This window comes from Lonchura striata, chromosome 3 (genome assembly GCF_046129695.1).
Source record: "Lonchura striata isolate bLonStr1 chromosome 3, bLonStr1.mat, whole genome shotgun sequence".
NCBI lineage: Eukaryota > Metazoa > Chordata > Aves > Passeriformes > Estrildidae > Lonchura > Lonchura striata.
This window is the reverse complement of record NC_134605.1, coordinates 29,825,385-29,966,267: the sequence shown is the minus strand read 5'-3', so window position 1 is coordinate 29,966,267 and position 140,883 is coordinate 29,825,385. Positions and strand designations below refer to the sequence as shown.

The following is a 140,883-nucleotide window of genomic DNA, read 5'->3' as shown; positions in this document are numbered from 1 at the left end:
GGCTTTGAGATAGGCTCAGGATCTGCTTTGCAAGCCCACCACACAGGGTCACAGACTGCAGGCAGAAGAGGCTACTCTTACCATCCCCAGGTGGTTGCATGAGAAGCTGATGCTCGTCAGACTGGTGTTCTGAGCCAGGACCTGGGAGAACACTGCTGCCGTTGGCTCTGACAGGTTATTGCTTCCCAGGTGGAGGGACTTCAGGCTGGTGTTGGTCAGCAGGGCACGGCCAATTGCCTCTCCACCTTTGTCCTCCACAAAGTTGAGGCGTAGATTCAGGGAGGTCAGAGTGGAGCTCTCAGCCAGGCCTTGAGCAAGAGCCTGAGCCCCCAGGTGACAGATCTGGTTGTTACACAGATTAAGTGTTTCTAATCTGATGTGGCTGATCAGCTTGCCAAGAGCTTGTGCCCCATGGTCCCCGATGAGATTGTGGGACAAGTCCAGCTCCAACAAGGAAGGGTGATGCTGCAAGTTACGGGCCAGGAGCTTGATCTTGTCATCATCCACTTTGCTTTGTGTCAGCTTGAAAACCTGTGGGCATAAAAACCAGGGTCACTACAGCAGCCAATGCTTTGGACTGAGATTTGTACAAGATCATTACGGAGTTAAACCTATGGTCCACCAGACAGGATTCATCTCCCTTCACTTCAGACACCTTTAGCTAGCAGGCTCAAGTATGTGCTTTCCTAGTGGGCTGATACTTACAGCAAGCAGGTCATGCCGCTGATGTCCCATGCCTATTCTAGAGAAAAAGAGTTTGTCTCCTGGAAATGCCTGTTCCTCTCCTCTGACTGCACAAGATCTCTAACTGGGGGCTAAATTAAAGCAAGATAAAGCTGTCCAAATGTCTGCAGAACCCAGCCCAGATCACAGTTGAACCTGTCTGAATGACCATGTGCACCAGTGATAACTACAGTACAATGTCCTGTGTGCCTGGGATACTTAATAGCCACAAGAAAGGTAATTTCTCTTCCAGAAGCCGTATTTCCCAAAGCATGCCAATCTGTGTGGAATTCATCCAACTCACTCTGGCTCCACTCGGGATAGCAATGCCCACTGATGTCTTAGAGGGGCTGAGTATTTGCACTGCCATTGCCACAGAGCTAAAGATACGGTTAGATCTTAGGAGGAAAATACCTCATTGCTCTAAAGCAAGTGTGAGTGTTTCCCCACTCTGTTCTCTGGGGTCTTTGCTCCTCTGGGAGAGACTGACATGCATTTACTGAACAAAACTACCAAAAACTCCTTATGAAAAATTCCCTCTGGACTTTTCTTCTCCTCCCTCCCAGAACTATATGAGGAGTTAGAACTGTGGAGTGCTGCTGATTCTTATGGTACAGGCAACAAGTTTTGTGGGAGCAAATATTTTTCTCATTGATCCCCTGACAACCCATTCTAACAAAGACACAGCAGAACAAGATACTCAGCACTAAGCCAGCAGGCTAACATCTCTGCACTCTGTCAGAGTCTGTAACTTGCAAAAGGAAGGGTGGTACCAGCAAGCAAAACTGGTCCCTGTATTTCTAGCCATGTGCAATTTGGATCTAGCTGACGCAGTAAGGTTCAGTTTGTGGTATATTACTTTCAAGTTACGGCACATCTTCACAGCAGCAGCCAAGTTGGAGCAGTCCAGCTCAGTGAAGTTAAAGAGGCTCCACTCAAAGTTCATGCCGCAGCTCTTTACACCATAAATGAGATGAAGCTCTTCAAGGTGCGGGAGGGCAGTAATGACATCTTTCAGGTTGTAATGATGCATGTAGACCTCACCAATTTCAGCATCATCCTCTGTGTCAGAGAGGTCATTGCTCTCCTCCTTTTGATGCACCCACAAAGGTGGCAGGAACTGATTGATCTCCAGTTTCCGCACGTAGCTTTTGCAGAGCGGGATGAGCTCTAGCACCTGCTTGGGGTCTGTGATGTTAGGGATGGAGAACTTCAGAATGTTCTCCAGGTGACGTTCAAAGAACATCTGTTTCCAGCTGTCCCCATAGTTGGAGACGTCACACGCTTGCCAGCGCTCCATACAGCACCTCTTCCAGTACTCCTCATGGCTTACAATGTTGGCAGTCACAGTGAGTGGAAGGCTGGTGGAGAGCCTGTCCACCACCTTCTTTTGGTGCTCAGGCAGAAGATAGTTCAAAATAGGGTTCTCTGAAAGAGATAAAAAGAATGAGAAGTTGGTCTGGGCATAGGCACAATTGCTGGCACTATGGTTCTGCCCGGGTCCCCAGCTGTATGCCCATTCCCTCCCCTTTGCTGATATTGGCTCTCTCCTTGGTTGCCAGAAGCTGGAGCACAGAAATAAGTTGGCAGAACACATTTGTACATTTCCATATATGATTTCTAACTTTTACAATGAAACTGGTGTAATCGGGTTTGCTCTCATAATATTTGGGAACTGTGCCAGAAACTGAGCTCCCCATTTAAACTTAGTCTGAATGCAGCTTATATTCAGGGCAGGAATTCTGCTCCTGAGAGAACTAATTCAGCCTTAAAGTGATGGTAGAGTTTGGCCTGCCATTTGCTGAACTTTCTCCCTTTTGGTTTCTAAGCATATTGAAGAACAGTATTTGAGAACAGTGTGCTTTTCATGCAGGTCCTTGTGCCTATTTATCTTAATTCAAGCATCAGTCTTACCTCAAATTAATTGCTGTTCCTTTTTGCTGAGGCACACTACTAGCTTTTAGGTCCATCTTGTTTAAATAAAAATTATGTTTTCCAGGTACTTTTTCCCCTGAGTCTCTTTCCCAGTGCTTGCCCTAAGTCTCAGCTCTCTTCTCTGGTGGAAGTTCTCTGTGCCCAGAAATACCAGAGAAAAGCCACATGTACTCACACCATGAATATTTGGTTATGTGTACACAGTTGTGTTGAGTAACATAAATCATCAGTGAAGAAACTTATCTGTGCATAGGAAATGAGATTATGAAACACAAAGTGGGATTAACTTTATAGTTCTCCTATTTCTGGGGCATTCCCTTCCTAAGGGCACTGATAGTTTTACCACAGCCTCTTCCTGGAGTCTATTTACCAGTGTCCCACAGCTGAGACTGTGGTGACCTCTACAAAGCTCCATGACACAAGCAGAGGTGGGACACAGATGGGCAGGGCTGGGCTAGCTTCACTCAGGTTCACTCAGGCCCCACTGTGGGCAAGGTGCAGCCTCACAGCTCAGGTAACAGCATGAGGGTTCCCATGAAAACAAGCAAACTGCTTTTATGTGTGCACAGTGCAAGTCCAATGCATTTGGCATCAAACTGATCGGGCTGCTGGGACTGCAAGGTTGTCCCAGCTCACAGCCTCAAGTACCTTCAGCTCCTGGCATAAGGCAGCACTGAGCTTCTCTGTACTGTCTTACAGTCCCAGTGTGGACATAGCCTTAAAACTATCTTTGGTCTTTGCTAGCACTTCACTGAGTCAGCCAAAAAGACAGGCTCTTCTTTTCCCCCTCCCAGTCAGTTTTCAGATGAGACATGCTTCTTCTGTTTTGCTGTGTTTCATCAGTCCACCTGCTTCAAAAGCACATTCCATGCCTGGGGCTATAACTTGTCACATCACCACCAAAAGCCATGGAGGAGGGCTGAGCCAATGAGTACAATACAGAGATGGTAGCTCGTCTGGGCAGGGAGCAATTCTGCATCTCTTTGTACAGCGTCCAATACAACAAGGCTCCATCCTCGAGCGCTACCCTAACGTCTGTATGAATCAAGAGCAGGAAACAGCAACTGCACAGCCCAGTCATGGCTGAGGTGAGTCCAGAAGAGCATGGATGGAAGATGTGGTAGAACAAGGTCACTACAGAGTCACATCCTGGAGTGCAGCCCAGAGGACTACAGCCATTCCTGCAGTGTACAAATGTGGGTCTCAGATGCGGGCAAAGAGAGAAACGAGAGTTTCTAGGCAGGCAGAAGCCTGGGAAAGAGCTGGAGAAGAATGTAAATAATTCTTTCTCTCTCTTGTTGTTCACATTGCTTATAGTTAAGTTCTATCACTGTGCGTCAAGCACTTCGCACCAAAGGTGTCAATTGTTTTCACTTCAGGGCCAATGGAGTTGGTCCTCACAAAGCTCTGTATAAAAGAGCAGGGCATTTTGAATAAACCAGAGTTTTACTCTCAGCAGCCTTCTGATCAGAGTCTTCTCATTCCCGTCCTGCCTCGACAGCGACATACAAATACATACTTTTCAACTAAACAGTTTGTTTAACTGGCTTCCCAAGGGGATATTTCTCCCCATCTATTCCTTTGACAGGGCTGGGTGCCACACTGCCTTTCAGATGCATCTGCATGCCTTCTTGACCCTCTGCTCCCTGGGACTGACCCTCTCTCCATGTGTCCTAGAGTAAATGTGCTCCCACTTACTTTCAAAATTGTGTGCAATATGCTGGAGGCAGAGCTCAGTGAGGTGGGGCACAGTGACCAGGGACCAACTGAGATCCTCAGTGATGCAGCGGCGTGTGTAGAATGAGCCATCAGTGATGTTGGCCTGAGGTGGACATGGTGAGGGAATGGCTCTGCTCCCATCACCAGCTTCTGGCTGCTGCATCCTTGCTCAGGGCCTACTTCTCCTTCAGGAGAAGCAAGGGGAAACTTCCTTGACAGTCACTACTACGTGGTTACCTGCAAAATAAAAAGGCAGCTTTAGAAAGAAGCTAGCAATATTAATGGTCAGCTCACACTGCTCTCCTGTAACACACTTGCCCTTTGCCTGCCTCCTCTGCTTTGGACTGGAAGCACTGCAGCAAACAACTATTACTTAGCCTCATCTTTATACCCCTGCAAAGAGGTCTCTAGACACCACATGCAATAAGGAGATACTAATGTGGTGTTAATTCGGAGTGCTGTTCAAGAGGATGGACAGGAATTGATAGTTTACTGTCTTTTCCAATAAAAGTAATAGGGGAAACTGGCAGGGGCTAGGCCTAAAACAAAGGGTTCTTCACACAGGCTACAGCTGAACTGGGAAATTCCTTGCCACAGGATGCTGTGGATGTTAGGAGTCTGCAGACTCTAAGAAAAGTCCATGGAAGAGAAACTCTTTGAGAATGATGAACTACACGGAAGTCGTGTGGCTCAGTGTGAGCAGCTGAACACAGCTGGAGGTGGGGAGAGTGCTGGAGGATAGAACACACACTTGCATTGTTTTTCTACTTCTCTCCAGGTGTCTGCTTCTAGCCACTGTCAGAGATGGGTTTTTGGGCCAGACTGGTTTGAGCTGGTATGCCTGTTCTTATGACTCTCTAAAGACAGATGCTTTACAGATGAATACATTATAAGTGTGTTCTTTTCCTGCTTTTCTACATTATTCTCTGTCTGAACTCCTTCCAAACATCCATTAACTGATGAGATGGGTCAGATCTGATCAGACCACACTGAGCCTAAGCAGATATAAGCTAAAAGAACCAGCTTGAAAAAGAAGGAAGGATGCCTGGCCCTATTAACTTTCAGAGCTTTCCCAGACCGAAGTTTTCCATTTGCTGTTTCCTATTCCATCCTCAAGGCCAGCACTCTCAGAATCCCACATGTATGGTTATTGCCTGGAAATCCTAATAGTTCTCAAACCAGCCACTCTGAAAGAGGCAGAAAAGACACCCGGAACGTGTCTTTTCCACCTTGAGTTCTGGGTTGCACAAGAGCATCTAGGTCTGGTGAGCATCTCCCAGGGCATACAGACCTATGTTGATCCTTACTGGGGCTACTTGGACTTAATAGGGCTGCAGCACAGGTCTGGGAGGTTACAGGCTGCAGGACACCTAAAAGAAGCATGAGGCAGAGGTGGATGGCAATGTCAGAGGTGAGAACACCTTCCTACATGACCAAGAGGATATCTCAGGGCTGTGGTGGCCTTGCACCACCATACAGCCAAAGGATCCTGTGGAAGGATAATTGCCATCTAGTCTCTTTGGGCACCTGAAGGGTGGTTTGATCCCAACCAGCTCCTCCTTTGTGAGGGGAGTGACCCAGACAGTGGCCCCTAGATGAACCATTTTAGTCCTTATTTCCTGGCACAAGGTTGTGCCTTTCACCTCTGCCTTCCCAGCTCATGGTGCTTCTGCCATCTGCCAGCACTTCCTTCTCCCTGAAAGCTTTGGAGCTGACTTTGCTAGTGTTACTCCCTCTGCTCCTTCCCCTTCCAAAAGGCATATGAGGAAGGGCTGCAAAAGAAGGAAGAGAGGAGACCTGTGAAATGCTGAAGTAGAGAAGAGAGAAGCAAATGATTAATGCTGCAAATATGTCAGCAAAAGCTTTTTCAAATGCACTTGAGGCAAGCCTGAGAGGGATAGTCAGGAAAGGGTGGGGATGGCAGTGGCAGGGCATTCTCTGGCCCAAAGCAGGAGGATGAAGGTTGCCAAGGGCAGGGAAGCTGATTTCTTGGGAGGCAGTAGTGTACAGATGACAAAGGTAAAGGCTGATAAAAAAGGGAACATGATCTGATGAAGGGTGGAAGTGGAAAGAGAAGGAATGAGTGTTAGGCAGCTGTGAGAATACTGGGAATTCTTTCCCTGCAAAGGTCCTTGTGCCTAAGGAAGGTGCTATGATGATGGACCACCTTTCAAGGGGAAAAGAAGAGACCTGATTCTCCACAGCACACTGACCCATCTGAGACCCAACTCCTGGTGCTCGACGGACTTCCATGGAAGGGCAAAACACAGCTAGAAGGCAGTGAGGTGGCTGGGAAAATTATTTTCTCCTTGCTTGGTCCTTTGTCCTATTCAAAAAGCATCTGTATCATTTTGTTCCCCAGGCCAATCACAGCTGATTGGAGCTTCTGATGGCTTTCCTGACCTTTTGGAAACAATCATTAAAAGCCAGCTGTTGGGGAGAGCCGTGCAGCACTGGTGGCCTAGTATTATTTCCTGTCTGTTCCAGCAGATGATGGGATTGCCTGGTTACCGATGGCAGGTTGATTTTCAGAGGGTGGGTAACCCATGGCACATGCAGGGCTGTCAAATGGGCTCCAAGAGTCTGGGCAGGAGACACATCTGCCCTGAGGCAGAGCTACCCAGGCTGCTGAGAGGCTTTCCCTTGATCTGAGCCCCAGAGCAAGTCAGCTCAGCTGACTCCACCATGCCCACTTACCATTCACTACAAAGCAAACAGGAACAAGGCTGCAAAGCATCCAAATGAACCCCATGCCTGTAGTGCCAGGTCTGACCCTGAATCACTGCTCCAAATACATCCATTCCCACCACACCAGTGAGGTGAACACACCTGCCAGGTGCCCTTACTACCAGGGAAGGGCCTCCTTCACTGCTCACCCCCTCTGCCTCAGCTGTGGGAGCCTCACCCAGCCAGAGATGAGACTCTAAGCCACTTTCCAGAGCTGGGTTTGCTAAGCATGTATTTAAACACAGAGGTAGCGCCATAATTCACTATCAATAAACCAAGTCAACACTGTTAATGCACGCTCCTTCCCACCCACTCTACATAAACATCAATCACCTATCCTAAAAAGGTTTTATTAGACAATACAGAATGAACAGAGACATGTAGCAAATTTTCTGTTTTTGTCATTTAACACCCAGATTAGACTGAAAAGTAAATAATGCTTGAACTTCTTAAAAAAGTAAAGGAAATCACACTTCCCTTCCCCAGGAGGAACTGACAGAAATCTACTCACACAACCAAATTATGCTGCTACTAACATACTTTACAAACGTTATTCAGCTAAACCTGTCTTGATCTGGAAATAAAAGATTTTTGCTCTTTTCATTCACAACAAATCCCAGAGAGACCAAAAAAAAAACCAAAAAAAAACCCAAAAAACAAACAAAAAAAACCCAAAAAACAAACAAAAAAAACCCCAACAAACAAACAAACAAACAAACAAACAAAAAAACCAAAAAAACAAACAAACAAAAAAAAAACACCAAAAAGACCTGCACAGCAACTAGTGACCTTTGGCTGATGCTCCTACCAGAATTACAGAGATCCAAGAAATGGAACAACAGTAAACACTGTGCTTACTGGAGAGTTTGTAAGAGCAGGATAAATTATTTCTGAGGGTGGTTATGCCCCAGCCAAGATTGCATTTGCACTGAAGTTCTGTCTGCCCACTAATTGAGGAAGCTCTTATGCCACTGCAGCAGCACCCTGCAAATGCCAGTTGTTCTGCAGGTGTGCTGACCTTAATGCCTTTACCTGTAGTCCAGGCAAGTCATCCTGAGTCTGGCTAACACCGCTGTTCCCACCAACACCTGTGGGGACTTGCCATGCTCTGTGGCACTTTCAAAGGCTAATGCTAAATGTGCATTAGGATACTGTGTTGCAGGGTAAGTCTGGGCCTGCAACACAGTATCCTAATCCTAAACCTGCAATGGGCTCTGAGTTAAAAAAAAAAAAAAAAAAAAAAAAAAGTGCCAAATGAGAAATCTATTTAGCTTCAGATATAATGAAATTTGTCTGTAACGGGAGACTGGGCAGAGTGAGGCCAGCTGGCCATTTGGGAATTTGGTTAATGTCTCCACTGTAATCCTGGCGGTGAAGGGCCAAAACTGTGCTCCTGCATCTCTGTCAGCATGACCTGTGACGGGCCACCGCCCTAATCTCAGAAAAACAAAAGCCCTTTTGGAGCTGAGCAGTGCCCACCGCAGCCCCTCTGCCGTGCCAGCCCCAGAGGCTCGGAGAGGGGTCCCTTCCCCAGGGGGGCAAGGAGAACGCCTGGGTGCTGCTGACCGCCGCGGCCCCGCCAGCGCCTCCAGCCCAGCTCCGCGGGATGCCGGCCCTGCGCTCCCTCCTGCCAGCCAATCTCCTCTCCGGAGAGCCCGGGAGGGACGGGAACGCATCGGCGCGGCCGCCTCGGTGCGGGTCAGACCTGCGAGCCGCCGGGAAGGGCCCGGTCACGGGCGCTGGGCGTCCCCAGCCCCGGCCACGCCGAGCGGCACCGGGGCGAGAGACGCGCGGGGTCCCTCTCGACGCCTGGGCGCGGGGGATTCCGCTGCCGGCTCTGTCCCGCTGCTGCGGAGCAGGGAACGGAGCGGGACCGGGACCAGCCCGGCCCCTGCGCTCGCCGCCGCCGCTGTCGCCACGGACGCGGCCGTTGCTGGGGCGGGGCTCCCGCGGGTGCGACCCCCGGCCGGGCACGCGTGGGGCTCGTGGGGAGCCCGTGCCCGTCGCGCTGAGGGTTCGCGACCGGCTCCGAGCCAAGCCCTCGCAAGGCGCGGTGCCCCGCGGCCGCTCTCACGGGGCCTGCCCGCTGCCAGGGCGTGCGGGGCAGCGAGAAGCAGCAGGAAGGGAGAGGGACGGGATTTGGGATGGCGCTCCCCCGTCACCCCGCCCCGTGCGGCCGCTGAGAGTGAGTGCCGTGGTGAGGAGGAGCCCTCTCTTCGGCACACACGGAGGAGATGTGTGAGCTCACCACCACGCTCCACGGGTGCTGGGGAGGGAACATTTGCCCAAGTCCCGGACACCCTTGCGGCAACAGCAGCAGCTGCTGTGGCAATCACGGAAAGAACCGGGCAAGGGGTGCAATGCAAATGGTTTTGTACCAGTCAGTATTCAAAGGGTGAATACGTCGCTATCCTCAAGATACCCGTTTCCTTGCATGTTTGTATGGCTAAAGGTACGCTGCCTGTGCCCAAAGTGGGCTTGCTTCAAGGCCTCATATTTTGGGGCAAAATGACATCACAGGCAGGTCTGAGGGGGAGGAAAGCAAATCTGAGAACTCCACTGATGGCAAGATCTTGGTCCATCTGCTGCAAACCTCAACCTGTTCGTTTTTCATTCTGCTGTTAAGCATCCTCTACAGAGGTGGGGAAAGACCAGAATCTTCATCAAGACACACATCATGCTGTGGAGTATAAAGAGTAAACAAGGGGATGAAAACATGCATCTCCTCTTTCCCATTTCTCAGATCTAAGTGTTGCAGTATTTGCCAGGGCATTTCCAGCCTGAGACAGGTTTTTCTTTCACTCCTTTGGAATGCTGATGTACTGGGCACAAGAGGACTGCAGCTAGCCTGTGCCCTGTGGGAGCATACATAACACTGGTGCCAGCTCTCATGATAGTCCTGCAAGTCCCATAATAGCTGGCAGTTTTAGGAAGCTGTGCTGACTTTCATATAAAATTTACCTCCTGGTCATGAAGAAGATGTTAAAAGCATGATCCCAGATCACCCTAAAGGCTCAGCAACAAAACAATAAATGCAAAGAGGCATAGATTTAAAAAAAGAGAATCAAGACCCTGAGGCTTCCTTAGTGAATTTCAAAGATGTAAAGTTAGACCTTGGCAGCAATGTACTTCTTTTTCTAGGTGTGGCCTGATTCTGTCACTCAGCTCCCCAGAAGACAGTGACACTGCCTGTGAGTCAAGCTGGTGTTCAGCACAGTGGGGTAGTCAGAAGGCTTGCAAAGCCCTTCACAAATGCTGGCCTCACACTGACCATATTACTCCTGGGAACACATCTCCAGGGCTTTTGAGACCTTGAAAAGCAGAAATGAGAGCAACATAAAGCCAGGGATATTTTCTCTTGCACTGATTTCCATGCATACATTTGGTCAGACTCCTAAATTGCAAAGGAGATAGCCAAACCAGATCCACAGAAATAGCACCCCTGAGTTACCTGCATAACAATGATCAATTTCTGAGCTGAGCCTTCAGCAAGCCATCAACACTGAAGTTTTCAGCCCACCTAATGGCTAATATAATGCAAATGTCATGTTTTGGAGACTTCACAGTCCAATGGAGTTCAGCTGTGTCTACCCAGTCATTGATTCCCAGAGACAACAGTGCTCAATATTGCAGTCAGTTGTCAAAATAGATGCAATCAGATATTGGATCATATGCTGAAAAGAAGTAGTGGCAGTCCAAAAAATAGCTGTGTTAACTCCTTCTGTACCTTAGCATTTATTTCCAGTGGGAAATGTAGACATTAGTGCTGTTCCCAGTGGGGTGTGCAGTGGCAGTTGCTCCTTAAATTCTGTGGAGTAGGGATGCAGGGTAAAATATTGCATCCATTTCCATTCCCATCCCCACTGTTGACAGTTGAGAATGAGGATGAAGGAAGGTACTGCTTCCTGGCCCTAGTGACGAAAGTCCTACCAGCAGACTCCAGGTGCCCTCTGTATCCCTCCAGCTACCAGGTCTCAGATTTCCCCTAGACAGCACCTGTGATGGTGTTGTGCATAATCAGCTCTGCCAGCTTTGCCTGGAGTTGGAGGACAGTGTATCACAACAAAGAGAGTGGACAGGAGCCAGGTCCTGCAGTGTCTTGTGTGGGAGGAACACATCCCACAGGGTATCTTCTGCTGCTAATGTGAAGATTCAGGTGCTGTTCTGGAAACAAAGCTGTGGCTGTAGGGCGACAACCTTTTTTAGTGTCCCAGCATGATGGACTAGAAACATGATCCTCCCTGGCTTTGCCCAGGCACCAACACATCCTGCAGCCAAGCATTTCTCCTCTCCCTCTCAATCTCTCTCTCCCTCTCCTTCTCTCCAGTTACACCAGCACCAGCTGTCTCTTCAGGGATTTCAGGAACACATCTGGTGATCTTTCTGCCCGCAGCAAGTAGCAAGCTGTTTGTATGCAGTGGCAGCTGGAGGTAGAAGGAGTGAAAAAACCCCACGTGTCCTCCTGGTCAGTTCTGCTAGTGCATCTCCTGCAGCCTGCAGTGTCCTCACATCATAACACAATGGCTGGAAGTCACCACACCAGTCCAGGATATCATTTCATTTGAGTCCTGTGTTCCATGTGGGGCAGCCTCTCTAGCTGATGCCTGCAGCGAGGCAACCTCCATCTGTCAGATGTGGTTCATGTCTCCGTGGGGAAGAACCATGGACACAGCTGAAGGACAGGCTGGAGAGGAGCCTCTTGTTTGATGTCCCTCTGACACCAAAGGGATTCATTAGGGTATGAGCCAGCGAGGTTTGTCCTCGGCACTAGTGCAGTCCTCTTTCATTAATGGCTTCTACCCTTTCAATGAGGAGCACTGAAAGTTGCCAAAACTGGGCACGACTCAGAAAATTGAGGATGCTGAGGAGCAGGGAATGGCTCCAAAGCTCTATTTCCAGGCCCTCCTCTGGCTGGCTCCCTGCAGCTTTTGCTGGAAAACACTGCTTACAAGCAGCCAGCAGCTCCTGGAGTCCTGGGGGAAGAAGCAAAACAAATTACATCCTGGAAGGAGGAAAATTGCCCCTGTACAGCCAGTGCTGAAGGATGGGGGAGCAGAATGCTCTCTGTGCTGCTGCTTTCCCAAAGCTTTCTGCTCTCCCTGGGTTGCGGCAGGAACCATGCAGCTGCTGACAGCTATTAATAGATGGGGAGAACGTGGGCTCTTTTTCCTACTGCTTCCTGGGATGAATGGTAATTACCCTTAATGAGACTGGATTTGGTTCTACCTCCTACCTTCCAGCCTCCTTGCCTGCACTGGCAGGGAGAGACCAGCCCATCTGCTGCCTGCACTGGCTCTGTGGGGAGCAGAGCTTGACAGCAGGAGTGGAGGCTCATCTCCCCATGCCATCCCACAGGCCTTGCTTGTGGATGCTGGGCACAGGGCAGGAGGCAGAGCCTGCCAGCTGACAGGCTGCAGCAGCTCCCTTCAGCCTGGCCTTTCCAGTGGCACACAGGTGCCCTGTGGGGGGTGAGGTAAATGATCCCACCACAGGCTGAGAGTGCAGCTGGCTTGGATGCTCTCTCTTTGAGTTTAATTAAAGAAACAAAACAGAGGAACAAATAATCAGGGAATCTGTCCTGTTGCTATGATTGGCATCCCCATCATCATGCATCACACCAAGATTTGTGAAAAGGGGTATCCTTCCTCTCTTGCTGGTGCAAAACCAGTCCCAGAATATTCCTGGACTTGGTCCCCATCTTCCACAGGGCACAGTCTAGCTGCCATAGGGTTAATCAGGATATGACCTGCACAAGTGAGATGGTTTTGTTCTCACACCACTGCGCCTCTGGCTTGAACTCTGAAGCAGGAAGGTTTCCTTCATTCTCGTTACTTCAAAAATACTGCATAAATAGTGCAGGAGTTTTTCTTCATCCACTGGGAGGCTGTGCCTCCTAGGAATTACCTCCAAGTAGATGGATGCAAATGTTAAATCTTTCTTGTACATCCCAGACTCTGGCTGTGGGGCAGGATATCCTCTGCATTAGTGTTTGTCTAAGGTGCTTGGTAAGGCTGCACTTCACAACCCCACCTCTGTGCTGTCCTACCCATCTGGACAGCCACAGTGCCTCAAGGACTATACCACTCCCTGAAAACTTGGTTCAGCTTAGCAGCTGGTAACACTTTCCACCATGGGAACCCCCTCCCTTCACTGACCTTTGCCATTTTGCATTAGGGCAAGAGGTAAAAGGCTGCCCCATTTGTCAAGCTGAACTTCAGTTTATTTGCCTCTATATTTTCTTGACTGAATCAAAAACCTTCCTGCAGGCAGGATCTGTGATCTGTGGTCAGGCACCTACTGGTTCCCATTTGCAAACCCCTGCCTCCTTGCTTCTGGAGCCTTCTCTTTTTCCCTCTCTCTGAGATCCCTCCAACGTAAGACCAGAAGTTTCAAGTCCCTCTGCTGACTCCCACTCAGCCCTCGTGTTGCATCCAAGTGCCAGATGGCACTCTAGGATCGAGAAAGACCTGTGCCAGGCTCCCCTCCCTTTCTCTCCACCCTTCAATCTAGGGAAAAGAGACAGAGAAACAGCACTGCCAGATTTCAGGCTGCTGTGTTTGTGCCAGCTTCGGTGGTCTTCAGCCCCAGTTGCAGTGGGATTGACATGGGAGGTACTGGCACTACCCTGGAGCAAGGGGTGCCAGGGAAGAGAGGACCTACTCTGAAGCTCCCCTCTGTGCCCAGCTCTGTGTTATAATTAATTAATTAACCAATGCTGAGGAGACAACCACAGCCACTGCTTTCTCCATGCTCCCCCAGCTCTGCTTCCTTCTTTTCTTGTTGGAAAATTTCTTGTTTGTCTGGAGTTGCTGACCAGCACTGGGTAACTGCCTGCAAAGGTCTGCAAGTCTGAAGGTTTAGCAATCTCCTCTTGGGCAGGACAAGTGCCCAGGCCCCCTATATGGTAATGAGGAGGAAGAGGAGGAGGAGAGTAAAAGCAGAGCAACTGCCCTGCCAGAAAGAGGCTGTGGGCAGCAGAAACATCCTGTTTGTGAGTCCTACTGGGAGCATAGGGTTGTGTTTGGACAGCAGAAGGAACTTGGGGAAGATGTGATCAGATATTCCCAACTTTTCTGCTTCAGATAGCTGCATTAGCACAGTGCCTGTTGCTTTAGGCTCAGAACTGGCTGGCCCCTCGAATAAACCCTCATTTCCTGAAGAGACTGGCACGTTTTGCTGGCTCTTCTTGATCCTCAGGCATGGGCATCTCCATTAATACTGCCTCAGCTCCAGGGTCTCTGCTGTCACTACTGTGTCACAGCAATCCCCACAGGTCCTGTCCCTGGAGCATGTGTCTCCTCACTGCCAGGTTGCTGTCACTCAGCTCCATGGAGGGGATGAGGAAGACATAAACCCTTAGTAGAGTCCAGGAGGAGACATGCAAAAAAGATATGAGATGCATCCTCCTGCAAGAGGGCTGGTCCTGAGGGAGGTAATTAATATAGAAACACTGATCACCAAGATTTTGCTAGCCCTCCTCCTCAATTCCTGGTGAATGAGGTGCTGTTGTGTCCTTGCCAAGGATGCCAGCTGTGGCCAGCTTCCCTTGGCCGTGCCGGTCACATTCTGCCCTGCCCTGTCCACCTGGCTGCTGGGCTCTGTGGCAGGGAGACTTGGCATCACCACTCGACTAGCCTGGCACCAGCCCATGAGCCCGTGGGGTGCCATGCAAGAGAAGAGAGCTGGCTGCAGATTTGATTGGAGGAGGGAAAGCTTCTAGTTAGTGACTTCTATTCCTGGCTGGGCTTGTTGCAGACTTCACAGCATTCAGAGCAGGTGTGAAGATTTTCCCTTACCAGGCTGGTGATGAGAATTAGTGGGAGGCTGTTTTCCAGCACTCTCATGGGGTTGATCCATTGGTTTTACATTGGTCTCTTTTTTTCCACAGGATGGTCCATGATTTGCATTTTAGCTTGTGACTCTGTGTCATTCCCTTCCCTGCCCCAATTTCCAACTCTCCTTGTTGTGCTGTATTTAGATAAATCCAAGTGCTTGCCACAGTGTAGGTTCTCTAGAGGGATGTGAAGCAGGATCGGGTCCTACAGCACAGGCAGTGCACCGTGAGATTTTGAAAATTCCAGAGGAAGCAGTGCATCATCTTTCCCTTGTTTGGCCACCAGAAAGCAGCTCAGAGGTCCATGATTCTCATTATTTAAATGAGGCATCCTCCCTGCTTGTCTTATTTACCTTCAAGGCCAGCTGGGCTGTGATATCCTTTGCAGAGGGAATAACCAACACCCCTCACAAGTAAACACCCCTTCCCTTGGAGGCTGGGATGCTCCCTGGAGCTTGACCCACAGAAGAAGGAGAGGACTGGGAAGGGGGTCAGCTAGGCTTTGTGGCCTGGGGAGGTGGGGGCACATGGGGAAGGAGGCACATTTTCCATCTCTCAGATCCTCCGTGTCTCCCAGGGTCAGTTCCATATATATCTTGTATCAGGAGCTGCGAGCAGAAGGGGACCCTGTTCACCCCATGACAGCAAGAGCAATGTCGGGGTGGTCGCTGTGGTGGGAGCTGGACACTGATGGGATAGCAGAGCCTGGGAGCCTGTGCACCAAGGACTGCTGAGTTGACACTGTCCTCTGGTGCCCTCTTCCCAAACCAGCGGGGCCCAACACCCATAGAGCTGTGGAGCTGCCAGCTGCCATCACTGTCCCTCCAGAGCCATGCTCTGTGACAGATCTGCTTCCTGACACTGCGCTCAGCTCCCGGGCAGTCCTGGCCTCACTGCAGGGGATGGGGGCCATGGCAGAGCCACGGTCCCCTTAGTGCTCCCTTCCAGGGCCTGGCTGGTGGAGCAGGGCCCCAAAGCACTGTGCTGTGTGCTGGGGGGAACAGGGTGCATGCTGCCCCCGCTGCAGCTCTCTGCCACTGCCTCCCTGAAAGTCTCTGCTGTGTCTGCAGCATCGCAGTCTGGTTCAGGGAGAACCACTGGGCTTCCCTCTTGTGCCCTGTCGCTGCATCCGGGTTATACTGACAAAGGCAGCTGGGCTGGCATGCTGCAGGCTCTGCCTGCAGCTGCTGAGCCAGGCTCTCTGGAAACTCTACACTTGAGGATTTGTTCAAGGGTCAGAGATTTCCTGATGCTGGCAGGGTGCTTTTGAACTTGCAAGAAGCAACCTGGAGTGTTCCCAAGGACTTCCACAGTTCCCGCAATGTGCCAAGCCCAGCTGCTGCCTCTGTGCCTGGTCTGTCATGGGTTATGCCCTGTGGTGCTTCCTCTGGACCAGTGTAAAGCTTTCCATCCCTAATTCTAAGTCCAGCTGTCCCCCTCCACTATGAGGCCTCTGGCTCTGCCTGCTAGGGCCAGTTCATCCCTCTCAGCTGTGGTTTTTGGCTGCACTGCTTGGTGGGTCTCTCCTTCTTCCATCTCCCTGGCTGGGTGCCCATGGTGATGCTGCTCACCCAGGGCTGAGAAGCCCAGCTGCAGAGCCCTCACTTTCTGTCTTTTCCACACAGAGATGCCAATGTGCAATCTCCATGGCTCTCAGATGTGGATGGGGAGGGTCACTTCTCCCAGACCCTGCATCTGGTAGGGAGGGGTGGTGCCTGTGGTGGGGACACCCCAGACATCCCAGGTCATCCTGCTGCTGCAGTGCTGTGAAAGCCAGCAACTCTTGGGTCACTCTTGGGGCAAGCAGCTCCAGCAGGAATCTCTCCTGGCTCTCTGGATGTCCAGTCTGTTCCAGGTGGGTGATTCCTGTGTTTCTAACAAGGCAGGGAAAGAAAATTAAAAGCCCAAGTGAGCAAAGCAGCCAGGCTGAGCCAGGAAACGTCAGAAATGCCTCTGTCAACACTGCAGCTGAGGCAAGCAGGCAGGCAGGCAGCTTCTTAATTATTGATGGTGCTTATAAATAAATGCTGGGGTAGGGAATAGAAGGTTATAACAGAGCAGAGGAGCCACTTCTGGGTGGGGGAGGGAACCTGAGAACTTGCTTGTTTTAAAGGTCATTTAGTTTTGCCTCTGGTTCCCCTTTTTTTGTAAAACTCGGTGATATTTGAGTTGGTGGACTATCTTCCCTGTCCATCTTCTTCTTGCACCTGCCTAACCTGGCCATTCAGGAGGAGGAGAGAGAAAAGACACCCATGAAGGCAGTGAGAGAAAGAAGGGGGAGGGAGGGAGGGAGGGAGGAAACATTGTGTGGAATGTGGGACAAACAGGCAAACGAGGAGACAATGAAATTAGTAGAGCAGCAAATCCCAACCCATGTGTAAATAATTTTTCACCATGTGAAAAGAAGGTCTACGTAGGCTCAGATTTTCTTCCTGTTCCTGGAGCTCAAGCCCAGGCAACCTCTGATGTAAAGCAAGAGGAAAGTGCATGACATGAGGCTGGGCAAGGACTAGAAGGAGATGCAGGGATCCTGGTTGAGGACTGGAATAGTAACCCAGTGTCTGCACAGCCTCAGGGACTTTTGCAGCAGGCTCAGGGTGGTGTGTCCCAGAAAAAACAGATTATCTGATGGCAATAGTTCTGGGATAGGGATCCCACAGCCAGCTCAAAACAGAGGTACTCCAGTACTTTGAGACTGACAGACCCCATAGGAATCTTAAGAAATTGTGCACAGTAGGACTTCACAACTTGGTCTGAAACCCTCCAGCTCACAGAAGTGAACACACGGGGACTGGGTGCAACAGGGACTCAGGCACAATGGAGCTCCTTCTAGCCTACACCACAGCACACTCTACAGGGTCATCTTCCATTCCCCCCCAGTCTCAAGGGAGCCACTGCCTGTGGTGGGCAGCAGCACTCCAGTGCCTGGGGCTGGTCATGGGTACAGCTTTGGGTGCAGCTTTGCTCATCTTCCCACTGGAGCCTATCATGATTATACACCTGCAGGATGAGCAGCTCTGCAGTGCATGGGGGATGCAGCAGCACATGGCTCTCTAGATGCAGTCTGGGTAACACCATGACAGCCTCACTGGATTCCCTCTGTGCTGACACCCTGGGACCCCACAGCCGCCCTACAGTGACCCAGAATGACATCAATCAATAAAAATTCAGCCCTTGATGGAAATGGGCTACTCCCAGTCAGGAGGGTGGGTTCCATAGCAAGGTGCTCCTAACAATAGTTGGGATGGTGATGGGGAGGAGATGTAAGGGGAAGCAGAAGAATTCTCCCGGCCCTGTGGGTCCACCAGATGCTTTCTGGAGGAGAGAGGAGCTTTGGGTTGCAGCTGAGGAAGTCACGCCTCTCTGCAAGCGGCGTGGAAATGCCAGCTGCAATCCAGGCTGAGGAGCTGAATGCAAAGTTCTCTCACACAGGGAACCAGCTGGCTGTGAAGGGCATGGCAAAGGCAGGCTGCTGGGATTCCCCAGGAAATGCCTTTCCTGCCTCTTTGGACACTCAGCTTGCTGCTGTGAACAGCATTCTCCTGCAGTGGAAACTTCTCTTCCCCAGAAATGCTCCCCAGAAGTTGGGGATCCAGAGCTGGAGGGGTGATTCAGCCATGGGGTGTTCCTGCCCAGCCCATGCTGTCTGTCCCACAACTGAACACCTCTAGCACAGAACCATTCCTCTCCTTTCCCAAGCATCTGGGATGTAGGAGGTGAGCAGCAGCACCAGCTCGACATAGCCCTGAGCTGTTCCTGAGGGATGGGAAGTCTCACCTCGCCAAGGCTCCTGAGCCCATGGTTCCCCTCCACAGCCTTGTGTGTGCTGCCCAGCAGCTGCCCACAAGTGAGTGTCAGCTGCTGCATGAACAGGGAGCCTGTGGTGCAGGGCACTGTGAGGGTGAGAGCCTGCCAGTGTAACCCAGTGTCTTGGTTTGAAAAGACAGGAGTCTGTGAAGGAAGGCAAAAGCCTCCTGTAAAATGGAAAAGGTAAACCCCCTCCCTCCAAATTACTACAAATTAAAAAAAGGCTCTCAGACAAAGATATGGGAATGGGAGTAACAGTTCTTTACTAGGAGAAAAGCTAAATTAAAAAAAAAAAAATGTAATTAGTAAAAACAAAACTAGTGATGGAGTCAGAAACCTGACACCCTGAGGAGTCAGGGTGTTGGTAATAGTCCAGTTAAATGGTGGCTGCTCCTCCTGGAGTGACAGATGAAATGCTGCTGAAGCAGTGATCTCTAGAAGGGTGGAGTTTTCTCTGAAGGTCTGGGTCTGGTAGTAGTTGGGCCTGGTCTTCCTCTGGGAATCCAGCAAAGGGGCTGCCCAGTGTCCCAAAAAGTGCTGATTTTATGCAGGTAAGAATGCTTGGCTCCTCCCTCTGGGTGGAGCATCTCTCAATGGGATAATGTAACTTTACCAGTCATGCAGTGAGTCATTCAATGGCCCATTAACAGAAGATATCTCCCCAGAGGGAGACATTGTTCTCAGAAGAGGTAAGAAAACTGCCCCACCTCCAACAGATGGCAATAGAATACATGCTTATCTTACAAGCCAGGACGCCCAGAATCCCAGCTATGTAGTTGCTTGGGTTCCTGGTTGACATGCGTCCGTATGTGGTGTGACCAGTTCAGTGCACAGTGTCACTTTGCATGTAGAATCACAGAATCAGAACAGTTTGGGTTGGCAAGGACTGTTAAAGGTCACCTCTGGTCCCCAGCCCCTGAGGCACTCTCCCTCCCTACAGGGCTCAGCTTGGATTGTGTTTAGTGTTTCTGGGAGATGGCTCAGCAGCAGATCTGATGGACCAAGCCCCACAGCTTTTGAGCCTGTGGCTCAGCACACTTTTAAGATCCTCTGCATTGCTCAGCTCTGCTGCTACCACAACAATCCTAGGACCTTCCTGAAGCAAGTCCTATGGCACCCAAGGTGCAGCATGTCAAAGTCCTGTAGCAGCCTGTCCCAAGGCTCGCGGTGGCAGGGGTGCCGAGGGAGAGCTGGCCTTCTCCCTGACACTGTACCAGCCTCCCAGTCTGCAGCCCAGGCTACTGAGTCTGAAGCTCCTGGAGCAAAATGTGTGAGAAGAGACATGCAAGTACTTTCTGCTCTCCTTTTGCCAAAGTCAGGTAGTTGTTTGGGGCTGATGCTGGCAAGCCCTGCATTGCAGGTGCCCTTAAGGGACCTCAGGGTCCATCTGGTCTTATGAAGGTGTTGCCAACCTGACAGCATCAGGTCACAGCAAAAAAAAACTATTTTCTTTTAATTAGTTTCCCACTTCCTGACATCCCTTCTGTGTGCATGTGTTTGGAGGTACAAATGTGTGCCCAGGCTACTGCTCATACCTTAGATCTTTGATGTTTGTAAGGGAATGTAGGCTGCAATTTTGGTCAGAGAACACCATTTCAAATTTGTGTTTCATTTCCCAAAGCTTCCCAGCTAAGCATTGCCTGACCTGCTGCTGACATGCAGGGCATGCCAGGCACAAACGTGGCAGCTACTGCAGCTCCTGCACAGTATGTCAACGTCCTGTCCATCTGCAGCAGGGAAAGGGGAGCATGGGGTGTAAGTCTGCACACTAGGACTCTACCAGGAGAATGACAGGAAATGCCCTCTCCTAGAATCAGCAGCCTAGCATGGCTGCAGCACAAACTCCAGCATTTCTACTGCAGTGACCCACTTTACCAGCCTGAGGTGATATGGGCACCATGGATGACTCCACAGAATCACTCTTTGGTAGGATAAGATCCATTTTCTCTTTCAATTCCAGAACGCTTTTAGTGCTACTGCCTAGTTCTGGATGCACTTACAAGATCAGGATTTGGTTATGCTGTGATATCATTGATTCTTGCAAGCTCAGAAAAGATACGGGAAATACTGAATTTCATGTCTATAAAAGCCAGGAGCAGCAAAGGAGGAGGAAGAAAATGGGGTTCCCAAGACAGCCCCAGATGAGGCAGAAGAGCACCACTGCAGCAGCCGCAGCCCTGCTTACAGACCAGGTGGTTCTTAAGGTTTATAGGAAGGTGATGCAGGAAATGCAGCAGCCTTGAGTGTGGTGGGTGCTGGGGCTGCTGCAAATACCCCGAGAACAGAGAGTTATTTTCCCATGGAACACAGGAGGGGACAAACGGATCTGAAATGCCAAGGCATCAGGTCTTTGCTGCTCACTCACCACACAGTGCCGAGAGCCCAACAGCATCCGCAATGGAGATGGATCTCCTTCCAACAGCTTCCTTCCACCCACCTTCCTCTGTGGTGCTTTAAGCAGCAGCCCTTCACCTTCCATGGGAGTGGTGTCAGGGGCTCAGTGAAGGCATTACCTGGAGGGGCAGCACCCAGACCTCTGCCTTTTAAGGGGGTGGGCAAAAGTCTATGAGGTCAGTGGCTTTGAAACTAACAATCAAGCTAAAGCAGGTTAATTCCATAAGGCTGCTGCTGGCAAGCTCAGGCTCTGCTTTTGGAGCATCATGCAGGAGCAGCTCAAGCCAGCATTCCTTTCCTCCTCCTCACACCTACTCTCCAACACCGGAGCAGATATCATCTCCTGTAGCAGCTATTAATAAAGTAACACAACAGCACTCTGGGTAAGTGCTTTCCCAGTAACACAGAACACTCCTTGCCATCCCCAACTGGTGCTGCTGGGGCCCAAGTGAAACACAGGAATTGTGCAAGAACAGGCACTGATGATGCTTTCAGCTGATGGCATGAGCCATCCTCTGGGACTCCACACACCCTCTCCAGCATCCTACCAGCCTTGTCATAAGGGCCCTGAAGCACTGGACTGGGTGCTCCAGCTCTCCCCAGTGCTCAGATGCAGGGATGTTAGGAGCACCACTAGCACCTCTGCATCCAGAAATTGAAAGAATTTTGAGAAGGCACCAAGCTGCTCTGCTATAGTGGAATGCAGGCAGGGTCTGAGATGAGCAGCAAACTGCCCTACTGACAGTGATGAAAGAAAGGGGCCTATGCAACCCCTCTGATGGCTGAACTCTTGGCAGCAGGGGCAGATGCCTGAGGCCTTGGCTCACAAATCCCTATGCAATAAGCCCTGCTTTAAGCTTCCTCGCTGGAAGCAGCATTCCCTGAACCAAAGGCTTAAGGTCTGCACTCTTGCTGTAGTTGTCAGTGATTTGGGGGAGAAGGTGAGGACAGCTGTGAGCATCATCAGCCTCTGAGTCCTCACATTTATATCTGGCACTTTCCAATGCAAAACCAACTGCTGGTAAAGATGAGCAGAAGCCACATTAAGACATAGGAAGCACATATGAGATTTTTGTCTGGACAACTACTGGGATACAGAAGAAAACCTCTTCTCTGCTAATGATGCCCCCCAAAATCCATATCCCTTTTTCTCCCAAGATAAGCTGTTCACTGAAGAAAAGGGAAATGAGGTTCTGCTCATAGCAGTTATTCCCCCTCCCTCAGGCGGACAGTTAAGTGGGAAGTCTCTCATTCAGACACAGCCATTCCCCACTACATCCTCTTCAGTAATCTGTATCTATGTGATAGCCATTTCCTGCTACCTGTCCATCAGCATCACTGTTCTTCTACACTTCCTCCCTCCCCAAAAGCAGCTACTGGTCCTCCATCTCCCTTCACAGTGACAGGCAACCCTACCTGGTGAAATTCATTTGTGTCAGGCTACTCTTGCTGCTCACAGGGTGAAAACCTGTTTGTATCACTATCCTGTTGCACTTTTGACTCAGCTACCATTTATGATCTCTATTTAGGTCAATCCTGTATCTAAAATAATGATGCTTTGGCCAGGAGCTCTCACCATCACTCTAACGCTGAAGTCTGAAATGTCTTTATGAATTGAATTTGCTGGGTCCACCACTGCTTGTGAATAATAACCAGTTTATGAGACGTGCTCACCTCAAGACAAAGCAGGCTACAGTCCTGCTGTAGGGATTTCCATGCTGCAACACAGCAACAGTTTTCATTCTCACAACTCAATATATATCAGTGCTGGTTTTTAGGTACAAGCCAGTAAGAAGCCAGAAGGAAGGACTTGCAAGAGAGTGGCAGGAAGAAACAGAGATAAGAACATTCATCCAAAGCAGAGAGGTGGAAAGGGGGACAATTTTGTTCCCTCAGTGCTGACGACTGGCTTCAGCTCTACCTATTGCATAGCCTAACAAGCCTGAGTCCAGAAGCAAGGTGGGATTTCTCTAATTTCTAAATTAGAGTAGCATTTTTAATCAAAGGGCTTTTCAGAGTTCTGCAGTAGGAAGGAACTGCTTAGACAAGAGTAAATGCTGACTTCTGGAGCTGCAGGGGCAGAACAAACCCCTCTGTCAGAGCAGGAAAAAAAAGGTGCAGCTACAAGAAACATTAGATGATTGAATTCTCTCGACCTTTTAATAGCTTTAACGTAACAGTCCCAACCCCCATGTTCTCACAAAATTTCTGTGCTGGTCTTGTGGCAAGATTTGCACTGTTCCATGAGAAGTAGGATCTGCTGTTGCAACTGGTGCTTTCCAAGGCTCCACTGCCATAGGCTCATGCTGAGAAGAGGCAGCATCATTCTGTCAGTGGGGTCTCTGCTGATCCTGGATGCTCAGAAGTCAAGTGCTCCAAGGCAGTAGTTGCAGCAATGTTCAGCTGCTAATCCTTCCAGATGGGCAGAGTATATGCTTGGTATCAAGTGTCCAGCTGGGTGTATACAGCTGTCCTGGCACTAAAGGATCACAGCTTGCTCTGAGCGAACTCCAGTGCAGTAGTCAGGGCTCCCTGCATGCCTTTGGCATTTCCACTGCCCTTAGCTACGATGGGAGAGCCTCCTGCCTTCCCTTCCATCTGTGTACAGACAGCCATGGCCCAGTCAGCAGCAGAGAACCCAGGGAGGCAGCTCTGGGGAATAGACACAGGCAAGTTATTTGTAGTGTGCGGCAGCCTGCAATCTATGAATAAAGAAAGCTAACAGCATCCTCTCTGTACCCAGCCTGAGGCAGTCATGACTGTGAGGACCACAAAGGCTGAGCTTACATGTTGCCCCTGGGCAAACACAGCCTGGAGGAGCCAGGGATATCTGTGCCCAACAGAGACTGAAAGTACATCTGGTCTCAGTACAGTCATCTCAGGTCCTGCCCCTGTGTGATTAACCACCAACATTGGGCAAAACCCCAGGAAAAGCCTCAAGCAGGACCTGCTGAGCAGTGGGTCCAGCCCCCCTTGGCAGGCAGGTTCCCTTTGCCTCAATCAGGGTTCTGCTTACCTTGGATACCTGACAGGCACAGAGCACCTCACCCGAAGTCTGAGGGCTGAGCAGCAAGACTGATGTGCCAGGAGACTTGTCACACAGCTGGTTCACTACTTTCATTAGGATCTAGGAGAGGCAGGGATAACAGAGGTCAGGCAACAGCAAAGCAGAGCAGCATCCAGCAGAAAATGTGCTCAGCAACCCCCTCTTGCTGTTTGTAGCACCTGAGGTACCACTGGGCCAACAAAGAATGTGGATTACTCACAGAGAGGGAATCAGCTGGGATAGTATCAATGATGACAGGCTGGTTGCAGTATTTTGCTAGCAAGACTTGTGCCACCTTCTCAGCCTGGAGGGAGAAAAATAGCACTTTGAAGGGCTACAGGTGGCACAGGGTGGGCTGCATGGGGATAAATCCATGTAATATATACACAAAGGGAATGCAAGCATTGCTCTGTGGGACAGATAGGAGATATATGATAGCAGAGTCAAAGTAAGACTAGCAGACGAAAATCTCCATGTGGAGCTGTACAGCCCTCCTTCCACAAATGCAAGCAGAGATGAACCCCTGTCAAAAGTGAAATAGAGAGTGACTCACTCAGTCCCCAGCCTCTCTCCTGGACCTATACAGAGCCACATGTCTCAGGAAGGCTCCTGTGGCAAGATGCTTCTACTTTAAGAAAGGGATAGTTCTCCTGAGATTTCTGTTACCAGTAAGTATTTCTAATCTGCTTTTAATATAAATTGGCAGAACACAAACACATGTGGGAAGCACAGCAAAATCCATGCAGCTGGAGGAAAACCTCTGTTAAGCCTACTGTGAGGACCATCTCATCATGCATAAACAAGGAAGTGAGGCCCAATGCCTATTGGTGTTGGCCAAAAGTGCTGGTATGGGGCTCTCTGTTCTCAGAGACAGGGAGACATGGAAATTCTGCAGGTGCTAAAAGCCCAGCCAGTCATTCTCTGCATTTTAACCAATGGCCCCATAAACAATGGCCAATGAAATCAACCCAACACAGGGTCTGTGTTGCACCGTGCATTATTGCACAGGCTTTCCTTTCTTTTGCCTTCTGAGCCTCTAGTGACTGAGTGGCTCTGAAGAGTGACAGAGACATCAGGTCCACTGGCATGTGCTATCATCTGGCTGCAAGCTGGTGTGCTGCTGCCTCAGTACCTGCTGCAGCTCCAGTTTCTTGATAGTTGTGTTGGCTGTTCGCTGCAGCGCTTTCAGGATGGTCTGTAGGTCTTTTCTTTGCCACTGGGGCATTGCAGTGCTGGCCACCACCTGCAAGACAATTTGCTCTGTAAGAACATTAAACATAAAGTGCTAGTTCTCTGGGAGGTCAGGCTGGAGCACAGCCTCTTTCCAGACCTTCCTTTAACCCACATGACCAGGGCAGCCAGTCACAGTGCTGAACAGCTTTCTCTTTTCAGCTAGCCATCTGCAACACAGCCACCTGGATGCTGGCAAAAATCCTTGTGACCAAAGAGGCAACAGCAGGTAGCAACTTGCCCTTGCTATTGACCATGATAAGATGTGAACCTGATAGGGAAAAAGTCATGCGTCCCATATGCCCATGCTGGGCTTTCTGTACAGGAATATAATCCTTACTTTGGTCAACTGGCCCACTTCTTTGGAGAGATTCTGCATCTCAGAAATAGAGGTGATCCTCTGCTTCATTCGTAAGGAGACAGAGTCCACTTCCACAGCTAAGCACTGGCCTACTTCCCGGGCCTGCAGAGATGGAAGGAATTCATGGTTCAAATGCAGCAACAGAAACAGTCCACAGGGATGAAGAAAATGGGGAGACAGCAGGATCATGAACACCGAAGTACTACTCAGAATCCAGTAAGAAGACACCTACAGATGGTTTAGGAATGACTGTTCCTGCAAGACTCTGAAATACAACATTCCTCTCTAGATTTGCAACCAACGCTAAATGGTCACACTCAGGCAGACCAAGCTGTTGAGCTTTATGTGCTATTTATGGTCAAAATTCATGTTTCCTCAAAAACTTGCACCAAAATCATCAGGATTTCACTGAGGAAAAACTGGGGAGCTCTGTGGAGCATCTTAGAAATCTTTTGCCATTAGCAAATGCAATCTTGGAACTGCTGACTGAAGAAACAAGAGAAACACTAACACTAAAAGGAACCTCATCAGCCATTCAAGCATATTTCCTGAGTTTACCTATCCTGATATATTTCTTACTGTTTTCACCAAAAATGCTACTATAAATATTTTTTTTTAAAAAAGCTATTACAAGTTTTTTTTCACCAGTACCAATCCTTACGTTTTGGAGCATTTCCTCCCTGCCAGATCTCTGTGCCCAGGATGGTCCTGCAAGACTTTAGAGCAGGACAGCAGAGGACTGCTCTGCCTAACTAGGATACACAACCCTTGTTTCAAGTAAATCTCTCTGCAGCTTCTCTTGTCTCATTAACACTTGCACAGAGATCCTCTCAGGGGCTCTTCAGGTCAGCACTTCCAGCAAAGCATGCAGATGTACCCTGCAGCTTTTTGTTCTTCTGCATGAAGAAAAGCCTCTCAGGGAAACAGATGCACAGGGGATGGCCAGCCAAAAAGTAACAGATTTGCAGGGTTGGCCTTTGCCTTTTGTCTTTCCAATTCCAGCGACTATGAGTCACTCTCCTCTGACAGCAGCCTTAAAGGAAGAGAGAAGGCTTATGGGGCACCTGACACCTTCGAATACTCAAAGGACAGAGTGATCACATGAACACAATAGTAGGTTGCTTACTTTTTATACAGAACCAGCCACACCAGAATCAGAGTTTAGCAGGAGAAAGACTGAAGAAAGGAAGCAAAAGGGCTGTAAGAAAGAGGCCAGAACCCTGTAATCATGAAGTGCAAATCCAAGCACGAAGAATTATACCTTAAAATACCTACCGGGGGACTGAAATTTATAGACCAGAGGCTTCCTGATATTTTGTGCAAGTTTTTGTCTTGGAAAGGGGGGGTTTGAAAGGAGAAATGAAGGTCAAGGAGACAGAGAACTAGGATGGGAGGGAAAGGAGGTGAACAGTGAGGTACAGTAGCAGAGCTGAGTCCAAGGCTGAAGCAGGAAGCCAGATGTGGCACAGCAGGGAGGCTCCAACCAAAGCAGTGGGGAGCTAATTGTCTATGAGGAACCCACAAAGGTCGGTCCTTCTGGCACTGCCTTGACATGGCAGAAATCTCTTTTGCCTCTTTCTTACCTCTTTGGCTCGTCCCCCTGTCACTGCAATGACACGGCTAATCCCTTTGACAAGCTGACGCTCGCTGATGATGGCCAGATCTTCCACAGATCCTGTTTGGAGGAGGTGCCTAAAATGTCAGCAGAGAACAGGAAAGAAAGTTGCTCTTTGCAAACAGAAATCAGGAACCCTGTTCTTTTTTTTGAGAACTCTAAAGTCCAGCAGCCCTTTTCTAATCCTAATCCCAGTACCTTGAATCCTTTCTCATCCCTAAAATCCTGATGGCACCTTGTCAGGCAAGAGACAGCAGAGTTGAGGCTATTCCAGAGGAACCTCTGTGCTACCTTGCCAAGGAGGCTCCAGTCAAATATGCAGCCAAGTTCTGTCCTCCTTTCCTCTCCTTCAGCAGTGAGATGAATTGGTGTTTTTCTCCTCTATTCACCTGCTACTCCACCACTCTCTTGTCAGGCCAGCTCACTGCCTGGCCAGTAGACTCCAGACAAAGGATAGTTGTGTAGTCTCAGGACACTGACAACCTCCCTTTTCCTTCTTGTTTATTCAATGCTGGATATGAAAACTACAGTGTCTTGGGTTCTGTTACCACAAGAAATCATTCCAGAGATCTTCATAAAAATTGATCATCTCTTCTCCCATGCAGTTTCTTGTCCCACTACTCTTACAAGAAGATCTCATAGGTAGAAAATTGCTCATTTCAAGCTCTATCTGCTCTAAGACCAGTTTGTTCCTCCTTTTTTTTTATTTTTTTGGTGTCAGCACTGTCCTAAGAGCACTGTCCTTTTCTTCTACTCTCATTACTGCTAAAAGCAGAAGAGGGTGAAGATAATTAATTAACATAATCAGAGCAGTCTCAAGTTCTCACAGCTGAATTGGAGTCTTTAGCCAGGCACCCAGCCCTTCTGTAACCCCAAAGGCAAAGCTCCAAAACCCTGGTGTGACAAGTCACACACACCTTTCCCATACCCTGCTGGTGCTCTGTGGCTTCCAGGTCAGTTTCAGACTATGAAGTAAGGAAAAATGCTGTGCATTTTGTTAAAGTTTGTTCACCCTGGAACTTCCCAAGCTTTGTAAATAGCCCATCCTGTCCTCAAAAAATATTTTTCCAGTGAGGAAACTTAGTTTCACAGGGACAGGAAGGTGAGCTTATAGTGATGTTTCTACCTCAGCCACAACTGCCCACAAACATGCCCTCTGGCTGCAAGTAAAAGTCACTTACGTCCCACAGCAGAGCTCCACAGAGGTCTGCATTGCAGCCTTGGAGTCACAGGTCAGCACATTCTCCACAGGGACCCCCAGGGACACTATCCTCACTGGATCTGGATACCCCTGACAGAGGAGACAGGGATCAGCAGCTAACAACACCATTGTTCAGGGGCACTTAGCGACTAACTACATAGCTTCAGGGTCTGCCTCATTTTTCTCCTATTCTAGAACAGCCTCTGAGTCAGGGGTGGCACCATTTCTCCCCCACAACCAGCCACCAGTGGGAGAAAGACACAATTGGTGACATGACAGGCTTTTGGTCCACAGGCATAAACAGAAAGCCTGTGCATCACCAGTGTCCATGTTTTACAGCAGTGTCCTGAGACCTCATCTCTGTCCTATTTTCCACCTGAGTTTTGGGAGACAATTCCTTTGCAGAAACACATTGTGTCAACATCTCGTGTCTGAGACGATTCCTGCTGAAGGAGAATGCTCATGAAGATGTGTGCTGCCATCCTGCCATACCTCATCCACCGCACGGAGCCCCTGAACTCTTCTTGCCAGTGTGAGGGGGACTTCAGCCACATGCACCACCTCATTTTTTTGGATCAGGTCCTGGACCACTTGCTCCACTTGTTGCAGCTGCTCCACAGTCACATGGCCCTGAGGAAGCAAATCAGCCACATTCAGGAGAAGCCTCCCGAGAGGTACAGAATGAAGGAGGGAGATCTGGGGCACAGCCACCAGATGATTTAGCTTGGGCACACCACTCTACCCCTGCATCTCATCTTCTCTGCTTGTAAAAGGGAACTGTGAACATCATGGCCCTCCCACATTCTACTTAGAGATAAGGATTTTTGATGGAAGAGCATCAGCCAAAGTCTTCAAAAGAGATACCAGAATGAATGACAGGTTACCAGGTTACCCGACCCAAAGCTTCACAAATACTCTCACCTGAATGCCCAGTACAGACATCAGCTATGTGTCACAGCCAAGCACCATCTCTCAAAGACTCCTTTACACTATTTTGTGTCAGTACCATGACCACTGGCCTTGCTAAGTCCTTTCTCTTCTGACCCCCATTCAACCCCTCAACAAGCCCTGCTCAGGGTCAGGTCAATGCAAAATGGACATGGTCACTTCCAGAGGACCAAGCTTCATTACTCAGACAAAACGTGACTTGTCTCTAAAGGAGTGATTATGGGGAGAGGGGAAAAATCCCTGGAGAGAATCCCTGAATGCTGGTAGTGCTGAGAACTAGGGACCTGGATTTCAGAGTCACCTTGGTATCAAAGTCGAAGCGCAGCTGCTGTGCTGTGACGTGTGAGCCCCGCTGCTCGGTGCTGTCCCCCAGGACACGCCGGAGCGCGAAGCTCAGCAGGTGGGTGGCAGTGTGGTTCCTCATGCAGGCCAGGCGCTGTGCCTGAAAACATACACCACTTAGCAGGGAGTGCTCGCCCTCCGCAGCTCGGGGGAGAGGGATTGTTGGGAAGGATGAATAAATATAATTGCCTGGCAAAAGATTCACAATAGTACAGCCAGGATGAAGACAATCCCCCCTACTGGTTGAACAATGCCCGTACCTACAGATAGGTCCAAAGGTCAAATGGACTGTTCTATTCTCAATCCCCAAAATGTATGGTTCATCCCACACCTGTAACCCTACCCTAAAGCATCAAGTGTCTGTGACCCCCATTGGCCCAAGTCTTGTTCCAGCCCACCTTGAAGCCCCCTGATAAGGGGTCTCTGAGGGGCCAGATGCTCTCTTGGAATCCCCGCTCTCTTGGAACTTCCACCCTCTCCTAGAGCATCCTCTCTACCTCTTGTCTCTCCCCTCTGCCATCCCCTCAGGCCTTGCCACGTGCTGCATCTGGCAGCTCCAAGCAAGACCTTTCACCATCCCTAATAAACCTGATATTCTAAGAACAGCCTTCAGAGATCTCTCGTCTCCATTCATCAAAGCCATCCTGGAGCCCAGCTTTCCCTACAAGGGATGGCACAAAGAGATAAGGAAAAGGCTGCATGTCAGCGGATAGGAGAAGATGGAGGAAACCCAACAGGCAGTACAGCTGTCAGATGAGTTATGTGATGGGGCAGCTCTAACTCATTTTTCCATGGGATCATCTTTGTAAAACAGTAACGGGTAGGTACTTTTGGACAGATCAATGGGTTACAAAGATTACAGAGTCAGTTGTGGTATCTCCTTCCCACTGCATGCTATGAGGAAGAACAGCCTCAAGAATACAAGTGACAAAGATCTGCTGTGCCTGGTTTACTCAGGATATCACAAGGAAAAGGTTAAGAGCACTAAGTTATCACCTCATCCACAAAGAGCTGCATTTGGTCACCAGCACGCAGGGTTTCCACAGCAGTCACCTCATGGATCACATAGCCACCACAGAGATGAACTGACTCTACAGGGAAGAGCACATCCTGAGCAAAGAGACAGAAAAACGAGTTAGGACACAGGGAAGCTCCAAATACCTGTGCTGTGTACCTGCTTGACCCGACTGGGAAGCACATTTCCCACTGATCCCTAAAAGACAGGGATGGGGTGGGAAAAGCAGAGAGAAGCTTACTGCAAGCATAACCAAAGTGTCTCAGACCTTGCCTGTACCCAGCCACTCACTATAAAGTATGCTGAAGTTGCCAGCTTGCAGTGGACAGGCAGTAACTGCTGACTAATTTTCTTAACAACTATACTCATCCATGAGAAGATTAACAGCATCTCCCAAGGCATATCTCTGGCATCCAAGGCACCATTTCTGCCTCACTGGGATAGCAACAAAACTGGACCACCACTTTAGCCTGGGGAGAAGTGCTGAGCAAGGCACTGTAACATTCTGCAAGGCTAAAAAGGCCCAGGGGTGATTATCAAGAGCTAGAGATGGGGAAAGGAGAAAAGGTTGTGCCTCGTGTAACTTCCCAGGACAGGGTAAAAGCTCTCCCTTTGGCAAGGCTGAAGAAACATGCTGCAGAAGTGGAGGTCCTCCCTGATGCTCTTGGGAGGAATAAGGGTTTTTGCACTGGGTTTCAGGTTGGGCAGCACTTGCAGCTGTCCAGGACTGACTCAGTTCACGGACTCTGTGATCAGTGATTGCCTTCTCTCAGCATTACAACCCCAGCTGGCAAGAATACAGCACATTGAAGGAAGACCTGAGAAGACCTTAGTCTTCCTCAGCAAGATGAAATTGCAAAGGGCTGTGAGAGACAGCCACAGCAGCAAGAATGCCCTTGTGAAGTTTTTGCTGATTCTCTTACCCCACCAACTCTGATGCTAAGCCAAGAGAACTGTCAAGAGTCAGCAGCTCGCAAATTAACACAGTAGAACAACCCATCACTTGGAGAATTCTGCCTGGCCACAGAACCCATGGCAGCCTTGAGTTAGGCAGCAAAGGGCCTTACCTGCTGTCCTAAACGTATCATGTAGCCTTGGTCAGAGTCTTGCCCTCCCTGCTCTGCATAGAAGTTAGTCCTGTCCAAGATGACACCACAGCGTTGCCCTCCCCCAACTTCCTTATGGAGAGACTGATCTTTGTACAGCATCAGGACAGTGGCCTGGCATGGACTGAACTCTGTCAGGGAGAAGAAGACAGCAGCAGTTAGTGCATACAGTCTGTCAGACTGCAACAGAAAAGGAGGGATCACTTCCCTGTGCCAACCCTGCCAACACCTGGGCTATACTGAAAGCTGGAACTTTGCCTTGGTAGGAGAAGAACAGCTACTGGCAGAAGGGACAAAGGACTGGAACTAAGTCATCCCTCACTTACCTAATGACAGAACTGCAGAGCCAGAGCAGCTAAGCAGGCAGGGACACCCAATCTGGCTCCACATGAGCCTGGTAAAGAAAATGAGGCACAGACACATCTGCATCTTGCTACACTGCAAGCTTGGCAAACCTGACTGACTTTTATGAAGATGCTGTGGATAGGGGACAACAGGGATGTTATGTTCCTGGGTTCAGCAAGCATCTAACATGCTCTCCTGTAGGCTCCTTGAATCCAAATTTGGGCACTGAGGACAAGTGGCCCATAAATTGGGTGTGTAATTGGCTGGGCAGAGGGCCCCAGTGAGAATTGCTCGGTAGTTCAATGTTCAACTGATATTCAGCTACTAGCAGAGCTACCTGGTTGTGCCTGCCATGCTTGGTGGCTGATATAAGAGACAACACCACTTAACATCTTCATTAATAATTATCCATGACAAAATGACATGTACTCATATACCACTTAATTGGCAAGGACTGGCTGATACATTGAAGAACTGGACTGCTTTCTGGAGGCATCTGAGCAGCCTACAGAAATGAACTGACAGAAATCTTAGGTTCTTGGGAGCAAGCTGAACACAAGGCAGCAGGGTACCCTTGCAGCAAGGAAGGCTGCCTGCCTGCTGAGCTGTATGAACACAAACATAGCCAGCAGTCAAAGAAAGAGGTTATTCATCCCTATTTAGCATTTGGGAGACTACATCAAGAGTACAGGAAATTCTGGCTGTACCTGAAGAAAAAATCCTTTACACACTAAGAGTGATAAAGAACAGGGAACAGATAGCCTATGAGATTTTTGTCCCTGAAGATAATGAAAACTTAAATGGACAAAGCTCTGAGCAATGTGATCCAACTGTGAAACTGGACATCCAGAGATTCCCTTCAACCCAAATTATTCCATGATTTAGAAGCTAAGAAGGTGGGACAGTTCTAGTTTGGGGATTTGAGCCAATGTCACTATGAGGCTTCTTTCCTCTGTTGTGCTCTTGGTGTAGTATATATAGTTTGAATTGCCTCACTTTCTGCTTAGCGTGGGCTGCCACCAGCACACTGGGTAAAAGGGAGTTGGCTGTACACAGCCTTCTCTAATGGTCTGTGACAGCCACACCACCTCTGTCTTATCTTGATAAGCCACTGTGGCTTATCTTCATGCCTTCCGTAGAGTATCAGCAGCCTCAGTTACCGTAGGTGACAAAAAGCCTGCGCTGGCACCTAGCGGTCTGCCACGGAAACAGCAAGGGCCCGCTTTCACACAGCTACCTAAAACCTTGCGTAATTATCCTTCTTTCTCTCGAGCACACACCCAGAAGCCTAATTGTTGGAGACCAGACTTATCTCTAGAAGAAATCAAGAGTCCCTGTTTCACCACTGCACCCAGTGGTGCCAACCCAGAGCTCCGCCCTGTTACCATCCCAGAGCCTTCCTAGGGACATACCAACAGCACTAAGAAAAGCACCTGGTTTGGGATGAGGTACAGGGGTAGGGAAGAAACATGGCAGCAAGGTGGACAGGTTTGGACCACGAAGTACACGTTGTGCACACATGGGGCTAGGCAACAAAAGCAGGCATGTGAGGGACTCCAGCAGAGCTTGCTTTGCAGGTGGGCCAGGCACTCACCGTACTGGCCGTGCTGCCCCAGCGTGTAGGCGTACTTGGGAGAGTCATCTGTAGCAGGCACACTGCTGCCCTGCAGCCAAGCCAGCGAGTGCACATCCAGACGGGTGTTTGCGGTCCCTGGCTGTCCAGCCTGTGGGCCACCAGACTTCCGCTGCAGCAGAGCAAAGGCACAGTTAGATGGCAGCTCCCTGGGGGCAAGCAAACAGGTAACTGGAACTGTAAGACTAGGAATGACTTCTTCCACCTCCATGGAAAAGGCTTGTTCAGATCCAGGCTTGATGTAGGCTAATGCTAATTAAGCCCATCCCTTCAAACCTCACAAGTACTGAATACCACTCTGTGATAGCCTTGAGCCAGGCCATACCTGGCTGTTAACACATCCCTCCTGGCACAGATTGCTGTGTTGCTGTGAAGCTTCCAGGCCATTAAAGCTCAGGAGAGGAAGGCCTCAAACCAATTACTGCACTAGGGGATGGTGGTGAGTGGGCAGTGCAAGTATTTCAGCACTAGCGAGGTGGTGGAGATTTTATAAACTCTTCAAAAATAATTTGCTGCTTCAGCTGTCTAAGCTGGTTCTACTTTGTGAGAAGTTAGACTACATGACTAACAGAGGACTGTCCTAATCTATATAAATATTTCATAACCTTCACTCCAGCATCATAAAATACCTGAAGAAAAGCCACCAACAGTTCAGTTCCACATTCAGAAACAAGGGGACTGAGATGCCACTGCTGTTTCAAACTCACTTCAGGGAGAAGGCAGGTAGCCCTGTGGTGCTCTGAAGAGCCTCAGCAGTGAAAGAAATCCTGCTTCCACGGTCACAGGAGACAGGTAAGGCTTTGAATTATTCTGACAATACAGGTCTTCCTCTTACCTTTGCATCTTCCAGAGCAAGTTTGTTAAAAGCAGCTGAATCCAGACTGATTCCCTTCTCTTCAAGCATCAAGTCAATCAGATCCAGAGGGAATCCCAGATTCCCATAGAGAGACCAGGCTACCTCAGCTGTAAGACAAAAAGAAGGACAAGAACTCTGTGTGAACACAGAAAGCAAAGGCATCTCAAGATTTGTCTGGGTGGGATCAGTCTAGTGTGTGCTTTGGTAACTGGATCTACCTGTGCAACTGGTTAATGGGGAAGAGAAGCCTTGGAGTTCTTCTTGCATGGGACAGAGTATTAATAAAGCTCCACAGCCCCCCTCCTACTAAAATTCAGTGCAGAACATCTAGACAGGCAGCTGCACTGGTTGGGTCCTGTGCTACTTCTCTCAGATGTGTATAACGACCTTGTTGATCAGTCAATAAAACAGCAAGGGAATATTTCTAACTTGGTTGTTGCCTAGTTTGTTGTGAGGACAAAGTACTAGAAAACAACTCCGGTCTGGAGAAAGGAACATCTGCTCCTCTGTCTGGGGCTAGTGTTACAGAAAACACAGGGGAGGCAAACATCCACCAGTTTTGACTGCAATGCTTGTGAGGACCTGGAGTAAACTGTCTCTTAAGTGCAGCTTGTCAGAGGAGGGACACTCACCTGGGAAATTTGTGGAGGGCTCCATCTGCTGCACTGTCCGCTCGATGATGCACCTCCCGCGCTCCAGGGAGGATAGAAATGCAGCCTCGTTCTCATTAATGATATCCTTGATCTGCCCAAGGATCAGAAGGGTTACCCACATTTCAGGGAGTTCTCCAGCTCAGCTCAGCCCTGCTTAGTCAGCTCAAAGCATATAAACCAGCCTTTTTGTTCTGCATGTACCCATCACAACATGGCTCTGATGCATTATTGAACAGTGCCAAAGTCATTGTGTCTCCTGTCACCACTCCTGTCAAGGAAATATTGACCATCCACATGGGGAAAGCTTTAGGCTGACAAATGTTCCCTGTGACCCAATTACAACTGTATGTCTGGAACAGCCAGAGAAGTTGCTGTAAGTGGAAGCAAGCTGGGACTAGCCTTAAATCATCATTCCACTTTAGACAAAGGGTACGCAGGAGAGGACGGGCTGTATTTGCACTCAACCAAAAAAGCTACTGTAGCTTTTTTAGAGCAACAGCCGCATTACACAGCACATGCAGTCCCTGGTAAGGACCTAGTGGACCATATGGAAATCTGCCACAGACACTTGTGCCCAGAACATCTCAGTCCACCCATGAGAACATGATTGCGGAGGAGGCTATGCAAACTCCTCCAGTTAAGTCCCAAGGGCAGGCTGATTTCTGGCCTTGAGAGCAGTGATTCACAAAGATAATGAGACAAGGGTATTCCACATAGCTCACCTGGTTGGCATTCCTTGTCAGCTCTGGATAAGCATCTCCCTGTGGAAGTGAGCCTCAGTTAGTGATAACATCCTCAGCATCTTCCTCGGGGGATCTCGCAGCATGTCACAAATATTATAGAGGTTACTTGCATACAGTAACACATGCTTGTGCTGACTGTACCACTGATGTCACTATGTCCCCTCCCTCCCATCACAAGTGATAATACGGACAAGAGGTTTTTAATGCTGGAATGCATACCATCAGGTAACATCTCCCTGGAGCTCCTTCCCATCCAAAATTGACTCCTGACAGTATGCAGAAAATGGACTTGGGGCTGAATAGGATGCGTGATGACCTTTTTCCCCCAAGACAGCAGTTTTACTCACCAGCACTTCCACAACTGTAGGCACCAGGGAGGCCAGGAGCCCAGGTGGAGCCTGTAGAACTTCAGAGCAAAAGCGTACAGCCCTGCGCAGGATCCGACGCAGCACCAGTCTGAAAACAGAGAAGGATTCCTCAGGCAGCCTTGTGAGCATCCCTGCCCAGCTGCCACATCCAGCATCCCCCAGCTCATCTGGTCTGATTCATCAGCACAGGCCAGATGCTCCCAACACTCTACACCCATCCAAGGGGAAGTCTGCAGATTGGAACCCCTTCCTGGCTCTCATCTTCCTGTCTCCCTAAAAGCTCATGTACTCCCTATCTGGGGCCCACACTAGAACCTCTTCCCTGGCTGTTCATATTCCTTTCTAGACCTAACTTCCTCCACCTCATGCCATCTCCTTACGTCCTTACTCTGCTCCAGAGAAGCCTGGGTAGATGCCATCAGTGATGCACACGCACAGGGTGCGCACATGATCTGCCACCACGCGGTAGGCCATGTTCACACGCCCAACATCAGCATTCCCGACCAAACCTTGGTATCTGGGTGCCCTGCAGACCTAAAAGAGAAAGTAGAGAGAAAATCAGCAGAAAATAATGGCTGCAGAAGAAGTTTCAACACAAGAGGCAGCCAGCTATGCCTGACATCATGTTTTTCAAGTACCTCTGAACCCCGTGCACCTAAGATGTACTCATCAAATCCTTCCACGGCACTACAGACCAAGACTTCTGTAACTAACACAGGTCAGCCAATGCCCTAGCACTGAGAAACTTAAAACACTTTAAAGGAAAATGAATCAGCAGTGCTGAAATTCCAGCAGATTTCCAGCCTGGAATTCTCCCTTTTTTCTAGAACACTGCATTGGACCTGGCAGGACATAACCTCCCGCCTCAAGACACTGCTCAATAACTGCTCAGAGAAGACTATACTATGCTACCCAGCAAGCAGTCTGTGTTCAAGGAGCTTTTGTTGAGCTGTGACTCTAAGCAGAAGCACCATCACCTTGTGAATAGCATCCAAGATGGGAGTGAAGAGATCTGTGTCATAGCTGGAACGTTTGTTCTGCAGAACTGTCACCAGTCTTTCCAGACCCATTCCTGTATCCACATGGTACTGCGGCAAGGGAAGGAGATTCCCCTCCACCTCTCTGTCAGCCAGGCAGGAAAAATAAAAGGCAAAAGAGAAGCAAGGATCAGTTCATGAGCAAAAATAAGGAACAGGTGAATCAAAGAGAATGGGAAAGTGACAGGGGATGGAAACATTGGGTGACCCAGCATAAGGAAGCTCAGGGATAAGAGTGACAGCAGCCTGCCTTAGCCCTGTCAGGCAGCCATTATCTGACCATCACATAGCATAGGCTGCAATGTAAGGAAAATGCAATGTAGGATAGGCTGCAATGTAAGGAAAAAAGGCCTTCTCCTCCTCTTCCAGACTGCTGCAGACCTCAAGAGATCTCTGGAATGCAGCATTAAGGGAGAATAGGCAGTGAAGGTTGAAGAAGACAGGGATTTAAAGCAAAGGGGACCAAGAGCCATGCTGGGCAAATCTCCACAGTTTCTCTCTTGCTCCTGGTCTTGGTATTGCTACCTTCTGGAAACCAGTGATAAGTCTGAGAATATACCCATGATTTTGGAGTCAGGCTAGGGGGAAAGGCTCTGGAGTTCAGATGAGATGCTTGGTACCTGCTGTACTGCATGAAAACTAAGTTCCAGATCTCCACTACATCGGGGCTGCCCTGGTTCACCAGTGCTGCAGCATTTCTGCCACCACCCACGTGGTCATAGTGGATCTCTGTGCAGGGACCGCAAGGACCTGTGTCCCCCATCTCCCAGAAGTTATCCTTCAATGGGAAAGGAAGCACGTGACTGGCAGGAACCCTGGAAAGGCAGATAACAGAGATGGCAGTGCTGAGGCATACACACAAACCACACAGTAACCCAGATCACAAAGAAAGCTGGAAGAAAGGAATCCTTTCTTCCTTCTACAGACTCAAAAAGGAAACACATCAGAATTCCTCTGTTTCTCTACTTCCTCTGCTTCCTTCTCTTCACACAGAATTACTCTCCTTAGTAAGATTAAGTGAGCCAAACCACACAGGACCCTAGTCTCAGCCCAGAATTATGGGCAAACACAGCCTGGCCCCTGCTGACCAAGACAGGCTCTCCACTGGGTCTGTGGAGCACCTTGCTCCTTGGAGCAGAGGCAAGACCTGAACACCATCAGTGGCACAGAGCTGTCTGCCTTGGGCTCAAAGCCTACATACAGCTGGAACAAGATCCCCAAGCACAGCAGTGCTCTCTGCAATGGCTGCACCCTCTCACTGAAGCAGACATTGCCTGCTTTCAGAGAACACACTCTCATGATGGAGAGGAAGCAAAGGATTGGAGATCCTGTACGTACTTCATCCAGGCCAGCCAGTTTTAGGCACATACCCACCCCCACTGATACTACCTGAGAATGAACCAAAAGTTCAAGAGACCCAGTGAGTTCAGAGCCCAGCTGACTTTTAACAGCGCAAAGAAACCAGAAACAAAATGGTAAAACATACTCTCTGGCCCCCACAGCTGATCAACTAAAGAGCAAATGCAAGACTGTGGAAAGTAAAATGTCAGCACCTCTTCTCTGACACACTTACCCCAAGTGGAGCCACACATCCCTGCACTCCTCGTCTGCGCTCAGCCCCAGCGAGGGGTCTCCACCAAAGTAGGTGACATAGAGACGATCTCTGGGGATCTCATAGACCTCTGTCAAGAGCTCCCAGGCCATGCTACATGCCTCCTCCTGAGCAGGTAGGGAACATAAATGAAGCACAATAATTCAGAGTCTTTAGAATGGGAATCAAACAACAAAGAAGTTAATTTCAGCTGTTTCTCTCCCTTTCTAATTTTCAGACTTATTGCAAAGAGCAAGGATGAAGGTCAGGAGAATGAAACAGCTCACTGCTGCCAGTGGAAAACTGACATTTCTAAAATGTTGTGAGCCCTTCAGCATGGTGTGCATCTATGTGCTTGCTGGCAGAGTTACATGGATTATTTAATTTCCAAAGAAAAAATCTATATGTCACCTAAAAAACTTAGCATCCTTTGTTCTTCTTCCCTTTTCAAACCTTCTAGTAACAAACATTAAATGAGCTGGTAACCTCTTTACACCATATTAAGTGGCTAACACTGGCATTCTCACAGAAAACTTTTATTTTTACATGTTGGTCACAGCTTTGGCAGGCTGAGTGCTTTGAGAGTCTTCAGGACACATTCAGCAATAGAGCCCATGAGCTCACCACCGCTGTTCCAGGCCACAGAGCCCCCAGGAATGAATCTGGATCTTACCAAAACACCTTCTGTACACACTCCTATGGCACTACAGCACAGCTCTGAAAGGCAGGTTATGTTTTCCCCTAGAAAGGGTTCACTACTATCACCTCACCTTAAAGTAATCCCCAAAGGACCAGTTCCCCAGCATCTCAAAGAACGTGTGATGGTAAGTATCTCGGCCTACATCCTCCAGATCGTTGTGCTTCCCTCCTGCACGCACACACTTCTGGCTGTTCACCACCCGCCGGTACTGGGCCAGCTCACTCCGGGGGTGCACCGTGCCCAGGAAAATGGGCTTGAACTGGAAACGAGAGACACACGCTCTAGATGCCTAGGTGTAGGCATTCCTACAGATGCCTAGGTGGCATCTGTACCCGCTATGGACAGATGCCACCTAGTGCAGTGAGCCTGCGCCTGGGGCTCCCGATACACAGAATGGGTCAGGTTGGAAGGGACCACAGTGGGCCATCTGGTCCAACCTCCCTGCTTTAGCTAGTTCGTTCCAGAACACACGGCACAGGATTGTGTTGACAGTTTTAAACTATCGCCAGCGGGGGAGACTCGCACAGCACTGCGGCACTACGAGAGGCGTCCAGCAGGACGGCGGCGCGGGGAGCCCAGGGCAACGCCGGAGATCTTGGCAGGGGACACCCCGAGCCGGGCGGCGCTCCTCTGAGATGCGGAAGCGCCGGCGAGCCGGAGGAGGGGAGGTGCAGGACAGGGAAGAGCACCTGGTTCATGCCCGCATTGACGAAGAGGAGACGCGGGTCGCCGCGGGGCCGCACGGGGGCCGAGGGCAGGCGGCGGTGGCCGTGGCGCTCCTCGAAGAAGCGCAGGAAGGCGGCGCGGATCTGCCCCGCCGACGGGCAGGCGGCACCGCCGCGGCGGGGACTGCAGCGCCAGCGCCATGGCACCGCCAGCAGCAGCCGCCGCCGCAGCCGGGCGGCGGCAGCCATGGCGCCTCACGGCGGACGGCAGCGCCGGGGCGCCCGGAAGGGGCGGTACGAGGGGGAGGCGGGACCCGGCGGAGCGCGGCGGGACTGCGGGAAAGCGCCGCGCGGCGGCCCCGCCGTCCTACGGCGCACGCGCGGGCTCCGGTCGCAGCCCGGGCTCGGACGGGCCCCGGCCCGCCCCGGCCCCTGCGAGCGCCGCCCCGCCGCGGAGATCGCTGCCGCCGCGGAGATCGCTGCCGCCGCGGAGATCGCTGCCGCCGCGGAGATCGCTGCCGCCGCGGAGATCGCTCCCGCCGCGGAGATCGCTCCCGCCGCGGAGATCGCTCCCGCCGCGGAGATCGCTCCCGCCGGTCGCGGCGGGCGGGCGCCATGGCGGTGCGCGGCGTGCCGTGCCTGGCCTGGTGCCTCCGCCGAGTCGGGGCCAGCGGCGACTGGCTCCTGCTGGAGGCCGGCACGCAGGTGAGCCGCACCGGGCCCCGACCCCTCGGAGTGGGCGGGGGGGCAGGCACGGCTCTCGGGGCGCAGTTTGGTGGGGTCTCGTGTTTCTTACAGCGCTTCCCAGGAGGAAAAAGCACCGCCTTGTCCCGCTTAAGGAGCAGCCTCCGTTCGTGGCCGTTCGGAGGAGCCGCCCGGGCGGGCGCCATTCAGCCCCGGTAACGCCCCCGGTCGTGGAAGACGGACCCAGGCGCTGGAGTGGCCTTGGACGAGCCTTCGCTTGTTTATGTCTTTACATTCTTATGTCATATTTAGATAGAGTTGTTCGTGTAACGGTAACGTAAGTGAGGACGAAGGGAGCCCATAGCCTAATTAACAAGGTGGTGCTTTTGGCGAGGTTAACAGTACCTAAGGCATAAGGTATTCAGGTGTAAATGAAGTCACTTTTAAATTGTTTTGATGCGGTACGGGAATAGCCGTTTTCTTAGCGATTGTGTTTTTAAATTGAAAAATGGGCCCTGGTACTCTTCTTTAAAACCCAGCAGGCAAAGACGTGTGATGACGTTGGGGCAGCGTAAAAGGAGTGCTGTTCCGGTGGTCAAAATCAGGTGGTATGGGTGATGCTGTGGCCAAGGCCTTGTGTTCAAACACCGCAAAAGGCACCCATCCAAACGTATGCTTTTGTTACTCTCCCATTGTGGATTTGAAGCCCTGAGATTTGCAGATCTCCTCGGTGAAGGACTGGCGCTAACAACTTGCAGCCAAGGCACTGATAATTATGCAGGGAATCCAGTTTGGTATGTTACTATTCTGATTGTATGCACAGTGGTTGTCATTTGCAGCAGGGAGGTGCTGTAGGTGTGCCAGGCCACAGAGTACAAACTGCTTTTGCTGGAGATTTAAATCATAATCATAGATTATGCTGAGATGAAAGGGACTGACAGGGATCACTGAGTCCAGCTCCTGACTCTGCACAGGACAGTCCTAAGAATCACACCACATGCCTGAGGATGTTATCCAAACACTTTTTTAACACTATCAGGCTTGGTGCTGTGACCACTTTGGTGCTAAAGGACACTGCTCATATGTGGGAATGGGATGTGATTTGCCGGTACTGCTGTGAGCAGCACTGAACTCCAGCAGGTGAGTGGTAACATCTTGGACCCCTGCTTGCTAAATGAGCTTGATCAAGGGGGAATTTTATGACTGCCCCTGCTTGCTCTCACTCATATTGATATGTGAGGTCCTGTAGACGTGTGTGACTGGGCCCTGAGGATGCCACTGCAGGGACAAATGCAAAGCTGCTTTTATGTTTGAATCCTCATGAAGAAGGGAGTCTTTATCCATTTGAGTCTCTGTACCTCTTATGTATGCAATCCATGCTGACAGAAAACTATATGAAACATTTAAGAGGTAGGCACTAACATGTTTAAGTTTGCTTTTGTTATCTTAGTTTGCTTCCTTGCTTTTGGTTATGACACGGGGGTCTGAATTCTTGCTCTAAACTCAAGGTGAGAACTGCTCAGGTAATGCGGATTAATTAAGAGAAGTGTGCAGAGGAGGCAGCAGAGGGAGGGAGAGCAGGGATGTGCTTTAAATGGCAATCTGAAATCAGATGAGATTTAAAAAGATACTGTGCAATACTACAAATATATGCCTTCTTCCAGAAAATAGTATTAGTCTAATGCAGTTACTTAGATCACTTTTACTACTGATTATGAGCTGCATGTAGCTTAGATTCTGAGCCATAAGATCGATGGTGTGATTTACAAAAGTACTGTGTATTTAGGACAATGTTGAGTGTGCACTTTTTTTTGATGGCAGTTTTCTGGGCTATTTTTTTCCTGTATCTTTTCTGTTCACAAATGGTTGAACAGATGCAACTAGCAAAAGAAGAGGTTAAGAAGTAGTCTTGAGACCCACACACAATAGTGCTGGTTTGAAGAAATGGTATTTGGTTAGGTAATGATTGAGGTGGGACAGAGTTGTATCTGAGTGGCTTTGAGCAGCTTTGCCGCTGAGGAAGATTTCCATGAAACCAAGTTGTAACGTGCCTCAGAGAAATTAAAATTTCCTCAGTGGGAGAGAAAGATAATACTTCAAACTTTATAAGCTTCTATTTTCTATATACTCTTAAAATTAAATTAAAAAAAAAATCATACTATGCCAGACCTTTTGGAAATAACCATAAGATATTGATATAGAGTTTTGCTGTACTTAAATTGAAATGCCATAAACTGAATTTACCATGTCATTACTGATTGCAGTAACTATGCTACTTTATTTTTAGGTGACTGTTGGCCGAGGATTAGATAACACGTACCAGCTGGTGTCAAAAACCTGTCCCTTGATGATCTCTCGTAAGCACTGTGTCTTCCAGCAGAATGCAGAAGGGCAGTGGACTGTCAAGGATAACAAGGTATACTCCTGAGATACATTGAATAGAATCCATTCTTTTGGATCTAGCAGTGTATGGGCTATGATACAGCATAAGTGGGATAGAAGGGATTGTGTCTTGCCTGTTGTGCACTTCCAGCAGGAAACTTCAGTCTGCTGCAGTTGGGATTACTTTCTGTATGTAGATCTACCTCTTAGTTTAGCATTATTCAGACCAGTGTGGCCTGGCCAAGGGCACTTTGCAGTCTGTGAACCTTCGGTGTCGCTTTCTTAAAAAATATCCTATATGAATTTTGATACAGGGTTTTATCTTTTCAAAAGGATAACATTCTTGTAGTGCTAATGAAAAGATAAAGTGCAACTCGTTGTTGTAGTGATACAATTGCTTTGATTATAATCAACTTCAACAAGAATCTAGTATTAGAAAAGCCATGCTTCATGTTGTGTTCAAATGAGTTTCTCCCGAAAGTTCTTCTCAGCTGATTAGATAAAATGTTGATGTCAGAGTCCTCAACTGGGTCTCACTTTGATTTCTGTTTTTTATATCATGATCACTTTCTGATTCAGTCTGAAAACAGTAAAATGAGTAATTTGCTTTAAAACAGCACTGGTAGGACAAAAATGTTCAACACGTCATGCAGATTTGAAAGGTATTTGGGTTGACAGCAGATTAGTCGGAAAGGAATGGGGTGGCTGCTATTAAAATTACACTGCTCTTAAACTTGTACTACATGTATAAATTTGAAAACCTAATGTTATTGGACGATAAGAAACATCTACCCTAGATTATCTATTAACACTTCCTGTCTCTTTTCATCATTGACCAGTTGGTCAGCTTGTTTCATTGAATCTCATTGAGATATGTCAGTTTCTAGTGTTTCTGCAGTTCATCATGAGCACAGACCAGTTTTGCTGTTTTTGAAAATGTTCTTGAGCTAATTTTGAAACCTTTTTGTGTTTTGAACATTATCTCTGGATGAACATTTTCCTTCTTTACAGTCTCCTTTTACTTATGAAAAACTTTGTTTTCTTCAAGGCATATAGCCAATGCTTCTTTTTATTTCCTATTTTTCTTTCCCTGTAATTTCAGGTAACATTAATTGTCAAGAATAATTACTGTAGTATTTGATGTTCCTGACAATGATCTATTGTGGAGTCTTTATTATTTAGTTCTTATTTCTGAAGCTTTTGTGCAGTTTTTTTCCCTCAGAGTTCATTATTTTCTTTCTGCACGAGTACATATGTCAAAATGTTGTTCTTGGTGCTTGTCCACAAAATCTGTAATGCAAGAATAATGTGCAGTAAATAATACAGTGCCGTAATTGTAAGAAATGCAACACTGAGCCAATAAACTGGATATTACAAGGTTTATTTGAAGAGGTATCTTGTTCTGATTGAGCACTGAAGAGGTTGGCTGTGTTTATTTACAGTTGCCAGAAATAACTTTCAGAGGATGCTGTAACTACATATTAAATTTTGGTGGTTCTGTGTTTATTGGCAGAGTCTAAATGGAGTTTGGCTTAATAAACAGCGCCTGGATCCATCAAAAGTCTATCCGATTGCTGAAGGAGACCGTATCGAGTTGGGAGTGCCTTTGGAAAACAGAGAGACTGCTGAATATGAGTACGAAGTAATTAAAGACGAATGGGAGAAAATTAGACCCTTTTTAGCCCAAAGAAGTGACCTGGGGAAAGCTAAGTGTTCAAGACCTAAACGTAAATTTAGTTTGGAGGAATTGGAGACATGTGAATCAGAAAGCTTCTCAAACTCCAAATGCAAAAGAGACAGAATGTCCTGTGCCAATGAACCTTTAGATAAATCATGGGTACAGGCAGAAGAGGCCAGACGGCTAACAGAGAAGATGGATGTCAAGCTGCCTGCTCCTGGGCCCAGTGAGGGGTATAGTGATCCAGTGCATGGTAGCCCTGTTCACTCCAAGAAAGCTGTGACTCTCCCCCAGAAGGACCAGAAAGGCTGTGGTCTTGTAGAGTCATGGACTGGCTTGAAAAAGCTGAAGAAATCTCTGGAAGATACAATGAAATTAAAGGTCAAAGTGCAGGAGAAGCAGACTGCAGTTCTGAATGTGAAGCAGAAATGCAGGAAGTGTGATCAGAAGGAGATGCTAGTAATGGAGCAGGAGCTGCAGGAGTTGCAGAACCAGCTCTGCATGGAACAAGAGCATCAGCAGCAGCAGGTGGAAAAGCTGGAGAGGACATTATGTAAAGAGCAGCAGAAGCTAGAGGTATAATGGTGGCAATAATTTTGGCCTGTGTCTTCACTTTGATGGAATGCCTTGTATAAGGCATTGATCCAAAACAGCTCTTGAACTGTACAATAACAAAAATAGTGCTTGTGTGATTTACCCCTGCGAAAGTTTTTGTGGAAGTATTTAACTTAGCATGTAACACAGTGCACATACCAAAAGAAAGTGGACATACCAAAAGAAATTGCAGAGACAGAAGAGATTTGGCTGCATGGGGAGTTCAGAAAAAGGTGCAAAATAAAACACTTCAGTTGGTAAAAAAACATGTTTTTAAATAAAAAAATGAAAGCCATTACCTGATCTCTCTTGCTTATAGAGAGGACAAGTTGAAAAGTAATCACTTTAAGTGTGAATTTCTCTAGTATATGGTGGAAATAAAGCCCAGTTTGCCTGGCAAGTGCACTGTTTTTAGAGTCAATGAAATACTGCATGCCTTAATCCCTAGAGGGAAGGAGATTATTTTCCTGCTTTCAAAAAACCCTCTCTTGCAATCTGTAAGTACCTTTAAGCAGTAAGTATATGCAATAAGTTGCTTTTTTTGGTAACAGACTGAAATCTGTTTGAATTTGAAATCAAAATCTGGTTAAAGAAGGTGAGGATTCATCTTGGAGTGAGTCTAATAATTTATTAGTTACTTCCTTAAAGTCTACTGCTAAAGGCAAGATACCAGTGTCAGAAGTACAGAGGGTTTGGAGTTGTGCCCTTAGAAACAATGGGACATTTATGTGGAGCTTTAGGTATCTCTGAAGTCTTTGAATGTACTCAAATCAGAGTTGCAGCTTTTAAGCTGTTGCTGATCTCTTTGCTTCTATGAATATGCTGGTGCCTTTTGAGCTAGAATAATGTGGAGGTATTCCAAATATGGAACTGTAAATGATATATCCATTTTAACTCATCACATAAATGATAGCTTAAATTTCTGTTGTACACATGTAACCGTAGAGTGGAACATCTTGCCATTTGTTGAAAATCAGTGTTGTTTCTTTAAGCATATCCTCTAAAGAGAGTGTGCAGGGTAGTAATTTTCTGTCTGTTATGTTCTTCAAGTCTCTTTTTTTCCCCTTCACTTCTTACCCCACCCAGGGAGAAAAGTGTCAACAAGGGGAGGAAAATCTGAAGGAACAGCTGGCCCAGGTCCTGCAAGAGGCAAGTGATTATGAGTCTAGGTTTGGTCTAACTATGTAATTCAGATATTTAAATCTTTCCAAGTGTTGTGACTTCTTGGTAGAATACAAGGACTTTGCCTTAGGTGACTGAAAAACCTAACTGAAGTGAAAGAATAAACTGGAAGAGGGAATACAAAGTGTGATGGCACTGGGAAGGTCCTAAATAACTAGCAGTGCATTCCAATTTTAAGTTAAGGATAAACTACCTTAACACCTCAACTTATATGTGTTGCTCTTCTAGGAGGAGAATAGGAGAAATGAGTGTGCTGAGCCTTATGACTATGACCACATATCTTTAATAGGATAGCTTATAATGGTACTCTTATAACTTCTGGAATGGTATTGTTACAGCATCATGCTTTGATGGAAGAACTGAATCGTAATAAAAGAGATTTTGAGGAGATAATTCAAGCCAAGAATAAAGAACTGGAAGAAACCAAGGTAAGGAATAACTGCACTCTTAGTTTTATTCATAAGTGAAACACAATATGTTGCATGAGCAGACAAGATGGCTTATTTAACATCTGTCTTGGCTCTGCCTGGCCTCCTATATTGCAACATTTCTGTGTTTTGAGGTGGCAGCTGACACTAGGGGAGAGAAGGCACCTTGTCCTTTTTATAAATTGGTGTTGAATTGAACAGTTGTTATGAGATCTTTCTCAATCATAAAGAAAGCCCAAAGCACCTGAACAGTCCGTTTTGGAAGAGAGATGAGCCCATTGCACCCTTTCCTTGAAAAACAAACAAAAATCAAACTAGAAATAACAGGAAAAAAAAAATCCACCAACAAACCAAAAGTGTTTGAAAAGTGAGGTGCTTCATTTTTAGTTAAAGTGCATTTAAGTAAAACTGCATTGTGACAGCAGTTCTATAAGGGAGTGTAGGACTGAACCAACATGGAATTTGAATAATGAATGAGATAAGCCATGGTTCTTCCTGCCCTTGACATAAAGTGATGAGCGGAAAATAATTTAGGAGATCTTTTCCTGTGTCTTAATTTTGGAAATTATCACATTATCCACCACTGACAGCGTGCTTTGTTTTTTAATGTTATCTTTGGAAATTTGTTGCTGTTTCAACTATAGCTCTCAATTAGAAGAATTTTCCTGTTATTTTTAGAAGTTAGAGCAGGTACCTAGCCTAATCAGCCTAATTTAACTCTCAGCAAGTAGAACAAAAAGATTATTAGGTTATTAAATGCAAGTAAATGTCTTAAACTTTATTGCTTCCTTTTTTAGCATTTGAGATGTTTAGTCTGTTGGGTGTTCTGCTTTTCATATCCAACACCAAAAAGAAATATTGATTAAAGCCAAACTCTTGCCAGGAACAAGTTGGAAAAGATTCTGAAAAAAAATGGCTGCTGTTCTTCCTTCCAAGTTCTTAGTAGTGGGTGGGAATATTCTCAGTACTGCTGAGATGACAAAGAGGAAAGAGATTACAGATCTGTGTATGTGATACCCACTCCACTTGACACATGGAGATTTGCAGTATAATTTTCTTCCCCTGCACACACACTTCCTGCCAATTGAGAAAAACCTTGTTCTTTGTTGATACACATTTTCCACCAGGAGGAGAAGGAAAAGGTGAGAGCTCAAAAAGAAGAGGTGTTGAATCAGATGAATGATGTGTTGGAGAATGAGTTGCAGTGCACAATCTGTTCTGAACACTTTATCGAGGTATGTTTAAACCTGTATAGGTTTGCCGGTAAAAAAGAGACTTGAGAATCTTTCCATAGCTCTAGTAACCCAATATTTAAGCCAGTTTCTTTTACTTCACTTATTTAACAGTCCCAACAGACCCACAGTGAGTTCTTATGGGAAAGAGTTGACCCAGACATCTATTCTGTCTGCCCTGACTCTTCTTTGCTTGACAGCAAGTTCAGCTTTAATGTCTCTATCTGCATAAATGAGTACTTAATCCTAAAGTGCACATAAGTTTGGAGCACTTGTGTAGGATTTTGAACTGATGCTCTGAGTTGCTGCTGACAGCTACTTGGGGAAGAATTATTTTGTAGTGGACCTTGCTTTAAGCTGACTAGAGTTGGACTGTTTGAGGTTTAGATATATGGAGAGTTTAGTAAAAGAAGGGAGGTACCATATTCAGTCAAGTCCTGGGATGTTTATATTGGGCAGATAAACTCTTTCTTTGAGAAATTGGTCTGTTTTCATTTGATTTGACAAGTAATAGGCTATGCTTGTTGTGTAGACTGTTATTTTTGTTCATGTTTTCTAGTAGGTCAATTTCATTACATTGTATTTTTACTGTGGGAAGCTGGATGAATTAGCCTTGTTATAATGGCTAAGAGCTAACTGAAATTTTAGTTTCTGGTTTCTCAGTGTATTAAGATGCTATTTTGTAGTATCTGAGTTTTTTTTCCATAATTTATCCTTTTTAAACTGTCATAACTTGTAATAAAATTAATTATTTTTTTCTGTTTCTGACTTGCTGTGACTTACAGTGACTCCACTAACTGACTTGTAACGCTGGCTTGACCTCTGGCATGGGGGTGTGGGGGCAGGGGAGGTGTGTGACTCCTGAGAAGGCCCTAAAGGCTTTCAGCTCTCCAGTCTTTCCCTGTACAAAATATTAATCTAATATTTCCATGTATTCAGTATGCTTTTACTTGACAGTGCCTGTGCAAGCACGCTGTGACCAGTATCCTTCTGCTGAATTCCACAGGCAGTCACTCTGAACTGTGCACACAGCTTCTGCTCCTACTGTATCAAGGAGTGGACAAAACGTAAAGTGGAGTGCCCTATCTGCAGGCAGGAGATCAAATCAAAGACACGCTCTCTGGTGCTGGATAACTGCATTAACAGGATGGTAGAAAAACTGGATGTGGAAATGAAAGAGCGTCGCCTAAGCCTTATCAGAGAGCGGAAAGGTGAGAGGTGGGTGGATGTGGCATGATGAGTGCAATATCTTATTCCATCTATTTTGCACAACTTTTTTTGGCAACTATATACCAAGAAGATGCTCAGGGAATGCTGCAGAAACACTAAAAAAAAAAAAAAAAGATCTTTTGACTGACTAGCTTTACTGCACAGTAAAATAAAATTAGTACAAAGTTTGGAAAAAGACTTCAGTATGAACTCTGCAGTCTGGTGGGACAACATAGTTTAACCATGGTAAAGGTTATGCTCTTTCAAAGAGATCACTTAATAAAAGCAAAAATACATAAAATGGTCCTTGAAAAATTTACCAGGCATTTCTGATTAAGCTATGGAGTACATAATTACAGAAACTCAGCAGACCTGACAAGAAGCTCCAAATTCTTTTCTGTGTGTTAGATTTATGTAGGAAATCTCTGAAAGAGACAGTGGTATATCATGTAAGTATGGCTGAACTGACAGTTGCTCTGACATGTTTATTTTTGTGGAATTAAAGCCACTGTGGCTTACAGGCATAACATCTTGCCTAGTTGTTGCTAAAATACTGTGCATGATGCTGATTGCTTTAATAAAAACCCCAGTGTGGGTTATTCCTAGTCTGCTTCCTTCTAAATTTCTTTCTAGAGCATTTGACATTGTATCTAGGTGCTAAAATGTAATGTCTGTTCCTGCTACTCCTTAAATTTCTATTGCTGTGTTCTCTTAAGTAATTGTTTTGCTTTCCTTTCATAGCGATGAGTGCATGATCCTTAATTTTGCAATATATCAAATTGCATTTTTACCAAAAGAAAGGTGCTTTTGATAACTTTCAGATGTGCCATGGTGACATAGAATAACATCACTAAGCAGTGCTAGCTCAAGCCTGAAATTACAACCTATGTAACCCTTTCAGTCTGATTCCCTCAGGATGTGCTGCATTGCTGAGAGGCTGCCTGGCTCAGCTACAAGTATTGCTTTTATCTCTGTAAAGGAACTGAGGCAGCCCTTGTGCATTGGATGCTGTGGCAGAGTGCCACAGTGCTCCTGAAGTGTCTGGTCAGGTAGCTGATGGGCACTCGCTGAAGTGGTGCCTTCATTGCAGCCCATTGTGTGCTACACTAGTGGTGTTCATCCTTGTTCAAACAAAATAGCCTACCTTCAGAAGTAATGACTAGTAGGAAATCATTTAAATTTACTGGAAGGTGAAATGGATTCTGTGCCTCTTTTCATGCAGTGATGGAAACATTTTGATTGAAATGAAGAAAACCATTTGTCTATTTAAAATTAATTCCTAAGTAATATACCTGTTAAAAGAAGAATTATGTTGGAAGTGGCACTTAAGAAGCTGTCAAGGCTTTCCAAGAAAACTTTCTCGGAGTCTTAGTAGCCCCGGCATGAGAAAGAGCTTGCAGTCTTAAATAGATGAAATTTTTGATGAAGCTATAAATGTCCTGAACAATCAGTACTTGTCTGAGAGTCCCTTACTACATTTTTTTTTTACTTTTCTTACCTGGCAAGACACTGAAATTGCCAGTTGTGTCCCTGTGAAGTCTCCTCCTCATCTGTGTTACCTTAATAGGAAAAGACATACAGAACACTTTAGAGCACTTAAGAAAACAAGCAAATAACTCCCATTCCTTTGTTCTTTTATGCTGAAAACTGAAATGAAAAAGGACTATGTCCTGCAGCTTGAAAGACTTACTGCAAACTGACAGTGAGAAGTTAAAATATAGTTTCAAAGACAAGTAGTAATTTAGCACTTGTGTGTACCGTGGTCACAGCTAACTTTTGTATCTGTGTTTTGAATGCAGAGAAACAGAATGTGGTGGTGAAACCAGCAACAAACAGTGACAGCAGTGTCCCGTCTACCACCTACTCCATCTTGTCAATGAGCAACTGTGACAGTGAGGACTCTGAGGAGGATTCTTCCTATAGTGAAAGCTACTATGTTATCTGAACATTGTTACTGCAGACTCAGTGCCCGTGCTGCCTAAAATCAACCTAATGGTATTTGGTTGGAGGAGTGGACTGGGCACCTGTGAAGAGACTGGAGCTGTAAACTAGCAGTATTTGGAAGAAGGATCTTGTTTTCCAAATGAATGCACAGAAGCTTGATCTCTAAAACAAAATTAGGTTTGTGAGAGAACTAACTGCCTTTGTGCTGGCTAATTGACTTACAAATGCTAAGGTTTCACATTAGCTTGTGAGCTGCTCAATGTAATGAATGAGTTTGTATTGCATCATTGTCCTTTCCTTAATGAATTACATGTTTACATCAGCATCTCTTATTTCAGGCAGCAGAGGGAATGTCCCAAGCCTTTTGAGAACTTGGCCACCCCCACCAGCAGGCAGGAGATAGGTATATCGGGAAAAAGTGCCATTGTGGGTTTTCCTCTTGAATTTCATGTGGCAACTAGTCATCCCAGCCTTTGGCATTAAAGGTGATAAAGGGTGGGATATGGACACTGTTGGCTCCAAGTGCATTGTAAACTAGCTGCTGGCCATCAGCTTGCTCTGTTTATGTAGCCCATTTTCCATTAGATAGGGATAAAGGAGATTAAATCTTCCAGAAATCTTTAGCTAGTGTTCTTTTTATGTAGTGTCTTTGGTTTGTTCCCTCTTCAGGTTTTTACATAAAGGGTTTTAGAACTGGGAAACAGCACATCCACAAATTTTTAGCAATGACTTTAAAAACATATAATGAGCAGCAGAAGAACCTCTGTATCTTCAGGTGTGCTTCTCTCCAAATTACTGAAATGTCCTGTTGTCAGGGTAGGAAAGCAGCATCTGTAGACAACCACAAGGTACAGAATTAAGCACTTTCATTTTATTGTTTACAAGACATAACTTGAGATTATGGATTGTGCTACCCTCATGGCAAATCACTCGTTCATAAGAGACCAATCAAGTCTTGCCTTATCCTATCATGTATTTGTCTATTGAGTTCCATTTTCTAGTGGCTTATGCTTTTGACTTAGTTGTTACATGGAAAGGACATTTACACTGTGAGAACAGGATGGGGAAGCCCTTTTCATCTGTAATATTTCTTTGGCTCTTTGTATATACCTTTTTGTTTCTATCTTTACTTTGTTTAAGAACAAAAATGTAAATCCATTTCTGCATTAGTCTTTTTTGGTGCAGCCACTGAGATGTCTTCTAGTTGTCTTTAGACTTTTTTGAGAAAACAGACTATCTAATTTAATGACTTCATGTTTTGATTGCTGTATGCAGTGTGACTACTGTAAAGTTAATTGAACAATGTTTGTATTCAGGAGCTGATCAAAGCCCAATCCTTCAAGACTGTGACTACCCTAATGCTAATTTAAAAGCTACAATAGCTAGCTCTTACCTGCTTTCCCCGAGAAAGATCCCAATAAAAAGGTGCATGAATGATGTCCTAAGGAACCAGTGTATTCTGACATATTTGGTCAATAGGATTTAAACAGGCGGGTCCTGATCAGTGGGCCAGGCAGCTTGCTTAAAACTTTAGTGTAAGGTTTCTTTTGTGGAGACATTATATATTCTGTATTCTTCTTTCTCTTTTAATGTTCACTTTCTGTGTGTGTTCTTGAGAGTTTCTTTTGTGAATAGATGCTTCCTAGAATGAGCAAGAGAAGAGCATTCCTCAAAATGCTAATGAAATAGGCTGATGTGGAACAGGCATTTCCAATGAAGAGGAATAGAAGGAAAATACTCTGATTACATAGGACTGCGAATTCTTCGGCTCGGTATCTCTTCCATACTATGCTTTTTGTCTCATTTCATTTTGCAAAATACATATTTATTTTATTATGTTGGTGTTTATGCATATTGCAGAGAAGGATAATACTTCCCCTGGTGTGGCAATCTTTGGTTTGGTTTCTGAGTGTGTCTTCACTAGAATGCAAAGAATGTAAGTGGTGTATTCCAAATTGTTTTCACTTTTACTGGTAGGTGCACAGTGTGTAAATGTCCACAGAGAGGGATTAAGTATTAATATTGCCCACTTAAAAAAGCTTTTCACTGACAAAAGCAGACCTGTATATCTGCAGTGTGCTCTCCTTTGCTCTAAGGTCTGGATGCTTTTTTCTACTTGTTGTCTACTTGGTTCTACTTTGTTGAGCCCTTGGTGATGTTATGCCCTGAACTGTTGCCTGTTTTAGGATGGCATCAAGTGCTTCCAGATGTCAGGTTACAACTGAGCTAGTCACAGACGATGCTGGGCAGGTTCAAGACTTGCTGTTTTCCCTTGGAAGACAGCTGTCAGGTAGTGTGATAATCAGACACTTTCAGGGCAATACATTGTCAGCATCAGTGGAAGAGCTGGGAAGGAGTGCAATGAAAAGGAGACCATCACTGAGGGATGTTTACTCCACTGAGGGACCTCCACTGAGGGATCTGTGGAGTCCAAGGCCAATCTGACAATCTTGTGCAAGAAAAATATACCATGTGTGGTGAGCCTGTCACAGGCAGAGTGGGAGCTTCAGACAAAGTTTAATTATTAAAGAAGCCCTCCCATTGAGTCACGAGGTGAAGACAGGGCCCCCTTGCTTTCTAAAATCCTTCTCAGAGGAGCCTGGATGTGGCTGGATCCATTCTTAGCCCCAGACTGTCAGTGGTTCGTGTCGAAAGGATTATATAGGTGAAAATGAACCTTTATACAACTTTGTCCTGAAGGATTTAAGGATGCCAAACCAGATATATAAATATGTATGATTTATTTTGATAATGATTGGACAAAAGATCTTTATCAGAATTATTTACCACAAAGTATAGGAGGTGGAACAGCTCTTACAGTGCACTATGATGAAATACTGAAGCAGTTGTTTTAAAGCAATTGTATTAAAACTGGGGAAGAAAACCCAATTAAGTTGAGATAATGTTATTCATCCATGACTGTGGACTAATTTCTTTTGCTCAGTCATGAGGAGTAACCTTGAGCAGCATCCCCAGTCAAGGGAGAAATCTCCACACATACACTTCAAGAAAGGGGTATATTAAAAGACCATGCCCTTAAAATTAGGGACTGGGCTTTGACGGTATAAAGTTACTGTCAGTCATAGGTCTCCAGGCTAGCTGTGTCAGCTCAGCAACTTTAGATAAATTATCCATAGTATCACTTACTGGTTCTGGGTATTTTACCAGGTCTGTCCTATCACATCTTCATCTCACTATCAGGATGTTTAATTTCGGGACTGATGAGTCATACTGGCTTCAGCATTACTGTGTATCAAAAGCAGCATGATGACCCCTTCTTCATTTACCATAGATAGCTTTTCCCATAGTCATTGTTTGAGTTGTTTTTCCCATTCCAGGCAAGCATCCTGCTCCAGAGCTTTAGCAACAACTGTCAAATTTAACTGCAGAATGTGTAACAGGCAATTCAATAATCCAGCTGTGCCCCCCTTCCCCCAAGTTGAAGTGCAGGTTTTCTTTTCCAAAGATATGCTCTGACTAGTCAATGTTTTACTTCCTCCTCCTCATCTTCCTGTCCTGCCATAACTCAACCTATTAGACATACAGTTAACAGCAACTACATAACCATGAGCTATACTTCTCAAGCAGGATCCTTCCTTCTCTCGATACCTACCGTGTTTGCTTTGGTTTTGTGAGACTAAGCATTCAGACTTGTGTGCTGAGCTGTATTTCCCCAGGGTTCGAGCTTAATGCAAAGTACAAGACGGCTCCCAGGATCAGGCTGGAAAAGACCTCTGAGGTCATCGAGTCCGGCCCATGACTGAACGCCACCATGGGAACTAGACAATGGGAGTGCCACTTCCAGGCTTTCCTTAACACCTCCGGGGATGGTGACTCCACCACCCCCCCGGGTAGCACATTCCAATGTCGAATCGCCCTTTCTGGGGAGGAATTCCTCCAGCTGTCCAACCTGAACCTCCCCTGCGTAGCCTGAGGTTGTGCCCTCGTCCTGGCAGTGCTTGCTGGGGGAAAGAGGCCGATCCCCGCTTGGCTACGACTCCTTCTGGGGGTTGTAGAGAGCGATAAGGTCACCCCTGAGCCTCCTCTTCTCCAGCCTAAAAACACTCCTACCTTCCGCTACGCTACACGGTCGATAAACATTTGTATATCCGTGTATTTACAAATTATTAAGCAGCGTTTTCCGCGCGGGCGGGGCTGCCCGGGACCCGCCGAAGGGAGCGGGCCCGCGGGCGGTGCGTCACTGCCGCGCGCCGGCGGCCAACGAGGCCCCGCGCGAGGGGCGGGCCGGGGGCGGGGCCGGCGCCGCGTCGGAGCGGGGAAACGAAAGCCCTTCGGAGCCCGAGCCCTTCGGAGCCCGAGCCCTTCGGAGCCCGCCGCCTGCCCCGCTTTCGCCGTGAGTGCCGCCCGCTCCAGCACGGCGCTGTCCGCCGACCCCGGCCGTGTGCGGGTCAGCGCGGGGCGCGGCCGCCGGCGGCTCCGGCCGTCTCCCCGCTGCCCGCCCTCCGCCTGCGGGCAGGTCTCGGCTCGGCCTCTGCCACCGGGGGCTGCGCGGCGGGCGGCGTGACGGCGTGAGGCCGGGAAGGGCAGCGAAGCTGGGGAAGGGTTTGCAGGGTAAGTACTGTGAGGATACGGGCTGAGGGACCTGGGGGTGTTTAGCCTGGAGAAGATTAGGCTCAGGGGAGACCTTATGGCTCTCTACAACCCTCGAGAGGAGGGTGTAGCCAGGAGGGATTGTCCCCTTCTGCCAGGCAACCAGGACAAGAGGACACAGCCTCAGGCTGTGCCAGGGGAGATTTAGACTGGACATCAGGAGGAATTTCTCTGCAGAAGAGGTGATGAGACGTTGGAGTGGATAGCCCAGGGAAGTGGTGGAGTCACCATCTCTGGAGGTGTTCAAGGAAAGACTGGATGTGGCACGTAGTGCCCTTGTCTAGTTCCCAGGGTGGTATTCACTCATGGTTTGGTTTCGATGACCTCAGAGGTCTTTTCCAACCAAAATGATTCTGTGAGCAGCCGGTGGTGCGGTACAAGGGGGCTGTAGGGCATGGGTGGGGATGTGGAGGAACTTTTCCTCGCAGCTGCAGGACTCCTGAGGGACCGGGTGTCCCTAACTTGCCCCTAAATTTGCATGGTTTGAAATTTGTCAGGAAGTCAAGTGTGCTGAGGGACCCTTAGTGGAGTTTGGAGGGTGGGGCGTCTTGATAGGGGGCTGGTAAGAGTGAGCTAAGAGTGTTGGTCTCATTTGGCTCTCTCAGAAGAAATATAAAATGGATGGTTTATTAGAGATAAAGAGTAAAAAACCAAAACCCTCAACTGAGGCAAGAGCAGGTAAAGGTTAGTTGTCTGTAATATAACTTCTGGTGGAAGGGAGAAGATTTCTTAGCCATAGTGCAGTGAGGTTGTGGGATCATTTTGCAGTCAGAGTTGTGGGGATAAAGAAAGGATTTAGCCTTAAGCTGCCTTGTATGTGTTTGTGGAAATAAGTTTGATAACTAAAGGTTTGAACTGGTGACCTGGGGTATCTTATAGCCCAACAATTCTATTTCTATGTCGTATAAGAAACACTAATCAAGGTACAGTTTCTTTTTTTTTTTTTTTTTTTTCAGTTGCAGGGAGGTTTTAGCTGGTCTGCTAAGCATTTTTGCCTTTAAATTTTTCCCTTTTTCCCTTTCCTTGCTTCTTGTCTTCTGCAAGCCTTCCAAGCTGGCTTCTATTAACTCCATCTTAAGCATTAGACCTTTCTCTGAGTTTGTGCAAATTTATTAGCCACATCCAGAAACTGGATATTTTGCCAGTGATTCCTGGTGAAAAACACAACTGCATGCACAACTTGAGCACGCATATTTAACAAAGTTCTGTTTTAAAAGCCATGCAGAAAAGCTCCTTTATTAAGATTTGCAGAGGTGAGGTCAGAGTTGTTTGAAGTCTTGTGAGGAATTGGTTCCACATTGAATATTCTCCATTAGATGGACCTGACATTTTTTCAGTGTGTTTGGATAAAATGAATCTTCGATTCAGTAGTAGTAATGAACTGCCATATATTTAAGTTATTTAACAGTCTACATCTGGGTAACTTGATCTACTTGCATTTGGGGATAAGTAGGTTTGCAGAAGTGATTTGAAATTCATCAGTTATAGGGAAATTTCTATATCAGTTTCCCATTTGATTAGTTAAACTAGGTGTTTACAAAAACGAATTCAAAAGAAGCTAAGAGTTTAACCTAAAGACATTTATGTTGAGAATAATACTGATACTAATACTGAACAGCATAACATGATCTGTGCTACCATGCTACTGTGCATTACAGAAAGTAATGCTTAATGTTTGCCAAGTGTGATCTTCTTCTTCTTTTCGTATTATTTACAGCTCATACAGGAAACCATGAAGAGAAGGACTGAACCGGAATTTAGCAGCCCCCAAAATAAGCAGAAGAAGAGCAGAGAAGACTTGGGATTAACCCTCAGTTCTACTTCAGATGATGAAAATCAATTTAGTAATCATACTACTCAAGGTAAAGTTGGAGATCTGGAATGTGCTGCTGCAGGGGATATAAATAATAACCAGGAATAGAACCTGCATCTCCTGAATCCTAATTGATAGCCTGAATTTCAAGGATATACTCTTTTTAGGAAAAAAGCTACATTATTTATTTTCATAACATTGGATTGGTGTGAATTATTTTAGGCTTTTTATAAATCTTACATAAACCTTTTAATCTGGGAATTATATGAGTTTAGATGTAGAAAACTGGATTTGAGGTAGATGACATGCATGATCCAAAGCTCTAATCATTCTTGTCATACTGATCTTTTCAGTCTCAGCAGTTATTTCTGGTTTGGAAACTCAGTACTGAGGTGTTGTTGGTATTACACCATAAAGAAGCATTATAATCATAATTTTGTTGAAAAAGGAAGAAAGAAGTCAGTAGTCTTACCATATTTCTGCAGATGGGAGAAACTGAGATGACTACAAAGGGACCAGTTGGTTGGAGCTTTTATTTTGTAGGACCATCTCTTATGCTGGCTCAGTGTGATTTTGCCAGGGGACAGAGTTGTGAAAGCTCACAGGTGTTTGTTGTCAGAAAGATCTATTTCAGAATTAACTAATTGCCTACTTTTTCTTGGAGTGTGCTTTCTCACCTGGAGTTGGGATGTACCACAGATGAGGCATATGACCTGCACAATTGGTATGGGTGTTGTGGGACACTGAACTTTCCCAAGATGGTCCTTCACATTGCCTCACTGTCATGCCTGCTATGTCAGTTTTAGGATTGCTCATGGTCATGAAGTGTTCAAGTGCCTGAACACATAAAGCCTTCCCTTGTGAAAATGGAAGTGAGTGTGTGGGAGTAGCTGTAGTTGCAGGGTATAGTGTGTGTGTACCTGTCTGAGGAGGTCAGAGGTGCAGAATGTGAGAGCTGAGGTAGGGAATGCTCTGTGCACTCAGGGCTGAGCTAAAAAATTCAAACTGATTTTTTTTTTCTTTTTTTTTCTTCCTTTTAATTATTGAGTTCATACATGAATCAAAATAGGCTGTAAGCCTTAGTGTTTAAGAAACAAATTGATACAGCTCAAGGACAATATTTTGGGTAGAGTTAATTGTTTATTAGTGTATTACACCCATTTTGGTTTCTAATGAAAGAAGGGAGGTTGGGGAAAGAATTGATTTGAGATTTAATCTCAGCTGAGCATGGTTTAGCAAATCTAAAAAAACAAGAAGAGTTGTGAAGGGACTCCATTGAAATTTATGAAGCAGGTAATTGTGTTTAAGGCATTTTATGAGTCTCTAGAAAATAAGACAGGTAGCAAAGAGTTAAAAAGCAGGTAGCAAAGTTAATTGAAGCTATGTACCAAAGAAGCAGAAAGCTGTAACTGACCCTAAAGCAAAAATCCTTTGTGTGTTCTTAGGTAAAAGCTTTGTGAAAGAAACAGAAATATATCTTGTGTGATAGATGTTTGAAAATCAAGAAGGGTATAGAATGTTGCAAACACAGGTGAATCATAGCCTTCCTTGTCTGGAGCTGGAAGCCTCAAATGTTGATACTGTAAAACTCTAGTGTAGTAATGTGGGGACACAAGTCCTGAATCTTAAAAACTGCTCAGCAACAATCACTGAGGACACATTGAAAGTGTTTTAACTACAGTTTTATATTTTACGGTGCTGTCTTTCAGTTTTACTTCACTTTCTTGTAACAGATTTTTTTTTTGCTGATTTTTCAGTTATTTCCTGTTACTTCACTGATGCTTAGTTTTCCAAACAGGAAAACACAGAGATCTGTGAGTTGAAAGAGAAATAGTCTGTATTTTTGCTTAAATTAGACAAATCTAAGAAAAGTTCAAATCTTCTTTTTAAGTATTATAATACTTTTGGGTTTTTAAACACATCTGTGGAGCTAAATTACTCCTTCTTAAGAGCTAAACAGAAAACAAACTCTGCTAACAATCTTCTGGTTTATGTCTGGACAACTTTTGTAGTTCAACTTCCCATATTTGTACAAAGCAGCACAAAATGATTTCTAGCACTGGGCAAACAAGGGAGCTCAAGAGGCAGAGGGCCAACACAGAGCAAAGCTGTGCTTGCTGTGAATTGCTGCTCCTGTGGTTTGTATGAATTAGCTCTCTGAGTTTATGCAAATTTATCAGCCACATCCAGAAACTGGATATTTTGCCAGTGATTCCTGGTGAAAAACACAGCTGCATGCACAACAGTATAGTAACAATATAACAGTAGTAAGAAACTTGTACCACTGCTTCATCCTCATAGTGATATTACCCCAGGAAAAACATAAAGACTCGTTGGATTGTAGGTCCTCCCTGAGCACCCAGCTGGTGCAGAGCACACTGAGTCAAATGAGACTACCATGATTCCTGCCCAGATCCCAGTTACGTCCTGCCTGGAGCAAGTAGGTTTGGGCATCTCACAGCTGGAGGGCAGCAGTGAGGACTGTGCCGCTCATACAGGCCTAGGTTCTTATCAATTAGATCCCAAGGTGGAACTGGGCACAGACAGAGCTTCATTATTTGATGCCCATGAAGGTTCTGGTGTGGAAGGTTTACTTTGAGTGCTTGCTATGTATGTTGATATTACCTTGATTGAACCACTGAATTAAGTTCTTCCTCAAAACTTTCTCAAGGTATTTTAAAGAAGATTGGTGTTCTCTGACCTAATCTTTCACTTGAGTTTGTATGTATCTGTAAACTCTAGATGTGAAAAACTCTCTCACTTGCTGTAGTGAACTTGGGGATCCTTGCTATTTAACTGGATAGTGGGGATTTAACTGAACTATAATAAATTTAGCTTTACTCTTCTTTCTGCAGTGTTGGCCATTTGGTAGATCCCTGTGTATTTGATGTGAGTTTTTGTCTAAGTTAGGGATGGATTTACACTAGTAGTTAGATAGGATATGGAAGAAAATTCAGTATGTTTCATCAAGGTGTAATTGTCACTATGCTCAGGAGAGAATCCCTGTGGACCTTCTCAGTTCCTCAGGATCATTGCAAAGGTCAGGGACACCACAGTACTATTCCTGTGGCTGCTCTGCTGTGTGATGGGGTTTGCTCAGCCCTTTGTGGGGCCTGGAATCCATGGGGTCAGAGAGGTTGGTTGTCTCCCTGAGGCAACAGGAAAGATAACCAAGTGTTGGTTGCACAGGGTGTATTAAATTACACCTACACATTTTCTGTAACACATTTGAGATACCGAAATGTCCTCTATGTGTATGTGTTCAGAGTATTTAATGAGTCTCACTGTATTCTAATGTGATTACTGAGATGTCTTTCTTCCATTTGATTTTCATTCTCACTTTTTTGTTTGTTTTCAGAGTCTTCCAGTGGGTCTGAGAGTGAGAGCGATGAAAAAAGACCAGTCTTCAGCAATGAGTTCAAACAAGACTCTCTTGTGGAGGGTACTTCATCTCGCTACTCAATGTATAATAGTGTCTCCCAAAAGCTTATGGTAGGTCAAAATAGTTTTGGGCCAAACTATTAAGAACTGATGAGAACAAATTGAAAAGACTAGTTTGTTGCAAAAAATACTTTAATTCTGATCCTCTTTGTTGCACAGTTCTCTGTCTTTTATTTCCTTACTGTCTTGTGCATGCATGAAATTGACTGCATCCCTCCTTTTTGTTATTGTTCTCTTATTGCTAAAATTTACTGAGAGGAAAGCCTGAAAAACTAGAAGATAATGAACATAGTTCTTTTAACTGAAGAGATGTGTATGTGTTTGGTATTTGAAATGCATGTGAATGCATGTTCACAACGAATTTCATCACAGCATGAATTTTTTCCTTTACCAGCTTCTTTTTCTATGAAGTGTCCATGCTTGCTGAACCCTGAGATGAATGGCTCCAGGCTCCTCACTACTTTTCTCTCTGAGCAGGCTCTTTCCACATTACTGAACCTTTTGTAATTTGCTGTCATCTCAAACATCATTCTTCAGATCTAGTTTTTTTGTATCCTGCCTCAGTGAAGTGAACTCACTTGAAAGTCCTGAAAGCTACAATTGAGATTAAAAATGCTCAATGCCTTCAAGTCACTTCAGAGTGATGTGCCATTTTCTATACTACTCTTTGACCTTAGCAGTAGTACATAAACTCAAGTCCACCCCCTCAGAGTGCTCCCTTTGCTCCCTTTATAGGCCAAGATGGGCTTCCGGGAAGGAGAAGGTCTGGGTAAATATGGGCAAGGCAGAAAAGATATTGTTGAGGCCTCCAATCAGAAGGGAAGGAGAGGCTTTGGCCTGACCCTCAAAGGATTTGATGGGGAGCTCAATATTGATTGGCAGGATGAGCCAGAGGTAAGTACTTTATGTTTTAAGTCCCATTTCTCTTGTCTTCAGCAAAAACTGGGGGAAAAACCCAGTTTTTCTTGGCAGTCTCTTTTCCAGTGTCTCTAAATTGTACTTTGAGCACTAGACTTCTGATGTGCCTTGATTATAAGACTCTAATAAAGGGGAACATGGTGAGTTTTTTGGTTTTGTTTTTTTTTTTTTTTATGGTGGAGATGTTTGAGGCTGTTTTTAATTATATAAATAGATAATACATGTTTTAGTCCAGGAGGAAAAAACTCTACAGTTGGCACTGAAGTCATGGAATTACCTCTTATGCTAGCATTGGGAGGCAAACTTTTGGGGACCAATTAGTTTTTATATTTTTCTAGTAAAAGCATCTTTGGCTCTTCCCATGACTTGTGCTTGCAGCCTAGTGCCTATGAGAAGGTGGACTGGTGCCCTGAGTGTACCACGGAGATCCCAGATGCTCAGGTGCTGAAGGAGTGGATGACTGTGGGGAAGGTAATTTTTTATATCTTGGTACTTACCAGCCTAAGACAAAGCAGGAGTACTCAGCCTGGGAGAGTTGCCATGTCAAAGAGCTGTAGAATAGCATGAACTGTGAGCAACCTCTTGAGGTTGCTAGTGTAGCTTTCTGTTTAGAGCAGATCCAGCTATATCCGATCAGGTTGCTCAAGGCCTTGTTTAATGGAGTTTTGAGTATTTTCAAGGATGGAAGCTTCACAGCCTGTTTGGTCATCTGTTCAGTGTTTGACAACCCAGTTAACAAAAGAAAATTTACATATGGCTAATTAGCATTTTTTAATGTGGCTTTTGTCCATTGTTTCTTGTCATGTCGCTGTAGATCTCCAGGAGCCTAGGTGAATCTTTTCTGCCTCCTGTTAGGGACTTGTCCCATTGTTAGGTACAACAATAGGATCTCCCTTTCTGCATTCTGAACAAACTGTTCTCTCCTTTTTCTCATACACCAGGTATTTTTTGACCCTTGTCATTTTGGTGGCCCTTTTGCTCCTTTTGTTCCAATATGTCCATTCTTATACTAGGGAGTGCTTAAACTGGATACAGGATTTCATATGTGATCTCAAGGTGCCTAACGTGGGAGAAAAGTCCTCAGTGTAATTGCTGCACTTTTGCTCATACAGCCTAGTATGTGATTGGCAGCCTTTATCCACTATTGGTACATGCTGCATTCTGAAATGACAATATCATGCTTGCTAATTGCTCCCTGTGCTCTTGTTCTGTTGCAGAGGAAGTTGATGATTGAAGATGAAACAGAGTTCTGTAATGAAGAACTTTTACATAATGTCCTGCAGTGCAAGGTGAGCCCCCTTTTTGGAGAGGGACTGAAATTTTGGGGAAGCAAATGAAAATAATTTAAAAAGATTGAGTAGTTAGGTAATTGACAAGAGCTCAGAATGTACTCTGTCACCTCAAAATCACTGGGATGACCTAGCATTGTGTTTTTTGCTATCTGTTCAGCAGCCTGTTTTGAATCTGAGCCTTCTGGGAGATTTTCTTGGTTTAACTCCAGCTGGCAACTAAGCCCCCTGCAGCTGCTCACCTGTTCTCCCACCAGCAGGATTGGGGAGAACATGGGAAGGGTAAAAGGGAAGAAAAGTCATAGGTTTCGATAAAGGCAATTTTATAATAAAGCAAAAGCCACTCAATGGAAGGAAAGTAAAACAAGGAATTAATTAAAGCAATGAATTCACTACTTGCCATGGGCAAGGTGTTTAGCCATCTCTATTCAGGAGAGCAGGTCTCCATCACATTTGGGAAGACAAATTATTTGGGAAGACAAAAACCATAACTCTGAATGTCCTTGGCTTCTTCCTTCTTCCCCAAGCTTTATATACTGAGCATTATGGGGTATGGTATGGAATATCTGTTTGGACAGTCGGGATCACCTGTCCCAGCTATGTCCCCTCCAAGCTCCACAGGAATGCATTCCCTACCTACTTTCTGGCAGGGTGGTGTGAGGATCAGAAAGGGTCTTAATACTGTTCAAACGTTGGTCAGAAGTAACAAAAACTTCTCTATGTTATCAACACTGTTTCCATCTCAAATCCAAAATGTATCTTACTAGATAATATGAAACTACTACTATGAAACAAATTAACTCTACCCCAGCTAAAACCATCTCGGAGATGATGTAAAGCGGTCACCTGCCCTTAGTCCGACTGAAAGGCTGAAGGCTTGACTAAACTGAGGAAAAGAGCTCCTCTTCTTTTCTTGTCTGTTCAGTCTTCCCTCCTAAATTTTATTATGCCCTTGTATACTGCAGTAGAGTGTGTGTGTGTATATATGTGAAAGAAATACTTTAGGCCGGGACTGCTTTTGAGGTGGCTAACCATATTATCATACTCTGGAGCTATCAGTACAGAATTTGTCAGTGTTATTAAATTTGCTTAAGAGCTGAGGCAGCTTAGAATAAGAGTAAATATCATTATGAGATAGAAAAACATTTTGTATTGGTGAACCAAATCCTGCATGGAGTTTACTGCCTAAGGAGAGAGGAGAAAGAAGCTAGGTAATGCTGATGCCTACCTATCCCTCCAGCCTGTGCCAGGTCCAACTGATGAGCTTTGTTTCTTTTTGTGCAGAGTGTATTTGATGAGCTGGATGGAGAAGAAATGCGTCGAGCCCGAACAAGGTCTAACCCCTATGAGATGATCCGTGGTGCTTTCTTTCTGAACAGGTTTGTACAGTGTCTGGTACTGTAGTCCCTTTCCCATGTATATGCCCATTTTCAGCTGTGGGAGCCAAGGATGAAACTTAACAAGGCCCCATTTATGTGTTCACAGGGCTGCAATGAAGATGGCAAATATGGACCATGTCTTTGACTACATGTTTACAAATCCTAAGGACTGCCAAGGGGTGAGTTCCTCTAACTTTCAAACAGCAGTGCTTTCTTAGAGAATGTGGAAGGTGGGAAGAAAGGACAATCTTTAAGATACTAGCTGGGAAAACAGGCCCTTGAAAGATTCCTCTGAGCAGTGTAGTTTATGCTGTATGTGGTTTGACTGACAGGACCTATTATGGGTCAGTAGAATTTCCTCTGTTTCCTTTTGCAGGTGCCTTTGATAAAGGAGTGTGATGCAGAGCTGCTCTACTTTGCTGATGTGTGTGCTGGTCCTGGAGGCTTCTCTGAATATGTCTTGTGGAGGCGGAAGTGGCATGCGAAAGGATTTGGCATGACCTTGAAAGGACCAAATGATTTTAAACTGGAGGACTTCTATTCTGCTTCCAGTGAGCTCTTTGAACCTTATTATGGTATGTAGTGCACCCATGAGTGTTACCTGAGGTTTTTGCTTATGCTGCAGCCTCTGTATTAATGACAGGGCTGGTATTGATGCCAGCGAGGGGATCTAAGAGAAGCTTAGGGTACCATTTTACAAGGTAGAAAGGGGCTGTCATTGGAGAAAAGGGTTGAGATTGGTGAGCTTGCATATCAAGTAATTTTTCTGACAAGTAATTTTCATTTTTTCAAGTAATTTGCCTTTATTTCCAGTCTGGCCTTGGAGTATGTTTCATTGTAACAGTTGATATTTGAGTACTTTGCTTATCTGAACATTACAGAGTGCTTAAAGATTGCTTGGCAATATTTATCTCACGTCACTGATCTCAGCCTGAAACATGGTGAATGAGATGACTTATAGAATTATAGAATTGTGTGGATTGAAAGGGACCTTAAAAATCATCTAGCACCAACTCCCCTACTGTGAACAAGGATACCTTCCATGAGACCAGATTGCTCAAAGTCCTATCCAAGCTGGCCATGAACAGAGACTGGGCATCCAAAACTTGTCCAGGCCATGTGTCCCAGTGACTCATCCCTCTGAGTAAAGAATTTATTGTTAATGTCTCTTTAAAATGTACCCTCTTTCAGTTGAAAGCCATTATTCTGTCACTATATTCCCTGATAAAAAAGTCCCTTCCCATCTTTACTGTAGCCCACTTTAGGTATTGAAGGGTGCCTAGAATCCCTAGAGCCTTCTCTTTTCTAGGCTATGCAGCCTCAGTGTTCTCAGTCTATCCATATGGGAGAGGTGCTCTAGCCTCCTGATGTGCCCAAAGGTCTACTAGCAGAGCCAGAGATGGAAACCTTATTTACCCACTGTCAGCATGTTTCTGTATCAGACCTTCCTAGCTGTGCTCTCATAATTGATTGTAGGATCAATTTAATAAAGATAAATAAGACGGATTCGGGCTAGAGGCTGTATCTGAATCACTATGACTAAATGAGCTGCTTAATCTGAGGAGGTTTGTTAACATGTTTTACCTTGCTTTGAGACAGACTATACAGGTGTACACAGACAATTGCTGCATCTCATCTCATGCATTGTAACTTGTTAATCTTGATGATGTGTTTGAGCACTCTATCTACCTTGCCTTTAGGACTAGGAGGAGAAATCCAAAGATTGCTAGTATTTGTGCTTCTTATTTAAGACTACATAAAAGAAACTGGAAAGTGACTGTTTTGTAGAGGGTTTGCTTTTCTGTTTTTGTGCCTTGTATGGTCTTTTTCCTCTCCATCACTGACTCTTGCCAGTCTTGACACCCGACTATGAGCTCTTAGAGAATGGTTAGTAGCACTTAAGGATTAGATCTTGGTTAAAGTGAAGGTTCATGGCAAGGGCAGCAAGGCTGATAAACACCTTGTTCTAATGGTTGCAGTGCTTGGATCTTCGTTAGTTCACGGCAAACTGGTGTTATGGGGAGGAGGAGATACCTGGAGAAATTAATAGCCCAATGTTTTTGATTAATTTTCTTGATCCCTTTCTATTATGCTCTAAATCTAGTGAGGTGTGTACAGACTCTTCCACTGATGGGAAGGAAATAGCCTGCCATGGTATTTCTGTTGTGAAGAATGGTAACAAATTCCAGTGTCACTTCACTTATTGACAGGATGGTTGATGAGGAGTTTAGTTATCAAAACTATATCATGCATCCTGATCACTTCTGCTTTCTAGTCCTCCAGTTGAGGTAATAGAATCTGTAGTTGTAGAAGATTTACAAGGTCTAATACCAAATAGAAATTCAAGCTTCCTTAAAGCACAAGAATATACCTTAGGTCAGCTTTCTAAAATACCAGCTGGGGGGACAATGTAGCTCTCTAAATTTTAAAGAGCTGCATGGGAAAACTGTGAGTATTTGTGCACAAACCCTATGTCTCTTTCCTTACTCCCGTTATAAACTTGTTCAGAGTTTTTTGGGAGGAGTTGCTTTCATAAAGCCCAAATTACACTGTGTTTGAAAATAGACTATTATGTTTCTTTAGAATAATTTGATTTGTTAGTAAAATACACAAAATAAAGAATTTTGCCTTGTCTGTAATAACGTATTTTTAATAGGTGACCTGTTCAGTGAAATTGAATCTTATATTTTCAGTAGGTTCAGCTATGTGTCACTCCTGCTTGGATGAGAATATTATGTTGTCATATAGTCTTCATTTGTCTTTTGCTGAGGCTAATGTACACCTCATCATTTGAGCATGGTTATTTTATGGTCTTATTTCAGCCTGACCACTCAATCTGAATAATTTTTCTGAATTAAAAAGCATCTTTGTTTTTTGTGGTTAACTTTGGTTTTTAGGTGGTTTTAACAAAGGACTTTGTTAGTGTTTATTCTGCCTATCAAGGTCTTTGTAATTTCTGACTAAATCTTGATTGAATACAATAGATCATCTGCACATACTGATCTTTTGTTTGTACTTGCAAATGTGTTTTTAATTGTCTCATTTTTTTCTTTAGGAGAGGGTGGAATTGATGGAGATGGAGACATCACTCGATCAGAGAACATTACTGCTTTCCAGAATTTTGTTTTGGACAATACTTATCACAAGGGAGTGCATTTCTTAATGGCTGATGGGGTTGGTTAATTTCTTTTTCTTCCTGCACTAAAAAAAACCCTGACACCTTTGTCTGCATACAATAGGGTGTATGACATGTGTAGCTACAATGTGAAATTCTAAAAGCCTTGCCATTAAAATTCCTGGTGCTGATTCTTTTACCTTAAAGAAAGAGAAATGATCATGATTCCATGATTTAGTTCCTCAGAATCGTTTGCTTGACCAATAGATTTGTGGAGATACTAATTATATGCTATGTACTTTGCAGGGTTTCTCAGTGGAGGGTCAGGAGAATCTTCAAGAAATCCTAAGCAAACAACTCATGCTTTGCCAGTTCCTTACAGCACTTTCCATTGTCCGGACAGGTATATTTTGTCCATTAATATTCCTTCTTCTCTAAGGTGTGGGTGGCACTGGGAAATGTTGCTGTACAATTTTTATTAGTGCCTTGAAGTCTGCTCTGACATGAGTTGCACAGAATTGAATGTGTATGCATAAGTCCTGAGATGATTGTCGCAAAGCTAAGAGATCTGGTGAGAAAAATAAGTGAATCTATGTTTGTCTAGCTTTTGATTAAAAACATGAGCTAAAATGCATTATTTTAAAGCACCTAATTTGTTGGGTTATGTAGCTGTCTTGGGGTAAAGTCATGCAGTGCGATAACTGGACAGTCTATCTGGGTTTTATGGCACTAGCTGGACCAACTTCCTCAATATCCCAGCTGATTGGAGCAAAGGGGTGTTTATCCAGTTCTTTATTTCCTCTAGCTTCTGAAGGCTTTTCTCCTTTAAATCTGCCATCTGTGTGATAAGAACTGATGCACCTCATTGTTGCTAAATGATGGACCTTACACTGTGTCTGATTCTGATGGCTCCTGTCTTCCACTGAGTTTAGTTAGCCTTTGGCACTGATACAGAAGACAAATTGTTACAAAATGAAAATTTGTATCTTGTGCCCTCTGAACCTGATCTGCTAAGGTGTAGTCTCAAATGTGATGTGATAAAAGGGGCAGAGCTCTGTCTTTCCTACATGGGTAGATGATAGTTCTGTAAAAATTCCTGCTTTTTGCTTGGGGAAATTGTTAAACTTGTTTGAAAAAGAGAGGAACACAGACTCTTTTTCTCTCTAGATGGCAAGTTGTTCTGTTTAGGTAACATCTATTAGTCTTCTCCTCTAGTCTGAGGTTCCTTGTTGCATATATCAGGGATCCTCTTCCCTGGAGGCATTGGGATAGCATGCTGCCAGGCAGTAGGGCACAGTCTGGGCCTGGAAGGGAAGGACGGGGGGCATATACAAGGTTTGCTTGTGAGACAGCCTACATACAGATTAGATTCTTGCCAAGGGAATGCTTTTCTCTCTTTGCTGCAGAGACTTAGGGAAGATGTTTCATGAAGTCTTGCTGACACACTTCATAACTGTCTTCTGGATGCTGTTTAATTGCACAAAAACTCTGTTGCTAGTTCTGCAGAAGGATTGAGGTGCTCGGTATCTCCTTATTTCCTTATAATCTGCTGGCATTGGTGTACTTCCTCTTTTTTTTTACAGGAGGAAATTTTGTCTGCAAAACCTTTGACCTGTTTACTCCATTCAGCGTGGGTCTTGTTTATCTGCTGTATTGCTGCTTTGAGAGAGTTTGCATCTTTAAACCTGTGACTAGCCGTCCCGCTAACTCAGAGAGGTGAGATGCTTGAGCATGAGGGTCTACTAAAGAAAACAATACTCTAAATACAGTGATAGATGGATTTGGGTAAGCCTAGTGGAAGCTTTGTGACCTGCCTCAATTAGCAGCTATCTTGGAGGAGCAAACATTTTAGATGTTTGATAAATTATAGAAAAGGTAAAGATGATATTTGCCAAATTGCTCTTATGAGAAGGAAGCTGTGTAACTGGGTATGTAACAAATCTTGTTCTGCATGAAACTATGGTTTCAGTGAAGCCAGAGGATATATGAGAGGTTGGACATGAGCTGGCACTGTGTACTCACAGCCCAGAAAGCCACATGTATCCTGGGCTGCATCCAAAACAGCATGGCCAGCAGGATAAGGGAGGGGACTGTGCCCTGCTACTCTGCTCTGGTGAGACCCATCCTGTAGTGCTACATCCAGCTCTGGGGTCCCCAGCACAAGGGAAGACATGGACCTCTTGGACCAAGTCCAGAGGAGGAGCACCACATGATTCCAATGATGGAGCACATTTCCTGTGAGGAAAGGCTGAGAATTGGGATTGTTTAGTCTGGAAAAGAGACGCTTAGGGGTGACATAACTGGGGCCTTCCAGTACTTGAAAGTACTGAATGATCTTTAAGATCCTTTCCAACCCAAACCATTTCTATAATTCTGTGATATTATCTGTGTTTTCATTGTACCTGTCTTAGCAGAATTGATTTACTGCTTAAGGGAGATATGTGGGGGGTTTACATAGGGCTGCATTTCCCTGCTTTTCCAGTGCTTAGAAAATATGCAATGACTCGGTGATAGGTCAGTTTGCATCTTTATAAAGATATTCAGGAGGAAAGAGCTCGTGGGGTTTGGGAAGCTCTCCGTATAATGGGAGTGTAGCAGACAAGTTGGCTGTGTGAAAGAATTGACCTCTCTGCCTTGCTCGTCAGGTATGTGGTATGCAAAGGCCTGAAGTCAGGGATTGAAGATGTGCGGGATTACCTCTTCACAGTGAACATCAGACTCAACCAGCTGCGCAATTCTGATGTGGATGTGAATCTTATTGTCCCACTGAATGTGATCAAAGACAACCAGGATTTCTACAATTACATTGTCCAATCCAATGAAAAGTGAGTTACTATGGGTGATGAAGGCTGCTGGCTGTAGGCAGATTAATTTAGCATTGCTTTCAGGTGTAACTTCCTGCACTCATGGAAGTACTTGTTGATGCTGGCACACTGCTCTGCTTTTGTTCCCTGAGAGGCTGAGCAGAGCAGGGGGACCCTGTGCTGACAGAAATGCTGTATTACTCTTAGTGACTGTTCAACCTCAGAGTACTGCGTAGAAAAGAAAGTACTGCCTAATTTGTTCCAGTGATCTTCCTGTCAGTTATGGTTTTGTTGGTTAAAGATCCCTTATTGCTCTGTGAATCAGTCTGGCTTCCCCATTGTCTCAGCACTTTTTCTTGTTTTGACCAGTAGAACAATGTTGGTGGTGATTAATTTGCTCCCTGATTAAAACTTTTCTTCTCTTTTAGCCACTGCAAAGTTCAGATAAAGGCACTAGCCAAAATTCGTGCCTTTGTTCAAGACACGTGAGTATATTCCTCTTCCTTTTGGTGAAGACTGAATTAACCTACTGTTAATGAATTGTTTTGTCCTTGTTTAATAGTTGTGGATTTGAGCTGGTACTTGTCTTGGCCTTTGGAGCCAGGAAAGTGAAAAGTGCTTTTAGGTAGCTCAGTTTGTGTCTCCACCTGAGTTATTTGCAGTGTGTGGGTGGCTGGAGGAGTCTGGAAAATTGATGGTCTATTATCACCCTTGTTGAGAAGGCTTCCATGCATTGGATGATTTCCAGTTACCATAAGTGAGCTTGCTTCTTAGCAGGAATGTAAGCAGAAAAGTAACTTGCAGCTAGTATTTTCAATTCAACAGTAACCATCAAGCTGAGTGTGGTTCACAGCTGTTCATCTTTCCAGGGGCAATTCAAAATATCTATGTTACAGATTTAGAATTACCTGAAGTTTGATGTTAATTTTTTGCATAAAACTAAAGCCATTGCAATGTTTCCCTGCTATGGCTTTTCTGCTCAGGTATTATTCAGACATGATATGTGGTAGAAAGTTGAGTGAATATGGTAGTTAGAAATTGTCTTAGAGCTGATTCTTCCTTGACACTGTTTTTTGTATGGCCTTCAGCAGGTTTTCGCTGTTATTCTTAAGTAAGGCTGTGTACCCAGCTCTTGGAGATTAGCATAAGTTTGTACAAATACATAACTTACTGAAAATATTTATACCCAATGGTACTTCCATGGAATGAAGTGATGGCTGATAGTAGTGCAGACCATGAAACAAAGCTAAACACAGGAACTGGAGGGTGGGGAGGGAAGGCAGCGTCTTCTTTCATACAACCCTATGTTCATGTTCATGTTGTTCTCAAGCCAGGTGCTGAAAGTTCCAAATTTTATAAGGCTGGGATATCTAATGCTTGCAAGATCAAAGAGGTTTCAGCATCTTAACAGTCTGCTGTCTTTCTTTAGAACGCTGGTTGAGCCACGGCAGGCTGAAATCCGAAAGGAGTGTCTCCAGCTATGGGGGGTAAGTAAGGTGTCAAGCAGGCAAATTGTGAAGGTGTCCTTGCTATAGTGAAACAAGAATGGAGCTAAGGTAAAGATAGGACTTTCTAGATAGAGGTTTAATATCTTGTCTTTTGGGAAAGTCAGAAACTGTTTCAAGCTGTTATGTAATCAAACATGATGTGCCTGATTTATTGTGTATGGCTTAACTGAGCAGGCTTCTTTGCAGTTGAGAATATTTCATTTTACACAGAGTGAACTCAGTGCCTAGATCCCAAGCAGTAGAGCTCTCTAAAAGGTCTTATTTTATGAGTCTGCAGTTTCTATTTCCTAAGCTTTTGACTCCAATGTGGCCATAGATATGGCAGTTAGTTTCACAGGCTGATGGTGTGTCTTTGATGAAAGGATATTTTATCAAAACATGCATGACATCAGAGGTTTAGACTAAATCTTTCTGGAGTTGCTGGTTGGTTTCTGTGAGATGTGGTATGCCTACATTAAATTTGTAAAACATGTGAGACATTTTATTTGCCACATGACATCTCTTCTTCATCTCAAATCCCAAGAGCAGGAGTTTCAGGGGCAGAATGTTCTGTCATACATTGAAACCAGAAATGTTCCTTTGAATGTGCCAGAGAATAACACTCTATATCAATTGTTCGGATTTGTTTTCAGATTCCTGATCAGGCTCGTGTTGCTCCTTCATCTTCAGATCCCAAGTCCAAGTTCTTTGAGCTGATTCAGGTGAGAGCTTGCCTAGAGTCCTTTCATACAAATATAATAACTTTTTTTCTGTTGGAATTAAGAGATGAAGAAACTAGTCCTGGATTATTGCTTCATGTAGAAATTATGTTTACCTGCCTGTTGATGTATTGTGTCTTTCTTGCCTTTTCCATACTTTGCTTTTTAGGGCACAGACATTGATACCTTCAGTTACAAACCCACTCCTCTGAATTCCACCACACTGGAAAAAATTCGCCAGGTGTTTGATTACCGGTGTATGGTGTCTGGAAGTGAGCAGAAGTTCCTCTTGGGGTTAGGGGTAAGTGCTAAGGACACTCCAGGAGTCTTGCTGATTTATTTTAATGGTGCTATTCTGCCTTGCAGTTTCATCCCGTCCTTTCCTGTCCCTAAAGGCCTAAAAGCATCCTGATCAACAGTACCTGAGACTGCTAGTTATTTATGTTTCTTTCACCTGATGTCATTGGCTTTCACACTAATTAACCCTTTTTCTGTAATCTCAGCCTACACAGAGACCTGCATTCCTGCTTGTGTCTCTAATTATCTTCACTGTCCTTTTAAAGGTGTTCTATATCTGGTGCTTTGTGCGGGTGTGAAAAGTCACTGGTAGATTAGAATTGGGGTTCTTGTTCCTTTGCTGTAGAGGTTAAGGTTCTTCCTTAAAACTTATGACAAAGAAACTGCTTGTGACTGCCTAGGACAAAAAGATTCTCTGAGAGCTGCTCTGCAGTTAGAGGTCTCTTCTTCACCCCTGCCCTCAGGAAGCCTTGGCTGAATCTGACTCTGTCTTTATGTACAGAAATCACAGATCTACACCTGGGGTGGTCGCCAGTCAGACCGCTGGACAAAGCTGGATTTGAAAACTGAGCTGCCACGAGATACTCTTCTCTCTGTGGAGATTGTTCATGAGCTGAAAGGAGAGGTAGGAGCCTACTTTCTCTCACCATTTTGCTACAAACAGAGGTTTCACTTAATCTGTGTAAGATACTGCAGAATAAATGTTCCATCTGTGATGGGTCCAAGGTTTGGGGTTTTTTTGTATATGATCTTTAAAGTAACTATTTTGGATTAAGTTCCTTCTTTCTGTCCAGTCCTAGAAATATAAGCTTTCAACATTGTTTTGAAAACGCTCTGGACCTGCTGTGTTGCTGTTCTAAGTGGAGCTGCACAAGACATTGCCACCATGACTTCATGTGTCTGTGGCTCTGTGGGTACATAACTGCTCAGTAGTGACTGGAGACTATGAGGAGAAGATCCTCATGGTATATTTACAGTGTAAGGTGAAAAATCCCAGCTGCCTGGGAGTTTCCCTGTTGTCTTGCATCTCAGACAAGGATCCTGTAGTGTGCTGGTCTTCGTGATACTTGATAAGGCACAGATAGCTGGTGGATGGCAACTGTGGTCCTGCTCTCCCTCCCCTAAGACAGAACTGGGTATTTGAGATGCATTAGTGTGAGAACCCCGGGCTTGCTCTGGGGTCTCATGTGGTGGTAAAATTTCTCCTCCAACCTGTGCTTCCAAAGAAAAACTCCGCAGCCTCTTGTTGTTCGGTCTCAAGGCAGTTTATTGCTAGTTATCTAAAAGATTGTGTTCGCGGGCTGCGGCTGTTTGGTCAGCGGCCCAGGCAGAGACACACACACACACCCTGACATCCTCTCTGTCTGCTGTCTTCTTCTTCTCTCCCCCCGCCCAGGGCTGCTGCTATCTTTTATATGATATATTATGTATTACATGTTTGTAGTTTTCCTCCAATACCTACTACCTATATTACAAAGTGCTTTTCTACTCTAAACCAATCTGTAAATGCCAACATCACCAAGAACATGGAGGCAAGGAAGAAGGAGGAAGAACAGGATCAGCCCACTTTCCTCCATCTTAGAACTTCTGACCCCCATGTACAAATAACAATCCCCCTGTACAATACTAAAAAAATTTCCCATCTACTTTGTAACTACTTTTACTATGCTATCTAACCCTTTGTGACTGCTTGTTCCACCTTCAAAGTTGGTAATCCATTCCATGGCTCAAACTCAAAATCACAGCTGTTTCCAGCTGCCTGCTGAGGTCTAGAATGCTTCTGAGCAAGGCCTGGAACCTCTAAAAATGTCTGAGAGACATTTTGAGTTCCAACACACTAGTTCTTGGAGTATGCCATGTTCCTGTATAACGGGCAACAGGGAATTTGTGTGTTTCTAATATCTGGAAAGGTGCTTTCTTGCTAGAAGAGATGTCCTGTCAAAAAACAGGCTGAAATAGCCACAGCGTGAATAATAAATCTCTGTATTGCCCTCCTTAGGGGAAAGCCCAGCGAAAAATCAGTGCCATCCACATCCTCGATGTCTTGGTGCTGAATGGCAATGATGTTCAAATGCAGCATTTCAACCAGAGGTATGTGGATTCTGGATAAGCGTTTTTCTGTACATGTGTAGGAGTGACTGGAACAGTGTTTAGACAAAAAGCAGAATGCTGAGCAAAGGGAGACAAGTGCATTCAGCTGAAATACTGCTATAAAGATGAACTGTGAATGAGGCTGCTCTGAACTGAAGTACATATAGGCTTTTCCAACTGTATCTTCTCTGTGTACGAGGGCAGCTCTAACTTCTTTCTTAGTGTAGGCTGAGCCAGGCATGGCTGAGGTAAACTGACCATTCTAGGAATATGAATGAGCTGAGAGAGAAGGAACAAGCCCCTCTATTTCCATCCTCAGGGACATAATGTCTCTGCTAATCCTGATAGCCTGATAAATATATCAGTGTTCAACAGTATGTGGACTTAGAGAGTAAGCTATGGAGACTCATTTGTAATGGATAATAAGCAGTATCACTGGGCACTGAATTGGGAGAGCAGGGTGAAAAGAAGTCTTGCTAGACCCATTTGCCTAGCAGTGTGCATGTCCTGAGTTGGCAAATCACTTACTCTGTTGAAGCTGTTACCTACCTGCTGTACCAAAGGCCTTGTTAAATTGCTGGGTTCTCTTTCCATGTTCATTCAGGATTCGGCTGGCAGAGAAATTTGTCAAAGCTGTTTCTAAACCCAGCCGGCCAGATATGAACCCCATCCGGTGAGTGATGCCTCCTTTCCTCAGCCTCGCTTGCTTTGGTGTCAGTGTGTTGGAGGACATGAAGGGCAGTTAAGTTTCAGGCTGAAATTCATAGTTCTGTTACGTTCTTTGGAAAGAGATTAAAAACTTTTTATATATTTAAAGTAACTATTATTAATGGAGAAGTTGAGCCCTCCTTTCACATGTCACACAGTCACATTTTCATCATAGGTGGATTGGCTGGTGTTGATTCCAAATATGTGTGATTGTAGGTCTAGCAGCCAGTGAGCTTAATCATTGCAAAGAATTCTGTCCTTGTCTGCCCTGAAGGGTCAGCAGCAGTACAGTGATGCTGACTGTTAGTAAATGCAGGACTGACCAGCATCTCTGAGGACAAGGCTTTAGTTACAACCCCCAGGAAAGTTCCTGACAAAGGGCTTCAGCTTTGGTTGTCTCCTGGCCTTCTATTTCATTAATTCTACTGCAGTGTAGCATAAGAGCACAACTGTGAAGGCATCAGTCAGGTATTATGGACGAAACAGCTTCTCATTCACAAGCTGAAGTCATTAATGAAGCTGGAGGAAGGGAGAGAAGGAGCTTCTTGATGGCTTAATGAAAGGCAATGAGTGGAATCTCTGCCTAGTGAAAAACAGACATTTGTAATAACTGGAGGTGCCCAAAATGCTGGGGAAGGCTGAAGGTGAAGTGAGAAGGAGAGCTGGGGAAATGGATTGTAGAGAGGTCATTTGCTGCTTTTGTGGAAAGCTGTTAAAGTGTTCCTGTTGTGCTCTTTGAAACCTAATGCTTGTAGGGATGTGGGAAATGAGTGGTTGTTGTGTCCAATTAGAGGCAGTGCTTTTTTAACTTACTGATTGTTTTTCTGTCTCAAAACAACAAAACCAGGTTGATGTAATGACAGAATGAGGACTCAGAATAATATTTATTGATTAAAAAAAATTCTCTTTTTACCTCAGGGTAACTAACAAGTTTATTGCATCTCTGAGGATAGTAATGGTGAAGATCAGGTTGTTAATTTTACTGTGAGGCCTGCATACTGAGGCCCGAACATATCTGGGACTGACCTTGGTCAATTTATCTGATGGGAAAACAAAAGCACCTGACTTTCACTGTTTTTACTTTTCTGTATAGTCAACCTGAGGTAAAAATGCACAGCTTCCTTAGCAGCAAGGATATTTATCTGCTGCTTACAGCAATCCAGCCATGAACATGCAGGTGTCAGGTTTTCTCAAGCCAGGAAAAACTAGTCACTGAAGCATAAGATAGAGGAAAAGGGTGAGTCTCAGTTGAGCCTGACTACCTCATGCTGTATAAAATCAACCATTTGGCTGCTCCCTGTAGCTGGGCAGAAAAAAAAGCACAGTTCTTTTTTTGAAATAACGTTTTTGTCTTCCCAGAGTGAAGGAAGTATACAGATTGGAAGAAATGGACAAGATTTTTGTGAGGTAAGCAATTGGTGCAAATAAAACGTCAGGGCCCACTGAGGTTATCAGTCACTGGTGCACAGGAATGGGAGGGATGTTCTGATCTGTGCTAGTGGGGTCATGGAGAATGAGCTGTTAGAGCTCATGGTGGCTGCTGTTCCTGAGATGCTGCTCACTCAGAGCATCATTCTGCTGCATTCTCATGCCATAGATGTGGCCAATGCACTTCATAGCAGTTGGAGTAGCAACAGTGCCTGAGTTTGGGTGCAGAAGTATCAATGGTTTCTCAGTGGCTTGAAAGGTCGAGAATTGACACTTGAAATAGGAACCCTGTTTAGATCAATTATGGTAGCTTATCACAGATTTTTCACCACAGCACTCAATTTGCAGCTTGATCTAGACAGGTCTGACTGGTTTCTCTTGGCCTGTGTGGGTAGGCAAAAACCTCAGTATTTCAGGATGTGATGATTCGATCCTGTCCTGTGCCATGCTGTCAGTTCTCATTGTGACATTCTGGAGAAGGGGGTGGCAGGTGGTACAATGTGTGTATAAGCACAGTAAAGGAAGAAACACTCTATCACTGCCTTCTCTCAACATTTAGGTTAGAGATGAAAGTCATCAAGAGTTCAGGGGGAATGCCCCGGCTGTCCTACACTGGCCGAGATGATCGGCATTTTGTGCCCACAGGACTCTACATCGTACGGACTATGAACGGTAGGGAGAGTCTTCACTCCCTCTCAACTTTTCTTTGTCTCTCCAAGTAAAAAGTATTGACCAGGCTTACTCATATTGTAACTTGGTAAACAATTAATGGCACTATTCAAATGGATAGAGATTAAGTGTTTGCATGTAATGACAGTAGCTTGGATTTGGGTGAGGTTTAGGGTGTTATATGTAAGTTTTCTGTTGTGGGTTGATTAGTTATCATGTGGGTAATTCCATTTATTTACATGACTGACTACCTTCTTTTTTTAATGAGATCATAATTTTTCATCATGATGTTTTCCAGAGTAATAGGATGTGGAAATACCCTGTTTCAAAAGTGAGCTTCTAAATGGAGGGAGAAGGTATTTTTCTCAGTGAATAGAGAACAGCTTGGGATGCAGGTTGTCTTGGGGGAAGGAAGGAAAAAGGAGTAATGGAAAGATCACAGTTGTTCTTATAGATTCCTCCTGCCTACTTTTACTGCATGTGTATTTCTTCTGTGATTTTTTTCCTTTTTATTTTCTATCTGATCTCTGTAACCCCTCTGCTAGATCCCTGGACAATGGCATATAGCAAAAACTTCAAGAAGAAATTCTTCTTCAACAAAATGACCAATGTAGCGACATACAACCTCCTTCCTGAAGCCATTGCACCCTTTCAGTGAGTATAAGTCAGAGCTGAGGCTATGGAGGGTATATGTCTGCCAGTGTGTGTGTGTATGCACCTGGGTGTTTGGAAGGGCGCTCTGCGGTGCTGTGTCCTTGCAGTCGTTTGCAGTGCAAGTGCAGCTGGTCACCAGAAGGGTGTGCTGCAGGAGCTGGCATCTTCTCAGGCTTTCAGGAAACTGTTGATGTGGAATCATGGATTTTGCAATTAATGGCTATGAATAACAAACATCCTAGAACTTCGTTCTGCTGTCTGCAGCAGACTACAAGTTACTGAACCTCCTGCATGTGGGAAAGTAGAAATTGAGCCCAGCAACTGTAGTTTTCTGCATCTCTGTATTTAACATGTTTGGTTGGAAGTTGCTAATTAAAAAGCAAATCCCAGTTCATTTAGCCCAGGCTCGTGGGAAGCTAGGAGCTGTTTTAAAGAGTGTGAGTAAAACAGTAGCTCCTTGGGAAAGGATGGAGTGGCTTGTCATTGGACAGTCATTAACATCGTGGCTGCTGAAAACCATCTGTATCTACTGAGCACCAGGTTGAGGTCATTACCCAAGTACAGCAAATCCCAAGTCTGATCCCTCAGGGCTCCTCAGTAGAGAGGTTCTGCACTACCACCATTACCCAGGACTGAGTCTCTGCATGAAAACTTGACATGAAATAGCACTCCTGATTTTCTCACTTTGAATGTCCTTACCTGTCTTAGAGCAACACCTTTCAGGAATCCTTAAGCCTTTCTTCATGTGGTGAATGGCAGAACAGGCTTAAAAGGAGAGGCACATGATGCTTTTTCCCTCAGTGTATCAGGGTGGGGTTAGTTCTGCCTATGTACTCTGAAATAGGCCAGCATGAACCTACAGGAATGCCTGACGTGGAGGGAGTGCTTGTGTGGGACTCCAGAAGAGATGTGTTGTGGTTAGTTGAGTACTAATATGTCTATAATTAGGCACTGACATGTGCTCTTGTTGCTGTGCTAGTACTGCTTTGTTAGAACAGAAGCATTAAATAAGATATGAATATTAAGTGTCACTAATTGTACAAAACTAAAGGCTGCTGTGTTGGCAGTAATTAGCAGCTCTGATTTCATTATGCCTGAGACTGTTGATGCAGTGAGGGAGGGCTGTGCTTGATGCAGTGGGAGATAGTGCTGTAGGCCCAAAACTCTCAGCAGCAAAGTAGGGCTCAGTTATTTCACATGAGGGGAAATAGGGAATGATCCTAGCTGCTTTTGTGCCTTGGGAAGTGCAAGCTCCATAGGAGAGCTGTTACTGATTATAGAAGGTATGTGGTGAGGGATTAGGTTGCTGCTCCTGGCAGACTTTCTAAATTCTTCATTAAGGTCTTTCCATTGCCTGCAATGACAGTTTCGTCCTCTGGGTTTATCCCCAGTGACTTGACTCCTTCCAGCAAATACTGAACTGAATTTGAGTGAGGCTAGAATTAACAAGTTTGTTTCCATAGAAATCTCTTAGGCTTGGCTGTTACTGTACTTTGAGGGCTGTAGAGTTTGTAAGGTGAATGAATGAATGCACTGGTCTTGCCTAAGGCACATGTTCTGAGTATTTCTATGTGGCTCCCATAGCAAGGGCAACTGTCTCTCGCTGGGATGGAGGTGTTTTCCTTTCCCTTCTCTGCCAAACTAATCTTGCTCTCCTCTCTGCCCACAGTGTCTGCCATTACAGCCGCCTCTTCTGGGAATGGGGGGAAGGTGTCAAAGTGCATGACTCTCAGAAAAGACAAGATCCAGAGAAGCTATCAAAGGAGACTGTTCTGTCTTTCATCCAAGCACACTACCCCTAACCCTGTGCTCTTGAGGGTGCAGGGAGGGGCTGAGCCCAGGCGGAATTCTTCAGGGACTGATGGGACTGGGAAGGCTCCACAACTTCTATCCTGGTATTCTCCAGAGCTGATTTCTTGGAGATGATTGAACCAGAGGGTGGTATGCAGAAGGGACAGGATGAGGCTTTACCCTGGTAGTGTATATAAGAGTCCAGCCCAGGTAGCACCTGGTGCCAGAGTACCTAAGGTGACTCCTGGAGCTGAGGCCTAATGTTCTTTTGTGCTGACCTACTGCATGCATGAGGCCAAGGGGCTGGCAGCTTTCTTTGCTCCTATTCAAACATTCAGCAAGGTTTGTGGAGCTCTGTGTGTGCCAGAACTCTGCAGGCTTCTGCTTCTCTTGCAGTGTGGGAAGGAGCAGAGATGTTTTGATGGCAGAGCTGGGAAACAGCACACTGAAGCAGCCCTGCATTGCTCCTGGCAGCTGTCTCCTTGGCTACTATATCCAGAGGAGGGCATTAAGTCTTTGGTGAGCTGTGGGCAAAAGTTACATACTCTTGTCGGTGTCTCCAACGTTTCTGTTTATCAAGGCACTCAGCTAGTCACTAGCAATTATTATGTGATGGCTCCCTGTTGGACAGATGCCAATGCAGGTGATGAGTACAGTTCCTGGCACAGATCTGATGTGCTCACACCTCTGCAAGCTGCTGTGACAAGGATTTCCCCTTTCCAGATTAGTGACAGATGCCAAGCCAGCAGCCTGGGGCTGATTTATGAAAATGTACCATGGTTGGTATACGTGCTTCATGGTACTTCTGAGACCAAAGTGCTTTGATTCTTGGTACTCAACATTATTACCTAAACCTTCAGAGAGGAAGGTGGATGTGGGAGGGAAGACACAGAAAAGTTGGGATGCTGAAGTCTCTGGAAGAAATGATGGGAATATCTAACTTAGTTAAAAAGACTTGGGGCTTCAGTAGAAAGATATCTTGACTTTAACCATGTAGCTTAATCAGAAGCAATCCTGTCCCCTGACTGGCAAGGTTACCAGACTTTTAAAATATCAGAGTGGCTTTGAAATTCTCTGTATCTCATTTGACTCTGGAACTGCATCTGATGTGAAGGCACACAGCTAGGAAACTCCTCTCAGTATGGCATTTGTGTCAAGATTTCTCCATGCAGTTATATGCCAGGCTCAAAGTTGGCTTCCGTTGCATGTTTTACCTTCACTTCTGGCTTCCATGGCACTTTGCCAAGTCTTCCACATAAATCAGAAGATAACACATAGTCAAATGTTTTGGGATAAACAGCAAGACAGTCCTCTTTTTTTGTTTGTTTTGTTTTGTTTGTTTTTAAACACAAATTGGCAGTAGGGAGAAAAGTGATTTAGGGATTTGTCTGAACTGTGCCTTAAGGATAGCTACAGCTCTAGAATCTATAGCAGTTGTTTAGACTATGTCTTTTTCTCCACATCCATATGAATAATTTGAACAAGCCTGTGCAGCAAAACATAGAAACTTTGACTTAGACACAGGTCTGTCAAAACAGTTGAAGGACTGCAGGCTGTTGAGGCATCCTCTTGGCTGATTTGTAGATCCTCTCCGCTCTCAAACATTGGTAAAACATGTATGAAAGAAACTGTGGCTCTTCCCCCTAAACAACAAGAGGTGTGCCATTAGTAGCTTTGTCTTGGCAAAGGCACTTCCATGAGGGATGGGGAAGAATAACTCCCAGTAGGCAATAAAGTACCTTAACCTCTGGTGTCCAGACCTGTGTAGAGCTGGCTTTTTAAACCAACCAGCAGTTTTAGTTCTGAGGACCTCTATGGACTGCCTTGAGTCTGTTCCAGTGCCAGCAATGCATGCTGCTCCCTCTGCCAGGCTCCTTTCCAGTATTGTGTCCTCAGCTCAGAGCTTTGACTCCTGTGGGCTAGCACACAGAAGAATAACTAGGAAGTAAACTAGGATCAGTGTAGGCCTTGGAGGGTACAAAAAAACTTGGTCAGTCTGCAGGCTAGCTTTTATGAATGGATATTCTGTTTACTCAGTTGTCTCTAGTTCCTCATTGTAATTTGCTTTTATTTTTATTTTTGATGCACTGAACCTTAATTCCAAATCTCCCTTCAAGAAGGCAGGCATGAGCCATCAAGCTACTTGCTTCCCTGCTGAGGAATTATGTTGGGAAGGGTGGGTGAGGAAGGTCTTGTTGAAGGGAGTGTTTATGTATGTTAATTGCACAATGTATTATTATTAGGCTTTGTATAATTTTGTGTTGACTTCTATGTTTTTATGTTCTATTACCAATACAGCCCCTTTAGTTCACAGCAGTGCTTCTTTCCTTTGCTTCCAACAAAATTTGGGCCAGCAGTGTCTGTCAGTGTAGCAACAGAGAAATGTCAGCAGAGGTAAATTTTCAAGGCAGTTCCTTTTAAAGGTTTTTGTGGCAAGTTTAGAGCATTGGAATGAGAGGGGATTACAGGCTCTGGCACTCCTGCAGCATGGGTAGGCTCTTGTTCCACTCAGAGAAGTACATTCCAGGCCACAGCAGACTAGTAACCCACTGTTGAGAGCTCAGTGACCAAGGGGTTAAGTGCCTAACCTAGTCTAGGCTTACCATAGTGCAATGTGTGCCAGTAGGGTAATAGTAGGGTGAGAATAAAGCAGTGGCTGAGAAACAGAACAGGGTAAAAAAAACCCCAACCAAATAAACCAAACAGAAAACTGAAAGGTCAAATTGTTTTATTTAAAGCTCTACAGAAGCACTTTCATCTCTCTGGGAATTGATAGTAAATTGTCTTCTGCAAATGCTAATTCTCAAAGGCACAAAATGGCTACCAAGCTCTGATGCACTGGAGAGAGGTAGGCAGATCATCTCACAGTCCAAGCACCCATATCTCAATATGGATGCTTCCTGCTTGCGGAGATACCTACGTCCCATCTGCTTTTGTGGGTGTAGGATTCCCTTGTTCCTGGAAGTCAGGGTGGAGGAGGAAGCATCTTTAGCTCAGCTCTGGGAATATACAGAATTGCAGTACCTACAGCTTACCCTTTGCATCAAGAGCTTGGTCCCTTCAATTTATGACTGTGTCACAGGAGCCAAGGTGTGTATTCCACCTGGGCCGGGCAGAAAGCACCTCTCTGCAATCACAAAGGTCCTCTTCAAAAAGGAGAATGTATTGCCTTCCTGGATCTGGCTGGATGGTCCTGATTGTGTTTTGGCTAAGATGGCACCACCTTGAGCTCTGCTTGACCTGATTTCCAAGCACAAGTATGCTGTGATTTCTGGTTTGTCTCCTGTCCTCCTCAATTTGCAGAGAAAAATCTTCCCTACAACAAGGCTTGGAGACAATAAACAAGAACAGTAATTTGAAATGCTGATCCTCACCCTTCCGGGAGGCACAATGATGAGAGGAGGAAGAACTCCTTGCAGGAGTAATTTGTTCAGCAGTGAGAATTCTTGAGTGCAATCACATTGTCCAGCAGGCGTAAATAAGAACAATCAGCAATGCCATGGCCACAGCAAGTGCAGCATTCTTGCGATTTTCTTTACGAAGCACACTCAGTTCTTTCTCTGGGAAACAAACAAAAGAATTGCCTGTGAAGGTTCTTCATGTTGCAGCTACACTTCCTTTTGAAACTCTCTTAGAAGCACAAAGCTACCTTGGCCACAGGCAAAAATTTTGGGAGCAGTATGCAAAGCTGCCAACAGGGTGTGCTGAATGGGAAGTAATTACCCAAACTAGCAGGAACCCTTTCATTTGTTCTCATCCTGACACTCGTGGTAGCTGTGCTTGGGAATAATTCAGTGCCAAACCAGTTCCTGTTGGCAAATGACATTGCTGTATGCCTCTACTAAGGACAGACTGTTTCATTAGAATAACTGCTTGCTCCCTAAGAGAATGGAGGAGACAGGAGGGCAAAGAGCTATTTGTACTATCTTCTAGATGTAACAGCCTGGTAGCTCTTTCTAATGCTAAAATTTACATACAACTGTAGCCACCTTTGAATGCTACAGAATCTGTGTTTCCTTACATCTCAGAAGGATCAGTGTCGAAAAGGTGTCCCCTTGGACACTTACTCTGTTGGGGTCTGAAGCTTTTTAGAGATAGGTAAACCAGGGAGAAGGAAAGCAACCTAAACAACAGTTGCAGAGAGAGGAAGACAGTAGCTACTTCAAGTATGGAGTCTTGCCAATCTCCATTTATATTTGGTTCCCTTTACCACTCTTGCTAGTTCTGTTCCACAAAACTTTGCTGGCTGGTACAGGTAAGCAGTGAGGCCTCCAGCCTTTCACAGTGCAAGGCCAAACAACCCTAAGTGTGTGGCAGGCAAGGTCAGGACTGTCCAGAGAGAGGCTGCTTTTGTTGCTGAGTTCATCTGCAGAGGTACTGCCTCTAGAGTTTGCACAAGCAGCCTCCAGAAGTTCTCCAAGTGGTGTTGGTAATCAAAAGAGACTTTTAGCTCTTCTTTCTGCCCCATTCTTCACTGAATACAAGTTTTCTTATGTAGCCACAGAGCAATCTGCTTGAATCTGCAAGTCCACAAAGGAGGTGACAGGGTCACATAACCTCATGGACAGCAGTGCCAGCTTAAACGGATGCTGACAATGCCATTGTCAGCAGCTGCTGTTCATGGCCTCAAGTGCATTAGCTGGAATAAGGAAAGATTTAGTCAGAGGCCACAGCGGTGATGTCACCATTAGGTGAGGCTGTTGCTGCTGTCTGAGCTGCTGTCAGACTGCTCTGCTGATGCCAGCAGGGATGGCTGACTGCTGTCTGGTTAAAGGGTGGCAGCAATTTTCAGTCTTCTGCTGTCTCTAGTGGTAGGCCCTTAGGGAACAGCTTTCTGTCTGTTTAGTAACTGTTACTCTTCTGGAAACAGTCCTCTAGCATGAGTTATAATTACAAATTTGCTGGCCATACCCCAGCTTTCAGCCCTCTAGACCTAAAAGAATACTTGTGCCTCTTTCCCTTTTGTGAGATCTGCTGCTTGCACAGTTGCAGAGTACTGCCAAGCAGGTAACACATTACCAGGAACCTGAAGATGAACAAAGGAGCACTGCTAGTGGAATGGAAATCCTGTCAAGTATGGTATCTTGGAGACTTTCATTCTGTCAACAGCAGAACTTGTACCAAGGAAAGACACTGGCTCTCTAGAAGTGCAGATGGCACATCAGTGTGAATCACCATGCTCTTGTGCTGAGTAGCCTCATAAATTGATACAGTTAGAACCCTCCCCAAGGAAGGTATACTTTGCTACACTCCTGATAGTACTTGCATTCTTGCCTAGCAAGCCTCTACAAGGAAAAAAAAACAACTTGGGGGAGGGATGCTAAAAGCTACTTGAGCCAATCTGCCAGCTATGATTATCTAAAGACTGGTAATTTGGGGTATGTGGACGGGTTATTTTCTCCCCTTCACTAGCTGATGCTTATTTTTTTCCCTGTGGAAGTACAGCTCAAGTGGGAGGATACAGATTCCTATTATAATATGCTGACTACATTTCCATTAGTCTAGCTCCTTTTGGTTGAAGCTAAATTCAAAGGCAGAAGTCAGAGGTGGCACGAACTTGAAGACAAAGCTAAGCTGCAGCACTGATCCCATCCTGCCCAGAGGGACCATTTTTAATGAAGCTCTTACCATAGTTGTCAGCTTTGGTCATTAGTAAGTTTCGCTCTCTCTCCAGTGACTTTCTGTAATGAGAAGAGGAGTTCATTGCCTGCAAGGCAAAACACAGCCTATTTCTTTGCTTACATGATGGAAGAGAGACTGTCCTCACTGCTGGGGATATCTGCTCAGAGGATGAACCCCTCACCCCTCCCTGTTGGAAGGGTGACAGTTTAGAAATACCCAGCTGTGCGAGAGAAGAGATGCAGCATTTTAGATTATTTTTTCCTTCCCCCAGATTGCTTCATATCTCTCAGGAGAGCAGTGTAGGAAAACTAGAGCTAGAAGGAGGCTCTTGGGTCAGTCCCCTACTCTGGTTTCCCCTAGGTGAGGCAGGAAGTTCTCAGACAGCTATGGGATGGGGCAGAGTCCTCATATGCTCTCGGGAGGATCCTGCCCCTCCACCACATTAGGCTTAGTGTTGGAACAGTAATGCTTCTCACCATTTGAACCTGGGATCCCTTTGTCAGAGGTATCCAATTTACAGAAATTGGTGAACTCAAGGAAACAAGCTGAATCCAAGCCCTGTCCTAACAAGTTAAACAACCTGTCATTAGACTGAAGACTCATAATAACAGAAAAGACTAAGGCCAACCCAGCCCTTTTCTTAAACTGCACGAGATGATTAATTAGTATACAGATTAAAATATAAATCCAAAATAAAATTCCTGAAAGCAGCAGTGTTTCCATTATGGCAGCGAGGAAATGGTCAGTCCTTCCAGACTGCATATAAATAAACACACACTAACAAATTATCTCGTGGTTCAGAGAAGGCAGAAGGTGCAGAGTTTGTTGTTCCCCTTGGTGCACAGCAAGAACAATCCGTAGGAGGAAAGACATCCAAATCTATGTGTACAGCTAGTTAAGTGTAAGAGTGCAAGAAAGCAACCTACATCAGGAGCAGTAGGAGAAGAAAGGGCTCTAGAAGAAAATTGGATGGAGAGCAGTCAGGAGGAAGTGAGAAGACAGATTTACCAACATGACTGAGATGCTACTTAAAAATTTGTGAAAAGAGTCAAGAGAAGAAGCTTTGAGAATGAGACATAAAGAAACCATGACAACTGTACTTCAAAATGGAAAATCAGAACTCCTCTTTGTATGCTATACACTGATTTGATAATTTTGATCATGGTACCTTCCCTCCAGGGTTTTCCAAAGGGTCTGGAATAGGACAACAGAAGTTCTGTTTCTATTTCCATGCAAGCTGTAAAATTCACAGAAGGCCCCAAAAATCCCAATTCATAACTCTTTGCACTAGGCCCTGTATTTCAGACAGAAACCATCATATATCACATCTTGTCAAGTTACCACAACTGTAGGTTTGGTTGTTGGCCACCTAAGCCCCAGATGAAGAATACAGATAGTAAACAAGGAGAATTTAGGCCAGAAAAGGATTGTTGAGATGAGGAGCTATAGTGAAGAGGGACAGGAAGAGACAGGACCCTGTCTAAATATGGATGGGGATATAAAACTGCAGTAAAGGAGCGGGGTACAAAGGAGAGTTTAACAAAGAACTTAAACTAAGTCTGATAAATATCAGGGGATGGAGACATCACTATTGCTATGATAATTTCTAATGGGGTTCTACAGGACAGTATTGTAGAGCAAACACCAGGATTATCAGGACTATTCCCTAGGCTGATGGTTAAGCCTCTCGGCCTTTTTCTGCTTGGAGCAGAGCAGGATGCTAGTGACTGAAAAAATGTCCTCCAGCAGAGAGATTTGAATCTCTTGCTTCACACTCAAGAGAAACAGCAGGTTCTGCCTATGTCTACTGTAAAATCCAGGACAAAGTCCTTGCTTGAGTCCCAGTTCTAGAAGCCAACAAATGCTGCCTCTACAGTAGCCACAGATTTCATGGGAATTGTCCCTCTTAGCTTTTCCAAGAAAAGCCAGTGCATTAATTCATCCCTACATCCAGACACATTAGCAACACAGACACAGCTATTTTCCCTCAGCTGCTTTTGCAGCTGGATCCCAGCCTGGTTTGGGCCTTAGTAATAGTTACTGCACACCTCCCTGATTGAACCCAGGTGGCTTCAGCAAGACTTGAGCAGCAGCGTGCAGAAAACCTTTGCCAGACTCACAGAGCAGGTTTGTAAGAGGCCAGGAGCCAGGCCTGTAAATGAACTGGTAAGTTTCAGGCACTGCTTTTCTGGTTGTGGCACAGGTTGGAGTAAGGCTGTTAATAAGATACAGCTTTCTCTCTTTATCACTGTATTTCTCACAGAGGCAAGTTCCCCAAGAAAGCTCCAAGCTGCGAGAAGAGAGTCTTGTCATGGGAAATCACACATTCCCACCCCTTCAAGAGCCCTTGCTTGTTCCTACAGCAGGATGACAGCTAAGCTGAAGTGCACACATACAGCTGTTTAAGGAGCTGGTCAGCAATACCTTTCTTCAGGGCTGAGCTTCTCTCTGCGCAGCTTAAGGTCCACCTCTTCCATGCTCTGTCTGCAGCATGCCAGCTTCTCCTCTAATCCATCAATCTGAAAAACACCACACCAGTCACCATCATTTTTTCTCCTAGCTTACAAGGACTCATTCCCATTCAGATGATGGCAGTTCAGCTACTATTCCTCCCCACCTCCCCATATCGAGGGATGAATCCCAGATCTGTGTAGAAACCACAGCACGGAGAGCTCATAATCTCCCAGCTCAGCCTGTATTCTAGCCCAGACAACTGTAAAATCATCACTGCAGATACAGCCAAACCAGCCCTGACACTGCCTATTGTGTGGCTGGCCAGCACCCTTTTGCTAGGATCTGATCCTGTTGCAGCTTGCTCTGGTTTCTTTGCGTGTAGGTCCACAAGCAAAGGTGTGATCTTAGGTATCTTTATGCAATTAAAGGATAAAGACACTGGCCTAAACCAAAGCCTGAGGGACAGGATCTTATTTTAGCAATTTGAATGGATGCAGAAATCTACAAAGCACCCTCAGCTGTCTGGTTGGGTGAAGAGGGAACAAAGAGATACTTCAAGTCTCTTTTACTCAGCTAGATCTACAACAGCAACAGGAGTCTGCACAATATGGTCAAGAGAGCATTCGCCACTGCCTCCTTCAACCTGTACCAAGTGTTGGCAGCAACATGTTTCCATGCAGAAAAATATTGGTTATCTCCTTGTGTCTCTTCATCAAGTATCCCAACAGCCACCCTTGTGTCTTCCTGTGGAGGGGAGTAACCACAGCTAGGCATAGGAGGGTTGATCTCCTTGTACGCAAACAAACTGCCTAGGAGGGAATCCTACCATGGTAAACAGTTCTGGGAATCATTCCTGTCTTCTGCCTGGCAACCACAGCATAGACATCTCAAGGAAAACTCTGACTTTCAAGCTTGCTTCCAGCAGGGAAGTAGTGTGACTAAACAGACAACATGGAACACAACGACCTAGCCTGAAAGAAAATGGCCTCAGAGCACTAAGATGGCAGTGACCTCTCTTTTGAGCTACTCAGTGCAACACTCCTGCTGTGCCTGGTTCTCCAGGGAAGGCTGGCAGCACGGCCTCCCTGTGGTGGGAGCTTTCAAACACCAGATGCTGAGAGGCAGCACAGTCCTGGGTAAAGGTGGAATGAGCTGCCTGGACACCAGCCTCAGAAGCAGCCCAGAGCACAAACACACTCATAAACAGTAATAAGGGAAACAAAATCAAAGGTAGTGATCCCTAATTACTGCTGCTTTGGGATCAGCTCTGTTCTGATCAGCTCCTGTTAATGAGCTCATTAGCAATCTCACACCTTCTGCTCAGGAAATGCAGGCAAGCATTGTAACTAAGCAGGACTGGAGAGAAGAGGCTTGACATAAAGCAGACCATGAAAAGAAGTTTAACCAGTCAGTTAAACAGTCTGGAAGAAGCACAGCAGAGCTGGGGAGGGGGACGTATAAGAAGGCTCAAATAAATGTATGATTTATCAGATAGCAATCCCAAAGTCCTCGGCTATTAGGCAACTCTGCCAGTGTTCAAGATACCAAATTCCCCAGAGGCATATGTACAGCTTCCTGAGCCCAAGGAGAGCACCAAGGCATATCGCCTGATTCCAAAGCTCAGGGAATAGCACTTCTGTGTTTGGCAATGCTTGGGTTTGCCTGGATGAGGATAATTATCTTCCTCCATTTCCAACTGTGCCAGTTAAGAATGTTAACTGTAGCTGCTCATCGCCATGTCATCCACTACAACTCAGTCAGCATGATGCATTGCCCCAGTCTGCTTCAGGGCCGAGAAATTATTTCACCCAGGCCAGCTCTGAGCACACTTATCAGCAAGTTAATTTAATAGCACAGTGTGGTACAGCAGAGGTGGGGTGTTGGTCCAGTCAAATTTAAGAATTACCATCTCCCTCACCAGATCCTACCATTTGTAAATGGCTATTTCTGCTCCCTTAGCTGTTGGAAACCCTTATGTGCACACACAGGAAAAGATGCTTCAGCATGTGTTACCTGGCTCCTCCTTAGCCTGTTAAATTATTACAGTGCACCATGGCTTCTCTGGAAATATATTTTAAAATAATGCTAAATAATACATTAAAGAATTAACAAGAGCTTTACTTAGCTGCCAACCCCACCACTAAATTATCCATGCTACTGCACTCCAATCCTCTCCTCCATGCCTGGTCCTCCTACCTGGCAGTTGCTCTCACTAGTATATTCTCTGCCCGCACTTCCCTCATTTCATGAGACTTAACAAGAGTATTTTCTGCCCAACTTTGTCAGTGCTTTTACTTTCTGCTGACTAAAAATCTCCAGATTCCACGTAATACGTTAAAGTTTCAACAGGTTTTACTGCTCTTAAATCAAAACTCAAGTTTGGGTCCCTTGCTGGAGAGCAATAATTTGCTAATAAACCACACACCCTAGAACTGCATCATCAGCTGTGCTGAGCTGGGGGCACAAGGGATAAAAAATAACCAGAAAAAAAAGCAAGGAAGGAGGAACAGACTGCTGAATGAACAAAATACTTTTCTTTCACAATTTCACTACTTTTTTTTTCTGGCTAGCCTGAGTTATTAGGAGTTATAAGGAAGGACAAGACTGGGGATTCACAGATGTTATCCATTCACCGTGCCTCAGTTTTCCCACTTATAAATTAAGACACTATAATTGCCTCCTGAAGGCAGCTCATTTGAATAAGAAGCCTCAGACACTATCTTGATGTATCAAAGTCATTGTCTTGCTTGGCATTTAGGAGCTGCTCCTGCAAGGCAGGAGTGTCTCAGCAACTCAGCCATCCAAGTGACTCTTCACTGCAGAACAAAAGAAAGACAAAAGCAGAAAATAAGCATAGGGAAAAAATCAGAGAAATACCTGGGAACTACTGATTACTCTCTGGGCTGCAAAGGAAACTCCTAGGGGAAGACATAGTCTGTAAAATTGTAGCACAAGAATATCTGTAGGGCTTTGCCATAATCCCCTGCAACAGCTAGCTCTGCTGGAGAGCAATCCTAGAAGCAGGTGCTCACCTGAGCTTGCTGTGGATGGAAAGCTTTCCCTCTTACTAAATAATACATGAGGTTAGTTGGGATACATACCTGGGCACACTGGAAGCCCACAGGAAAACAAGGAGCCAAGCTCGCTTAGCTGAACCACCCTTGCACTTCACACTACCTTATCTCTTAAGTGGCAATTCTCAGCACAGTGCCTCCTAAGTTGCAAAGATGAACCTTTCCTCCTTTTATCTCTCCTTTCCTTTAAGGGGATCCTCTGGGACAGAGCTGAAATGCAGCAAGCAGAAAGTTCATATGACAGCTTCTCAGGTTCACACAGATGGTAGCAGGGACACAGGACTTCACTCACTGCAACATCTTTAAGTAGTTCCAGTTAAAAAAAAGGGGAGTGAAACACGTGCTTCACATCCAGGCAGCAGATCTGGGCACAGAGAGCTGCCCTTCTGAAGCTCCTCAGGAGAGAGTCCAGTAAGTCAAGTAGTCAAGTCCCAGCAGCTATGGATGCACATAGGGATCCAAGATCCCTATTGCCTCCTTTGCTCCACAGGTATGACAAGTCATTCAGCTATTTTTGCTGAATTCTGGCAACACTTGCTCATAATCTGCAAACTGTTTTAAGCTAGAGAGACCTGGAATGGATTTCAATCCAAACTGATTTACATGCTTATTACAAATTCCATTTGTTGGTACCATCTTGGGCAGAGAGCCTGAAATAGCTAACATCAGGGTAGAGACAAAGAGAGAAGTGAAAAAGCAGCTTTGCTTATAGAATTGAGCTGGATCCCATTTAATACATTTTGTAGCAAATTAATGAAAGATTTCTTTCCAGCAGAAAGGCTAAAAGCGCTTTTCAAGAACTGGCATCCACCCTCCACTTTTATGAATTCCCTAATTAAGATACCGGCAAAGAGCCATATCACACATACGTCGACACCCAACAGCATTAGGTAATGACGTTTTCATCTTCTGACCCTCATAAAACAGATCAAAGCCAACTGAAGAGGTGGGGGCAAAGAAAAAACCCCTTCCCTGAGCAGTCTTTACGTGCCTTGTCACCTGCCAGCACACTTGAACTGTTCTTGCACAGAAGAATTAATGGTTCCTGCATCCAAAAATTTGGCTGGATTATTAAAATCAGTCCAGCAGAGACAAGTTTTGTTTAAATTCAAGTGCTAACTTGCTGTTCATGGACACACTTCCATTTTCTCCATGCTCTTGGAATTATTTAGCATGCTGGAAAATAATTTCACAGACATTCCGCCTACAGCATGCTTAGAAATTTTTACCAGACAAGCTATTCACAGCAGAGGATGACCCCCCAGCAAAGTCTAAGATGGCTCCTGCAGAACAACCCTGTGTGTTGCTGAAGGCAGAAAGGCTGGATCCTATCTACACCTCCTCCTTCAGCTTCGCAGGGGCCATCTCATTAGTCAGTGCATCCTGCCTCAGAGCAGAGCAGCGGCTTTGCAGGACTGCACACAGATGTGACAACAGAGCATACGAACCAGATTTTCAAAAACTTCTGCAAGAAAAGCTTCTGAACATGAACTGTGTCAGCCTTTTCCCTATTCTTTAGGTTCTTTTATAGACACTGATCAGCCATTGCCCTGTCAGACTCAGCAACAAATGTAATAATACTTTATAGAAACACACACCTGACATTTTGCTGCCCAGGCACTGCCTTTAATTTAATGCACTTTTCTGCTTCTCAGATTTTTTCAGTTGTTGTCTGAGCCACAAGTATATTTTTAGTGGTTACAATATCCTTTAGCAAGAAGTTTCACAGCAGGTTATAGGAAGAACCAACCCCTCCTCTTTGTTCCGAGCTTGTCAGCTGCTGGTTTCATTTGATAGTCCTTACTTTGTATTGACAGTGTATGTTCATTCTTCATTTAAAGCTACAAATAGCATACAGAGGATATAGGGCTATATTGAGTCCCTTGCAGTCATGTTTTCCAGCTCAAAAGGACCTGGAATGCTTGGTAGTTTCTTGCATAAAGTTCTCCACACCTTTGGTCATCCATGTCACTCTCTTAATTCCATTTTCACTATTTTGGTACAAAATGGACCAGTCTTGTCAATTCATTTTCCTGATAAGTTTCCTCAAGCAAGTCCTATGCAGCTCGGCATTGTCAATAGGGCTGCCTGTCAAAAGACTAGATCTATATGAAAGAAGTGACATGAATTTAAACAAACACAACCTTTTAGAGATTCATTTATAGCTATTTAAACCAGATCATATCAATTACATCTGCAATTTGTAAGTGCAAGCTAATCTGATAAGTGTCCATATAGAAAATTGCATTCATTTAGCATCATGACTTCAGTTAAACAAGCATAACTCTGCCTAGATGAGGCCTTCCAAAGCTAGTCATGCATCATGCCGTATTAAGACTCATCTGAAAAGTTTTCCTTATTATCATAACAGCTCAGAAGGTAATAGTGAACAGAGTAAGTTTAAATTATGAATCAAGTATCATGGTTGTCACACAAACTGAAACACAGCCCTCTCTTCCTCTGGCTTAAAGGGATTTTTTTTTTCTTCCTCCCTAACCTCTCTTCAGTAGTGTTCTCATCACTGCAAGTGGAAAGAATTTTATCTTGTAGTAATGTCTTTGCACAGATATTTTCACCTGTAATGCAGAAAAAAGAATAACTCTACAATCCTTTCAAAACTAGTATGTTCCATCCTGAAAACTTCTAAAAAAAACCCCAAAACCTAATCTAAAGCTACTACAAGTCCTCAAACATTTTGCAACAATTTTCTGTGGCAGCTAAAATCACTCCCTTTTCATTCTGTGAAAAGCAGGTCCCTAACAGGCTGAGCCATTTTGCCACCTCTCTTTTTGTAAGTAGACCTACCATCTCAACTCTTCTTGTCTACCACTTTTCAAACCACAACCACAAAAAAACGCACCAAAAAAACAAAAACAAACAAACAAAAAACTCAAAAAAATCCCCCCCCAAAAAATCCCCTCCAAAAAAAACACGCAAAAAACCTCAAACCAACCAACCAACCAAAAAATCACTGTTCAATTCTCTCTGATAGGCTCACCAAAGAAAGCCTGGACAGTCAGCATAGCCCTCTGAACTCCCTTTAATGGTTGTATTTGGGTTAGAATGCCCAGAATTGTGTTTCTCTAATGAAAGCCTAACCAATGAAACACACCAGGTAACCATAAACCAAACTCCTATTCCACACAGCAGGATGAGAGGAGGTCTCATCAATACATATAAATATCTTAAAGGTGGGTGTGAAGAGGTTGGTGCCAAACTTTTCAGTGGTGCCAGTGACAGGAGGAGGAGGAGCAATGCCTGTAAGCTAAACTAAAAACTAAAACGCAGGAAGTTCCACCTCAATGTGAGGAAGAAAAACTTTTTACACTGAAACAGACCACTGGAACAGGCTGCTCTGGCAGGCTGTGGAGTTTCCCTCTCTGGAGACATTCAAAATTTACCTGGTCACGTTCCTGATCGGCTCTAGGTAACCCTGCCCTGGCAAGGGGGTTGGATGAGATGCTATCCAGACGTCCTTTCCAGCCCTAAGGGTTCTGTGACACTCACCTTTATGTTACCAGCTGGTGACACATTTCTGACACGCCCTGACATTTCCCAGGCCTTTCCATTCTGGTTACCTTGGTCTGTTGTGCATGTGCTCACCTGAAAAGACTTCAGGGCAGATGTGACCAATGAGATTCACTGCATGAATTCTGGCCCATTTCAGACATTTGTGAGGAAGATTCAGGCTTTTCTGAGCCCAAAATATTCAAAGCCACAGACTTGAACTCAGACTTGAGCCCAGACAGCACTGTTCAGTGCAGGAGCCAGAAAGACATATGCTTCAGAGAGATCTTAACTAACACAACTCAGCTTGTTTACAGAAAGACAAAGCTTCAACAGAGCTTACCAGCAGCCCTCCTGCCACCCAGGAGCTCACAGTATCTACAGAATGGGTAAGATCTGAAGGGACCACAGTGGGTGATCTGCTGCAACCTCCCTGCTCAAGAGTCATCCTCAAGCACATGGCACAGGTGCAATCTCCAGTGTGGGAGAGAGAGAGAGAGAGACAAAACACCCAAACCCAGTAAGAACGCAGCTTTAGAAGGAAGACATACTCTTAAAACCCAGCCTTTCACCTTTCTCCTAGCTGTGACTTACAGGCCCCTCACATGCCAGTTTACCACTGGGTTCCTCTCAAGAAGCAGCAGCACACGGATGACTTCCAGCGCCGCACACACACAACGGGCTGGCGGTCACGGCCCGCCGCAGCACCCCCACGGGCACACGCACCCACGGCCCAAGGCCACCGCCCGCCGTCGCTGAAGGCCGGGAGCAAGGACGCAGCTCCGAGCCCCCGCCAGCCCGGCCGCAGCAGCCGCCGCGCCCCCCTCACCTCCCGGGCCACGCTCGGCCCCGCTCGCCGCCGGCCCATTCGCCGGCCCCGCCCGCCGCGCATGCGCAGGGCCGCCCCGCCGCCTTGCTGCGGGCCGCGCGCTGGGCTGGGCTGCGCTGGGCGGGTGCCGCGGTGGGGGGAGCGCCGCTGGCTGCCCTCGCCCATGGAGCCGCTGGCCCCGGGGCTGCGTTCGGGCCTGCGAGCCCTGCCGGCGTGGTTCCGACACAGGCGAGGGCGAGCAGCAGCCAGAGCGGCGCATCCCGCGCTGTGCCGCTGCTGCCCGCAGCCTGCTCTGCCCTCTAGCGGATGCGAAGTGGCTGCGGGAGGAGCGGCGGGCTGCGCCGCCGAGGCGGGACCGGCTGGCCATGCCTGGGCCTGCCTCCCCGCCCTCCGAGAGCCCCGCTCCCTCGGGTGCTGGCGGGCACCAGCCAGGCGGGCAGCCGGCTTTCCTGCAAGAGGGGCCAGCGCAGTCCTGGGCACTCCACACCAGGTCTTGTAGTGCCGGGGGTCGCTCGCGAAGAAGACAACCTCGGAAACACAAGGCAAACCCAGAACGGCCGCTTTGTGGCGTGTTGGGATAAATGAGAATGTTTTTTGACATCAGGAGGGATTTCTTCACTGAAAGGGTTGTCAAACATTGGAACAGGCTGCCCAGTGAGGTGGTGAAGTCATCCCTGGAGGTGTTTAGGAAAAGATGATGTGGAACACAGTGTCATGGTCTAGTTGATGTGGTGTTTCATCACAGGCTGGACTCAGGTCTTTTCCAACCTAATTGATTCTGTAATTGTGTTATTCAGATTGCCCTTGGGGCTTCCTATTCAAACGCTAGTGTTGTGCTAGAGCAGCTGAGGAAAAGCTAGCTGTGTGATCTGCCTGGAAATAGCACTTCGTGCATGCCAGCCAGTTCAGTGCAAGATACTAAACATGATGTTACATATGCATGACAACACTTGTTCTGACCAATAAAGCTCTTTATGGAACACTGCAATCTTGTATTAAAAAAAAACAACCAAACAAAAAACAACAACAACACAAAACAAAACAAAACAAAAAACCAAAACAAAAAAAACCCCAAAAACAACAACAACAACAACAACAACAAAACCAAAAGCAACACCACTGAAGTGCATCTATCTTCAGGGTAGGATATGGCTGTTACATGACAGAGAGCAGCAGTGCTATTTGTTGGCAAAAAGGAAGGCTGGGCAGCAGCAATATTTATTAGACATACAGACTGAATTTTCATTTTGACTAAATGCCCTCTGCTGAGTGAAATTTTGCTAGAACGGTGGGAGTGCAGATGTGTGTCACACAAGCAATGATAATACTGATACCTAATTAGTGTGTAATTTTCTTTCAAACACCCCCCCTTCCTTCATTTTTACTGTGTGAGATGGCATGTGTTGGTAACAGCATCACTCTCATTTTATGTCTGGAGAAAAATGAGGGACAGCTGTACTCTTTTCTGCTTCCTAATGTGGTACTTGACTCTATGTAATAGAGTCTATACTTCTGAACCTAAAGGAACCAGAACTCCCATCTCCAAGCTGGGACTCTGAGAAATAACTGCTTTCCAAGCAGAAGCATCTAGTCAAGGCAGTAAAGAAGCTGAGTAGGACCTAGCCAGCAGCCCTGGGGAAGCACAGCATCAGGGGGAGGGAGAAAATCAAAAAGCAGGAGAATGTTATTTTTTCCCCTCTTTGACAGAAAACTTGATTAGTGAGTGTAAATACAATCTAAAAATGCATAGAGGTTTGAAGAAACCCATCTGTTATGGTTTACAATGGGCTGAAATAGGCATCAACAGAAAGTTCAACAGAAAGCATTTTCTCCTTCACAAAGGTGAGTATTGATTCAGGGGAGGACTGTCAATTCTCATGTACACTTCTCCACAGAGAGACAAACATACACCATTTTGCGGGCAGATGGCTGTGACCTTTGTTGTCGCATCTTTTGGGAAGACAGAAAAGGGGAACTGGTTCCTCCCTCACAAGCAAGCCACCATTCCCACCATTGTAAGCAGTAGTTTTCAATTCATGTGTTACTCCTCCTGTCACTACTAAATCCATCAAGCTAATAACCTAATTATGCCTGTTACCTGGTCTTGTGTCTCCTGGTTTTGCCCTCAGCTAACACCTTTTCTTCATCCATCCCTGTTATATCTTCATTTCCTATGTAACATCATTCATGTCATCGATAGGCTAATGCAAGAAAGAGAAACTTCCTTTTCCTCTGCAAATTTTTGGTATTTTTCTTCTTGAAACATGAAGAACACATCTGGAAGTTTTTCAAATGCAATGATACCAGCTTCCGCATTTTAGAATATTCATGGACATGAGTACAAATTTGAGCTACTCTATATCAAGCAGCTGCTACTGTCAACATGCATGTCTAAGCTGGAAATCAAAAGTTTTTAGCTTTGAGAACATATATTGAGTCATATTATGGAACACACCTCCTGCCAGAAAGGTGGGAGGAAATGAATGAAATAGTTTTTAGTAGGCTCTGGAATGGGATGGTCTAACAGAAAGCCTGTAAGAGGAAGGTTCAAGATGTGATTACATACAGGTGAGACCAAATAGCATATCTAGTAATGAGTCTGTATATGGTCCTGGTGAGACCCTGCTCAATGTCCCTGATTATGCTGTCCCTACTGCATCCTTGCAGCTAAAATGAGTGACAAAGTGGTTTTAGAAATAAAAAATGCATGTGTCAGCCTTAAAGGAACACTTTAAGCCTTTAAAGGCTAACACTTTAACACACATTCAGGAGACACTGGACTACGTGTCCAGAGGCAGGATCAGATCACTGATGCCACCCAAGCAGCGTTTTCTGTAACTGTGCATAACACAGCAAGAATGCTGGCACTTCCTCAGCACCTGTTACACTGCTCATTGACTGGCAGCAGGGAAGGTTTATCTCCTCTCTGTAACCTAATTGAGCTTGTTGCATGTTGACCTATGCTCAACACACATGGGGAGCAATTGATCAGCATCATCTAACAACATTTTGTATTTGGGTTCATTATCATATGCCCTCTTCTGTTTTCGTCCTGTTAGGCTCAGTCCTCTTCTTTCAATCCTATGTATTTTGCACCTCTCATACTGTTTGTTACCTTTCTTCCATTCAAACCTAGACTAATCCTATCTAACTTGGGTATATTGAGAATGCAAAAAACTATCCCCTTTGTCTTACAGGCTGTATGCCCTACTAATGCATCCAAGAAGGAAATATGCAATACTTTCACAATGGCAATTCATATTTAGTTCACAGCCCTGTGGCTCCTCAGTGTTTCCCCAGTGCTGGAGTCTAGGTAGGTGTTGCCCATTTCTTTGTTGGTGCATTTAATTTCTTCTCCTTCTCAGTTCAGTATTTTGCACCAGTTTTAGGAAATTTTAGCTGGCTGAATGTGAGCTACTTCTCCAACTTGCCAAAATATTTTTCCCCTATTGTGCCTTCTGTCTTGCATGATCTTCCAGACTCAAGACCTTCTATGTATTTCCTAAACATACTTGATTTGATTATCCAAGTCACTGGGGAAAACAGTTGATAGATCTGTTCTTTGTAAGTCCTCCTGATCTGATGACAAATTACCAATAACTAGTTTCAGAGCGCACCCCTATGACAAATACTGTTTCAAAAAGCCTTACTACACATCAGGACAGCCTGCATTGTTGGGCTTGCTCTCTCTACTATTTCAGTTACTGTGACAAAGAAAGCTAAACAGTTTATATGATTGGTTCTTGGTTTTTTCTCTGCTGGCTTTTTTGTATTACGTGATTATCTTTAAGTGATAACACATTGATTATTTAATATTTTTTTCACATTTATTGAGGAGATGGGAAGGTGATTACTGAGGAATCAAAGTTTTCAGGAAGCTTTAGGAACACTTACTGATTTTTATCAGGGCAGTGCTGACTTTGAGGGTAATTTAATAGAACAGACATTAAGTCTTCACTAGTAATTAAGTCTTTATTAGTAAATTAAGCAACATCAGGAAATGTTCCTAGAATACAAACTCAATCATCAGATTTAAGTGTCAGCATACCCCTGGTATGATTTTATTTGGTCTCACTAGGACTGTCCCAGACAATTTCCACACATGATTTGGGAATTATAGGCAGAGGACCATTCCCAATGGGCTGTTAATGAGGTCATGGTTTCAGAGGTGAAGAGAGTTTAATAATATGAATGTGAACCATTTGGTCTAGTTTATGGATGTATCTAGGACAGTGTTCCTGGGCACTCCTGATTTACTATCTTCCTACCTCCTTTTGCACTCTCCATCTGCAAGATTCACTGTGCTTTCTAAGGACAAATGAATCAGTCCTCTGACAAGTCTGAGAGGAAGCTGAGGCCAGATGTCTCACTTTATTGATGTGAGGCAGTATCTGACCCAGTCTTCACTGCAGTGAAGTACTGGGCTAGCACAGAATCAGGGGCCTCACCTCTTATGCTTGGCTATACCACGGCGGGCAGCCCTTTGTGTCCCAAGCATATCCTCCCCCAGCTTGTTAGCTAATGTCTCAATGGACCATGAGACAGGAGGGGACTTTCCAGAAACCTGAGAACAGGTGTTCCCCAGCATAGTGCATGTCCAGCTCTATCCCAATGCTATGTCTCCTTTCCCCTCCCAGCCCTGCTGTACCACATGCAGCTGGCCACTGGGAGCACAGAAGGAAGGAAATCACTGTGTAGTGTCGATGGAGAAGCCTCTCTGCAGGGAAAAGCAGAGGTGAGAGCAGGCATGGTGAGTTGGCCTCTAGCTGCATACTTGCACCTGTGAAGAGATGGAAGGAAGAATCATGATGCTGAAAGCAGCCAAGAATGGGGAATCCCTGGGACATGATGACTCCTAACACATTGGAATAAGTAGAAGATTTCTCTGGAGCAGAGGTTGTGTGTTGACCTCCTTGGGGGAAACAAAAACTAAGTGCAAACAAGGCAGACAACAAGCTGAGAGGTGCTGTGAGCTAGAACTGGGCTATGGAGCTTAATTTATTCTTCCACTTCCCTCTTGTAGGACCAACATATAAGTTCCCTGCCTGCTCCCCAAGCTCTATAAGCAGGGATGAAATTGCCTCTGCAATGATGACCAGGGGACAATACTTCCAGTGCAGACATGTCTGCCTCTTCCAGCAAAGATAGTAGAATTAAATGCCACCTGGGAGCAGAAGAGCAACAAAAAGCACTGTCAGATTTCTGATGTCTGAAAGATGCTCCTGTATTGTGGGATGTTTTTTTCCTCTGGGAAGATAAATATTGAGAATCCAATGGACTGCATCTTCAGTTTGTGTGCATCACGTTCTCTGCTTACACCTTGATGGGCTTCACACACATTCTGGGAAAAGCTTGAGATGGTAGAATTAATTAAATGAAATTAATCAAAACAACCTATCGGAGACAAAACTGGCATTGGTGAAATGCAGAGTTGAACCAAGAAGGGATTCTCTAGCTCAGGCTAATGCCTGCAATCATCAGTAGATTCTGTTTGGATGAAAGCCTGTGTCAGATACAACTCAGCCAAATGTGAGGGGCTCTGAAGAGTTGTGTGCCTCATGCAAGATCATGCCTGTCCATGCAGTGCAGTAATTGTGGTGGGAACAGATGGAGTCCTGCTTTTCACAGAGTCAGGCACAGTGTGTAATCATATGTCTTGCTTTGATGCTGAATGAAGCTGAACCCCAAATCAAGCTGTGTTAATGCGGAGAAAACAAGAGAACTGGAGCAATGGCTTTTAGAGATGTGATCTAAGAAGGTTGCTTGGGTCCACTGTATGTGTCCCACTCTGCAGACCTGGAAACAGAGGTACAGATTTGCCCAAATGGATTACTGAAAATGGAGATTCTTTCTGCTTTAGTCTCTGCCCATTCCCCCAGCACATCAGCCCAGCTGTTCTTATGCCAGGTACCACTTCAGAGGCATAGTTTTTGGCCTGTCCCAGTCATTTTTGTTCTATGCTTTTTGAAAGGATTTCTTTCCTCCCCACACTGCATCATCTTGGGGATCTAATAAATTTTGTGGGCATGGTTTCTGTCTATAGAGCAAGGATAAGAGTGCAGTTACAAGAAAAGAAATCTGAGTGTGAAGTGGTCAGATATATTGTGGGGATGGGTCCTGTTAGGTGTAGTAGATATAATTTGCACCATTTCTAGTTTGATATATGTGATATTGAATATTTGTTGGAGTATACACGTTTGTATTAGGAGTCCCCCCCCACCCTCGCAAGGGAAACCTGGTGTATGTTGAAACCCGATTTATACGTAGGATGTGGCTCAGCCAGGAGATGGGCCATGTCTGGAGAGATACAGGGATACCAGGAGATGGGCCATGTCTGGAGAGACACCGGGACCCCAGGCGCTGATCCTTGTATGAACGACCCGAGATGGATATCATGGAAATCCTCGGGCAGGTACCTGTGAATGCAGTGTTGCCGTAAATTTAATCAAGGGATTCAGCAACTCCAGACATTAAATTGTTCTTCCTCATCACCAAAAAAAGAAAATCTTATTAACCTATGGACTCAGAATACAGGAAAAGACTGACTGCCAAAATCTTGGCCTCAGGCAGAATGTTTCCTATAAAAACTGCTTGTGCCAGGATGGAGGTATGTGGGCATAGAAGAAAACTTCTGCTGAGGCTGACTTTTTTGTTGCACACCTGGTGCCGACTCCAGGCTCGGCTCTGTTCTTTCCTTGTGGCTGGCTAGATAGAATTTGATTGCAAAGATAAATATTTTATTTTTTTTATTTTAATTTGGCTGGACAAATTTTCATTTATTACAGTCCCTTATAAATATCTGAGAATAGAGAGAGAGAGACGAAAGTAGCTTTATGAAGTGCTGTGTTATTGGGGCCATAACCCTGTGCCTGAGTTTATTCTACAGCCAGCAGAGGTGCATCCATCGCAGAGATGGGCAGCATGATACAGAGGCAGTGCAGGGTCCTGCGGGTTGCCTGGGAAGCCACAGGGAGCTGTGTATTTCTGAATCAGGGCATGGCTGAGTAGAACAGCATGCCCTGCTTTTAACATTTGCCAAGTATCAGAGGAGGGAAAACGTGCCCTCACAATTACTCCAGACAAGTTTGCTTCTGATGTGCTTGAGGGATCTTGAAGAGTCTCTTGAGGAGAACCCCTTGGGCTCCCCTGGGTTCCCCTGCTAGTTCAGAATTGGGTGACTTGGCTTTATAGCAATGTTTTTGTCTTGGGGTCCCTAAGCTATGTTCAGAACCCAAGCCCTTTCTTGGAGATTTATACCCTTAAATAAGCTCCAGGGAACCAGAAAGTACTTACTTGGCAAGTAGGGTGCAGAGATTTAGGGTGGCAAGATTGGCCTGGTGGTGCAGAGCTCACACCCTGCATTTGTGGTCCTGTGTTGGGTGTCTGGTTTCTAGCTCAGTCATCTGGTACACAGTGCCTCCATTCCTGCTCTTGTGACCCCATTCTCACCTGCTCTACTTCCTTACCTGTCTGTTAGAAGATAATGGGTGGGTAGCAAATTCTCTTCTGTTCCCATCTTGACTTTTCTACTCAATTTATGTGTGGCATTCCCCCATCTCCTTATCCCAGGGGCATTAAGATCTCTGGTTTCAGATGACAGTGCTGTAAATGGCAGGAGGAAGCTGAATCACATCTGCTGTTTGTCAAAAGCACCATCTTCTCTATTCAGATCCCGTGGGGAACTTGTCCTACAAGATTCCAGGTGCTGTTAGAATAGTGAAGTGTTCAAGGATTCTGCAGTCTTGCTGACAGAGGCAGGAGAAACTAAATCTGTACCTCTTCCCACATTCTGCAGGCCTGTCGTGTGGCAGATAGGCTGCTGAGTACTGTGGCCGATCCTAACAGAGCTGTCAGTTGTTATGAGAGAGGACAGCCATGTAAATATATTCCCTGGCTCATGCCCCTTGCTGTGCAGACTGAGTCCATCCTCATCTGCAGGGACAGTGAGGGACTTGTCCTCTAGTGTGTCCTGTGGTTTTCTGGACAATGAGATGTTTTCTTAAAAGAAAGTGCCTAATATTTATGCTAAGCACTGTCCTTCCCAGTCACTCTCCTGCTTCAAAGCCCCTCTTGTTCATCCTGGTGGTCATCAGGCCCCTGTACTCCTAGGAGAACATGGGTTGACCCTTTGGTTCTCTTTTTCCCTGGGTAATGTGAGAGAGGCTTGTAAGGACAGGGGGTGCTTTGGGCTCTCTGAGGAAGAAGAATAAAGAAGTTTGCTCCTACATGAAGATGTCTGCAAATGGGAGGTGACAGCCCTGTGCATCCCTGCATGCTCTTGTCTTGTTTAGGTAGAAAGAGAGTGATTAGATCCTTCCAGTTCTTTGCTGAGCTCCAAGGGAACGTGCAGCTCACTGCCTCTGCTCAAGAGGCTAGTAGGGAGTCTGAAAATAGCATTATTTCTCCTGCTATCATTTCTGCTTTTTCAAATGACTTACTGGGTGATTGGTGGAGACAAATGCTCCAGAAATGGGAACCTGGCAAGAAATCTGAATGCCCCCAAGTCTGAGATGACCAAAGAGCTGAAATCAGACAGACAGACAGACAGACAGACAGACAGACAGACACACACATCATTAGCTGCTAGCCTGCATGTGAAATCAATTGAGATTTCCTGAGCTGGGATCCAGCTGGCACCCTAATGAAGACTTCCTTTCATTCTTGCAAGCAGACAATAAAAAAACAACTCTGATCCACCCCCAGTTTCCCCAGTCATCTCTGTTATATAAGTAGTCTGGGTCTTGATCAGTGGTTCTTTAATTATCTCTGTGCACCCACATAAATATACTGTGTGTGTGTTCACACAAAATCCATCTATTTATCCGCCCCACAAACCACTTTGATGGAAGACAGCATGGTCTCCTGAATTTTTTATGGCTCTGCTTAGATTGGAAACAATCCAAAGGTCAAATACTCTGCTGTATCTCCAGTCACCTTGTCAGTCAGCACTGAGCATGGGTCTCCGATACTTTCTGAATCTCTGGATTGCCCACAGGGCACTAAATTACAGCTATTACACTGCAATTCATGGTACAATTTTATTCTTTGATACACTACCTTCCTTTGTCTATCTGCATAGCAGCAAGAGCAGTATGCATTATTTACCAGGCTAAGTATACTGCTGCTACTGAGGGAAAAAAAAAAAAGAGAACAGGAACAGGCTTGAAATACAAAAAGCTGGCACAAATACAGCTTCCTGGGAAGTGATTTCACAGTTACGTAAAACTTTCTGAAATGTCGTGCCTTTTTGCCTTCACAGAGGTGTCTGTGGCCTCCCAAAGTGGTTTAGGAAGAACAGAGATTCTACAGCAGATGGGAAATCCAGTCTGGCCAGTGCCCTGGCTTCAGGAGGACCCCATGGCAAGTACTGTGCACGATGGGGAAGAATAATGAAAAGAACAAAGTGAGGAGAGCATGATGCTGCTCCTCTCCTCATGGGATACTCCAGGTCCTTAAGTTGCCCTGTATTTCTTCTGTTTTGGTCAGAAATCCTTCTGGGCACTAAGAAGCCATTCCTGTGTTACTTCAGTTGATGTATTCTAGCCTTTCTTCAACCTAGCCATGGTTTGTATTCCCTGCAGGCTGCCGCTTTGAACCTTAAACCCACTGGGGCAGGGATCTGGGGAATGAAATCAGTTTCAGAAGATTTCCATTTAGTGCAGAGATCATAAAAAAAAATGCTTCCTCTACTTTGACAGCCTGAGAAAATCAGGTTTTGCTGCCCTGCATTGACTGCTGTGTCCCTTGGGCTTCATTCCAGGGCAAGTGTCTGTCTACCAGGCAGCTTTTGGAACATGCCTGTGTGGAGCTGGCTGGGTGATGCTGCCCCTGGCTGATCTGCTGAAAGGCAGCTCCAGGCTTCCCTGTAGTGTAAACAGCTGGTGGAGGTGACCAGGCAGAGCCGGCCAAATCCTGGTGGGAAGGCAGGAGTGAGTGGCAGAGCCAAGGCCTGTCCAGAAAGGGTGAGCCTGTTTGTTGATTTCACCTGGTGAGGAGAGGTGGGATGTGCAAGGTGGCCCACTTGTCTTCTTCCCTGCAGATGTTCCCTTCATTTCCCCCTCATCAGCTGGCAGCAGCAGCCTGACCAGCTTGCTGGTTTAGGCACTAAACAGGGCAATGGTCAGATATTACCTTATATATCAGGTTGTGAGTACACTGGGTGCTAGTGTACTTCTCCTGAAGAGAGAGTGAAAGCAGCTCTGCACAAGCCACCTGAAGAAAGAACTGAGTGGAGTCATGCACTCAAATCTTTTATTTGTTAAGATAAGCTGCAGACAGAGTGGTTTTACATTTAGTGTGTGGTCGGGAGTTTACTGTTTGAATGTCTTGAGGTAGATTTGGAGGGGAGAGAGAGCTGGGGCTCTGATTAGTGCAGAGCTGGTTGAAACAGCATCATCTTGTATTGTGGTGGTCACTTTTCTGATTGTTTCCACTATCCCCAGTGACTGGAGCCTTATTCACTTTCTGTCTATCTGTTTTTCATCTTACCTGGCCCCATTATTGCTCAGCAGTACAAAGTAGATTGCAGGTTGCTTTCTCTGTTAGGCCCCCAAAGCAGTCCTTACAGGAGATGTATTTCTGTTTGAAATTCTCCCTTCAGTTGCTGCAGGAGTAGTTCCTACACAGCATGAAGACAATTCTTGTACAATTGGTAGGAAGAGATGGCTGTGTTTCCGTGAGGCTGAGGCTCCCACTTCCTTCTTTTTCTTGGCAATGCAATAGTGTCCCCATTTTAGAGATGCTTTGCATGCCCTTCAGCTTTTGGAGGCCTCTGAAATGGGAGCATCAAAGCAGCCCATGGAGGAATGTCCCAAACCCTTTCCCTTCAACAAGAAATACTGCAGGCTGGGACATCCTAGATAGGCTCATCCTGAAATCAGTGCTGAGAGCTGAGTGTTTTCCCTTTCCCTGATGAGATAAGCTAGCCCTGAGTGAACCCCAAAGACTGTGTTACTGAAACATAAAGCTTCAATTGTCTTCCTGTCCCTTGTGGGGAGCTGAGCTCAGGCCACCAGCTGTGGGCCATGCTGGGCAATGTTGCCCTCCTTTGGGCCTGAACAGTTTTGACGGTGGGAACAGGAACTGAACCCACACCTGGATGAGTTACAGCTCCCTTGCTGAGAGCCCATTCCAGCCTCTCAGCATTTGTTCCAGGTTGACAGTATATTTTTTAGCCCAGTCAAAATGTGTTCAATTATGTGAATTCCTACCAGGAATTCTGACCAGGTGAACCTGTGCATACAGGTTAAACACAGTCTGAAATGGGGTCCTGTCTACAAGATGTGCTGGAGGAATGCAGGAGCATCCTTTTTGTTGCTGGTTCTGGAGGCTGCTCTGGCAGAGCAATGTGGATATAGTCCAAGAGACTTTTTGGCTCAGCTGGGAGGTAGTTCAGGAACAGTTTGATGTGTTCCTACCTTGTTTCAAGGGTGACATTTCAACCATCAAGTTGCTGGTGTGAAAAGGGACTTCGCTTTGCTATGACATTTTCCTTCTGGGCATAGCAGAGGCTGTAGCTGTGTGAAGCAGACTAATAACCTTATTACATTCTCCTCTCAGACTGTCTGATGAATGTAAAGAAGTGAAACATTAGCATCATTTTCTCTGTCTCATCCTTCATCTGACATTATCTGCTTGTGTCTCAGACCTGAGAAAAGCTTTAAGTGTCCAAATGCTCATCTGTCTTTTCCAGTTAGAGCAGCTGGACAACTGATTCTCCAGCCTCACTTATTAGGGATAAAGCAGGTGTCCTGATTGGGCTGATTCCTCTCAGGAAAAATATAGCACTTTCATGCTCTTCTGATGGCTCAAACCTGGGCAGCTTGCACACCGAGATGAGGCCAGATCCAGCTGTCTGTGCCACTCCAGGTTGTGTCTCACAGCCGTTGCCTTGGCTGTGGATGTGGTATTGGCAGGTACAAGGGAGACCAGGGCATGGGGGGAAAGGGGCCACAGCACAAGGTTTGCATTTTATTTTCTAATTTGGAATTTGAACTGTGGGATTCCCACTGCAGGTGGGATTTGAATGCCTTTTGATAACTTCACAAAAGGACTCCTCTGTTCCTAGATTTCACAACCAGGAAAGAGGAAACAAGTAGACAGACAAATCTATCTTTTGTACCAGCTGCTGCTAAGACTGACAAACATGGCTCAGCCACACTTTGCTCTCAGGTAGAGAGGACTCAGGTGTTTTCCACACATGTTCATCCCTGCAGTTTAACTTATTCCCTTCTCTTGGCTGACATGCAGCCCAGCAAACAACATGCCTCACTGGCCTCACTCGCACTGGCAGATGCTCTTTTGAAGGCTTTATGGATAAACTGACCTGTGTCTTACTGGATCGTGTTGAGATCTTGGCCTGGAACACCAGTCTCTGATGTATTAAGATTGATGTCAATTCCTTTAAAGAAGGGACTGAAGATGTTGAAGTACCATGAAAATGTGAGGTCCCAGAGCACTCCTGCCACTTTGCTTCTGTGATGTGAGTTTCCCATTCCCATGCAGGGAAATTTGAAGATGTGTTTCCCTCACTGAAAAAACATGCTGCTCCCCTGCTTCACATTTTGGACTCCGAAGGTCTCTGCCAGCCGCAGAGCTTTCAGAGGACTAGAGACAAAGCCTGGGAAGAGATCCTATTTCTCCTGGAATTTCCCAGGTGCATTTCCTACACTTCCCATGGGAGTGTGCTGAAGGCAGCACTTTATATGCAGGCTGTCCTGACTTTGTGCAGCCCTGGCAGCTGACAGCTTTGTTCACTCTGCTTCATGACACTTCTACATCCTCTTCCAAGAGCTCTGTGTCCACTGGTAACCCAGTGTGTGGGCAAGAAAGAGAGTGTGATAGAAAATCCAGCTTTTGGCAGCCCTAACTCTGTGCTGAGCCTGGCTGATTTTCCCTCCCTGTCCTGAGGGACTGTGGGGAGCAGTGGAGAATGCAGGTGATCTGATGTCAGGGTGAAAGTTGGACAGGGACATCAGTGGCTGAGAAGCTTTGGCTCTGTGCTTCCCCGCCACCAGGGCAGAGGTTCCCTGTTGAATGCAGGGTGCTGCAGAGCCTAGCTGTAGGAGTCCCTAACACCCAGCGCCAGGTGCCTGGAGGAGCCTAAGATTTGGTTGGGACCTTCTGTGTCCTTGTCTCTGCTGAGGGAAATGCTTTTTCCCCAGCAGACATATGTTTGGCATATGAAGGCAGCAGGTACACCAGCAAAGACCCATTCTATGAACTGCATTAAGGCAATGCTCCTTCCAACTTCAAAACTGCTCATCTGGAGACCTGACTTTTAAATTGGCAAGAACAGTGTCTTTATGACTTCTCTCACAGTCCCTGAGTGGCTGCCAGCCCTGAAAACAGCAGGGACCCCAGGCTGTCATCTGAAAGCCCTGACAATGGCAAAGTGGTAACAGAAACACTCTGGATAAGCTTGTTGGAGAAACCTTCAGAACAATTCAGTTCAGAGACTGTTATTAGCTAATTTCTGCTTTCCTGTGCCCTTTATTAGGAACCTGGAAGCAGACACCTCACCCCTTTGAAATGTCTCCTGACTCTCCCCCTCTAGTCTCCATCTCCTGTCACCAGCAGCCCAGGAACCTCCAGGGAAGTGAACAGAAAAGCTGTGCAAGGCAGTTCAACAGCTTTGGTAAGAGAGCAGACACCAGGACCTGAGAGAAGTTCAGTTCAGAGGTTAATATTCCATATGGGAGTGGTCCAGGAACAAAGTGTGCATAATACCTGATATGAAAGAAAAATTTACTCAGCAGGATGGTAGTTGCAGTTAATGAGGAGCTAACCTCTCATTAATTTTGTGCTATGTGTAAAATAAAGCTGTTAATGGTATTTAGTCCTTCTTTTGCACCTTCCCTTTGAGGAGCTTGAAAGCATTTTGCAGGCACTAATTAGTAATGGGTTGCAACTCCTTAGGAAAACACAGCAAAAACTTAATCTTTTATACCTGGGGAAACTTAGGAAGAAGGACAAGGCACTTCCTATATGAGCCCAGAAGAGCATCAAGCAGCAAGTTGCTAGGCTGGAGACACAGTGGAGGTATCTGTATCTGTATCTGTGTGTGTGTAAAACAACTGGCCCTGTTCACTCAGAGCAGGCCAATGTGGGAACACAGGACAGACAGCACAGAGCGATCTGCAGCCATCAGAGGGTTTGCAGAAGCAGCTTGCAGGACCATAGGAAATCCTGACCCTTGCTGTCTGCCTGTCAGCTTGAACTGCAGTAGCTCTGTTTGCCCTGCTCTGACAGAAAGACAGAAGCAGAAATGAGTAAAACTGTTTTGTCTGTTGAAAGACAGGCTGAACTGAGTACCTACAAGAATGCTTTGGAAGCTTCTCTTCTGAGGGTCAAAGAAGGAAAGAGGAGTGAGGAAGAGAAGATGCCTCCTTGTCACTGGGTGGCTGATACCTCTTCTGAGTTTGTTTGTGCAAGCTCTTCACATCAGATTGTGACTTGCCAACATGTTTGTATTTGCTGGGCTGCAAATCCAGCACATTCAACAGCAGACAAGCAACAGTCAAGTTTCCCTTGTTCTATCCAGCAAAGACACCAAAAGTAGTGCTTTTAATTGGAAGAGTTTTGGGAGAATTACTTTAGTCTCCAGGTGACCAGGGACTGCTCTTTAGTTGGGGTTAGGTGTGCTTAAATTTGATACAGCCTGTGCTTCAGCCTGAGTGTGAGAGGGATGTGTGGATGGGTCACAGGAAATGACTTTTGTGGCCACACTGACGATTGGTCTTTCGGAGCTTTACAGGCACAGCCAGTAATTTTTAGGCCTGTCAAGGCAGTAGCTCATCCCACCTGCATAAAACAGGCTATAGAACTTCGTGCTGGTTCCTTGTATTTTGTCCAGCTGTGGAAACAGTCACATACATTAACCATTGAAGTCCACTCCTCCGCTCCTTTCCACTAAGCTCTGTTCCTCACTGCCAGCTGGGATAATTTGTGTCTCCTGCATAAATATTCACAGCATTTTATTCTTGGTTTTATTGCCTCTGCAGTGACAGTCTTGGTGTTTCCCTTCTGCCCTTTTAATGAGTGCTGCTTCTGCAGGAGCTGTTCTCCAGAAGTTCTGCTCTGGTATGCTCAAGATGTAAAATAAACCCTGCTATGAAGGGCAGTGGGATTTTGAACACAGGAGGAAGATGGGAAGTTATTTATTTTACTTTTTTGCAATCTTATTTACGTTCAGTAAAGGTGACTTTTCATCCAGGGAAAAGGCTAGCTGTCCTCTATTCAAGTGAGAAGAGATTTTCTTGGAAGAGTGTATTTTCTACTTAGAAAAATATTTGTCAATTATTGCTATTAAGGCCTGGTGAATGCATGGCAGCTACTGTGTGAAATGAGTTTGGCAAACTTATTTCACATCCTAGACTGTAAAGTATAGGTTTCAGAAACCAGGACCTGTCTCTTGCCTGGCTGTGGCCACTAAAGAATCCAACAGCCTTTGGGATCCGGGACGTTAAGAACTGCCAAATCAATTGCAAGGCAAGGTGGAGGGAGAGAAGCAGGCAGTGTTCTTTCTCAGTATCTCTGTAGAAAAATCACAGGTTATCTGGAGGTTTCAGCCAGCTGCTTTTGTCTGGGACTACACAAGAAAGTGAAGAAGAGGTATTTCAAGGTCTGACAGGCACAATCTGTAAGCATTCACTGACAATGCCTTTGCTACAATTTTAAAAAGGTTGACTGACTATGGGTTAATTGCTGCTGAAAAGTCTCCCCCAGGCAGCTCTTACCCTAATGTAGCAACAGCATGGCTGCAGTATCCTCTGATCCATTAGAGCCTTATCTGGAGTTCTTTATTCATCCTCTAAAATCCCTTTAATTCATGTCTTCCCAGAAGATGATCAACCATCTTCTGATTTCATCCTACTTAGCCATGTATATAATCACCTAAAGTAATTCACAAAAACATTCCTGATACTTTGCTGCATGGGTAATAAAAATCCACTTTATCCTCCACAGAAAGAACTTTTTTATCTCTTTCTTCTTTTTTTCTTCAGACAGATTAATAATTTCCTGGGTTTATCACAACCCCCATGGGTGCCAGACTATTCCTCATATAGACTGTACTGTTCTTTGATGCTAAGATCAACATCACTTACAGTATTTTAGTAGCACTCCATCACAAACAGTTGCTTACTATTTGCTGTGCATTCTGCTCTCAGTTATTTCCTATTTTTTCCCTCTAGTATCACATCTATTTGATTTATTCCCTGGAGGTGGCTGTGGGATGTGACTTGGTGTATCCCTCAAAAATACCTGGGAGCAAGGGCTACTGAGTGCAGTTGTGCATGGTGTATGAGAGTGAGCAAGCATCTGCCACTCATCTGGACCTGCAAGTACAATTTGACTGGTACCTCTCCTGGATTCACAGAACCCTGGATTAGGCATCTTGGATTTCTGACAGGGGGAGAGAAAGTCACAGCTAACCCAGCCTTCTTTTAGGACTCATGCATCCACTTCAGCCTCTGCAATCCTCCCTTGAGGGCAGGACACACTGCCTACAGCCTCTCCTCTCACCAGCTTTTCATTTATCACTTGTCTAATGCAAGATCCAGGAGCTCATCAAGCTGTGCTGACAACTAGGAGGTTCAAAAGAGAAACCACATGTTCTTCACCCATCACGTAGCTAAGCAGTAGAAGTCCTTGACACAGTGTGTTGTGTATGCTTAAACTATACTTATGTTCAGGAGAAAATTGGATAGGTTTCAGGATGTTTCTTAGAGGTCTTAACCCAAAAGGGAAATGGTTTCAGCTCCTTGTGGTGTGCTTGGGATGATCAAGCTCAAATCCCAAGAGCCATCTGGCTGAACACCAAGGCTGGTGGCAACAGGTCATTCCCCAGGCCTTCTCTGAGCAAAGAAGTCAGATGTGAGCTTGCCATATCTTGGCTGTGCCTGTACATGCTGAGCTGAGCATTTCAGGCACAGCAGCAGCAGAGTTTCCCCCAGCTGTGTTCTACACAGTGGCTGACTCTGAACAGGCCCAGCAAGGGGAAGCAGGCAGCTGGAGGGTTGCCTGGCTGATGTATTGCAATGCTCTTAGCTACTCACAGAACAATAATTGTGTCTTACAGGCCCTGCAGAGATGTTTTAAGCATTTACATTTTGTGCTCACACAGGCTGCTTAATTCACATGTTAATTTTTCAGGTCCAAATGGAGATGGTTTTCACCTACCTGCTTCCTTGGTGTGTTGGGCTGCTGAGGCAATCTTAATGAAATCTTTTGAATTCTTGGGGCAAAGATGGTCCACAGAGTAGGCAGGGGAAGGTGGCCACAGAATGAAGGCCTAAGAGATTGGCTACAAGTTTTCTCCTTGGGACAGATGGCAAAACACATTCCTCTGCCACACTCGCTTCTTCTGGGAAGAAGGGGTAATGAAACATGCCTCATGGGGAACCATCAATGCTGATCTCGGTGACCAGCACTAAGTGAAGCTGAACACTTCTGAGTGAGGGGTAAATACTGAATGTAAAAATGGCACTGAGACAAGGCCAGTCTCCTCTGTAAATCCCTTAAAGAATCATTAGCACCTAAGTATTTACTTTCCAGCTTGAGGTAGGCATAATTATTTTATAACTGTTTTTTCTAGAAAAAAACTGAAGTTATGGGTGATGTCAAGATGATTAGCTGAAAACCAGCCAACTCTTCTTCCAAGAAGGCATACTTTGGTCAGATTTGCAAGAGCTAAAACAATAGCCTCATCTGGCAGAAATGCAGAAAGCAGGCTGAATTCTCCTTTCCTACAGGGAGATATTAAGCTGCTTCTTTGGCCTTGGGAACTGGCAGATGGTTGAACAATGAAGGGATGGAAATGAAAAGCAACTAAAATCCCTTTCACCAGACTGCTGGAATTATCATACAAGAGTATCTCTGGTGTCCCTCTGACTAGTTTCTGTCCTCTCGGTCTTCCCAGCACTGAGAGTTGTAGAGAAGGTGGCAGCCACTGTGGTGGACAGCCACCATTGAGAACAGAACACATGCCCAGGAGACGTCTCCCCTTTCCCCTCCTAGTCAAGCAACAGAGGTTCTCACTGGGCCTGGAAGAGTTAAAATTCTTTCCAGAGATATTTTATTCTATCAAGTGTAACGGTGAATATTTTCATTATTCATATCAATGGCTTTTTCTCTTCTGAATGCTGCTAAGCCTCTGCCTCCAGTAAGATCACATGGCAGTGAACTTCACAGGTTAAGTATTCATTGTCTAAAAATACTTTTCCCTTTTATCAATTCAAAATTCATTGCCTTTCATTCTAATTGCATGTCTTCTCTTCTGGTATTATTGGGCGGTCTATATGAGGGAACAATTTACTTCTGCCTGTCTGGGGGTTATTTTCTACCTATTTTTCCCATCTCTTGCATTCATCTTCTTTCTATATTACACCACCTCAATCTCCCTATCTCTCCCCATCAGAAAGCTCTACTGTCTTCTAATAATTTTTGCTACGCTCTCTGTTTCCTGCTGTGTCATTTTGCAGAGCTGTCATAGACAAAGCAGAAGATGGGACTCACCCTCGTGTGTCCCAAGCTTCAATCCCAGAGTCAAATAGGGATACACTTGGGTGACACAGTGGTAGAGCAGGCACAGGCAATTATCGCAGAATCTTCTGAGTTGGAACTAATCCCAAGTTCCATGAGGATCATCAAGTTCAACTTTTAAGTGAATAGCCCATATGGGGATTGTACCCACAACCTTAGTGTTTTTAGTACCAGGCTCCACCAACAGAGCTAGTCTGGATCTATCAGGTTTTTGTTGTTTGTATCTCATTCTTTATGCACTCAAATGCTGTGTTGACCTTGACAACACACAGTCCAGAGGGCATTTGCCTTGTGGACACCCTTTGGGGTGCCACATCTGGCAAGGAAAGCTGATTCCTGTCAGCATTGCCGGCTGTGCTCCACTTGTGTCTGTCATTAAGAGCCCTGCATCATCCCAGTTGTGGTCACACAACACAGGGCAAGAGGCAACTCCAAAATGAGTTTGCTTCAAAGCTATGTTACTGTAAACACTTTGTTATCGTTATTGAATTTCTTTTATCTGGGCTTTTAAAATGCATAGCAAATGCAACTTCCAGCTTCTGTTTCTATAATTGTGTGGTTTGAAAATCTATAGAGTGATGAGACAAGCTGAGATACTAAGGAAATGGTATGCCACCAGGAAGTGAGGATTTGAGACTCCCCCTTTTCCTGTCCTTTGAATAGTATAAGATTTATGGAAAAAAAGTTCAAACTGGCTTTCCTTGGTTTCCTGCAGGACAGGTGAACACAGACACTTATGTGTGATCTTGAATAGGTGGCAGAGGTGCTCTTGTAATAGAGCTACACAAAGGGAGGAGGAGAATGATAAAGACTCTTTGGGCTGTGATCATCTGTTAATTCTATTGCCCATACAGCTGCTGCTACCTGTGAAATCACTCACCAGATTGACCACTGATTGTGTTTTAGCAGTTTTTTGAACCTGTTTTTGATCTTCAATAGCTGCTTACATCTTGTTTTTGACTGCTTTGCTTTCAAATAGTGCCAGTCAGCTTGAGGAGTGTAGATGGAGGGTTTTTGACAGTCCAAATAAACCACCTCACTTTTCCTTTATCTGCCGTTTTGCTGACATGCACAAAGCATTCTAGAAGTTGTGTGAGGCATGAATACTTTTGCTGAAGCAGTGTTGGTTTGTTCCTGTTATATCAGCACTGTCATCTAGATGTTTTATTCTTTGAGTTTTAATTATCTTTTCAGCTAATTTGCCTAGTTCAGAGTAAGGCTCATTGGTCTGTAATTCCCAGGATCATCACTAATGCCAATTTTAAAGATAGGTATGCCTTTACTGCCCTCTAATCCTCCTTCTATACACGAGTTTATTTTAATGAAACATCATAAACATTAGAAGACTGGATAAAGCAATGAGACTCCATGCCTTCTTGATCTCTGGATACATTAGGTTGTTCTGGCACCTACTCTCTGAGCTTCTCAGTCCTTTGCAATCCCTTTTCCATTTTGCTCAAAAAGAGTGATCCTGGATTAGCCTCATCCTCTTATTCCCCTCTCTTGCAAATGTGTGCTGGGAGGGATGCTGAGGAGAGATCACCTTCTTTCCCTGCAGTGTCTTTCCTTGCCCTATCAATCTCTCAGTCTTTTGCAGCTGACTCCTGGTGATGCTCCCTGCTCCTGGCAGTGCCTTGAATAGAGATTTCCTGGCCAGTTTGATCCATGGACTGACAGCTGTAGTCCCTTAGTGGCAGTGCAGTGCACAGCAGATGTAAGGCCTCAGGTGTCCAGTGTGCACTCCTTACTCCTCTTTACTTCCTCAAAGGGGGCAAAAAGGCTGTGGGGGGAAACTGCCTTGCTGCAAATATAATTTCTTCAGCGCCGAGTTTCTGCTATCACTTCAGTGGTTCTCTGCAACGTTTTTGGAGCTAGCATTTCATGCTTCCTCCAGAACTGCTGCAGGCTGGTTACAAGGCAGGATCTGCATTTTAGACAATGGAAGCAAAGAGAGGATAATCTGTTTTCATCACTTTCTGTGTCTTCAGGCTGCTGCTGCCATGTTTCTTGCTTCCTTCAGTAGTTCTCATGAGTTGAGGTGAAGAGCCCCACAGAAGAAAAGTTCTTCTTGATTTGAAGACTGCAGGGTTTGGTGCCTGACTCATGTGAAGGGCTGAAGGGGCTTGCTGGGGTTCTAAGCCAGGGCAAAGGCTGTACTGTGAATGCTTGTGGGATAAGACAGAAGTCTTTCCTCCTGGGAGCTTGAGGTGGTCCACAGTACCTCCAAGCCCAGGTGCAGGAGGCTAAAGAAGCTTTGCATGGGCCACATCAGGTTTTATCAGAGTCTGTTGTTGTGCAGCTTTCCTCAGCTCCAGAAAGGGATGATACACATGCTGAGGCCTTATGAATAACCTCACCAGTGAATAAAGCCTGGAGCAGATCTCTTAGTAAAGCTGGATCCTTTATGAGGCATAAGGGGAGGCAGGTACACTGCTTTTTCTTTCACCTCCTCCCATCCTCCCATGCTGTTCTTTTCAACTAGGATTGATTTATTTACATAAGAATGACATTTAAGGGCAATCTGTTCACATTTGGTACATAGCAATTTATAACCCATATCTGCACCTTGTTTAATCTTGCTGCTCTAAAGCAAGTCTCTTTATCATGTGCTGGAAGGCTCAGTAAGTGAAATGATACATCTTTGCTCATTAAAAACACAACTCCCTTTCTTTGTGATGAGTATGTAGCATAAAATATTTTAGCATCCCATTTGCTTCTCATTTTCTCATGCTCACTATCTGTCAAATGGGTCTTTTGCCTTTTAATATACTGATTTTGTGTATGTATGCATCTGCCTTTCAACAGCCTTCTCACTTTCTGTAAAGTGCTATGTCAGAAATCACAGATCTGAGGCTGGTTTATAGACAGTGACTCAGGTGACCTCTTGCTGAATTTTCTCCTAGCCTTTCCTGGTAATGTCACACCTAGGGACTTCAGTAAATGTGTCTGAGACCTGAGTGAGTGTGTCTGAGGGTGACACCTAAGCATAAACTCAGTCTTGCTGGCACAGGATAAGCTGTGATGACTAATAGCATATCTAAATCACACCATGATCATCAGCAGTGTCAAACCTCTGTTTCCAGTGCTGTCTGGAGATGGGACAAACATGGTTTAATGGTATCATCTGCTGTGTTCCACAGGAGGCAATCTGCTGATCCAGCTTGGATTGTCTAATGATTAGCAGTGGGATGGAGATGACACCAATTATTCAGGGCCAAGCAGGGGCTCAGCAATCCCATTTCAGCCAGAATAAATGGAGTAAAGCCAGCCAGCACAGTCTGGAGGAAAATGCCACACAGTGAGCCATGCATCTCTGCAAGCTGAATAGGCAAAGGTAAGATTTGGTTGCTGAAATATAGATGGATGCTTGAGCTGTTTGACACTCCTTGGGGCATCTAGGGTATTCTCACTGGACCCAGAGCCGCCAGAGGAGCAGCTGAGGGAGACTGGAAGTCCACAGAGTCATTATGCTAGAGTAGTGAATAGCTCAATTGTGTGGGAAACATGTTAGCTTGAACTCTTCCTCTGGATTCAGACTGATTTTGAGATGGGAAAATGAGTGGTCATAAGCATTGATATAATGACAGAAGGCATTCTTAAAATCTCAGGGTATCAACTTAGACAATGGTGTTATAAATGAGAATTTATTCAGCCAGATTAAAAATAAGGAAAAAAAAAATTTTAGCGGTCAAATTCTATCTAGCCAGCCACGGAAAAAGACAGACCCGAGCCCGGGAATTGGCCCTGGGTGTGCCACAAGGAGTCAGCCTCAGGAGAGGTTTTTCCCTATGCCCACACACCTCCATCCTGGCCCAAGTTTTTGTAGGGAAAATTCTGCCTGAGGCCAAGATTTCAGCAATCAGTCTTTTCTTCTATTCAGAATCCATAGGTTAATAAGATTTTATTTTTTGGTGATGAGGAGAAATAATTCAGTGTCTGGAGTAGGTGAATTCCTGATAAGATTTTATGGGAAGGCTGTATTCACATGTATCTGTCTGAGGATTTCCATGATATCCATCTTGGGTCGTTTATGTGATGATCAGCACCCGATGATCAACACCTGGAGTCCCGATGGTCAGCACCTGGAGTCCAGACATGGCCCATCTCCTGGCGAGCCACGTCCTTTTACTTGTAAATCAGTTTCCAATATACACCCAGTCTCGCCTGCAAGGGTGGGTGGGGGGAATTAATACAATGGGCATAATCTAACAAGTATCCAATATTACATATTTCATACAAGGAATGGAGTGATTATATTTACTACACATAACAATGGTATCTGAACATCTTCACCCTGCTCCATTGCGTCAAAATGTATGTGGAGAGGAAAAGATTTTTTAAAAAATACACATTAGGGAGCTCTTAAAATTAAAAAAGAGAGTCCTTATCAATGCCAATAGAAAGAGGGATTTTTGCAGGCACTGAACAAGCATCAGAATCTGCTTATTTTCTCAACAGGATTCCTAGTTCAGAGTGTGGGGGGGAAGCCATAAAATAAAGTCATATTCTGGTATCCTCAGTAAAGTGCCGGATACCTCTTTTATGCTCATCCACATAATCCCTGCACAGAGTCAGTGTCCCGAGGACATATACTGATGACACAGCTTCTGGAGAGATGGATTACTGCACAGATACTTTATGGACTTGCTTTCTGTGTGTGCATAGAAAATAATCTGGCACCAACATGTAAGAAACTGACTTGGATAGCTAAGGGACAAATGAGGACAGTATGTTTAATTTTAACTGTCGATGCTACATGCTGTCCTCATTTGTTCCTCACCCAAGCTACTAGCATGTTTTTCTCTTAATTTGATCTACTGCTCCTGCTTTATTTCTAGCACAACCTTTTACCACAACAGTTACCCATCTGCCAGCTGTACAAACATTCTTAATGCAGGGAATAAAATAAAACATCTCCTTCTGTGCTGGAGTTCCCAAAAGCCATAGACGAAATCTGTGGGTGATGCCCGTAGGGAAAGCAGCCGTGGTGCCACCTGGAAGAGGCTCTGAGCATCTTGCAGCCTCTGGGCATAAGCCACTGGAGGCTGCTGCCATCTCATTCCCATTCTGGCCCTCTCAATTTGCTTTTCAGCTTGAAGCAGTTGTTACACCATCAGCATGTTCTCCCTCTTTAGATGACCAGCTGAGAGAAGCGTTGGGTACCAGGCAGTCAGTGATCACATGAGGGTGGAAGCAGACTCCAAATGCTGGCTGTGGTCAGGATGGGTAATGTGCATTTCCAAATTCTGAAAGACTTGCATGCAAATGACAAGCATCTGGCATGGAGCTTTGATGCATCTTTCAAACTGTGAATAATACCTGATTAGAGATTAACAAAGGTAGTATCTCTAGTGAATAAAGGTGATACGTGTTCCTCTGGGCATGTACTTGGCCATGTCTGACCTCAGCAATATTTAAAGCTTTTGGGCCACTTGTGAAGCATGGACAAATTAGCAGAGGTAAATGGAAAAGTTCATATGATAAAACATGAGTTTTGCCATTGACAGATCCTGACAGATCAGTCTGATATCTTTCTTTGAGAAGACAGCTATCTTTCTAGACAAAAGAGATGTGGAAGATCTATTTATGCTTGAAATACAATTTTAATAGAAAGCCACTGAGATACCAGTGGAAGTGAAGTATTTGGAAATCAGTAGAGCCAACAATTAAGGTAAAAAACTAGCTCAAGAGGAAATGACAGCAGAGTGTATTTACAAGAATGTACTAACCAGACTTAAGGGTCTAGAGATGTTTCTTAGGGACAAATCTAAGGACTGGTCTAATGTTTTCATGAACAGAAGCAGTGGTGTTCTCTGGTAGAATTTGATACTTATGGAAAGATAGGAGAATCAGCAGGGCAGAGGAGGATCAGAATATCAAGCAGTAGAGATTAGGTTACTTTCAAGTCTAGAGAAGTTTATAGTCTACTACTACTAATGGCACTGTCTGAAAGTTTGAGAAATTGCATATGAAAAGCTCAGCTATTGGCTGGTGGGTCAATGTCCTTGAAAGAGTCATGAAGACAGAGATCCTTGAAGTGCTACTGCATCATATTGGCTGGCAAATATGAGGACTGATTTCTCATATGTATCTGAAAGGAAGGTGCAAAGAAAGCAGAGCAAGGCTTTTTTCAGTGACGCTCAGTGGCAGGACGAGAGTGGGCACGAGCTGGAACACAGGAGGTTCTGGAACTGCGGGAAACACTTCTTTGCTGTGACAGTGACCAAGAAGTGGCAGAAATTTTCAGTGATGTGGTGGAGTCTCTATTCTTGCAGATGTTTAGAAGCTGTCTGGACACAGAGCAGGGCCACTCTTCCAAACAGCCTTGCCATGAGTCTGTGTGAAAATGATACAGCCTGGAGAAAAACAAATAGCAGTCCTGTCAAACAAGGTATTTCCTGTAAAGAGTGGGAATTACTACTTCTCTCAGAAGGGCTGCTTACAAATAAAAGTAGGCTGAAAAAAGGCTTTGTGGGCATCAGAAAGCAGCGAGGTTCTAGGATGGTTTCTCATCTGGTGTAATGGGGAGAAAAAGCTCCAGTGGAATCCAAGAAGGATTTTGTCAACACATAAGAAGAGTATGGTCATTTGCTTTGCCAGAGAGGACAGGACATTTGGCTGAGATGCTGCAAGTGGAAGCTTGTGTTTCTAAACTGCCCAGAAGGGCAAATCCACCTTTAGGGTATTTTGCCAAGCCTGAAGCTTCAGAGAAACTTCTCTTCAGAGAGGATCCCTTGGTATCAGCAAGTAGTGTTATATATTCTTTCACTTTCTAAATTATAATTTTTAAGTCCTTGCTGAAAGTTCACCTCATCTTGTTGTCCTCATAAATTTGGGGAAAAGTACAGGCATCACAGACTTAAAATACAGTCTTCCGTGCTTTTCTTGGTTGTTGTAAGCCTAGGTTTTGGGAAGTCAAATATGTCACTATAATTGGCCTGGGCTGCCTCCCTGATGCTCCCTGCTCTCCACAAGAGATTTGTGCAGTATTTCCTGTTATTGGAGGGTCATCTTTTATAATAAAATTCCAAATATATTTAACGATGCACTCTGGGAAAATTAAAATTTCTGCTAAGAAATGTTGCACTTTAGGGGCACAAACAGTGAGTTCAAGGCCCTCATTCTGCACATTGGATCAGGAAATGTTTGCACTCCCACTTTGAATTTTCCTGTTCGCTCATGGTGGTTCACACCTTTCATGGGTTGCTCTGCATCCACCTCTGCTCTCCTGGAGTTGTCTCTAGCCTGCCAGGGGGCTAGAATGACAGGAGGAGAGGTGAAGGCATGTAGGTATCTGCCACTTGAGGTGACAGAAACTGGGGGAGAGGAGGGTCAGGGACATCTCTATGAGCTGACTCCCAGCTGTGGTCTCTTATGTTCCTCCCTCTGCTTGATGTGCTTCTGTATATGCCCAACATGAACTTGGATGTTTGCCTTGAAGTGCAGGTCCTCCTGAGCACCATCCAGCTTGCTACAGTACTCAGAGCATTAGGGAGATAAGGTATCCTGGAGAAAAGCTGATTCCAGATAGGTCTGCACATACCCACCCCTGCCTCTGCTATGAACTCTAGGCCAGCCCACTGTGTATTGCTAGAAATTTCTAAGCACAGGAGGAGGAGAGGTGAAATTAATGCGTGCCTTCCTTCAGGCACACATGTGATGGGTATGCCCTAGTGCCCAGCCCTGCACTCAGGTGCTGCTCAGTGATAACATCTTATTTTAGGCTAGTGGAGGAGCTGTGGCATAGACTTAGCTGCAAGCCACAGGGAACAACACAATACTGACGGATCTGTCAGTGGAGAAGGATAAGTTTTTTTTTCTGTTGGAATGTATGTGTGTATTTTACTGACAGTTTCAGATGTAAAAGAACAGCAGAAAGATGTTTGTGCTACCAGACCATAATCTGTGACATGCTGGGGATCTGTGCCTCTCTGCTTCCTGCATCACAGATAACAGCCATGTCACAGTGCCTCTCCACAGCTGAACAGAAACACCACCACAAAAGATGCTGCAGCCCAGGGTCAAGATGCTGTTGCACTCATAGCTATTACTCAGAGATATTCTCCTTTCTGTGAATATGCTGTGTGCTTTCACACTTTCCCAACTGTGGTACATGTTCCGGTCAGCTGGTAAGAGAGGCTTAGAGAGGCTGAGAAACTGGCTTTTCGTTCAGCTTTCTAGTGCTGCTTGGAACACACAGAAACTAAAAAATGAGAAAGGATCTGGTTTGCATTGCTCCTGACACTGATAATGGTCCTTCACACACCTCACAGGAATTAGCCACATTCCTGAACGACTGGGGTGTTCGCCATACATTTGGCATCCCTCACTCCCCTACGAGTCAAGGAATGGTAGAAAGAACACACCAAACCCTAAAACGTATAGTAAATCAACAAAAAGAGGGAGTAGATCAAGCCACACCTCAAAAGAGGTTGAGCAAAGCTCTGTATGTACACAATTTTTTAAATAGCTCTACAGATGAGCCTGACCCCCCCATTTACAGACATTTTCTAAACAACAAAAAAGCAAAAATAAAGAAGCACCCCCCAGTTTTAATAAAAAACCTAGATTCAGGGCGAATAGAAAGGCCATACAACCTTGTAACATGGGGGAGAGGGTTTGCTTGTGTTTCTACAGGTGAGGGACTCAAGTGGGTCCCAGCGAAGAATGTGAAGCCCTACCACGCACCGAAATCCGCTAGCACCCCAACACCTGGCTGTGCTTCTACAAGTGCAAGCCAAGAAGCGGGTACTCAGACCTGAACTGTGCAGAGCCGAGAAGAAATGACCTGCCAGAAACAACTCGAGAAAATGACGGACATTTGTTTGCGCGTGCAGGTTGCTTTTGTTCCCTTGTTGTTGCTTTTGTTCTTTTGTTTTGGTTTTCATATTGAAGTTTCACCTATAAGTTAACCAAAGACAAATGCCTGGGCTGCTTTAGCCAAGTCTGCAGGCTCTGGTACCTCTCTAGTTGACACAAGCCTTAACAGACCTTTTTCAACCTGTTCAATTAGAGAACCTTCTCCAGAAGGTCTTGATAATGCTACCTCAGTTAAATTCTTCCATTACAATAAAGCAGTCAAACAAGTTAAAATGCTGGCTCAGTAAAGAAATAAATGCCACCTCTACTATAATCAGTAATCTAGCTAAACAGTCTATCTGATGGTTTGACCTTTGCACCTTGGCTGAAGGAACTCTGTGAAGTAGGTTTAATTGCTTTAAAAGTAATAAGTGTAGTTTCAGTAGCAATATCCTATATACCTCAGAGTGTGCAAAAAATAGTAATTAAGTCAGTGTTAACTTTCAAATGGTTTAACAAAATGGGGGAATTGTTGCGGAAGATAGATAAATATGATTATCCATAAATAATACAGCCAGGATGAGAACAGTTCTCCCAGCTAGCTGGACAACACCCCTGCCTGTGGATGGGTCCAGGGGTCAAGTGGACTGTTCCATCTCACCCCCCAAAATGTATGGTTCACCCTGCACCTGTACCTCCCCTAAAACATCAAGTGCCTGTAAACCCATTGGCCCAAGCCTTGTTCCAACCCACCTTTAAGCCCCTTGAAAAGGGGGCTTTGAGAGCCACACGGTCTCTTGGAACCTCCTCCCCTCTCTTAGAACTCCCCCTCTCCTTGAGCATCCTTTTGTCTCTCCCCTTCCCCACCCTCTCAAGCCCTGCCACGTGCTGCGTCTGGGAGCACGAGGCAGAACCTTCTGCATCCCCAATAAACCTCATTCCCCAAGAGCAGCCTTGAGAGATCTCTTGCCTCAATTCATCTACACCATCCTGGAGAGGCAGCAATTTTCTACACAAAAGTTCACTGATGTACACTGAGGCTCACTGATGCTCACTAGAGCAATACAGGAGCAGTGCCTGAGCTTCTCATTTGCACTCAAATAATGTTTCAATGAATTGAGTCTGGAATGTGTCTGTGCCTCAGTGAGCTGTAGCCCAAAGCCACTCCTGGCTTGTCCCCTGTCTTCACTGTAAACTCCAGCCTGGGCTGGGAGACTGCCTTGGCATAGGCAGCAGGCTGCTGTAATGGAGCCCATGTTGGTACAAGGGATGTCTCAAGCTTGGTTCCTCCCACAGGCACTGCAGGTGTTTTAAGCCTGCACTACCAGCAGCACCATGAGCAAAAACACGTGGATGACAGAGCTGTAAGGACTCATGACTGTCACAAATCTCTGAACTGCTTTTCTCATAGCATGTAATATAGGCTGAGTGGAGTGGGAGAAACCTCCTTATGAATACGTTATAGCTTAAGGTTTCTTTCTGTTTTCCTTGGAAGAGTAAAGCACCAACCAGTGCCAAGAACTGGTCATACTGAGCCCATCAGCTTCTCTTTTCTTAGTGAAGCAAGCTGAACTGCTGCTTCTTAGGATTCAGGAGACTGTAGAGAATATTTCAAGACTCATTGCACCAAAGCCTCCCTTGCTTCAGGGCTTTGATACACAAAATACGGAAACAAATCCAAGCTTCGCCTTTTCTAATTACTGCTCAGTGCCTGAGATGTGTCTCTCACATTTCTGTCTGCCATGGGAAGGTGGTGATGTGGAAAGCTGATGTATATTTAAAGAGCGCCGGTTTGGCTCCCTGTTGCTGCTGGCTCTGCTTCTCTGAGAGCCTGCAGTACATCCTGAATTTCTGTAGATGTTGCTGCATGCCTACGGTCTTCCAGCAAAGCTTTCTACAGAGGGAAGCTCATAAATCCAAAGTGTCTGGAGGAAGTTGCACTTTCAGAGGAATTTCTCTTTCCTCCTTGGGCTACAGAAAGTGAAGATAAGGGTGTGGAGGCAGTTTTTGGATGGCTGACAGTAGACCCTGAAGAACCAGATAGCTAGGATGGAGTGGGATGGGTGCTTAAAGGTCACTGTGACTAAACCTGGTGGAGTTAAAGCTTACTGGGAATCACTGCTGATCTGTGTTGCATTGCCTGTGCCACTGGGTTCCTCAGCACTGGCTGTACAGTGGTGGGTAGGGCCTGCTCTGGAAACATGGCTGTTCCTGACGCATCCTTCCATCCTGGAGAATCAAAAGATTTGCAGGTATTAAATTTCCCAGTATATGTCCCAGAGCATCCCCCAATTCTGGGCCTCGCCTTTCTCTGCATTGTATGTACCCACCCTCTTGGGTTACGGGAACTGCCTAGCTCTAAAGCACCAGGTCATGGAGCAGGGGGAATCCCTGGTGTAACTTTAGACTACCATGGCCTTGGCAAAGTCATGTGCAGAGTTACCAGCTGGAACTCTTGATATGCAAGCCCATGTGCTTCTAGCTGCCCTGGGGATATTAGCTGTAGCCACCCTAGAGATTGATGTGACTACTCTTGATTGAGGATGGGTAGGGAGGAATCAGCTGGGTCCCAGGAACCTGGAGTAAATCCCAGCAGATGGGAAATACTCCTTTGTGACAGATGCAAGACCTTAGAAGCAAGGAACCTTCAAAGATGATTACCCTGAGATGTGATCTGTGCCAGGCACACACAGAGTGACTGGAAATACTCACTACCCTCAGTGCCACATGTCATGGAGTTCCTCAGCCCCATGGGATGGACACAGTGGGTTAGAGGAAGAGGGGAGGTAGTAGGACAGCAGGCTTGCAGCTCGGGAAGTAGATAGGCTGCTGCACGGTTCTTCTCCCCTCCTACTACCTGCAGTAAGCAATGTGCAGGGTAAGGAGGCGGTGGAGCTCTTCCTCCTTATTCTATGCCACTCTCAAGTAAGTCCACCCTTGTTTTATTAATGGAAGTCTCTAATTTGTAAACATGGGAGAAATTTCTCATGGGAGAAATTACTTTGGTTTAAAAAAGCAGACACGGAAACATGGTAATGGCTTTAAAGAAACAGACCTGACTAAAAAACACATAGAGCTGGAACAGAGAATTGAGATATTCATGTCAGGATCTGCTGGGGCTGATCTGCCATATGTGGTAGGTTTGGCATGAGATTTTGGCCTGTTTGTTTGTAGGTGCTGTTTCTTTACAATGTTTATGTCCTGAAATGAAAGGTACGGTGTTTTGTGGAAGCTGACAAAGTCACTTGTCACTTGTCACTGTCCTGGAGGAGGGACAGAGCTGTGAGCCCAGTACAGAGGCTGATGGTACTCAGAATAATAAGGCAATTGCAATGGGGATGCTGCTATAAAGCTATGGCTCTGTCCTAAAAAGATCTTAGGAGTAAATGAGAGAGGAAGATTTTGGAGAGGAAGTATCAATATTTTGAAGGGAGTGCAAATAGTTACAAGGCCCAAGGAGTGGGCATTGCCACCTGCAGCAATCAGGGCAAGGAAGAACTGTGCCCCTCTTCCTCCACTTCTCTCAGTCCTCTGCTCCCTGCCTGTGGCAGAAGTCATGGATGTTGTGAAGAGTACAGCAGTGGCCATGAGGCTGTCAGACTGGGCTGCCCAGAGCACACCCTGGCTGGTTTGATAATCTTGCCACTTTTTGTGGTTTGACCTTAGCTGGCAACTAAGCACCACACAGTTGCTTGCTCACTCTCAGACCCTCAGTGGGATGGGGAGAGAATTGGACAAGTTCATGCATTGAAGTACAGGCTGTTTAATAGGACAGAAAAAGAAGGGGAAAATAATTAGAATATACAAAACAAGTGATGCACAATGCAATTGCTTACCATCCCTTGACTGATATCCAGCCAGTACCTGAGCAGTGGCCCCTGGCCAACTTTCCTCATAGTTTATATCCTGAACATGATGGCCTAAGGTATGGAACATCCTTTGGACAGTGGGGGTCAGCTGTCGTGGCTGTGTCCCCTCCAAGCTTCTTGTGCCCCAAAATCTGATTACTGGTGGAGTGACATGAGAAGCTGAAAAGCCCTTAACTCCATGTAAACACTACTTAGCAACATCTGAAACATCAGTGTGTTATCAACATTATTCTCATCCCAAATCCAAAGCACAGCATTGCACCAGCTACTAGGAAGAAAACTATCCCAGCTGAAACCAGAATACACTTCTGGCTCAATTCAAATCCTGGAGCACTTTTTTGTCCTGCCTATCCCAGGCTTGCAAGGATGTGTGGTTCCTGTGGAGACTGAATTCAGGAGCAACCAACAGAGCAGAACTGATGGCTGTTGTGAAGGAGGCACAACAGCGTGTTCATGCCCTACATGTGTATGGATTCACATGCCATGCAAGTGTGCAGGATCCATATAAATGGCTGTCCAGCTTGGCATCTTGCCAGCTGGTCATATGTGCTTGGGATAAATATGAGAAAGAGAAAAGTGTGTAGTGCAGCCTCTACAAAATACTGCCTCAGATCCCAGAGATCTGAATTCAGGGATTCTCTGATCAGAGCTGCTTGGTTAAGCCACTGATCCATTTGTCTTCCTTGGCTTTGGTCCAGTGTCATATGTATCTACACTGAGCATCCCCAACACTCTGGGGCAAGGAGTCCCACAACTTAAGAGAGAACTGCATGAAGAACCACCATTTCTTTTTCGCTTCAGATGAGCCCCTTCCCTCTGATGTTCTCCCTTGTTCTGGTAGCAGAAGGGACAGTGAATATCTCTGCTTTTGGCAGATCAACTGAGATCTGCTTGGCTTACCCTAGATCCTGGCAAGTTTAAGGGCGAGCTTAGACTACATTCAGTTTGCAAGCTGTAGATTGCCCATTGGTTTTAGGATTTTCAGTTTTCTGGACTCAGATGTCACCCTACAGCTTCATCTTTAGTAAGGAAAGGGAGACCTCATCAGATATATTGGCTACCATGGAATGCCAGGGTCAAGGCACAGGCTGCTTAAGGTCCTTGCTCTGCAGACAGAACTCGAAGGAGGACAGGGTGAGACCAAAGCTGTCTGAGCTCTTGGTATTGCAGCCCCCTTGCCCCTGTAGGCTCTCTGTCTGACTGGCACCTGGTGAACAGACAGGATCCCAGTCTGGCTATGCCACTCTGGGGCTTGAATACCTTGCCCCAGACAATGATACAGAGATAAGCCTGTTCCCATTCTCATATGCATCAGGGGAGAGATAAGGCAGTGAGCTGATGGAACTGAGCCACTTTCTGAAGGGCTCGGCTGGGTAGCAGCAGTAGCAGCAGCTCATCTCTCCCGGGGTCTCCTGTCTTTTCAGTGTTAGCCCTGCACACAAAGGGAAGCTGCTTTGCATGCCAGCAGGAGTGAGCCTAACCTTTGTTCAACACAATCGGCCCTTTCAATGATTTCAGATGCCTTGCTCATCTCTGTACTCCCTGAAGGAATGGAAGCAGACCCTGGAGCACTGGGAACTTGGGGATGGGGACCCCTTGGCCTGGAGAACTGCTGCCCTGGTTACTTGAAGCATCTGCTTGGCTCCCTTCGGATAGGCAGTTCTTTCTACCAGGAGCTGCAGCGCTGAAACAGTGACACAGCTACTCTAGCAGCTGAGGTCATTGCCTGTTGTCACCTGCAGCTCCCTGTGCTGGCACACAGAAGGGCAACAGGTGCTCAGCAGCCCTGCCAAGCCCAGTGCTTTGACCTGGCTACCAAGATGTGGCACCCCCTCTTTGGGAACAGTGCTCTGGTGTGCCATTTCACTCTTCAGGGATAGGGAATAGTGATCCAACCCCTCTCCCTGGCCAGTCTGTTATATGACAGCTTGGCTTAGGAAGCACTGGTGCTCGGGACAAATGATCATTCACCCTTTCTTTCCTCTTCCCTGTGTCTTGGGTTCTCCATTCAATCTCTTTCATAATTCATTTCCCTGCTTTGGCATATTTTAGAAGTTTACCCTCAGTTTAGATGCTCCCCTGGAGTACCCTTGCTTCAGAGAGGTGTACCAGGGAGTGAGGGATGTGTGGAACAGCTGACGCCAGCATCAGTCAGGCTGCAGGGAAGGCAGGTCTTGGCAGCCAAAAGGGGTAGAATATATATATATATATATATATATATATATATATATATATATATATATATATAATTAAAAAAAAAAAGTTTTCTTTTTAAAGAACACCATAGAACCTCTAAATCTTAAATGGAAATCTACTTTGTCAAAGGCCAGCCCTGCCTCCTAGAGTCTGCTGCCTTCAGTTTCTTTGTGCTCCTGAGCAATCTGGTCCTACATGTTAAGAAGCACTTAGTAAGTGACTAAAAGCCTCAGAAAAGGAATAACCTAAGGATTTAATAAACTGCAAACAAAATTATATGAAAAGATTTCCCAGGCAGTTGAGTTTTCAGTGATTAAGAAAATACAATTTCCTGTAATTAAATCTTAACAAGAAATGTTATTAAAAACACTCTGGCCCGGCTTTTGTAATAATTGCCCATTCCCCCAGAACAGTAAACAGAATTAGAGTCTGCAACACACACTGTAATCCATGTGTCATTTTGATCAAATTTACCTTAATAACTTTATCTGGAGAGAAAAGTTGAATCACAGTGTCTGAAATGGAAACCCCTGCACAGCAAATGCAGCATGTGTCTGCTTCTGAGGCTGGGGCAGTGGCCAGACTCAGTGGGTGATGCTGCCAGAAGGGTTCTGTCCTTGTGTGGACAGCCCTCAACACTTGCTGTGGCGCCCTAAACACTGGGGATAAACAGGCTTGGTGCTTCTCTCTGTGTCATGGGATATGTATCCTACCTGTGGCTCTAGCCCTCAGCATCTCCATCCCAAAATTCCTGGATGCCCCAGAATCCACCATGGCACCCCAAACCTCCTTCCTGGGAAGCTGTGCTCTGCAAGGGTCATTAGTCCACATCTGTGGTTTCAGGCCCTTCCCACAGTGTCTCCTGTGCCTCATAAAGCACTTCTGGTGCTCTCTTTCACATGGTGTTTGACAGCACCATGGCCACCTGCATTTTAATGCTGCTGTGGGTCTTTGTGCCAATACGTTTCTGTTCCCTTGTGTCTGGCTGCCAGGGGGCTCTGGCTGTGTGGCTGCTGCAGCCTTGCCCATGCTACTTGACTCCCCTTCCCTCTCCTTGCCCATGGCTACAGCCCACTGTGCCATTTCTGCCCTTGCTCCCTTACAGCAGTGGCTCCCTTCTTCCCTTCTTCCAGCCCTTGGCTATTCTGCTTTCAGGCTCCCCAGCACTCTCCCATCACCATCTGGCCCTGGCTGCTGGCAGAAGGGAGGTTTTTCTCCCTGCCCAATAACTCTCAGTGTAGCTGATAAAGTGTCATGCATTTCCCTTCTGATTTCCTCCAAAACCTTATCCAAATGTCAGGTTTGGGAATAAAAGTGGAGAGAAGCACAGCGTGGGGAGCACTGGAACATCTTTCCCAGGCAGCAGAGACTAACCAGGGGCTCTGTCAGCTGGCTGACAATTTCCAGCCTAACCTGAAATCAGCTGTCTGACAGCAGCTGGGCAACACACTCAGCTGGGGGGTAATTTTTAAAGACCATAATTGCCTGTCATTGCTGCTGTGCCAGGCAATGCCATTCCCCCTGCAGCAAAGCCTGGTGAACAGAAGAGGAACCTGCTTGCAAGAGGATGAAGGTTTCTCATGTGTGCCAAGGGTGGCCATGATGGGATGGGGCAGCACCTGCATATGCTGGGCAGGGTTGTCCTGGCTGCTCCTGCTCTGCATCTTGCAGCCCTGGGAAAAAATACAGTCCCTGCTATGAAGAGGAACTGTTTGAGGCAATGTGAAAGGGGCCTTGCTAGAGGCTTGCTGCAGAGAGCTGCTAGAAGATTTTTTTAGGAAGAGCAGAAAGACTTGGAAAGTGATAGTCTGGTACCAAAGAGAGGGGTGTGGGTTTGGATTCAGACTAGGCTAGCTTCAGGTTCCCAGACACAGGAAAAGGCTGGTTTCTCTTGGAAACATTGTGCAGATGTGCTACAAAGCTGAACAGCCTCTGCTAACAGTAGCAGAACGTAGCACTGAGCAAAACCTGGATCCAATATCTGCAGGTACTTCTAACATTTCAGTGGCTGCTTAGATCACTAAGTGGAGGTGAGTGTAGAAACTGGGGAGGTTTGAGGGGAGCAGAGAAACTTTTGAACTACAATTTTTTTTTTTTTTTTTTTTTTTTTTTTTTTTTTTTTGTTAAGAGACAAAGCACCTGGACATACAGTACAGTTTTGTTCAGTAGGGCATTGCATTTTTCCATCCGGCTTCATTGTCCATTTGAGTAGTACTTTAAGAACATGCTGTCATTGCTCCCGTCCAGTGATCCATGGCAGAAGATGTAGGCTAACCCAAGTAGAGAGGATTCAGCTTCTCAAGGAGAATCTGAAGCATGAACTATGAACCCTGCCAGGGCCTCTACTTGCAAGGAACATGGGTTCAAACCAGAAAGACCTAATGAACCAATGGCACTCTATCTGCTGGCCCTGGCAGTAGGTTCCTGGCTGTGAGAAGAAGACAGATCCTGCCAAGGTGTTGCTGGCCAGCCAGAATGGCAAATAGGCAGAAGAAAAATGGTGGAATGAATGCCTCTCTGTCTCTCCTCTGTGGCCTACCTATTTTTCATTCCAACCTTCATTCTTCTACAAGCACACCAATCCATCCATCCGTCTCTGTCTCTAAGAGAGAAATGCCATATTATACTGTTTGATGGTAGCATCTCCCTCTGAGTAGTGTTTCTGTAAGGACAATCATTACAGTATTGTGCCATCACCTACCTACAAAAAACAAGTTTTGGAAAGGCTCTGCACCTGTGAAATATGGTGATGAACCATTTTCTAGCTCTGAAAACCTCCAGACAAATATATAAGAGATGCTGTCTTTTTAAGCACAGGTTCCTTGCAGAAACTAAGTTATTTGCTGTATGGGATACAGTAGTCCTACTAGCCTGAACAGATGCACACTCCCATGAGACTGAGTCCTGCATTATTTCAGAGAGGTGGCAGGGCAGACTGCACAGTCTACATACTCCATCAATGCATTTTGCTGGCAAATTTCTTATCTTTCAGAGTCTAAAATGCCTGCTGCTGTCAGAGTGTTTGAACAAACTGCCAAATCCTCACTCTGTGTCACACTGCTGGCATCTGTTACTTGTTCTGGCAATAAACCAGTTTATACTGTCATGATCCAACCCAACGGTTCTCCTGAGTCAGTGCAGGATGGCTCAAGAAGGCAGTTTCCTTTTCATAAGGTTTTTATTAAAAACAACACTGGAGAGTAGAGCTGAGATGGTGGAAACAGCTGGGGGATTGGTTTATTTCCAGCACACCATGCAGCAAGTATTTTATGTGCATTCTTCCTGCGGGGGATGGCCTTGATTCTTCTCTTCCTTCCACAGGTGTAAAAGACGAGTGTTTTTAATGGTGTTACCCTGCTGTGAAGCAGGTATAAGTGAGAGGAAAATCATGCCCCTTCTAAAAAGAATTCGCAAAGTTAAAATCTTTGGGAGCATGTTGGAGATTGCTGCTTCAGTAGGTACTTGAGGAATATTCACTGTCAACCTAGACAGCAGGGCCACTGAGAGTAAAAACCAAGTTTAAATAAAAACTTCCTCAGCTATTCAGTGAACAGCAAAGCTAGGGCAGGGCTAGGCTTAAAATACAAGGGCAACCCCTGTGGGAATCTGCTTACCTCTGAGGGGAAGACTCCCTGCAATCAAGCAACTCTGATGAGAAACCAGGGATCCTGAGGCTGGTATGAGCACCAAGTGGAATTTGAAAACAGGCAGCTCTGAACCTTCCAGCAAAGGAGAAATTATTTCAAAAGAATTAGTGTCATGAGTGACTCAGACACAGTGCTTTGAATAGGAGCATCTTGTGGCATCTCATCACCTGAAATCTGTTGGGAGTTGAGCTGTTTCATGCTTGATGTGTCCACAGCACAGCCTTAGCTATGAGCCCTCAGAAGTACAGAGAAATGCAGCAGAGTCTTTCCTGGAAGTTGGGGTCCAAAGGGCTGGGAAAAGTTTGTTCAGAGCAAAATCAGTTTGTGGTTCTCTCATTACCTGATAGAATTCCAGCTCAGGGGCATGATATGCTCCTGGTATTTCACTTTGTATCTCTATTTTTGGAAGTTCGGCCTCATTGCCTGCTGGGGACAGAAGTGATTAGAAGGTATCTAGCTCCAGCCACTGAAGTACTAGGCTTTATCTGTAGCAAAGAAAGGAGAAGGCATCCAGCTCAGGAAGTGTTCCACAAACCCTGTGGATATGTTATGAAAGCTGGAATGGTAACACTGAGACCTCAGGTAGGGAAAGCAGCTACTATGGCTTGTGCACACTGTGCCTTTTGCTGGAGAAACCTAATGGTCACCAGCTTCCCTAAGCTACAACACCCAGCATCTCTGCCATTATTAAACAGGACAGTGAACATTTACAAACTGATCCTAAATTCTTGTCCATCTAGTGATCCCACTCTTAGAGACCCAGAGCTGGCAGATGTAGTCAGACCAGAGCTGTGCTGATAGAAAGCTGTGACATCAGAGGCATTTATCCATCAGGAAATCGTCACACTGATTTCAGCAGTGAGGCTATTTAACACCACCTCTGTGGTCCTGCCCAGAAGTGTACAGGCTTCCCACCTCAGTTCTTTCCTCTGGCCCTACAAACAGCTGTGCCCAAGCTCACTTGACTTACCTCCAAACTTCAGTGTCCATTGCTCTTCCTTCTTGGCAACACAGTCCCCTCCTGCCTCCACCTCCTCTAGTGAGGGAACAGCATGATGTGATTAAAAGCAGAAGGCTGTAAGGAAAGGTGGATTTTCTATAATAGCAGATAAAAAGAAGAAAACCTATTAGAGATAGTGTGGCTGGCTCAGTTTCTTTAAAGTTTGAGCTTTTGGCTGATGACAGTTGTGTTAAATCACTTTGGTAATGTTTTATAGTAATTAAAAAAACACCCCAAAGATAAGAACTGAGAGATTGTAAGCCATTTTCAGGATTTCCCCTTCCTTGGTGTTATTGCAAAATTTTAATTCTCTTGCTCTGCACTTTGCACTGATCTTTGGATATTAAGACTGAGACCTTAAGCTAAGGATCATGCTCTAATTTGGCATCACTGTTGAATTGTATTACAGCTCCCTTGGCACTTTCTGCAAATGTTGAAATCTTCTTCTAAAAGCTGCACTGGCTGTTGGGACAGCAGAGTTTCTGCTTTGGCTGTGGTTCTTTTGAACATCATTCACTGCACCCACCCCTGCCCTAGGAGACCGTGCAATCAAAGTGACATTCTTCAGAGTCAGCCTGCCCTGCAGATGTATGCATGCAATTAGTAATCTCCCTGCATTTTTGGTATCAACCCTTCCTGCCCTTTGAAAACACCTCAAGTCCCTGTGATCTTCATCATACATCTGAAGCCAAGAGAATGGTAGAGTCAAAAGAAATATGAAAATAGTCTGGTTTTCCCTAAGTGGACCCAATGCAGTGAAGACCTGTAGGGCTTTGAAGATGGGGATTTCTCACCAGAGGATGTTAAGCTGCCAAAGTTTATATGGGTCCAAAAGAGACTGGACCCAGAGGCAGCTTGAAATGAGGACCTGTGCTCCTTTTTGGTCCTGACATCCCTTCCTTCTGGATGATGGGTGGGCTGAGCTGATGCCCATCTTGCAGACACAGAACTGCTGTATGTACTCATCTCCTGTGTCTCTACCCATCGGAGGGGCAAGAACGTTCCTGCAGAAGGGTGAGATAAGCAGGCAGGTGCACAAATATATAAAGTAGGTGCATATCAAAACTACAGCACTTGCTTTCTGGAAGCCACAGACAGACATTACAGCAAAAATGTGCCTGTCTGCTTCTGTTCATTTGGATTTTGCCTGGTTGTGTTTTGAAGGCGCTGAAAGGGCTCTAACTTTGTACTGTGTTATGCATGTTCAGTAATGCATTTCCTGCTCACAATGTTTAAATGGTTATCTTCATTGTTATTTATTAAAACATCTTCAAGAATGTCTGGACATTCATGTCTCTGCATCTCAAATGATTCATTAAAACACTCACTTTCCCTGTCGGAAACTCCATTCTTGCATTATGTTTTGATCTCCACCACTGAGTGAGTGAAAGGCTCATGTCAAATGGAATAAAATCTTTAACTGACTGCACATCCACAGGACAGAGGTGTCTGTGCAGTTTCTTGCAGATGGAGGTGAGCACAGACTTTCAGTTCCTCCCCTCTAGGTTGCAGTGAGTCAGCCCTCCCCTCCTGTTAACCCCTGCTAGCAAGATGCTGGGCTGCACCTGCCCTGCCTGTCTCTGCAGCATGACTTAGGAATTTAGGTGTCATGACTTGATAAACCACCTACATGGCTTCTGTATTAGAGTTGGCTGGTGCCAAGCTCACAACACAGGCAGACAAAGCTGGCTGGCAGTCTGCACTGCTACCTGCAATAATCATGATGGAAAGCTCCTGGAAGTGTGAAGATGGTATTTGCAAGCCCAGGGAAAGCGTGCTGTTTTCAGCCACCTGTCCCCTCTGTCTGGCACTTGGAGAGAGTATCTGGAGTGCCTGGTCCAGTTTGAGGCTCCCTGGGAAAAGATACCAACAAAGTGGAATGAGCCAAGAGGGGGGCATGTTTGAGGCTAGAGCACCTGGCATGTGAGGAGAGTCTGGACATTTGGGACTCTTTGCTATCTTCTGCTATGTAAAGAGCCATTGCAAATAGGATGCCAAGTTGTTCTCAGAGATACATAGCAAAGAATGAGGGACAAAAATAGCTCCCCAGGAAAATTTTGATCAGACATAAAGGGAAAAAATCTTCCTTCTGAGAGTAGTCTCAGCACTGAAAGAGGTATCTGGAGGGTCTCTGGGTCTCTGTACTCACAGAAGGCTGGACTAGATGAATACAGAGGTCTCCACTGTGAATTCTTACCTTTTTCACTTATTGGTGGCCATGTTTTATAACCAGCTCATAACAGTCCTCTCTTTTTCTCCCAACAGAGCCTGTTTCTTAAGCTATACTTTTTTTTTGCCTCCTGTCACCCTTACACAAAACAGAGTCAAAGAAGACATTTCTTCCTTCCCAGTGCCCAGACTTGTTAGCAGACTTCCCTACCTAAGTATTGGTCTCCCAGACTCCATCTTGCTTTTTTGTAGGTAAGATCACTCTCACCTCAGCCAGGTGTGCCAGAAGCAGCTTTGCAGGTCTGGGAATCAGGTCACAATGTTCCTTAAAATCTCTGGACCAAAAACAGTGCCACCAGATTTTGGTTTGTTCCTTCTATCCTCCAATTCAGGAGCAAGCATCATCAAATAAATCTAGTGGGAGCTGGGCTTGAAAGAAACAAAAAGAAGCATCTCTTCCCAAAAGAGTTAATTACTCTCCTTGACCCTGCTGAAGGAGGTTATGTTAAAGTTTCCACTAAATCCAAAGGAGAAAAGCACACAGCTAATTACTAAACATGACAAAACTACCTCGTTTTCAGCAAGTCTCTGTGTTGAAACTGCGTGGAAAGGAAAGGGACTAGGAGCAAGTTTTAATACAAGCTTGTCCTGCTCTGCCCTGGCCTCTGGTCCCTGGCTGGATCCTGGAATCCTGTGGGACACCATACAGATGTTCTTGTAGGGCGGGATGGCATTTTCCTCACTGCAAATCTCACTCTATTGCAAAATGGCAAATAAAAACCTTCTGTCTTCTGTCACACAATTAGCTAAGACAACGAGCAGCCTGGGCTTCTGTGTTTTTTAGGAGAGTGTGCCACTTCCAGCAGCAGCTGTGCAGTCTCTGGCTCTTAACCTGGTCTTTTGAGATTTTTCAGGGATGTAACATTTGACCATAGCTGTGTAAATAAGCACTGTTTTTGCTTGCTACAGGAACATCAGCATTAAAAAAACCCAACAAAACAAACCCACAGCTGGGGGTCAATGGGAAATTCATTATTTTTTCGTTTCCTGCTGAAATGAAATGCAGAAAAATCACCTTGTGTTTGGTAAATTACTCAGTTTGAAAGCAAATGTTCTGCTTAGGGATATAAAAAAAAGGTCTAATGGGCTATTAGAGATCTGTAAAAATAAATGGCTATTTCAAGAAGCTAAACCAGCTAATTCAGAAAATGTTGAATTAGAGCCTTTGAACTTCTCAGTTTTTCTTCTCCTAAGTTGAAATTCTTCCTGATTTGTGCAGCCATGCATGACTTGATTTGGTCAACACAAAGCAGAATCTTTCAGTGAGAAGCAGTGACCCTGAAAGTTGTCTCCTTCTCCTCCTCAGGACCACCCCTAAAATGTCCTCCAGCTCCTGCCAGACTGATTTTCAATTGCTGCAGCTTCACTGCTGTCCTTGCCACTAATCAGCTCTCTGGCACATCCCTGAGACACTGCTTCCCAAGTGAAGGTCCTCTAAAAAATAAGCTGTTAGTGTTGTCTTCCTCATTTCAGCTTTCTCCTCCTCTATGGGTCTTTATAATTTTTTTTCTGAAGTAACTGGGTGGCTTTAGGTGTGCTTTCAGCTGGAGAGCACACAGTTTTTATCATGGTCCCTGCTTTTCTGCTTGACATGGAAAATGCAAAAAAGAAAAAAGCAGCAAAGGTTGCAAAATTTTGTGGAGGCCTCTGTTGTTTAGGAGGAGTGATAGTGGGTAGAAGGTCCTAGCATGCCATGATGCTTATGCTTAGCCAGTGTAGATCTCCATAGCTGGGTTCAGCTGCTTTAAGAGAGGAAAAAGTGGATACTAAGCATTTGTTTTTAATCTTGCAGTGCTAGGTGGATATGGAGCAGTAGGGTGCATGGAGCTGTGGATTTGGAGGTTCACTCAGCAGAGGAACATTTCAAGCACAGGCAGAACTTCTGGATATGTCCATGTCATCATGGTAGCTCAGGGCTTTACTCTGCATGCCAGCCCAAACTCCCTGGCTGTACCTTACCCTTGAAGCCTGCCCCTGGCTGGCACGGACACAGCCAGCTGGAGCCCATGAGGTGGTGAAGGTGGCCCCACTTGGTGGAGGTGAGCTGGAGCAGAGTGAGATCTTGCATGCTCTGCTGCCAGTGGATTGCCTGTCCTCAGGAAAGTGATTTCTTCTATTGTCTCCATCCCCTCGAGAGGAACAGGAGGATAACCCCTTCCCAGGTCTGTGAGTGAGGCTAAATTCATCAGTGTCCACGGGAGTTCACAGGCGGCTGTGGGGAAGGCTCTGGGGAGGGCATGGTGCTGATTAGTCACTTGTGAATGCCCCCATTGTCACAGGGATCCAGACACTGCTAAACCCCATTCCAGATAAGCAGAGCCCCTTCTCTCAGCTGCTCTTTCTTTTCAGCCCCCTCTCACTTCCCAGAGGTGAATGCAAAATTAACACATTTATCACATACTGTCTGAAAAAACAGAGAGTGATCAGTTTAGAACAGGTTGTATTTGCAAATATCTGAGCCCAAAATAACACAAACAAGCAGTCTCATGACAACTCCATAGTTGCTTTTCATCTGAAGCCTTTCACTGAGGTGGAGTGTGCCTCTTGCTTTGCTTTTCACTGTCCTCTGGCAGGGGATGCAATACATTTCCACACCCAAGTCTCCAGTTTATCCAGCAAAAGCTTTTTAAGGGGCAAGAAATAGGATCTCAGCCAGTGACCCATGCCCACTGCCGCACCACCCTTACCTGCTGCAGGGTGCTTTTCAGGGTGGTTTTCTCTAGGCAGCTGGGGTGTCCCTGATGCTCTCTGATCCTCAGGAGAAGATGGTTTTGTCCACAGTGAACTCCTGATCTGAACTGGGAGAAATTTGGAGTAGCTGCATTTCCAGGCTAGGAAACACTTTCTCCTCTGCAGTAAAGAGCAGAACCTGATTTTACAATCAACAAACTGAAAACGTGGTGGTTCTAGAGACAAAGGCCCTGCCTCTGTGAAGATATACATTGCAAGAAGAACAAGCTCCTCTTCCAATATGGCACTGCTAATACATCTAGCCACATCCTCCAGAGATCCTGGTGGTGGTGAGGAGCAGCCTGAGCTGCCATGGTCCTCAGAGCTCCCAGCCGATGCTCTCAAGGGCCTGTGCTTGCTAACATATGTTGTGGTGGGATTTGTTTTGCTGTGGTGTGGGTCATTCCCATGGGGCTAAGGTCTGGAGAGGTATCTGCAGTGGAAGAGACTCTCTGTATGGAGATCTTGGAACATCTGTTTGAGGGAAGACAGTGACTTAGGAGGGGAGGAGACCTGTGGGGTGGATGGGACAATCTGTTACTCCATTCCCTGCTGTCACTGACCCATGCAGAGATCCGACACTGGAAGTGTCACTCTCAGAGGGTCATTTGTATAGACTAGAGTGGATGGAGGTGCAGTGACATGTGGGAAGAGCTGTTTATTTTAAATCTATGCCAAGTTTTCAGAGCCAACTCCATTTGCTATGCTTCTTTCTCAGCTCTCCTCTCATCCCACCCTTCCTCTTGTCACTGTCAGAGGCTCACAAGGATGATGGATGAAAGGCCTTAAAAGCAGCTGGTTTCACATTTCATCACTGTCACATAACTTGCTTTCCTCTTTGCCTGAAATCACTCCTGCTGCCAGAAATGCCCTTGGTATCCCATGGTGTTTTCCCTTGCTGGTGCCCAGCCAGGGATGGCCGGCTGGAGTCAAGTGTCTCTATAGTTTTACAAAGCCCCTGGATGCCTTGAGAGGAAGGACTCATCACAGCCCTCTGCTCCTGACAGGTGGAGACAACAGCATTGCTTTGATTGTGGGAAAAAGGGAAGATTTGAGGTTGGCAGCATTGTCCAGGCAGAGGTGACTGAATAGCTCTGATGAGAGAGGGAAGGGAGCTGGGATGGGAAACCTTGGTGGTCCAGGGACATGTGGGAATGCCTTTGGGACTTCCTGTTCTTGTGTAGCCCAGCCTCCTGCTATCTACGTGCTGGGTATCTCTGCTCTGCCCACAGGGAAGGTGTGC

General features: G+C 45.5%; 5 protein-coding genes across 9 annotated transcripts in view; 2 read left to right on the top strand and 3 right to left on the bottom strand.

Annotated features, from left to right (window-relative positions):
* DRC5 (dynein regulatory complex subunit 5) overlaps nt 1-9,002 on the bottom strand; it is a 10,995-nt gene extending 1,993 nt beyond the window's left edge. Inside the window, exons 1-4 of the mRNA XM_021550458.3 lie at nt 8,810-9,002; nt 4,357-4,614; nt 1,583-2,151; nt 82-531 (exon numbers count right to left, since the gene is read on the bottom strand). Of these exons, the coding sequence (XP_021406133.2) occupies nt 82-531; nt 1,583-2,151; nt 4,357-4,540 (1,203 nt within the window). The 5' untranslated portion in view covers nt 4,541-4,614; nt 8,810-9,002. The remainder of the gene's footprint in view (nt 1-81; nt 532-1,582; nt 2,152-4,356; nt 4,615-8,809) is intronic.
* A 14,270-nt stretch (nt 9,003-23,272) lies between these two features.
* Nucleotides 23,273-40,858, bottom strand: AARS2 (alanyl-tRNA synthetase 2, mitochondrial). Its single transcript, XM_021550434.2, has 22 exons — nt 40,619-40,858; nt 40,000-40,188; nt 39,212-39,357; nt 38,259-38,453; nt 37,579-37,723; nt 36,990-37,135; nt 36,581-36,689; nt 36,213-36,251; nt 35,470-35,581; nt 34,817-34,944; nt 33,943-34,093; nt 31,965-32,134; nt 30,879-30,992; nt 29,842-29,982; nt 29,085-29,222; nt 28,573-28,682; nt 27,360-27,468; nt 25,756-25,878; nt 25,318-25,428; nt 24,406-24,489; nt 24,156-24,266; nt 23,273-23,791 (listed from the first exon to the last, which is right to left on the bottom strand). The coding sequence occupies exons 1-22, from the start codon at nt 40,841-40,843 to the stop codon at nt 23,627-23,629; spliced, it is 2,961 nt and encodes a 986-aa protein (XP_021406109.2). The 5' UTR covers nt 40,844-40,858; the 3' UTR covers nt 23,273-23,626.
* A 218-nt stretch (nt 40,859-41,076) lies between these two features.
* On the top strand, nt 41,077-53,376 carry RNF8 (ring finger protein 8). 2 transcript variants are annotated; one of them, XM_077782018.1, is made up of 8 exons: nt 41,077-41,299; nt 43,566-43,694; nt 45,174-45,914; nt 47,019-47,081; nt 47,453-47,542; nt 48,670-48,777; nt 49,781-49,992; nt 51,783-51,931. In XM_077782018.1, exons 1-8 carry the CDS (start codon nt 41,210-41,212, stop codon nt 51,820-51,822), a joined length of 1,473 nt encoding a protein of 490 aa, XP_077638144.1. In that variant the 5' UTR covers nt 41,077-41,209; the 3' UTR covers nt 51,823-51,931. The 2 variants fall into 2 exon arrangements, with proteins under 2 accessions (XP_077638144.1, XP_077638143.1); XM_077782017.1 differs by having other exon boundaries at nt 41,078-41,299; nt 49,781-49,985; nt 51,783-53,376.
* A 2,983-nt stretch (nt 53,377-56,359) lies between these two features.
* CMTR1 (cap methyltransferase 1) lies at nt 56,360-89,670 on the top strand. 3 transcript variants are annotated; one of them, XM_021550479.3, is made up of 24 exons: nt 56,360-56,499; nt 58,256-58,400; nt 61,710-61,843; nt 62,528-62,686; nt 63,089-63,181; nt 63,928-63,999; nt 65,284-65,378; nt 65,485-65,557; nt 65,755-65,953; nt 68,434-68,552; nt 68,800-68,896; nt 70,077-70,209; nt 71,139-71,318; nt 71,726-71,782; nt 72,727-72,784; nt 73,438-73,506; nt 73,673-73,804; nt 74,303-74,425; nt 75,800-75,891; nt 76,496-76,564; nt 77,959-78,006; nt 78,587-78,699; nt 79,242-79,350; nt 81,020-83,857. In XM_021550479.3, the coding sequence occupies exons 2-24, from the start codon at nt 58,271-58,273 to the stop codon at nt 81,150-81,152; spliced, it is 2,487 nt and encodes an 828-aa protein (XP_021406154.1). In that variant the 5' UTR covers nt 56,360-56,499; nt 58,256-58,270; the 3' UTR covers nt 81,153-83,857. The 3 variants fall into 3 exon arrangements, 2 of the variants coding, with proteins under 2 accessions (XP_021406154.1, XP_077638142.1); XR_013339690.1 differs by lacking the exon at nt 56,360-56,499 and adding an exon at nt 89,027-89,670 and having other exon boundaries at nt 58,239-58,400; nt 81,020-81,245; XM_077782016.1 differs by lacking the exon at nt 56,360-56,499 and having other exon boundaries at nt 58,239-58,400.
* On the bottom strand, nt 83,853-96,700 carry CCDC167 (coiled-coil domain containing 167). 2 transcript variants are annotated; one of them, XM_021550482.3, is made up of 4 exons: nt 96,628-96,700; nt 89,188-89,282; nt 86,770-86,822; nt 83,853-84,701 (listed from the first exon to the last, which is right to left on the bottom strand). In XM_021550482.3, exons 1-4 carry the CDS (start codon nt 96,688-96,690, stop codon nt 84,598-84,600), a joined length of 315 nt encoding a protein of 104 aa, XP_021406157.2. In that variant the 5' UTR covers nt 96,691-96,700; the 3' UTR covers nt 83,853-84,597. The 2 variants fall into 2 exon arrangements, 1 of the variants encoding a protein (XP_021406157.2); XR_002467292.2 differs by lacking the exon at nt 86,770-86,822 and having other exon boundaries at nt 84,602-84,701; nt 96,628-96,646.
* Between the last annotated feature and the right edge of the window lie 44,183 nt (nt 96,701-140,883).

What these genes read in the sequence shown, in the direction of transcription:
- CCDC167 (XM_021550482.3), bottom strand. Translation starts at nt 96,690, where the DNA reads ATGCGCGGCGGGCGGGGCCGGCGAATGGGCCGGCGGCGAGCGGGGCCG. An exon ending in GGCCGAGCGTGGCCCGGGAG is followed by an intron (nt 89,283 to 96,627) that starts GTGAGGGGGGCG and finishes GGTGTTTTTCAG; the next exon opens with ATTGATGGATTAGAGGAGAA. An exon ending in AAGCTCAGCCCTGAAGAAAG is followed by an intron (nt 86,823 to 89,187) that starts GTATTGCTGACC and finishes TTCTCATTACAG; the next exon opens with AAAGTCACTGGAGAGAGAGC.
- CMTR1 (XM_021550479.3), top strand. Translation starts at nt 58,271, where the DNA reads ATGAAGAGAAGGACTGAACCGGAATTTAGCAGCCCCCAAAATAAGCAG. An exon ending in ATAATGTCCTGCAGTGCAAG is followed by an intron (nt 64,000 to 65,283) that starts GTGAGCCCCCTT and finishes CTTTTTGTGCAG; the next exon opens with AGTGTATTTGATGAGCTGGA. An exon ending in TTCATGAGCTGAAAGGAGAG is followed by an intron (nt 74,426 to 75,799) that starts GTAGGAGCCTAC and finishes TGCCCTCCTTAG; the next exon opens with GGGAAAGCCCAGCGAAAAAT.
- AARS2 (XM_021550434.2), bottom strand. Translation starts at nt 40,843, where the DNA reads ATGGCTGCCGCCGCCCGGCTGCGGCGGCGGCTGCTGCTGGCGGTGCCA. An exon ending in CTACAGTTGTGGAAGTGCTG is followed by an intron (nt 36,252 to 36,580) that starts GTGAGTAAAACT and finishes TCACTTCCACAG; the next exon opens with GGAGATGCTTATCCAGAGCT. An exon ending in GCCCTCCACAAATTTCCCAG is followed by an intron (nt 34,945 to 35,469) that starts GTGAGTGTCCCT and finishes TTTGTCTTACAG; the next exon opens with CTGAGGTAGCCTGGTCTCTC.
- RNF8 (XM_077782017.1), top strand. Translation starts at nt 41,210, where the DNA reads ATGGCGGTGCGCGGCGTGCCGTGCCTGGCCTGGTGCCTCCGCCGAGTC. An exon ending in GGACTGTCAAGGATAACAAG is followed by an intron (nt 43,695 to 45,173) that starts GTATACTCCTGA and finishes GTTTATTGGCAG; the next exon opens with AGTCTAAATGGAGTTTGGCT. An exon ending in TGGCCCAGGTCCTGCAAGAG is followed by an intron (nt 47,082 to 47,452) that starts GCAAGTGATTAT and finishes GTATTGTTACAG; the next exon opens with CATCATGCTTTGATGGAAGA.